The sequence below is a fragment of the Boleophthalmus pectinirostris genome, unplaced genomic scaffold, assembly GCF_026225935.1.
Source record: "Boleophthalmus pectinirostris isolate CB_2022bp ecotype Guang Dong unplaced genomic scaffold, ASM2622593v1 HiC_scaffold_20, whole genome shotgun sequence".
Classification (NCBI taxonomy): Eukaryota; Metazoa; Chordata; class Actinopteri; order Gobiiformes; family Gobiidae; genus Boleophthalmus; species Boleophthalmus pectinirostris.
The window spans coordinates 32,153,115-32,286,854 of NW_026571153.1; the positions used below are offsets into that span (position 1 = coordinate 32,153,115).

Here is a 133,740-nt window from a genome sequence, read left to right on the forward strand (position 1 = left end):
TTTTAGTCAAATATTTCACTGCTCTACCCTGTACTACTTTTTAAATTCTCTCAAATCGTCTCAAAATGTACAACGTACTTCCCTGAATCTTGAATAACTTTAGCAAAACATACGTCGTGGATCAAATCTGTATTGTTGGATAAGTTTGTTTTTGTACCGTTTTTCAACCCATGTCTTTGTCACATGTTTGCTAGTGAAGTGACTTGTTCACTGACCTTCTTCACAGTGGGAAATGGGAGGGCTGGCGCTGCGTCTGTGTTTGGGACATGTTTGAGAGACTTTAAAGCTCACAAATAGAGAGGGCTTTGTTAAGGTACAGAGATGCCAGATGTCCAGTTCATCCCAAACCAGCTCCATGAGGTTTAAGTCTGGAGACTGTGCTGGACTCTCCATGTTTTCAAGCTTTATCATCACCACAGTGAGGAGACTTTTTTGTCTCTTACATTTAATTGTGATGGTGTACCAGTCTCTTCAAGTCTTCATAAGTCTGCATTTGGCTGATATTATGTTGTGTTAATGAGACCTGACATAAGCATGTACTTCACATGTACAAGAAAGCCAGACATGACATGTTACTTCAAACCATTTGTGAGGGAATGTACAAGTCACAAGTTGGTTTTGAGTGGCAGCATCCTGCTGAGAAGTCATGGAGACATGTGAACGTTCACCCATTGTGTTGTGTGTGTGATGCAGTGGCAAGGCCATTAGTACAGAATTTCAGCCAACTGAATGGTGAACATGGCTGTGTGTGTCTGTCTTCACCCTGGTGTACAGACAAAGAAGGGACAAGGAAATGCAAGGACATATACATGTGTATACATTCCGTCACTTGGTTTGTCATTCAAAGCCCACTAGAAAGAGAACAAACAGCTGAAAGAGAAGGGAAGGCTATACTGGACATTAAAGGAGCAGATTTGCCAAAATTTGATCAAATCAATGGGATGGTCCCTGACTATATACACTGTGTGTTGCTAGGTGTATGTAGACAAATGGCAAATGTATGGATGGATTCATGGTATATTGGCACACAAATTGTACTCACTGGCAGACATCTTTTAACCACAAAACCTCCAAGTGTTGTCGCTCGAGTCCAAAGATCTCTTACTGAACACAAGTTGTGGAAAGCCCATGAGTGAGAACACTGGCTTTTATACTAGAGCCTGCCAGTACTGATAGGTATACTTCTATAGAAGTATCTCTCTTATTGGGCATTCCTAATAGAGGGCATAAGCATTCTGTTGGGCACTGAATTAACTACAGAGCAGTTAGATCGTGCTGATGCAGCATTAGTGCACTTTGTTGGTTGTGTCCAGTCACTGTATGGGGAGGAGCAGATGACATTCAGTGTTCATTAACTTCTGCATTTAAGCAGGAGTGTTGCGCACTGGGGTCCTTTGTGGGCCCACTTGGCCTTTATGTTTGAGAATTTTTATGGGTACCTCCTGAAACAAGTCATGAATAGCCAAACTGTTCCACAGCAAATCTGCTGTGAGACTGGAGAAGGAGACTGGAGCAGGGAGATCTGAGGCAGAAGGACAAAAGGTAAGTATCTGAGTAACAGGTAGGTATAACAAACATAGCAGGAACGTAGCACTGACTGTAGGAGTATTATGATCTGGCAGCGCTGAGTTGGCTTGAGTGGCTTTTCAACCCTGTTGATTGTAGAGTGAGCTCAGCTGAGGATGGCTCCAGCACCTGTCTCCACTCCTGAAACACCAAATGGGAGGGGAAGGAGGTGGCTGCTCAGGAAGTGGCAGATGAGGTCAGAGGTGGTAGAGGGACTGTGACAATTAATTGTGAACATGGACCATCCGTCCACCAGGACACAGGGCCCAGGGGACAGATGAGGCCCAAACACCAACCCTCCACCTGAAGCCCACAGGACAGACACCTAAAATAAATAAATAGAATTAAATAATAAAAATAAATAAAAGTATAACATTTCAATCAAACGCTAAAGTAAAAAGGTGGGTCTTGAGCCTACTCTTAAAAACATGAATATTCTCTGCATGTATATCCATCTATCTATGATCTATCCATCATTCCATCGACCTAACTATCCTTCTGCATCCATCTGTCTGTCTTGTTATTGTAAACTTGTACTCCAGGCCATGATACAATATGTGATTCATAGAAAAATACAAAAACATAGGCTAACTATTGTACCAGACACGCATCTATCCATGTATCTATCCATCCATCCATCCATGATCTATCATTCTATCTCTATATCTTCTTATTGTAAACTTTTAAAACTTTAAAATTGTAAACTTGATATGAAACAGACTAACCATTCCACACACATTAGACTCTCTTTCGCCTTTATGCCATATGCAAAAGAGTCAAACAAAGAGTGAATTCAGACCCGCATCACTCTGAGTTACATGGAAATACCTGTTACAAAGAGTTCTATTATGTTGCGGTGTGTAGTCAGTAAAAAACACAATTCATATTCAAAAACATTCAAATACAGATGAGGGAGTTGGTTGAGTTCTGAAGTTTGAACACAGACCGTTCAACACAGCAGAGGGAGGAGCACGTAAAAGGTGAGGTGATTGTTTTCAATGATCTTGCAATTCAAATAGAAAAGAGAAAAGTCAGTTGGACCCATTAGAATGTCCTAGAAATGTCCAATCATGAAACTAATAGTGACTGACAGAAAGAAATACTGTAGGTCCTATGTTCCACAAAACTGACTAGTGTGAAATTTAAGTTATAATGTTGTTCCCTCCTCAAAATCAGACCTGGACTTGAGTTTTATTTCATTCACACATGTTTGAGTAATACTTTATTATTAGTCTGGCTACATCTCAAGCTCAAAATGCTCTGTTCCATCTTGTGATGTCATGACGTGGTAGTTTTCGAGTTAACAGCGACATTTTACCTTTACTTCAGCAGAGATAGGCAATTCTAGACCAGAAATTACCAAATGAGTGTCTATAAATGCACATAAGTATCTCGGTTATTAGTCATATTCTGGTTATGTCAGTATTTGGGATACTGCGTTTACATGCGCGCTGAGAAACTGAGATACTCATATTCCTGTGTACATGATCAAATGGAGTGTCCCGGGTTCTGGACATAATTTTACAAATGAGCTTCTTGTGCCGCTGCGGTTCAGCTTCTGTCGAACTAAAGGAACACGACTCAGTGGATTATGTGTGTTCTTTTTGTGACAGAAAAAGTGCTAATGATGGTGAGTCTGTTCTGTGCGTATGTCGTAGGAGATAGTTCATGTTTTAGCTTTCAGCGATCGTACGCATGCACATCATATGAGTGCAGATTGTACGTGTGCAGGTTTAGCACAGCTCTTTATTCTACAGTCATTTCAGTTGTGTGGTCACTTTATTTATGTTGCTCACTTTATTTATGTCGGTCACTTTATTTATGTTGGTCACTTTATTTAAGTCGGTCACTTTATTTATGTCGGTCACTTTATTTATGTTGGCTCACTTTATTTATGTCGGTCACTTTATTTATGTTGGTCACTTTATTTAATGTCGGTCACTTTATTTATGTCGGTCACTTTATTTAAGTCGGTCACTTTATTTATGTCGGTCACTTTATTTATGTCGGTCACTTTATTTATGTCGGTCACTTTATTTATGTCGGTCACTTTATTTATGTCGGTCACTTTATTTATGTCGGTCACTTTATTTATGTCGGTCACTTTATTTATGTCGGTCACTTTATTTAAGTCGCTACGGTTGCGGTGAAAAGACTGGAAAGCATTTGTCTTTTGGATGCATGCACACTCAACTTTATGTAGCAGCAACTGGGATACTGTGTTTACATGTCACAGTGTCCCGGTTACTATCGGAAAATACCAGCTACAGTATCCTGGTTTCTAATAACCGGGATACTGTCATAACCGGGATACTGCGTATACATGCACCATGAAGAAACCGGGATACTCAAAAAACCCGATCATAACCAGGATACTGATGTGCATGTATAAATACTGAGCTGATTCTAGTAAAGGTTTATGGCAGGGATCTCCAAACTTTTTGTGTTAGGAGAGCTACTCATTTTACTACTACCTGTAAGAAATTGATTCAATATAAGAGGACAAGCCTTAGATGTACCGTTAGATGCCTATAAAACATTAAACCATTATCTATTTATTAGTTGACAGAGTTCAAAATAACAATAACAGTGGTAATCAATCAAATTTGAGTTATACGGTACAGTACGTATAATTCAGAAATAACTTTGGCGAGCTACTTGTAATGGGGTGGAGAGCTACTGGTAACTCCCGAGTTACCAGTGGAGTTTGGAGACCAGTGGTTTATGGAGTTTAAAATCACAAGGTGGATGGTGAGTGTTTTCAGTTTGTGAGAAAAACTCAGCCTAAATATGCGGGATTTGTGTGTTTAACTGTATGTGAATGAAACAAAAAAAAACAAAACAAAAAAAAACATAATTTAATCAAACACAAAACACCATTATAACATAGATCAGAAAATAACCTTTAAAGGAACGATGTGAAGGTATAAAAAGGTACAATCACAACTATGCACTATGTACATTTTTGGTTGGGGGCCCATCACCTGCTTGTTTCTATGGAGATGTCATTGCTCTACCTGGAATGTTCCACAGTATGACTTTAAACAACTCTACCTTACATTTATTCAACTACAATTGATTTTATAACTTAACAATACCAAGAAAAACAGGCACTGGGACTGTGAGCGGTGTCGCTTCTCCACAGATCTGACCTATAACTTGGTCTGGGTTGATCTCCATGGAGCTTGAAAATCTTAATGCCATACTGTGAAACATTCCTAATGTCAGATGGGCTGGGTCTGGTTAGTACTGATGCTAGGATCAGGTGATGAATACTGTGCATGTAAATACATTTTAAAAATAAGCCATCAGGAGGAAGAGGCAAATCTTTATTCAAATTTACACACAAATTTACATGGAAATTTGATTATATATATATATATATATATATATATATATATATATATATATATATATATATATAGGGGTGTCAAATTATCGTGTTAATTGTGATTAATTAATTACAGTCATATTTAGCGCGTTATGTTTTTTAATCGCGTTAATCTCATTTTTAATCTCTAACTTTAGTGTTTCTGTATGTGAGTTGCTTTATTATAAAACCTGTTTTTATGTGTTGTTGGGACAACAACACACACACACGCACAAACAAAAAACACATTTATACATTTTTTAATTTCGGCAATTCCACTCATTGTCGGAAACCCACACAAAACACGCGCAGTAAGAGCGACATTTACGGCGTCAGTCGCACAATGGACGAGGTTGAAGAGCCAGTAGAACAGAGGCAGCAGTGCACAGGTAAAAACGCATTCATGTCTTGGAAATTCTTCTCCCGACGTGAAATATAAAAGAAAATAACAAATATAATATCGCCTACAACTTAAATGTCACTGGTGAAAACAACCTGCACAGACTCATGATGTCTGCACTACTGTCCTATACACAAACAAACACACACAAACACACAAACACACAAACACACACACACAACACACACAACATACACACACAAACCCAAACAAACACAAACACACACCTTCATCATCGTCATTAACCTGAGAACGCGCGGACCACATTTCCTTCCGTAGACACTGCGCGGACACCGACGTGCTCCCGTGCGCCGCGTGTGGATCGTGTTTTCTCGCGTACGCTGCGTAAACCGCGCTTCCTCCTGTGCGCCTCTAAACCAGAACTAACACCAAGACTAAAACCAGGACTAATCCAGTCCAGGACTAAACCAGGACTAAACCAGGTCTAAACCAGGTCTAAACCAGGACTAAACCAGAACTAACACCAGGACTAAAACCAGGATTAATCCATTTCAGGACTAAACTAGGACTAAAGTAGGACTAAAGCAGGTCTAAACCAGGACTAAAACAAGGACTAAAACCAGTGATCTCATATATATTTCTCCATCAATAATATTTTTAATATGGTTAAGGAAAGACTGGACTTTTTATTGTCTTTAAGTAGACAAAAGTTATTATGTTCAGATTTCCTCGTCTTTGCTACTTTACAGCAAACAGTTTCTTATTCATGGAGACTTGGGCTCAACAGCCAATTTGAAGAGATTTGTTAAACAATAAATGACTTTATAAAGTCACTTTTTTTAATCTATATCTGCCACAATAATGTAATAATGAATTTAAATGAAAATACCTCAAACTGAAGGCTTTTCTCAGCAATTTTTAGGTGAGATTAAAATGAGATTAATTAGATTAATTAATTACAGATCATAATTAATTAATCTCTAAATTTTTTTATCGCATGACAGCACTATATATATATATATATATATATATATATATATATATATATATATATATATATATATATATATATATATATATATATATATATATATTATATATTTTTTTTTTTTTACTCTTTTATACAGTGTAATTAGTCCTGGTTCAGTCCTGGTTCAGACCTGGTTGAGTCCTGGTTTAGACCTGGTTCAGACCTGGTTCAGACCTGGTTTAGACCAGGTTTAGACCTGGTTCAGTCCTGGTTCAGACCTGGTTGAGTCCTGGTTTAGACCTGGTTCAGATCTGATTCAGACCTGGTTTAGACCAGGTTTAGACCTGGTTCAGTCCTGGTTCAGACCTGGTTGAGTCCTGGTTTAGACCTGGGAAATCTGACATCGCAGCATTAGGACACAGACATGGTAAGAAAACAGACTTTAGGACAGAGCTAAAAATGACCTCACGTGAATGAGCAGTTTTTGTACAGATCCAGATCAAACCAAACTATAGAACAGAGCTGAGCCGATACAGAGAGCGGACGAGAGGCTGTGCTCTGCTGCGGGAGGGCATCCAGATGGAGCACGAACATCCTGCACACACACAAACATTTTATGAATGTTAAGCATTTATCATCCTAATATATTTCCAAATAAAAAAGCCTCAAGCATGTTACATGTTGTTTTTCACTGGACTAGTTTAATATTTATTTTTACGATTCTGGCAATTCACTGAACACGCCACACCTGCCCTCAGTCTGCTCCACTCCACGCCCCACACTTGTACTTGGGCTAAGATTACAGCCTCCCATACATTTTCACTAGAATCATTTGCATGATTTCTGCCCTGGAATTGCTCATCTCGGAACTAAAGGAAAACAACCACTACAAGCTGAAACACAGCATTTTAATCTTTGGAGATGTAGACAGACTAATAATAAAGGATTACTCAAACGTGTGAATGAAACAACTCTAGGTGTGTTTTTGAGGAGGTAACAACATTATAACATGGCTTAAAGTACCTATGACAGATCAGACTACTCATTTTATGAAAACACATTTAAGAAAAATTGAATTGTTTGGCCATTTTTTAGAACTTCCTGGCTGGAAATCACAAATCACGAATTACACTAGGGAATTCCATAACTGTTACCCATTACCTAACCATGTGGTACACTGGGCCAAAAGTCCTCTAATGTGCACAAGAATTGTAAGAAGACTTTTGTTGTTTAAAGTGCCAAAATTGTGCTGAACTTTTGGGCGTAATTCTTCCTAATGTCATCTACTTCTGGTAATTTTCAGCTTATTTTAATTTTCAACTTTTCTTCACAAATTGCTTCTTGATATGTGTAAAACATGTGCACTTTAAAGCTCACAGGAGTCAGTTCTGTGTAATATAGGAGCTTTAAAACAAGCTCACAATATTGGGTGTCACAGAGCGTCATTTTGTCCACTCTTGAAACAGTATTCTACATTTTCTTTTACAGGTTAAGATGGACCCAAGGTTGTTACTTCTTGTTTTGAGTAAGTCACAACCTTATTTTCATTGCTTCATTTTCTTCTTGACTCTTTGAATGACTTATTTACTGTCAAGATGATTATCCACATTCTCCTCTCTTCTTCTTAGGCCTGTGTTCTGTTGCTTTGTGTCAGAAATACGGGTATCACTTTATCAATCTCAACAAAACCTGGCGGGAGGCGCAGTGCTTTTGCAGAGCTAACTACACGGACCTGGTGACTGTGGATGACTGGGCAGAGGCTCAGGGCAGAGTCTGTGGAAATGTGTCCGGAAAGTGCCCAGGGCCATTAGGGGCATGGATCGGCCTTCACCACCGCCAGAAAATGGACAAGGTCTGGCACTGGTCACTACCTGGCCTGGAGTACAATAAAAGTCAGACAAACTGGTTCACGGGTGAAGGTGGAAATAAACAATATTGTGGGTTTCTGAGGGATGGCGAGTTGCACGATGGAAGCTGTGAGAAGTCTCTCAATTTTATCTGCTACAACAGTGAGTACATTTACATAAGGCTGGGCAATTTTTCTCCAAAAATTCACCCACTGATTAAAAATGTTGCTGTTGTAAGAGGATTTGTATAATTGTTTGAATTCAGGTTGTATTACTGTAAATAGTAAACTCCTGTTTGTTAAAATGTTCATTATTTATGATTAGTATAAAAGCTAAATGCAGCTAAATTTCTGATGTATTGAGGAGGGATCATGTTTAAGATTTGGGGGAATTTTATGAATGAGATGAAACAAACTGATCCTAACAGTATTGGGGCTGCATTCAACATGAAGCTGATATGGGGCAAAAGAAGTGATTTGCATTTTCACTAAATTTAATTCAGCGTCACAGATTTCAGGGCCATCAGCTCTGGCCAGGTGCTAAACTCTTTTCTCTTCACATGAAGGAATCTCAGCACTTTAAAAGCTCTGCACCCTAAGGCTGCACAGAGCTGCCTCTCCAGCATTTCCAATGCAAGAAGGTGGAAATAAAAAAAAAAAATAAATAAAAAAAATTGAACTTAAAATTCAATTAATCCGTGTAACTTTTTTGCCCCATCATAAATTTATGTCTACATGGCCTCTAAAATTCAGATAATTTGATTAATAAGATATCCTTATCCTTAAGCAGATCTGCTCTTGGGTGTGTGTTCAGATGCACAAGACAAATCTGATCATTAAAAACATCAAAAGACATCAAGATTCAATGATTTTCTGTCATTCTGTCAAAAGTAAACACAAAATTTACACATGTATCAGTTAATGGATTTTTCAGTCTTTACAGAAGACATATTGGCTGTGTTCAGACTGCAGCCTAAAATGACCCAAATCCGATTTTTTGGCTCCTATGTTCCTGTATCTGATCTTTTAATGTCAGTCTGAACCACACAGATCCGATTTTTTCAAATGTGACCCAGGCCACTTCGAAATGTGCTCCTGAAACCGATACATATCTGATCTTTTGACATGTGACTTCAGTCTGAACGGCCAAAGTGCATTCATCCACCTACACCTTATCAACAAGCCACAATCGTCATTATTCTGCGCTGAAGTCGGCGAAAATTGTTAATGAACTCCGTGTCACTGAAGCAAAGCACATCACCACTCACCACTCTTGGCTCCGTCTCCACATCCACATGTTCCTTTCAACGGACGTCGCTGCCGCTGCCCCACAAAACACCACGGTCAAAAACCTCGTCCTTCTCCTTCTCAATCTCCTCCTTAAAACAAGTAAGTTGTTCATGTTCTGGCTCCGGTACGAGAGGAACTTTAAAATCTCCAGGTGCTCGATGCTGCGTCCATGTTTGGACAACTTCTGTGAACACAGAGACGCTCGCTGCGGTTGATGTCGTCGTGTCTTCAGTGCACATGCAGGACACTTTTGGGCCGTTTAATGTTCACACTGGAGTCACATACAAGTTACATTTAATTGGAAATGTGAACGACCTCAAAAAAATATCGGATTTCACAAAAAAATCGGAATTGAGCGTTAACCCTGCAGTCTGAACGTAGTCATTGTTTTTGTGTTGCTCTTTGTTATAATCCATGACACGTGTGGATTATTACCTCCGCCAAGGAGGTTATGTTTTTGCCGGCGTTTGTCTGTTTGTTTGTTTGTTTGTCTGTTTGTTTGTTTGTTTGTTTGTCTGTTAGCAACATAACTCAAAAAGTTATGGACCGATTTTGATGAAATTTTCAGGATTTGTTGGAAATGTGAAAAGGAAGAACTGATTTCATTTTGGGGCTGATCCGGAAGAAACCCTGGATTCTGGATCACTTTGAAATTTTAGTTAACATTGTGGTAAATGGGGCCAAAAATTGTGTTTCTCAATATCTTGGTTAATTATTGACCAAACCCCATGAAATCAGACTCAGGGATGGACAATGGGATCCTCTTTCATATTCCAAATTGAAAGATACGAGACAAATATTTATGGAAAACACAATTAATATGAGGGGGACTGTAGTCCTTGGCGGAGGTCTGCGCTCTCTGAGTGCTTTTCTAGTTATGTTATAATTTGGACATTTCAAATCACAATATTGATCTAAAATGACAAAAAGAAACAAGTTCACTAACTGAGTTGCTCAGTGGGAGTTGAAATCCTACATGTGCCACAGATTAAGAAAATCATATGAGTTAGTACAGAGCAGTGGGTGTACTGGTGGCAGTGAAAACAGAGGTAGATCAGAGCAGTGACACCTGGAATACAGAAGAATAAAGAGACTCAAACATGTATAAATCCTTCTAAATACAATTTTACAGGATAAAAGAGAAGGGGAAACAACTAGAACATGTTCAAAAGCTCTAAAACGTATACTCTGCTTTAACATTTCTCTTTCCTTTTTGCTTTTGCCACATTAGTTTGGGCTTTTTGCATTATTTTCATTGTCATAAGTTGCACAGTTGTCAAACATTTAGAAACAATTTAGTCGTATCAAACCATACTTTCATTAGTTTTGACGCAAGCGTTGAACCCTGTGAAATTCCACTAGCTACTTTTAAAATTTCAGGTTTTTCATTATTTGTCTCAACATAGTGCTGTCAGTTTTGGAGATAGCTTTATAACCATGCATGCACAGGTCCTCTGAAGCCACACTTTTCTAGTTTTTGTAATAGATTATTATGATGAAGGGTATCAAAAGCCTTCTTAAGGTCAATGAAGACACCTACACTGTATTTCTTTCAAAACGAATTATCTGTTCACCCACAGATTCTGTTAATACTTCTGAGAAGAAGAACTGGTTGGGAGCTCTGCAGTTCTGCCGGGACCACCACACTGACCTGACAGGACCACATTTAACAAGACCATGTGGTGAATACTGGATAGGGCTTTTCAAAGACTCCTGGGGCTGGTCAAATGGAAGCAACTCCTCTTTCCGAAACTGGGATGCTTCTGAAATGGTTTTAAATGACAACTGGAACCCACAAACCAACCAGTGTGCCATCATAGGAGCGCAGAAGAAGTGGAGGAGTGAAGACTGTACAGAGACACGTCCCTTTATCTGCTACGACGGTGAGTAAAAGTTAAAATGCAAAAAGGCAAACAGTCATCTAATCGAAGCCCGTATCATCAGCTTCAACAAGCACCGGCACAAGTAGAACTAAACTAAATACACTTTTTTCATGTATATGGTGTTTTAATAGCATCATCTACTGTTCCTAGTGTAGCAGAGAGGGGACTTCAAAGGGGGTACCCCCACTTTTATTTATTTATTTAATTATTTACAACACAGGTAAGTCTGGCTTAAACACAGGACAAAGGCATTAAAGTGGAAAAATATACGGTTCTTTATTTTTGTTAATATAAAAAGAGCTCATTTTACACATTTTCTTTTAAAATGATACACATTCACATTTTTAGATGCAAAGTGCTAGGTGCGTGGCTTCACTGTTAGGACTTTAGATGTTTTAAAGTGCACTATCTGCTATTGCACACCCCCCCTAGCCGATCCTATAGCAATTATACTCCCACTACAGATAAAAGAAACTACAGAATCACTGAGAAAATTTAAGGGACTTGGACTTTGAAAATTTGGAGAGTTTGAGAGCAGAATCTAGCAGCAGCAGCAGCATAATCTGCCACACAGAGATACATCAATTAATACATGCCAACAAAAGCCACCACCCCCAAACATGCATCACCCAGAGCCTCTACCTGGTTTCTAGTATAGGCGTATTCTACATTAGGAGCGGCCGCCGTCTCCGCCTGCTCCAGACACCACCTTTAGATTTAATCAGAAACAAGGCATTAAAACAAGTTCTAACACTGAAGGAACAACTCCAGTACACCGAAAGCCCTGACTGCCCCACTACGGCCTGTGCAGCCTTTTCTAATCGCTTAATCAGTGACGCCGGGAGCCACGCACAGCGACGCACAGGTGGATGCCTTCACGGACGCACCACAGCCAGAATAGTCTAACCACCCGGTTATACTAGTCATTTTTTTGGTCAATTTTAGTGCAAAGTAAGTAAATTTGAAGCTTTCTGTTCAAAAATCTGTGTGTTCTCCCTCCAGTGGCCAGTGCAACTAAAGTCAGGTGCCTTAAAGAAGAACACATACTGTAGTAATAATCTATGACACCAGTGGATCGCTAGGTTATCATTTTTAGAAAGTTTGCCGTGGTGACTGATAGGAACTTACATCGCCGTAAATGTCATCACAACAAAGAGTGATGAATAATGATGCGTAATGATTGGCACGAAGTCCGATTTTGGGTTTGCTTTGTCATCAAAGGAAAATGTAGACAATGATTTCTCTTAAAACTAATCAGATTAAACATGAGTGACTCTTACCTGCACAGGTGGGATTTAAAACAGATAGATTGTGTAGATTTTGCCTTAATTCTGTAATGGGTGTAAAATTCCTCAGTCGTCCAGGTAAAATTCGGGGCAAAAAGAGAAATTCATTTTGTCAAATGGACAAAAGTTTATGTGGTCGAAAACATTTCACAGCTCGTCCAAACGCTGGTGGACACTTCCATATATCGGCCTGAGGGGAGGAGCTAACTACAATGAAACTACTCTGAAACTAAAGTAGATGTTTTTGTTTTGTTTTGTAGTAGTAGTAGTAGTAGTAGTAGTAGTAGTAGTAGTAGTAGTAGTTGAAGTTGGAGTATTTTCATTTCGACTAGAACTAAAGAAGCAGAGTGGATGAGCTGCAAAACAGACCAAATAAACTTTTGCCCAGTTGACAAATTGAATTTCTCCTTTTGCCATTGTTTTATTTATTATTAATTCTTGCACTTTGATGGAGCAGCTCTGAATTTCATTATACTGTTGTATAATGACAATAAAGGCTTTCTGTTCTATTAATTCTGCAACATTTGGACATCTGGTTTACTTTTTTCCTTCTATCATCAAAAAAACGGCTTGGAGATGTTTGTGAAAAATAGACGTTATTATAAAGCCCTATAAATATATATGTAATGTTTACGTGATAGTGACAGTTTAAATGATGAGAAATGGATAAAACAGTGAAAGTAGAATGTGTTATGACTAAAGTGCCAATGTTGTAGCTACATAACAGCTGAATCACTCGTGTCAATGTAATAAACACAGAAATCATTGATTTAATTTTAGTTTGTGATTTTATTTTCTACAATTCATATTTCTAAACAGTCACTTAATGATATGAACAGTGTTAAGCAAGATCGGAATTGAGATTGTTTCTCTTCAGTCTGCTCTGTCTCTGCCTCATTAATACACCATTGAATAAGAGTGTAACGGCACACAAAAATCACAGTTCAGTACATACCTCGGTTTTGAGGTCACAGTTTGGTTCATTTTCGGTACAGTTTGGGAACAACATGCAAAACTGTTTGTGTGTTTATTAAACCAACAATTTGTTTTAACATTACACAAACATGAACACGAAATAAATGCAAAGTCCTGCTTGGTTCTCAAATAAGCAACAATTGTATGAAATATTAGTTAAAAAAATTCTAAGCAGTAAACAAAACTTTTCAAAAAGTAAAGCACAGCAATAACAGAAAGAGAGGGCTGCGGCGAGACCACCATAGTGTTGTGAGGATTCACATGTTTGGAGGGACGTAGTGAAGACGGGGGGCAATTGCTGTCAAGGCGACTGCTCTAACTATAAAGTGCTGCGGGAAACACTGCCCCAACCACAGACGAGGTCCTCATGAATATTAAAGAGCCGATCCTCCATGTAGCACATGTAGTGGCGGAATGTAAACACTCAAAAATTGCTCAAATTCACTCGTGCACAGCCCTGCACCGAACCGAACATCCCGTACTGAAATAGTTCAGCACAAATACATGTACAGTTACACCCCTAGTATTTAATGCTTGTCGACAATACACAAACTTACAGGTTTTGAATCGTTATGAAACTGTTATTTATCATTTAATTTAAGGCAAGTAAAGAAAATATACTGATGTAATTAATAGATTCATAGATTAATTAATGTACCGTTTGATTAACATTCGCTGAAGTTTTATAAATCCAGTAAAAGGCTCAGGGTTTCTTGTCACATTGTGTCATGTCACATCCCGGTGTACAACAATAATCCACAATCTCTGAAACTCCATGAAGTTTGTTCATTACGGTTCGATGCCATTCATTTCTATGGGAATTCTTTGCTTGTCCACTGCCAGTGTGGGGTGTGGAGGTGCATGCTTGGATTGCATGACGACAACAGCAGGAGCTCTATAGTTTTGCCTTGTTTTGTTACTGTGGCCAGAATCTTGATGGTAACACATATGGGTCCAGTCAAGTGGTAAAGGAGGGAAACAGGGGCAGATTTTTGACATTCAAATGTTTCTTATTCAGAAACTAGAGGGACTATTGAAATAAGTAAAGTATCAGAATGTAGGAAAGAGTTACACTCCAACAGGGTCAAGTTAAACCTGTGATATTCTTTCAAGTTGTGGACAAAAAATTTAAAAACTCATGTCAGTAACAGAGGGAATGAAATATGCAGCACTTTTTGGGCAATAAATCCAAACAGTGATAACTCTTGGTTCTCACTTCCATATCCTTAACAAACTGGTTTGAATATTTGCTTCATATAGTTTTCTACCATATGGTACAAGATTAGGTTGAAAAACCTGAAAGGTCATGTTAACGGAGGGAAAATTGTACAAACAAGTAGAAGGTGCAGGATTTTACATCATTTGTCAACTTTTTTTCTTCCGAATACTTTAACATTACTTCAAAATGAAAGAAAACTATTTCTATAAAATATGTCAGTCCTTCCAAGCAAATTTTTATCATTTTAAATACATAAAAAAAAATAAAAATCCTGTACCTTCATCAACAGTTCAAAGATGGAATAACACAAGATATGATGAAATACATCCATTTATTGACATGATTTGCAGGTCTTTGAAAATTAAATAATTAAATTAATTAAATAATAATTAAATAATTTTTGTTCCATGTTTCATACATGGTCTGTTTAAAACATATGGAACTTTAGAACCAAAAATGGTACAGAAAAAAGGTCAACAGTTTCATAAACTAGAGTACATATGTATCTGTTCAATACATTTTTATATCAGATGCATTAACTTGAATTTTTGGCCTTGATGTTTACTTCTGTTTGACCGGGCCCATAAATGACTGTACTTTTTTCTCCTAAACTACAATTTTGAAACCATTTGCTCAGTTATTGAATCCTGGCCTCACCGTGACCTTTGCCTTCTCTCACCAGACTTCATGATCCTGATCAAAGAGAATATGACCTGGGAGGAGGCCCTGTACTACTGCCGCCGGAACCACCGCGATCTGGCAGTGATGAGCAACGAGCAGCTGTGCAGGATGGCCCGGGAGAGAGCCCACATGGCGGACAGCGAGTTCGTGTGGGTGGGGCTGCACTACACCTGCTTCCTGGAGGCGTGGATCTGGGTGGACGGGAACTACGTGTACAATTCAAAATGGGACGGGAAGGAGCCCAGCCAGTGCGGTTTTAACGGAGCCATGGCGCGGGGAGGGAATAAGTGGTTCGGAAAGCCAACCGAAAACAAGTATAATTTTATCTGTTTGGTTTAGTGGTGAAAATTTCAGTTTGATCATTCACCAATCTTAGCATACATTTGTTGTGTTTAGAAGTAAAGGTAGAAATATGCACTACCAGTCCAAAGTTTTAGAACACCACACAGTTTTTTACGGTTTCCTGTTGACCAAACGTATTCTAAACTTTTGATTGATGAATGTGTCCACCTTTGACTCGTGGCTCGTTCTTTTTACAATAGAAATCAAATATTCTTCACAAAATTCTTCCCAAGTCTGTTGCAGAAGTTTCCATAAATGTGTGGCACTTGTAGGTTGCTTCACTCTTCTGTCCAGTTCATCCCAAACCAGCTCGATGGGGTTTAAGTCTGGACACTGTGCTGCTGCTGGACACTCCATGTTTTCAAGATCACTATCATATTCTTTTTTTCCTGAGGTCGTTTTTGCAGAACTTGGATTTGTGTTTTGTATCTTTTACTTTTTTTAACCTGTCTGTTCAGGTCTTACCTTTAACCCTTTCAAGTTCTTCATTGAACTTGCACGACTTGAATTCCAATAAATAACTGGAAAAATTAGGGTGCTCTAAAACTTTTGACCGGTAGTGTAGTTAAAGTCTATGGGCAGGCATTATGCAAAATCAGGATTTTTTTTTTATTTTATTTATTTTTTTTTAGCTTTCTACCATGTTATAACATTGTTTTCATTAAAAACATGCCTGAAGAAGTTTTAGATGCAGTTTATTCCATGTTTGAGAAATCTATCTAACAGGCCATATTCAAACTCTCGTAATGGAGTGTGTATACATGCACATCAGTATCCCGGTTATTAGCCATATCCCGGTTATTGCAGTATTCGGGATACTGTGTATACATGTGCACTGAGAAACCGGGACACTCATATCCCTGTGCACATGATCAAATGAAATGGAGTATTCCAATATCTTACAGATATTACAGATATTTTTGCACAAGCGCAAAAATTACATATTTAATAAACCATAAAAAATACAAGCAAACATGAGCTCCTTAAGCAGAGAAGCAGCAGGAGATTCCTAACCAGCGGTAAGGAGCTATGAGGTATCCCACAATCCACTGCACAGATCAAACCAAACGTTTCCAAATACACTGCAGCAGATTAATAATTCAAATATTCTGCATAAATAAACTCAACTTATCAACATATAAACCATAACCAATAGAGTCACATCAGACCGTTTGATCATATAATACAGCTTTGCACACATTTGTTTACATTTTACAGAAAAGAAACTTAAAACCACATGGCTCATTTGCATAAACTGTAAGTGCTGAAAAAAAAACATGCATTTTTTCATAACAGGGATACTGCCTTTTAAGGGATACTGTGTATACATGCAGCATGACAAAACCGGGATAATCAGAAAACCCGATCATAACCAGGATACTGATGTGCATGTATACGCACTCATGTTTAGTAGTGATTGTGCTCTAAAGGGTGAGTGACTTAGCGGAGAGAGCAACAGGAGAAGAGACTCAGCATCAAAAACAATCAAAAGATGAAAAAGTGAATAGAGCATTTTCAAAACAATACAAATGCTAGGGTGATGTGAATGTGTTGTGTGTTAACAGTTAATATCTCACACAAGTGTAATAACCTCTTTAAAACAAATGAATGGATAATAAAATAAAATGGAAGATAAAAGTACAGATTTTTGATCTGAGAATTTACCTTTTGGATATTTCAAGGGTTAATCGAACAGCTTAATCAGTAGTGGGGTGACCAGATGTCTGAAAAATTTGGGACAATCCTGAAATCTAAGCTGCAGAACTCCGAATTACACTAAAACAGAATTCTGAGTAGTTGTTTTCTGAAAAACATTAGAAAACTGTTCATTGAGAGCCCCAGAGAGCATCTAGACGCTCTGTTCTCAAGGCGTACATTTGCCTTGATCGCCTCCTCATTCCAGGGAAGAGCGCCTCACTGAAACTGTGTTCAGACCAGAGCGTCAAAAAACGCCCGAGACGCCTCTATTTGTACGCCTTTAGACGCCCCTGACGTGCGTGTTTGATGCCGTGGACGAACAGGAGAAAAATACTTGACGTGCGTCCGTTGCCCTGGAAACAAGCGCCGAAACAATGGCAGACCAGACTGAGAGAGACTTTAGTGTTTTTATTTCATTAAACCATCAGCGCAGGAGATCGGGTCCATGACTGCGGCGTATGTATACTCCACTAGTGACACTGGTCCAGTCCTGATCTAGTCCCAGGCTAGTCCCCGTGTAGTCCTGGTTTAACCCTGGTCTAGTCCTGGTCTAGTCCTGGTCTGGTCTCGGTCTAGTCCCCGTGTAGTCCTGGTTTAACCCTGGTCTAGTCCCGGTCTAGTCCTGGTCTGGTCTCGGTCTAGTCCCCGTGTAGTCCTGGTTTAACCCTGGTCTAGTCCTGGTCTAGTCCCCATGTAGTCCTGGTTTAGTCCTGGTCTAGTCCCGGTCTAGTCCCCGTGTAGTCCTGGTTTAGTCCTGGTCTAGTCCCGGTCTAGTCCCCGTGTAGTCCTGGTTTAGTCCTGGTCTAGTCCCGGTCTAGTCCCCGTGTAGTCCTGGTTTAGTCCTGGTCTAGTCCCGGTCTAGTCCCCGTGTAGTCCTGGTTTAGTCCTGGTCTAGTCCCGGTCTAGTCCCCATGTAGTCCTGGTTTAGTCCTGGTCTAGTCCCGGTCTAGTCCCCGTGTAGTCCTGGTTTAGTCCTGGTCTAGTCCCGGTCTAGTCCCCGTGTAGTCCTGGTTTAGTCCTGGTCTAGTCCCGGTCTAGTCCCCGTGTAGTCCTGGTTTAGTCCTGGTCTAGTCCCGGTCTAGTCCCGGTTTAGTCCTGGTTTAGTCCCGGTCTAGTCCCGGTCAAGTCCTGGTCTAGTCCCGGTCTAGTCCCGGTTTAGTCCCGGTCTAGTCCCGGTCTAGTCCCCATGTAGTCCCGGTTTAGTCCCGGTCTAGTCCCGGTCAAGTCCCGGTCTAGTCCTGGTCTAGTCCTGGTCTGGTTCTGGTCTGGTTCTGGTGTGGTTCTGGTGTGGTTCTGGTGTGGTTCTGGTCTGGTTCTGGTGTGGTTCTGGTGTGGTCTGGTCTGGTTCTGGTGGTTCTGGTGTGGTTCTGGTGTGGTTCTGGTCTGGTTCTGGTCTGGTTCTGGTGTGGTTCTGGTGTGGTCCTGGTCTGGTTCTGGTGTGGTTCTGGTCTGGTCCTGGTCTGGTTCCTGGTCTGGTTCTGGTGTGGTTCTGGTGTGGTTCCTGGTCTGGTTCTGGTGTGGTTCTGGTGTGGTTCTGGTCTGGTTCTGGTGTGGTTCTGGTCTGGTTCTGGTGTGGTCCTGGCGATCGGCTCGATGATTCTGGTGTATATATTTATGCTCCGCTAATGTTTGTGACTCCTGTTCTCGGGTTTTTCTCTTTCTTCCCGACAATAACGTCGCTACATCTCTGGATACTCGTCCCTGACTGGTTGACTCGGCACACCTGATGCGAAAAGTTCAGCATTTTCAACTTTCTGGCATCGCGCTGACGCTTGAAGACGCGCCTCAAAACGCCAAACGCCCTAGACATGCATTCACATGGACTTTACAAAGAAACTCGAGGCTTTGACGCTCTGGTGTGAACTGTGACAATTGTTAATGTTTCACTTTAATTTTAATTATATCAAAATGTTCTTTTTTATGTTTTCTTATGGTTGCTTCCTCAAATCAAGGTCCAAAGGGGGCGTACATGAACCCAGTAGCCTGATCAATATGTCTGTGAAGTATTCTGCAAAACAAGTTGATCAGTAAGTTGATATTTGAACAGGATGTCATGTATAAGGGCTGTCAACTCTGCTGTCATTTTGATACGCTTGTGACTGAATTCTGTAATCACTCGAATCTAGTCCTGTAAACTGCTTGCTCTAAAATAAAGAGACCTATACCTTTCCATCTCCTGGAGTTCTTTCTTAAGTCACTCGTAGGTCATGTCTAGAAAAGCCTACAGAACACGACTTAAAGGCACGAGCAGACAGTCCGCAGCAGCCGTCGAGTTTGAAGCCGAGGGGAAACAGCGAGGTACCAGTGACATGCAGTGTTAGATATTACGTGTTTGATTATTGCTGTGTTTAGCCCTATTCGCACAGGATAAGTGCAACCTGGGGACATGTGGTAATTTGTAAATTATGAGTTACTTGCAGCTCATTCGCACATGATAAACGAAGTTCGTAAATGACTCAGTTTTACTGGAATTAAGACCGGATAAGTCATAACATCAGCTATAAAAATAGGAAGAGCAGTAAGTATAAAGGTGACTGAACCAGGGCTAGACTAGGACTAGACCAGGACTGGACCAGGACTAGACCAGGACTGGTACGGGACTGGACCGGGACTAATCTAGGACTGGTATAGAACTGAATCGAGACTAAACCAGTGTGGATCTAGCGGGCGCTAGATCGCCCCCGCCCCCTGATATGGAGGATATAGTCTAGCTCAGGGGTGGGCAAACTTTTTGGCTCGGGGGCCACATAGGGTTCTAAAATTTGACTGAAGGGCCAGACAGGAGACAGGACGTGTTAAGAGCCTGGCTCCATTGCACTCGTATTTATGTATTTATGTATTCGTATTCATGTAGGATGTATTCTGCACTACGCGCTGCAACTTCAGAATGCATAAATGTCAGAATACATGAAAAGTGAATGAGGTCTATTCCATTGCACACCACAAGCAAGTGTGAGTCCTGAGCACTTAAATCTCGTTAAGAAACAGAGCCCATGCCACGAGGTTACACGCATAAACACTTACATGCAGCAAAACCAGACCCTTAAGACATTTCATGTGTCGTAATTAGTAACACAGCATCTTTAAGTTTTTTAACTTTGCTTTAAACCCACTCAAACGGAAACAGTGCAGCCTTATATTATAACTCCTGTCATTAGCTAGTCCGAAAGAATACTTTCCCATAAAGCATTGCGGCCAACATAATACGCCGCACCTCAATATACAGTGCGCCATCTACTGGGAAACGCTGGAAATGCAGGAAAAATAAAACATCAACAAGGTTTATTATTGTAATTTATTAAAGTTTGGTGGGCCGGATTATTAGACTAGTTATTAGATAGTTATATTATTTAAAATGTTCCTTACCGTTTACTGTTACACATGTCATCCAGGCCATCATCCTGCGAGAACTGGCTCTCTTCTTGGACCTCTTCCCATTTCTGCAGATCGGTTTACATATAGTGCGATACGGTGTCATATTAGAATTTGCCCCTAAAAGTTGTCAAAGCTGCAAATCTAAATTTCTACCTCAGCCTCCATATTCAAGCTGGAAAGAGATAGAAAAGGCGCGAGACAATTACCACAACAAACACTGAGATGCAGATTTGCACGAGACTAGTATTATCACCAGACGTCTGCGTTTGGTGAAATATAGTCATCATTTGCGGTGTCATTTTTACTTTACAAATTACACACATGGCGCATTTGCACAGGATTAAAATCTAAGGAATCCTCCGCAATTATTACAACTCACCCAAGGTTCACAGGTTATACTGATCCCATACGAATAGGGCTTAAGGGTGGTTTAGGACAACTGTATGACTGCTTATTGTTTAAGAGTGTTAATCAAATAATATGTGCATGCAGTCAGAAAGGAATAGAAACTCGACCATCTGGTAAACAGCTCAGAGTTGCAAAAATGGAGTCAGATAAAGGCCAATGTGATGCTGCTTCCTCTTTGCGCGGACAGGGTGAAAGGTGAAAAAGATGGTGTGAGGAGAAAGCAAGTCTGCAGGTCTTGGAAATCTACAATGAGGAACTGTGTGGACCAATAAGAAGAAGACAACCCCAGATTCAAACAAAAAAGGCTAGAAACCACAATGTTACACTAGGAAGAAAAAGACTATATAAAGGGGTTCAGGGTTAGAAAGCGGAGACGAGAGCGGCGCACCCTCTGGTCCCAGGTTTTGTATTGGGTCAGGGACAGGTAGTTGAACCCTATTGCTTTGTTATTCAATATTTTGAAGTCCATCCATCCATCCATTTTCTTCTGCTTATACGGGGCCGGGTGCTGGGGGCAGCAGTCTAAGCAGGGATTCCCAGACTTCCATCACCCCAGACATGTCCTCCAGCTCCTCCAAGGGGACCCCAAGGCATTCCCAGGCCAGCCCAGGGACAAAGTCCCTCCAGTGTGTCTTCCCCGGGGCCTCCTCCTGGTGGGACATGCCTGGAACACCTCCCGAGGGAGGCGCCCAGGAGGCATCTGGAACAGATGCCCAAGCCACCTCAACTGGCTCCTCTCGATGTGGAGGAGCAGCGGCTCTACTCCGAGCTCCTCCCGCGTAACTGAGCTCCTCACCCTATCTCGAAGGGAGCGTCCAGCCACCCTGCAGAGGAAACTCATTTCGACCACATGTATCCGCGATCTCGTCCTTTCGGTCATTACCCAGAGCTCATGACCATAGGTATTTTGAAGTGTAAATAAATAGAAGTGCATTCAACTCTGTGATCTGTCTGTGAATCCTTCTCCATCAGCGAGCACTTAGGGGAAAGAGGTCAAGGTAACAGAAAACATTTAAAGTACTGCTATTAGGAAAAGTGGAAAGGTATCATACTGTCTTTCAATAGAGGTGGAACTTAAGTACTGCTCTTAAAGAAGGTAGAAAATACTCAGTACTGTCCTAATGGAGGTGGAAAACAAATGTCAAATTAAAGGAGTCAGATAAGGAAAAAAAAAGTTATTTGGTTGTTTATATTTTTATTATGTTCACACCTTTTAAATAAAGGATCAAACTGCCAAAAAAAGAAAAAAAGCCTAACAGTTGAGGTTTTCTGTTTTAGAACTCAGCACTACTTTCTGTATTTTTGTACTTTTTCCCCTTCTTTAGTAAACAAAAAAACAAAACAAAAAAAACAAAAGGTGTCGAATCTTGAATCTCAATTTTCTGACCAGTGGGCTGTGTATAACTGATGGCTGAAGCTGAACAGAGTGGGTCCTGTAAAGCCCACTCTTTCTGGGAAACCACATGACCGGGAGAAAGTGAAAGTGCTGCACTATAAAAAGCTCAGCCCGACTCCAGTCCACACACACTGCTCTGTTTCCTCTGCAGCTGCAGCTCCGTCAGATGCTCTACAGTGAAGGTAACAGACAGGAGCATGCATCTGTTTTAGTTCATTGTCGGTCGGTTGCAGAGGCATTTCCTGTTTCCTGTCAGAGCACAATCAGGCATTAAGCTATAACAGCTCTTATTTTGTCCCAACCAAAAGTTATTTCTGTGTCACAAGACTTGCAGTGAACTTTATTACAGCCGACATTTCCACGTGTGCACAAAGAGCTCTTATTTTTCACTGAGCACCTGCCCCCAAAATGTCTGTGCACGTCACTGCCACCTTGTGATGTCCTGCGGTAATACAGGAAGTGCCCCACTGTGTTTTTAAACTCCATACACCAGAATAAATTGGATGATTTCAGGCCTGGAATTGTCAATCTCTACTGAACTAAAGATAAAAGGAGGTGTTCACTTTAAAACGACCTCTTAACGACATCACAAGGTGGAACGGAGCATTTTGAGCTTCGGGATGTAGACAGGCCAATAATAAAGGGTTATTCGCCAGCTTTAATATTTTATTTATTTATTTATTTATTTTTTAACATTTTTGGTATCAGTTTTCAATACCAGTACTTTTGTAAACACAGGGTAATTAGCAGTAATCACACTAGGAGAAATAAGTCCTCAAAATGGCATCTGTAACGCAAAAAAATTCACAAATACAATTTGGGGTCGTATTTGTGTCCAGTTCTAGAAATGTAGCCTGTACCTCCACCTCAACATGGGTGAATGAAACAAAACACAGCTCATGATTTTGAGGAGGTAACAACAATGGTTTCGGTCAAGTGGTAACGGAGGGAAACAGGGGCAGATTTTTGACATTCAAATGTCTCTTATTCAGAAACTAGAGGGACTATTGAAATAAGTAAAGTATCAGAATGTAGGAAAGAGTTACACTCCAACAGGGTCAAGTTAAACCTGTGATATTCTTTCAAGTTCAAGACAAAAAATGAAAAAAACTCATGTCGGTAACGGAGGGAATGAAATATGCAGCACTTTTTGGTCAATAAATCCAAACAGTGATAACTCTTGGTTCTCACTTCCATATCCTTAACAAACTGGTTTGAATATTTGCTTCATATAGTTTTCTACCATATGGTACAAGATTAGGTTGAAAAATCTCTTACTTTTTGAGTCATGAGATTTTTTATTAAGAAAGGTCATGGTAACAGAGGGAAAAGTAACGGAGGGAAAATTGTACAAACAAGTAGAAGGTGCAGGATTTTACATCATTTGTCGCTTTTTTCTTCTGAATACTTTAATATTACTTCAAAATGAAAGGAAACTATTTCTATAAAATATGTCAGTCCTTCCAAGCAAATTTTTATCATTTTAAATACTTTTTTTTTTTTTTAATCATGTCCCTTCATCAACAGTTCAAAGATGGAATAACACAAGATATGATGAAATACATCCATTTATTTACATGATTTTTGGGTCTTTGAAATTTGGGAAATAATTTTTGTTCCATGTTTCATACATGGTCTGTTTAAAACATATGGAACTTTAGAACCAAAAATGGTACAGAAAAAAGGTCAACAGTTTCATAAACTAGAGTACATATGTATCTGTTCAATACATTTTTATATCAGATGCATTAACTTGAATTTTTGGCCTTGTTGTTTACTTCTGCTTGACCGGGCCCCATTTTAACATGGCTTAAAGCTCAAAAGATTTGTTTGTGTAATACAGAACCTTAAATATTTGACTATACATCTTGCTTAGTGTTTTTGAGCCTTTGAATCTTGGTGAAGTTTATCATTTTTATTACTGGTTGGACACAGGCAGCAGATGTGACATACGCAGAGATCATTTTGTTGTCTAGTAACCATAATACTAACAAAGGCCCAATAGACACATCAAGAATCTCGGACTTCTGGTCATTGCACAGTGCATCCTGGGAAGGATTTTCTGAAAAAGTGAGCATCAAACCACCATGTTTGTTTTCCCAGTGGGATGTGTCTATTGACAAAGTCAGTCTTTTCTAGTCTTTTGAACCATATCACTTTTGTTTCTGGTTCTGATATTGTCATATTTTAGTTTTGCGATTCAGACATTGTAATTGTGTGGTTGTTGGATCCTAACAGCGGAAAACGGCTCAAGAAATTTGTTTGCGAACTCCATAACTGCAAAAGGGAATCAGATGTGTGTGACTGCAAACCTCTGTTCAAACTGTTTCTCTTCTCAACGGAATAGAAAAATAGTGAAAGGTGAAAACAATGGGCAGGATTGATCCACGGGAAAGACGTAAAAGGAAACCTTTGACTGCCTAAATCATCCCAACATTTCATATGTGGAGCGCCATCAAAGCAAAATCCCGATCCCTCGCTCAACCTTGGTTAGGAATTTAAAAAGCCAACGCCAAAGTGAAAGGCACCAACTGTTCACCAAGAAACACCTTCCACTGTAAACCGACCAAGACATGATGTTGCTGTAAAACCACAAGAACAAGAAAGTGCAGCTCAGTCTGTTTGTCTTCTGCACCTCTCACTTAACAGGATCCGGCTTTGATGGCTCCACATCCAAAATATTCACTGTAAACTCAGGATGATTTAGGCAGACAAAGGTTTCCTTTTTCATCTTTCCTGTGGATCAACCCTGCCCATAGCCTTCTCCTTTCACTATTTTTTGATTCCGTTGGGAAGAGAAACAGTTTGAACAGAGGTTTGCAGTCACACACATCTGATTCCCTTTTGCATTTATGGAGTTTGCAAACAAATTTCTCAAGCCGTTTCCGCTGTTAGGATCCAACAACCACACAATTACCATGTCCGAATCCCAAAACTAAAATATGACAATATCAGAACCAGAAACAAAAGTGATATGGTTCAAAAGACTAGAAAAGATCGACTTTGTCAATAGACACATCCCACTGGGAAAACAAACATGGAGGTTTGCTCACTTTTTCGGAAAATCCTTCCCAGTATGCATTGCACAATGAAATTCTTGATGCGTCTATTGCAGAATAGATTTGATCAGATGAATAAAAATAAGGAAAAACACCTTTTAAATAAAGGATTAAACTGATAAGAATTTAAAAAAATGCCTTCCTCATTTTAGATTGAATTTCCTGTGATGATAACAGTTGAGGTTTTCAGTTTTAGAACTCAGCACTACTTCCTGTATTTTTGTACTTTTATCCCATCTTTACAAAACAAAACAAAATAAAAACAAAAAAAAATAGCTGTCTTGTGCACTTTAAGAGCAGCATAGAATCTTGCATCTCACGTTTCTGACCAGTGAGCTGTGTATAACCAATAACCTAATCTGAACAGAGTGGGTCCTGTAAAACCTGCTCTTTCTGGGAAACCACATGACCTGTAGAAAGTGAAAGTAAAAGTGCTGCACTATAAAAAGCTCAGCCCGACTCCAGCCCACACACTCTGCTCTGTTTCCACTGCAGCTGCAGCTCCGTCAGACGCTCTACAATGAAGGTAACAGCCAGGAGCATGCATCTGTTTTAGTTTAAACATCTAGTATGTTGCATGTATTGTATGTAGTCAAACAGCATAGGCCTTAACCAGGGGGAAAGTACATATACAAAAATGTAGGTACCTGTAATTGGGTGTATTTCTGTATTCTTTTGAGTAAATTTTTAAACCTGTTCTTGTACTTGCAATTGACTATAATAGCCATTTAACTGTAATAAGTTAAATTAGAATAACACCAGTCCCAGTTGTCCTAGTCCTTGGTGTTTTTGCTCTGTACCGACAAAACACACAGAACAGACTGTTCAGAGCTCAAAGAACACATGGATTGCATTTATCACCCTTTTGATTGATCATGTTTCATCTAATATATAAAAGCATAACCTAAAATGCTTCTAAAATTGTGTAACTAGAAGTGTTTTTCATGCATGTTTTCCTTTTATTTAAGTACAGTTTATGCAGTAGTACTAGTGCTTGTAATTGGGGTAATTGAGCATATTACCTGTGTAAAAATTCAAGTTAATGCATCTGATATAAAAATGTATTGAACAGATACATATGTACTCTAGTTTATGAAACTGTTGACCTTTTTTCTGGACCATTTTTGGTTCTAAAGTTCCATATGTTTTAAACAGACCATGTATGAAACATGGAACAAAAATTATTTCCCAAATTTCAAAGACCTGCAAATCATGTCAATAAATGGATGTATTTCATCATATCTTGTGTTATTCCATCTTTGAACTGTTGATGAAGGGACAGGATTAAAAAAAATAAAAATTAGTATTTAAAATGATAAAAATTTGCTGGGAAGGACTGACATATTTTATAGAAATAGTTTCCTTTCATTTTGAAGTAATATTAAAGTATTCAGAAGAAAAAAGCCACAAATGATGTAAAATCCTGCACCTTCAACTTGTTTGCACAATTTTCCCTCCGTTACTTTTCCCTCCGTTACCATGACCTTTCTTAATAAAAAATCTCATGACTCAAAAAGTTAGAGGTTTTTAAACCTAATCTTGTACCATATGGTAGAAAACTATATGAAGCAAATATTCAAACCAGTTTGTTAAGGATATGGAAGTGAGAACCAAGAGTTATCACTGTTTGGATTTATTGCCCAAAAAGTGCTGCATATTTCATTCCCTCCGTTACTGACATGAGTTTTAAAAAATTTTGTCAACAACTTGAAAGAATATCACAGGTTTAACTTGACCCTGTTGGAGTGTAACTCTTTCCTACATTCTGATACTTTACTTATTTCAATAGTCCCTCTAGTTTCTGAATAAGAGACATTTGAATGTCAAAAATCTGTCCCTGTTTCCCTCTGTTACTGCTTGACCAGACCCCAGTGTAACTCTTCTTATATTTGAATACAAATTCTGTATTTTTTCCACCTCTGGACTTCACTTCTAGTTAACTACATAACTCATGGTTTTGTTCGCCTACATGTGAGTACAGTATTTTCCGGGCTATTAGGCGCTCTGGATTATAAGACGCACTGTCATAGAATGGTCTATTTTAGAACTTTTTTCACAAATAAACTGCACCGGACTTTAAATGAAAAACAACAGTGTGATGGGTGAGTGGTTTTGTTTGTTTGTGGCGTTCACGGTGACTCTGGGCTTTGTTCAGTTGTGGCGTGTAGGGAGGGTGCTGTCTGGGACCAACGGGTTGTCGGCGTGTTCGCAGTGACTCAGTTGTTCAGTCGTGTCTAGAAGCGGCACATTGCACTCACTTTTTCGTCTGTGGGTGTGTTTCGCTGTGTGGTCGCTGTCTGCTCCGTGTGTGTTTGTGTGTTCTGTGGGTGGTGCGGCTTTGTAGTTTACTGAAGTCGTGCTGGGACACCTGAGTGGATTTGTGTACAGGGCGCTCTGGATTGTGGGCGCAGTCATTTTTTGATGGCGTTGATGGCTTAAGAGCATGTCTAATAGCCCGGAAAATACGGTACAGAGTAATGTACTGAACATGTGAGATTATATTTTGCTGTAGTATAAATGAAAAAACATAAGAAAGATTTTTTTGGATCCTTTAATTTACCATTTTTAAGCCTAAATATATACTGCAGTATTCATCCAGAGTGGTTCTGTATTGACCTGGATATGATTTTTCAGTGTATCTGGGACCAAGCTATAAATAATTTAGTGAATAATACTGACCCGAAAGGCTCGCCATTAGCCCAACTTACTATTCTTCTTTTCTCTCTTTTCTTATTCTTTCTCTTCTCTCTTCTTCTATTCTTCTACTATTCTTCTTCTACTACATTCAAACATAGAATTGTAATGTTATTAAACTTTTTGAAGCTCCTTTCTGCTCACGATGAGCCTAACAGATGATGTCTGGTAGAGTCCTGGTTTAGTCTTGCTTTAGACCTGACTCAGATCTATTAAAGATCAGTCCTCTTTTTTAGTCTTTGTTTAGTTCTGGGAGACTAATGTGTGTAAATCTCATCATGTTTATAGTTTTAGCTGACCTGGCCTACTATATTCCCCTACTTCAAAGTGCAATATTTTTTTGTATCTTACTTTACTTTTTTAATTGTTGTTTTTTCAGTCATTTGAAGCACAGCAAAGATAAAGTCTCAACAGAATCACAATCATGACTGCAGGGTTTAAGGCTGAAGTCAAAATGATGTATAATACCTAATCCTATTTAAACATAATGAGGCAAAGGTGAGGATAGTGACCCGCATTAATGAGCAACAAAATAGTTCATTGTGATGAATGATGATAAAACACGTTGCAGAGAAAACACACACTAATTTAAAACAGTTCACAGCATCAAAATAGAAGAGGAACAGCCCACAACACCATTAAAGGCCCATATACTGAGTTTAGCAGGAAAAGAGTTTTCCTTTAACCCCCATCCTCCTTTACTCTGCACATGCTCTCGCACTATGCAGTCTTTTCTTCTAGTTTATTTACTTATCTGCTTTTCTGCCTCTGTAATCATTTTATTTACCAAAAAAAAATCAAGTTTTTAAATGTGCACAATTAGCACATTCCCCACAGTCTGCTGTTTAGTTTCACTTAAAATGTACAACTTTTATTGTGATTCAAATTGTATTATGTAGGTCATTGCATTTGACTAAAGCAGTGTCTCTGGCATTAGGAAGAAGACTTCAGACTGAATTAGCTGAACTGTCCTGGCCCAATCTTGTATTTGCAACCATGGAGGTACGTTACATATTTACAAATGCTCTGTGTCCCTGCACAGAACAAACTTCATTTGTTTTATTTTCATTCTTCAAGGACGACTGGGTTGATCTTTACGCTGCAGAAGGAGAAGAGACTGGGACTAAAGAGGAGACGGTCACCTCAAGTGCAAAGGGTCAGTATAAGCAAACTACTATAACACTGGAAGATATCTTTTTAAAATCAACTAAGATCTAGATTTAAACCTAACATGTGGATATTAACAATGTTCCACATGGTCTGTGAACAGTGAATGGTCCAGTTTCACTAGATGATAAACACACTTTGTCATCTAATTTAACTCTTTAAATAAATGATATTTTTTTCAAAATGTCCCTCAAAATTCCAATAACAAATGTGTTACTGTTAAATGTTCGGGCTGATTTTACATCTGGGCTTAAGTTATTCATTGCTCCGTTTACAGCCGGACTGACAATACTGAAATACTGACAACAAAGAACACGTCCAACTGTTAAAACATAGACCGTTACTATACATCCAGATGAAACATCAGTCTGTCAGTTACAGAAGTGACTCTGACGTGACGCTTTGTTCACACACAAATGTGTGATCCCATTTGATGCTGGTGTGTCGTTAGCTATAGTCACATATCACTTCAAGGCTAAATTTCCAAATTGCACTTGTTTTTGTTGACTGACAACACGAGCTGTACACATCCTGCAGCAGATGAGACATGAGTCGCTCAAATCAAAGGATTTATACAAAATATACAAGATGTGTCAGTCTAATGATTCAGCTTCATCTACAATGGAAAAGAGAGCGTGCGAATAACAGCATCTACGAACAAGATCACTACGTACTAATGCTAAAAAATACTCTGTTGATTATAACAGTAATATGAGCAATGCATATGAAACTTACATATTCATTAACAAGATCTGCAGATCTGCGTCGCTACTTCTCTTTCCTTGAGCTCTGTTATTCCTCAAACTCCTTCCTCACATTGACTCCGTGTGAGCTCGGGCTCTGTCCCATTCATGTTTTCTTTTCCTTGTGTCCTCAGTCAAAGGCTTCCTCTGTCTCTTAGCTGGTTGTGCCATGGCTGACACCTCACAAATAAACACCAGATATTTATCACTAGACATTTATTCTTGCAGCTATCTTATGTTGACTCTTGCATGAACAAGCACAGAGCCCTTAGAGCTGACGGTGGGTCGGTGGCAGCCAAGTTGCATGTCTGGTTTTTCTGCCCTGTGTACCCTAAAGTGTAATATGTAACAATCAAAGGGTCTTTGAAAGACATTAATGAGGTAAAAATACTACTTACTTCTGCTTTAATATTAATAATAACATTATAATAAATTGTATTTATTAGGTGCCTTTCTGGACACTCAGTGTCACCTTGGAACAATAAACACACAAAAGCTTAAAGTTATTACAATGATATAACATAGAGTTAAAAGCATACAGTGAAAGCAGGACAGTGCAGCTATGGTCTGGTTGAGAGGTGGAGTGAACAGGCCAGTTTAATCAGTGTGTTTTCTGTTTGGATTTGAAGTGTGGGAGTGAGTCAGTGTTACGGAGGTCAGGAAGGAGGAAGGAGTGTGTTCCAGGGTGGAGGACCAGAGCAACTGAAGGCTCTGCTCCCCATGGTGCTGAAACAGCCAGGGGGAACAGAGAGCTGAAGAGAAGAGGAGGAGGAGTGGAGGCAGAAAGAGGAGGAGCAAAGGGAACAGAGAGCTGGAGAGAGGAGGGGGGAATGGCAGGTGTGGCAATGTCGAGGAGCTCCATGAGACATGGAGGTGTGAGGTTGTGGAGAGCCCTGAATGTGAGAAGCAGGATTGTGTATCGAATGAGGTGTGTGATGGAGAGCCAGTGGAGCTGTTGTAGGACGGGTGTGATGTGGTTGGTGGAGAGGGTGCGTGATGATGCGGGCAGCTGAAGTTTGTGGAGAGTTTGTGGAAATTTGCAGTAATACAGATGGGAGGTGACAAGGCTGTGAGCGAGTACGGCAGTAGACTTTGGAGTGAAGGAAGGGCCGAGCGAGTGATGTGGTTGATACAAGAGGTGAAGGAGAGCGTGTTATCGAGGATAACACCCAGACTCTTTACCTGAGGGGAGGGAGAGATGGAGGAGCTGTCAGTGGGAAAGGAGACAGGATCGATCTTCTTCAGGGTGGATTTGGTGACTACTAGGAGAAGTTCAGTTTTATTGGTGTTAATTTTGAGGAAGTTTGAGGTGAACCAGGAATTAACTTCATCAAGACAGTTGATACAGGAGGAGGGTCTGAAAATGTGAGCGATGGGGAGGAGGTAGAGAATGAACAGCTGGGGACCAAAACAGAACCTTGGGGAAGACAATAATGATTACTGTTCTGCACATTCTTGGCATTCCACTAATAAACCCAGACAAGGCACATCTGTGAAGTGAAAACCACCTCAGGAGACTTCATTACAAAGTTCATTGAGAGAAGGCCGCTGTTGATAAAGCAAAGGATGACTCGTTTGAGGTGTGAAAAGGAGTGAAAGTAAAATATAAAAACATATTTGGAGTCATTTTTATTGTAACATAATTCCATACATCCATACTAGACCTGGTGATGTTTTGAAAGTCAAATATTTAATATTTGTATATAAATACTGTATGTTGCCAAATTTGTGTGGATTGTGGAGGTAAAGTGGAGAAATAATGATATAAGATAAACATTTATTTTTGACTTACAATCACATTTTTGATGTGTGTTCCCAGGTTCCAAACTGGAGAGATTTCTGGAAGATGTCAAACTAAAGCATCACTACAAAGAGAAACTGTCCATGAGCACAATTCTGCAGATTGATACCAAGGCTATGACTGACAAACCTGTCAATTCAAAGACAGATGTGGCCTGGTATTTTCTAAAGAGACTTATGATGGCAAATGTAACAGCGAGAAAAATGGCATATGCCTCAGTGAGTGACCCGGACAGTGCTAAATCAAGTACAGAGTTAAACTTTGATGATCTGCTCGCTAGTTCAAACTCGGACACGCTGAACCCTCTTGACATAATAACAGCCTTGTTTCTGTGCTCTGATGGTTTTGTGCAGCAGGAGCTGTCACTCAAAATGTCAATGTGTCAGTTTGCTGTTCCTCTGCTGCTTCCAAACTGTGACACAAACCAGTGCACACTGATGCTGTGGGCCTTAAGAGACATCGTGAAAAAGTACAGGCCTAAATCTCTCTCTGAGTCCAAGGGCTTCAGAGAAGAACGCATCGTTCACTCTGAAATTCCAATGATCTCCTTTGTGAGACTTGGTGAGTGCTCTTTGTCCAAATCTGAGATTCTCAATAAGCTCCTGAGCAATTCTCAGCAATATCATGACACCTTTGTGCACCACAACATGCAGTGTGGTGACTGCCCAAGAACTATCTCCAATGGACTGGCTGAAATTACTTGGTACCTTCCCTGTGGAAACAAGAACATTGACATTTTTGATGAGCCAGTGGCAGTAGTTAATCTTCATGGGGATATTGCCTGTTTTGAAACACAGTACGCTTTATTGTGTCAAGTGTCTTCAGCGGTTTTTGTATTTTTTGACAATTTTAATTTAGATTACAGCCTTCTCAGAAAAACACCCCAAAAAGACAAGATTCACTTAGTGGTTGACCAGAAAAACAGACATTTTAATTTAGAAATGCTGAAAATAGTAGCCACAAAGTTGAGTTTGAATAAGAGTCGAATAATTGTAAAGACAAAAACAAAAAATGATGCAGACTTTGTCGATGACTTACGTGAGTCTCTCACCAGCGTAATTGAGAAGACCACAACTAAAACGGCAATAGAACAAATTGCTGGCATTGCACTTAATTTGGGAATAAATGTTGATGAAGACAAAGATGAATGTCAGAGAGCCAAAGAAAATGCAAATGCATTATCTGGCAACATTAATGACATAGTTAAGTTCAAAGCAAAGCAGCTCCCCCTGCAGGGACAAACCTGGAAGGATCTAACATCACTTGAAAAGGAGGAGTTTAGGCTTAGGAAAGTTGGAACTCAAAGCATTGAGCATTACAAAAGTACCCTCCGTGTGCAAAAAGAAAAACTTAGGGCAAAACAGAATTCACATGACATGAGTAATGCAATGCTCTGCTTCATTAATGCAATATCCAGCCCTGGCATAGAGAGGTCCTTCTTCTTAAAATGGCTACGGATAAATCTTGATAACCTGTCTCATGACAAGCTGTCAGACCTCAGAGAGCAATATAAAAGAAAATGCAATGATCCAGAGAACAAAGAAGAGATTAAAGAAATTGACAAGCAACTCTCCAATAGTTCACTGGGAACTGAACATTTCTTCCGTGAAATGGGCCAAATCTATGAGGCATCAGTGTCTCTTCCAGAAAATGACCCTTCACGCCAACAGTTACAGCATCTCCCCAGACTCTGTGCACAGCTGCTGCTTGATGGCTTTCCTCTGGAGCTGGTGGATGGAGATGCCTCTAACATCCCTCTCAGATGGGTGAGTGATGTTCTGGCCCAGCTCCATGACCTGGTGTCTCCAAACAACAAGATTCTGGTGGTCACAGTTCTCGGAGTTCAGAGCACAGGGAAGTCCACTCTCCTCAACACCATGTTTGGAGTGCAGTTTGCTGTGAGCAGTGGCCGATGCACTAGAGGAGCCTTTATGTTACTCATCAGAATCAGTGAAGATCTGAAAGCAAGTCTCAAGTGTGACTTCATAGTGATCATTGACACTGAGGGCCTCAAGTCTCCAGAGCTCGCTCAACTGGACGATAGCCATGAGCATGACAACGAGTTAGCAACCCTTGTGGTTGGATTGAGTGACATCACTATTATCAACATCGCTATGGAGAATTCTACAGAAATGAAAGACATCCTGCAGATAGTTGTGCATGCTTTTCTGCGAATGAAAGAAGTGGGCAAAAAACCCAAATGTCAGTTTGTTCACCAGAACGTGTCAGATGTTTCAGCTCACGACAAGAACCTGAGAGACAGAAAACTGCTCCTGCAGCAGTTAAACGAGATGACTCAGGCTGCAGCCAAAATGGAGAGAAAAGAGAAGTACAAGAGTTTTACTGATGTGATGGACTACGATCCTGACACTGGAAACTGGTACATCCCTGGACTGTGGAACGGAAACCCCCCAATGGCCCCAGTCAATGCAGGATACAGTGAAGCTGTCTATGAACTCAAGAAAAATGTCATGCACATTTTAGAGAATCGTGCAACACCTGCGAATAATATTGTGGAGTTCCGTGAGTGGATCACAAGTCTGTGGAATGCAGTGAAACATGAAAACTTCATCTTCAGTTTCAGAAACAGCCTAGTGGCTGATGCCTACATGAGACTGTGCACCGAATACAACAAATGGGAATGGGAGTTTAAGAAAGCCATGCATGTGTGGAGTGCAAATGCTGAAACAAGAATAAAAAATGCCTCTCAGGAACATGAGGATATTGAAAAACTCCTCACTGATTTAAAAAATCTAGCATGTACAGAGCTAACAATGTGGGAAACCAAACTTCTAAATAACCTGTCAGAGTACTTCAAAGAAAAAGATGGCCATGTTTATCTAGTTGAACAGTACAAACAGGAGTTTGAAAACTGCATTAAAAGTCTTGGAAATGTATTACAAAATACAGTATTAACTGAGCTTGGGGCTGCTGCAAGCGTGATACATGGACAGGCAGAGTTGGACAGAGTAAAGGAGAAACACACAAAAGAAATAGAAGACAGGGTTTGTAAACTGATTAAAAACTGCAGAAAGAGACGTGCCAAGATGACAGAGAAAGAACTAGACAGAGAATTTGATCAGATGTGGGAGAAAACACTAAATGAACTTAAATTCTGTAAACTGAAGCCTGTAGATATATTTAGCAATGTGGAATATCATCTCAGACAGAACCTGAAGGACAAAGGCTGTACATATGAAGAATTAAGCAAAAAGAGTCTAGAAAAATGTGGACTGGAACCATATGAATACACTGTTGAAGGAAAGTTCAAACAAATTAAACACCAGTTTTGTAAATTTGTCAATTATGACGATTATGTGACAAGAGCACAAAAGTTGTCAAAAAGAATCATTGCTGACTGTCAACAGCTTGTCACTGATAAAGTTGATCGAAAAAATAATTATCATGACACCCACATCCAAGAGATATTACACTACATAGATGACAGTCTGCATGAAGAGAAAATGGAGAAGGACTTTGAGATTTCTCTGAAGCAGCACATCTGTGCAAACGCAGCCAGACAGTTTCAAAAAATGAATAATGATTTTCTTAGTGAAAATGATCCTTACCGTTGTTTAAACAAAAACAAAGACAAGTTCTGTGCTGATTTCAAGGACTTGTTTAATGAACGAGACCAGTGTCAAAAAAAAGCAGAAGAATTTACTGAGCAATGTCTGAGAGGTGCTGTTGAAGACTTCATCAAACGCTCTTTGGGTCTTGATATCATTGATGAAATGCTGAAATGTCATGAGTTCAGCACACGAGTAGTTTTTCAATACACTATCCTAGAGGATCTGCTTGAAAAGGAGAGCTTTGATGACTATCTAGAATACACTAGAGCCTATGAGAACTATGTGAAAGAATGGATTCTCAATAAGATATATTCACGTTCATCAGCTGTATTTGAGTTTGAGAAACAGCACATTCAGTCTTGTGTCCTCAGCATAAATGAAGCAGTGAACAAGGCAAAGGAAGGAACAAGTGAAAATATTCAGATATTTGTTAAAGACATCTGTAAAGAGCTTAAGGACAAATTTTCCATTTCAAAGGAGGCTCTTGATACTTTCATGGTTCTCAACAATGCCGACAAGGAATCATTTGCTCGTTGGCTGATAGAAAGTGTCAACGAGATGGGACAGTCCCTTCCAAACAAATTAAAAACAGACATCAAAACAAAACTGAGAAGTCTTCATGTGAAGCCTCAGAATGTACTTTTTGACAGAGTGATTGGCTGTGGTAAACAATGCCCCTTCTGTCACTCTCCATGTGATGCTGGTGGAAGTGCCCATACTGAGCACTGGGCCTCACTGCATCGCTCTCGTGCTCTTGGTGGTCGCACATGGGAAGATTCTAAGAAACTTATCACTGATATATGCTCATCAGCAGTGGACAGTGACATACGTTTTAAAAGTGCTGCCACAAATTATGAGTGGCACCCTTATAAAACATACAGAGAAATCTATCCTGACTGGAAAATAGCTTCTGACCCCAGCCTTGAGGCATCAGACTACTGGAAGTATGTCTTGGTAAAATTCAATGACAAGTTTGCAGAAGCATACAAAGCAGAGCCTGCAGATATCCCACAAACATGGAGGTCAATTGACAAGGAGATGGCCAGAGAAAGTATCAGAAAAGCATTTGCAATACCCAAGTATGCTATAAAGTTGAAGAAAGATTTTTCTATTCTTAAGAGGTTGGCCCAACAAAGAATTTGTGTAACCAAATAGTTCTTATTGTACAGGATTCGTTGTACTTTTGTCTTTCAAGGACTTTAATGATCCATCAGTTAACAGGCTCATCACCAGGAGTTTTTGTTGTAAACACACACAGATGTAATTACTGGTGTTATCAGATTATTCTAGTTATGTGTTTTAGTTTTTTTGTTTTTTTTCTATTCATATAATTGTAGTGTCTGTTATACTGTTTAAATATCATAATTATATTTTTGTTTAAGTTTAATGATTGTTTTGCATGAATCATTTATTAATGTTGCCAAATTCTGATTTAACTGTGTAATAATGTCTGCATCTCCTGAACCAAGTATGTTTGTGTCATCAGCAAATAAAATGTATTTGAGCAGTTTAGATGTGTGATGTATTAAAACATTTTAAGTGGAGTATCGACACTTGTGGAAAGTCACTGGTGGTGGTTGAAAAAAACTCAGTTAATAGTTATTCAGTTTTAATATTCAGATTTCATATGAAACACTGATTTACAATTAGTTACTGTTTAATAGTCATTGAATAGCTTTATTGTTAAAAGAAAGCAGAACAAAATCATTTTCTTTCAGTGGTAGCACAAGATATTAGACTTGCCAACACATGGGTGCACCACTTGTACTGTTATTAGACAGATAATTTATTGATCCTGAAGGAATTAAAATTTTTGGCAGTAGCAACAATGAAACATAATAATAATAATAATAATAATAATAATAAAGCTGCCACCCTGTTACATTCAGCATTTATAGGGATGAGCTGCACAGATGTATGTACACATGTATGTACAGTTGTATGTACAGATGTACGGCACGTGGGACAAACGACTTCCAGAGTCTGACCAAGGAGAAGGACAGGGACAGTAGCCCGTCCCCCGAGGTGCTCTCTTGTGCAGTGATGTTGCTGTGTAGGTGGTGCTGTGGGTTATCCAGGATGGACAGGAGCTTGTTTAGGGCCCTTCTTCTCAGCCACAGATGTGAATGAGTCAAACTCCTCACCCACTGCAGATCCTACTTTCCTCACCTTCTTATCCAACTGCAAGGTGTCCTTCTTCTTGAGGCCTACAGTACATCACAGCATTGAAAAAGGGACTGGAAATGACTGGTAGAACATGAGCAGGAGCTTGTGGCAGATGTTTAAGGTCTTTAGCCTTCTGAGAAAGTAGAGCCTGCTCTGTCCCTTTCTGTAGAGCAGGTCTGTATTCTCAGCCCAGTCTGTGGTCCAGCTGTAGACCGAAGTTGTGGCTTTAAGAAACACCTTCTGTTTGATGCAAGAACAAGGGGCAGAATGGGGTGTCTCTGAGTATGTGTAATCCTTCAGTCGTCCAGGTAAAAATTTAATAAAAAAATAAAAAATAAAATAAATAAATAAATAAAAATCTGAGTAAGTAAAAACATTGTGCTTTCCAGGTGGCTTTTGCAGTTCTGGTCAAGTGTTGGTGTCTAATTGTTTACACTTTCTGTTGTTAGCAGTCTATTGAACTGCACAAGTGTGAACTGTCCCTGAAGTGAAGATTTGTGGATGTGTTTTACACAGAGTAATCTAACTTTTGTTTTAACCCCAGTTTAACATAGAATAATACTTATTAAGTGTCAGGTAACAACTTCAATGATAATAAAATGCCACAACATAGTTCACCATCCTATGTTATGCGCATCCATCCTTGGCAATCACTTGTACCCGATACAGCAAGTAACTGGGTCAGTACGTGGGCAAGACTGTGTTTATGTTTTGCTGATCCATCTGTCAGCCATCTATTAGACAACCAGGTCATCCTTAAGGCTCACAACATTTCCAGTCACAGTGTATTCAATACACAGAGAAGTACATTGAGAATCATTGTTCTAAACTGTAACAATCACAAGGTTTGATTAACTGATAAATATAGCTAAAATAAACCTTTTAGAGAGAGACAATGAAAAATACTTTATAATTTGTCAGACACACTGAAAACTGGTGGAATGTTTAATCAGTAACCACTCAATGAACAAAAAGTCTTTTTGTTTGTTTAATCGTTGCATCATTTCCTCTTTTTGGATGAATTAGATGCACATTTATTTGATCATATTATTTTTGCAATCCTTTTAAACCATCTTTAGCACCAATTATCTGCATCAGTATTGGTCCTATCATTACAAAATAACTACTGAGCTCTCTGTCTGAATATGTGAGCTACATGTCTCTCTGTGTGGAGTCCTTTAGCTGCAGCTGCTCAAAGATACAACTTTCCAGAGCTTAAGACTCTTTAATGCCCATGTCAATTGTACAAATGAAGGATACAATCTTACAAGATCATTTTTTCCATGTCTGCACAATTTGATCTCCTCCCATCCCTAATGTCCTGAGTACAGAAAACTACAGTGTCCAATCAGTTTTGGTGATGTTTTAGGGGTTACACATTCAGAGCTCGGTCATTTGTTTGGCCTGCAGACAGCGGGCAGAGGGCCTATAAATACAAACAACACATTGGATATTGATCCTTGAGGCTCATGTCCATCACACAGTAGCTGCTCTTGTGTAGTACACATAACACACATTCAAGGAATACATGTTTTCAGAGAAGGACCAAGAGCTAAAGGAATTTTTGAAGACATGGACACAATTCAGGATCTGCAATTCATTTCTGTGGTGTAGACTCGGTTGGATTACACAGGCCAGCAGTGGGGCGAGCAGATCAGATAACTCAATGAGAACAAGTAAAGCGGGTGGGTCAGGTCCCATCATAGCCTCGACTAACACATGTTCTGTAGCTCTAATTAACGAATGAGGGCACAGCCCTTTTGCATTTGCATGTCTTACCGGCACAAAACTTCAGCCCTTGTGCAATTAACACTAATTGGAAATAGTGAGAGACGAGAAATAGGTGCATGGTGTCCTGTGCACATGGAGCTGACGTGTTATGAAAACAGTTTTACAGATATTGCATTGGAACTATACAAATGATGCTCAAGCATGACTGAGACAGGTCACGAACCATGCACGAATGCAGTGCAGAAATAAAGCTTCTCACCTGTATGGAGACATCCAGGGTACATGCACACTGTGTCAGGTAAGCTCCTCACTCCATAATCCAGATGCTTTAGTCTCAAAATCCACTAAAAGCTTTTATGTGCACAGGGTCTATATTGTGTGAATGCGCTGGCCATTTCAAACAGGTCCTAAACAGTGCACTTGAGTTCAAATAATAGAAAGAAGTGCAATTTTAGTGCATTAAGCAAACAAAACTGTGCATTCACACAATTTGCACCAAGGCAGCTGGCAGTGTTTGTGTAATGCAACACAATTGTTTTAATATGAGCGGGCCGCAGGCTACAAATCAAAACAAAAGTGTAACTGAACCAAGGAGTGGAGCAATAGCTAGCTGCTGTTTGATAACTGTGTTTATATATATATATATATATATATATATATATATATATATATATATATAAAGTGAGTGTGGGAACCACTGTCCAGGATGAAACATCCAAGCTCCTTGAGTACATCAAGGACAAGGCCCCGGCAGATGAGGTGCTCAGAGAATGTCTCAGACAGTGGGGTCCAGAGGAAGAGGTGCTGGAGGGACCATCATGGCAGGACAAACCCCTACATGGGGCGGACCACCGGAACAGAACTGAAGTGGCTGATATCAAGAAATCCTACCAATGGCTTGAGAGGGCTGGTCTGAAGGACACACAGAGGCACTGATCCTGGCTGCTCAGGAGCAGGACCTGGGCACTCGAGCAATAGAGGCCCAGATCTACCACACCAGACAAGACCCACGGTGTAGACTGTGCAAAGAGGCTCCTGAGACAGTCCAGCACAGAACTGCAGGTGTAAGATGCTGGCAGGGAAAGCATACATGGAGCGACATAACCAAGTGGTGGGCCTAGTGTACAGAAACATCTGTGCAGAGTACAGGCTGGAAACCCCAGGATCAAGGTGGGAAACACCTCCAAAGGTTGTGGAGAATGACCGAGCCAAGATCCTGTGGGACTTCCAGATACAGACTGACAGGATGGTGATGGACCAACCAGACATAGTGGTGGTGGATAAGAAAAAGAGCAGAGTTGTGGTGGAACATCAGAATACCAAGCGATGGTAATATTGGGAAAAAGGAACACGAGAAACTAGAGAAATACCAGGGGCTCAAGGAGGAGCTGGAGAGAGCCTGGAAAGTAAAGGCATCAGTGGTGCCTGTGGTGATCGGACACTCGGGGCTGTAACCTCCAAACTGGAAGAGGCTACAACAGATACAGGGAAAAACAACGAACATCTCAGTCCAGAAAAGTGCAGTACTGGAAACAGCAGGCCTCTGGTAGACGACCCGAGCTGAATGAGGGTGAGAGACCAACCACCGTGGAAGGTGAGAAACACATATATATATATATATATATATATATATATATATATATATATATATATATATATATATATATATATATATATATATATATATATTCTATGCTCTGTTGCTTGTGAGGAATTGTGTAAAAATAACTAGTAGAATGCTTTGCATTATAAAAAATCTTCCATGCTCACATTAGGTTATAACAAAGACAAACACTCAAATCCCTCAGTGGTATGATTGTTTTTCTATATAGGCTAATATAATAATAATAATAATCAGATGGGCTTCGCAGAACTGGGCTTGATGTGGCTCTTCATAAAAGCCTTTGGGCCTATTTACATGAGCGGAAGTGCCTGAACGACATAAATCTGATTTTTTCCAGTGTGACCCAGGCCACTTGGATATGTGCTCCTAAAACCAATCCATATTCGATATTGACATGCGACTTCAATCTGAACGACCAGGAGGTCACGTCGTTGTGGCTTCTGATACACATGCGGGACACTTTTGGGGCGTTTAAAGTTCACACTAGAGATTACATACAAGACACATTTAACTGGAGATGGGAAGGACCTCAGAAAAAAAAATAAAAAATCACAAAAAAAATCCGAATGGAGCATTGAGCCCTGCAGTCTAAAAGTAGCCTTACATTCTGTGACTCATATTATGATATTTCTGTCTCATTACAATTTATGTTTGTATCTGCACCAAGATGTGGGCTCAACTATTCTAAACTTGTTACTTTTTGAAGAACCATCACATGAATACAACAAACAATCGTTCTATCAAAGCTTAAGAGTCAATAAATAGGTTAAAAATGTCCACTTTAATTAAAAGTGTGCTGCACAAACACAAACACTTCATGAGTGCTTATTTAACAATGTAATAGCAAAATACATTTTAACATATCCTTAAACATATTTATTGTTAGAATTATCTGGTCAGTTTCAGTAAGTGCTTTTCCATTGAAACTGGCACTCACCTCACTGTCCAGTCCTCCCCTCATTATTTCTGTCATGATGACCTGTGTACAGACCTTTGGACCATCTGTAGAAAACTCAGTGTGGGACTGTCCCATGCTCTCTCTCTCTCTCACTCACTCTCTTCTATCTGATCTACTCTCTTCTTTACTTCTCTTACAAGAGAATAAATCACGCAAAGACAGTTGTTTGACTCAAGGCCTCTATTTCATTTTCTCTATTTCTCACAACAACAGGCCCACAGCATTTGGCACAAATTATTCTCCGTACATTTCTTTGCTGGTAAAGGCTTTCTGTACCAACGCCATGATGGCAACATCAGACAACAGCTGACTGGTAAAGGATCTTATAGTCTTACATTTTTACTGCTTTTTGCCAATGATCCTTCTTGCGCAGTATATCTCTATCCTCCTCTGTGACAATTTTCCATAAATAAAGAACAGCTTCAACAACAACAACAACTTCAATCAATTCCTCAGTGTTCGTCCACATTAATCTAATGGAAAATGGCTCCAGAGACGAAATGATCTGGTGCAGCCAGCTCCCAAGAATTCATCTGAGTACAGATCTGATCTGTGTGGTTGCCTGTGTGCTCTGTGTGGACACCTGAAAACGTTGATACGCTGATGTAGGAGCTCTAGTTGTCATCCTTATTGGACCACGTCACTGTGACTTGAGGCGTGTAGCAGCTGATAATGTAATAACGTAATAACTGCCTAAAACGTAATAATTTTAATGTAATAAATCCAATGACGTAATAACTGCTTATAACATAATAATTTTAATGTAATAAAGCCAATACTGTAATAACTTGCCAAGAATGTAATAAAAAGTCTGAACCAATAACGTAATAACCTGACGCCAATAATGTAATAACTTATTACATCGAAACATAGAATTTTGTCCAAAATTATAATTGTCTAAATCTAATTTTGGCTATGCTTGCCACTACTACCACTTTTGTGTCTCATAGTATGATACAAACAATTTAAGGCTATCAGATGAAAGAAGTTTCTTTTATTTTTGTTTATTTATTCTGGTGGAGAAGACATTGTGCCAGATTTTGTTTTGTGTGGATAGGCCTAGTACTTAGACTGCATGGTTAATATCTCTGTAACATTTAAACAACAAATTCTACCATAGAATTCTGACCCTTTCTCCAGCTCAATATTAAACTATAGGAATTCTAGAATGTTGTGATGTCATGTGAACACAGCCTACTTAAATCTACAGTAAGACGGAATTGTGTGATGTCATCAGAATTTTAGCTCCTGGAATGTCACATGATTGTACCTTTATGATGTCATCAAGTTAGGTTTTCTCAAAGCTTTGAAGTCACGAAGATTGTCTTTGAAGTTCCTCAACCAAGTTTATGAGGGTAACCCATGACAGAGTGGAACGAGGATCGAGCAAAAGTATTTACATATCTTTGGCACGTTAATTTAATATCACAGTTTAAAATACTTTAAAGTATTTACTCTCTCTATAGATCTATTTCTATATCTATATCTATATCTTAAATATATATCATGGCAAGTCAAAGTAGTAGTACTGGTGTTTTCACATGTTCATGTTCGGACTCGACTGGCAGTTCATGTAACCTCGACTGCCCGTGTGTGAACGCTACTACAAAAAAGCTTTCAGATGACAATGAACGCTTGACATTGGAGAATGCCTCTTTGAAAAATGAACTGTTGACGGTAGTGTTAGGTCATATGAGTGATGTTGAAAGGTTTAAAAAATATTAGCTTTTCTCTCAGTCAAAGTTACATTTCTCAGATTAATGTGCTGAAATTTCAAAATGCATCACTAGCACAGCGTTGCAGGCAAAACCGCACTGACATTCAGAGAAAACCAGCCGAGAGCAGTCAAGTCACTAAGGCCGAGGTGATGCAGGAAGAGGAACACGACTGTAGAGAGAACCAGAGCCAACGACATCAGAATCTGCTGACAATTTACAGCAACAATCAATACAAGCTGATGACCAAATGAATCAATTTATTGAGCAATTAGAGGAAAACAGACGACTGAGAGTGCTTGAGAGTGCTGCCCTAGCCTCTACGAACGAACAGAATGTGTTCCTGCGCCAAAGCCTGGATCATTTTAACCAGGCCCTAGCAATCAAACAGGCAGAGATTGACCGGAAAGAGATAGAGTTGTCTGATTTAAACAAAAACCTCAAAAGAGAAGTCGGAAAAATGGAAACTGAGATTACTGAGTTAACAACAAAGCTAAAACTAATGGAGGCAAACTTAGAAAGTCGAGAAGAACAAAACAAAGAGCTGCAGTCGAGAATCCATGATCTGAAACAAAAAGTGCTTAGTCTTGAAGATGTGAACACTGAACTTCAGGACAAAGAAAAGTTTCTGTTGGTTTCTATTTCTGAAAAAGAGGCACTCATTGACCAACAGCAAGCTAAACTAGCACACCTGGAGCAGAATATTGAGAAGCTTTCTGGACAACAGGAGGACAGCTCAAAGACAATCGAGGAACTTCAGCGTCAACTACACCTGAGCTTAGTGGAGTCTTTTGAACAGAAAGAGACCATTTTTGAATTGGAGGCACAAATTGAAAAGCGTAATTGGACCAACAACCAACTGGTAACTGAGCTTCTGTCAAAACAAACTGAAGTTCAGCAAATGCATGAAATTAATGAGCAATTAGAAGAGGACAAACGAGTTTCCTTTGAGCGTGCTGCCCAACAAGAGGCTTTTATATCTGAGCTAAAATCAGTGAATGCTCAAGTGGAAGAACAGAATGTGGTTTTTGCCTCTGAAAACGAGACATTTAAGAATGAGAATTTCTATCTGAAGAGTTTACTCAGAGATTCCGAGACTGAACGCAGAGAATTAACCATGAAAGTTGAAAATTTGAGGAATAGTCTCTTTGATTCTGATTCAAGGCAAACCTCTCTGAGTGAACAGAATGCACTACTGTACCAAAACGTTGATTATTTTAAACAGCTCCTAGCAAAGAAACATGTAGAGATGGACCAAAAAGAGATACAGCTGTCAACGACCATAGAGAAACTGCAGTCAGAACTAGCTAACTTGAAAGCAGAAGTTGTATCATCTCGAGTAAAGCTACAACGAATGGAGGCAACTTTAGAAACACAAGAAGCACAAAACAACGAGCTGCAGGCAAGAAACCATGTCCTGAATGAAGAAGTGCTTAGTCTTAAGGCTAGGAACACTGAACTTCAGGAGAAAGAAAAGTCTCTGTTAGAGCAGAGCAGAAAGGATCATGATGACCTAACTTCTAAACTGAAGGCAGTCCAGCAGGAAGCAGCAAAGAATGAGCAACGAATGGAGGCAAACTTAGAAAATCGAGAAGAACAAAACAAAGAGCTGCAGTCGAGAATCCATGATCTGAAACAAAAAGTGCTTAGTCTTGAAGATGTGAACACTGAACTTCAGGACAAAGAAAAGTTTCTGTTGGTTTCTATTTCTGAAAAAGAGGCACTCATTGACCAACAACAAGCTAAAGTAGCACACCTGGAGCAGAATATTGAGAAGCTTTCTGGACAACAGGAGGACAGCTCAAAGACAATCGAGGAACTTCAGCGTCAACTACACCTGAGCTCAGTGGAGTCTTTCAAGCAGAATGAGACCATTCTTGAATTGGAGGCACAAATTGAAGAGCATAATTGGACCAACAACCAAGTGGTAACTGAGCTTCAGTCAAAACAAACTGAAGTTCAGCAAATGCATGAAATTAATGAGCAATTAGAAGAGAACAAACGAGTTTCCCTTGAGCGTGCTGCCCAACAAGAGGCTTTTATATCTGAGCTAAAATCAGTGAATGCCCAAGTGGAAACTGAGATTACCACGTTGAGAGCAAAGCTAGAACTAATGGAGGGAACACTGGAAAGTCGAGAAGCAGAAAACAACGAGCTGCAGGCAATGAACCAGGTCCTGAATGAAGAAGTGCTTAGTCTTAAGGCTAGGAACACTGAACTTCAGGAGAAAGAAAAGTCTCTGTTAGAGCAGAGCAGAAAGGATCATGATGACCTAACTTCTAAACTGAAGGCAGTCCAGCAGGAAGCAGCAAAGAATGAGCAACGAATGGAGGCAAACTTAGAAACTCGAGAAGAACAAAACATAGAGCTGCAGTCGAGAATCCATGATCTGAAACAAAAAGTGCTTAGTCTTGAAGATGTGAACACTGAACTTCAGGACAAAGAAAAGTTTCTGTTGGTTTCTATTTCTGAAAAAGAGGCACTCATTGACCAACAGCAAGCTAAAGTAGCACACCTGGAGCAGAATATTGAGAAGCTTTCTGGACAACAGGAGGACAGCTCAAAGACAATCGAGGAACTTCAGCATCAACTAGACCTGAGCTCAGTGGAGTCTTTCGAACAGAAAAAGACCATTCTTGAATTGGAGGCACAAATTGAAAAGCGTAATTGGACCACCAATCAAGTGGTAACTGAGCTTCAGTCAAAACAAACTGAAGTTCAGCAAATGCATGAAATTAATGACCAATTAGAAGAGGACAAACGAGTTTCCCTTGAGCGTGCTGCCCAACAAGAGGCTTTTATATCTGAGCTAAAATCAGTGAATGCCCAAGTGGAAACTGAGATTACCACGTTGAGAGCAAAGCTAGAACTAATGGGAGGAACACTGGAAAGTCGAGAAGCAGAAAACAACGAGCTGCAGGCAATGAACCAGGTCCTGAATGAAGAAGTGCTTAGTCTTAAGGCTAGGAACACTGAACTTCAGGAGAAAGAAAAGTCTCTGTTAGAGCAGAGCAGAAAGGATCATGATGACCTAACTTCTAAATTGAAGGCAGTCCAGCAGGAAGCAGCAAAGATGCAAAGTATTGTCAGGGAAAAAGAGGCACTCATTAATCTACAGCAAGCTAAATTAGCAGAGCTAGAGCAGAATATTGAGATGCTTTCATCGGCAGCTGCTTTTTCTAACACGGAAAATAACAGCAAACTGGTGCAGACTGACAATTGGGAGCCTCCAAGCCAACAAGAACATCCTGTCTCTTCATCATCAGGCACATTCTGTAGCGTCAAGAAATTAATGTATGTTTGTGCTATGACTTTGTCTTCCACCGCCGGATTCTTTGCAGGCACTCTAGCAGCAGGAACATGTAACTCTAATGGTTACAATGCTCTTAGTGACTTGATAGGTCTCAGAAATGACCTTTCGATTTACTAATTCTGTAAAACACCAGGACTAAAGCAGGCCTTTATGGTTACCTTTCCACCTTCAAGCTGCTCTTTAACCTAAATTACTTCATCTTAACTGGGCCATGGACTTGGGAGACGTGAATGTATGGCCTGACATGGAGAAGCTAACAAAAGGGAAGGATTAGCCATTACCTTTACTAACTAATGCAAGCTTTCACTACCCTAATTTAATCACCTCTACATCATGAATGATTTAAAGGCCATCCCCATTCAGTACAGTGTTGATAGATTGTATCAGTGCAGTACTGTAGGACAATGGATTTCAAACTTGAGTTTGAGTTGTCCAGGTCTTTTTCTTTTGTCTTTTGTTATGTCATGTTTGTATGATATGTTAATGCTACTGATGCTCGGTCCATCACATATTAAAATTTTCAAAATAAAATAAAAACCTGAAAAACAAATGTAATGTGTAATGTGTAATGGTACACATCCATCCATCCATTTTCTTCCGCTTATGATCTGGTGCCGCCAGCTCCCAAGAATTCATCTGAGTACAGATCTGATCTGTGTGGTTGCCTGTGTGCTCTGTGTGGACACCTGAAAACGTTGATACGCTGATGTAGGAGCTCTAGTTGTCATCCTTATTGGACCACGTCACTGTGACTTGAGGCGTGTAGCAGCTGATAATGTAATAACGTAATAACTGCCTAAAACGTAATAATTTTAATGTAATAAATCCAATGACGTAATAACTGCTTATAACATAATAATTTTAATGTAATAAAGCCAATACTGTAATAACTTGCCAAGAATGTAATAAAAAGTCTGAACCAATAACGTAATAACCTGACGCCAATAATGTAATAACTTATTACATCGAAACATAGAATTTTGTCCAAAATTATAATTGTCTAAATCTAATTTTGGCTATGCTTGCCACTACTACCACTTTTGTGTCTCATAGTATGATACAAACAATTTAAGGCTATCAGATGAAAGAAGTTTCTTTTATTTTTGTTTATTTATTCTGGTGGAGAAGACATTGTGCCAGATTTTGTTTTGTGTGGATAGGCCTAGTACTTAGACTGCATGGTTAATATCTCTGTAACATTTAAACAACAAATTCTACCATAGAATTCTGACCCTTTCTCCAGCTCAATATTAAACTATAGGAATTCTAGAATGTTGTGATGTCATGTGAACACAGCCTACTTAAATCTACAGTAAGACGGAATTGTGTGATGTCATCAGAATTTTAGCTCCTGGAATGTCACATGATTGTACCTTTATGATGTCATCAAGTTAGGTTTTCTCAAAGCTTTGAAGTCACGAAGATTGTCTTTGAAGTTCCTCAACCAAGTTTATGAGGGTAACCCATGACAGAGTGGAACGAGGATCGAGCAAAAGTATTTACATATCTTTGGCACGTTAATTTAATATCACAGTTTAAAATAGTTTAAAGTATTTACTCTCTCTATAGATCTATTTCTATATCTATATCTTAAATATATATCATGGCAAGTCAAAGTAGTAGTACTGGTGTTTTCACATGTTCATGTTCGGACTCGACTGGCAGTTCATGTAACCTCGACTGCCCGTGTGTGAACGCTACTACAAAAAAACTTTCAGATGACAATGAAGGCAGGGACTCCCTGACTTCCTTCACCCCATACACGGGGTGGGTCCTCCCCGGGGGCCTCCTCCCGGTGGGACATGCCTGGAACACCTCCCGAGGGAGGCGCCCAGGAGGCATACAGAACAGATGCTCGAGCCACCTCAACTGGCTCCTCTCGACATGGAGGAGCAGCGGCTCTTCTCCGAGCTCCTCCCGTGTGAGTGAGCTCCTCACCCTATCCGCGATCTTGTCCTTTCGGTCATTACCCACAGCTTATGACCATAGGTGAGAGTAGGAACGAAGATTGACCGGTAAATCGAGAGCTTTGCCTTTCGACTCAGCTCCCTCTTCACCGCAACGGTCTGATACAGCGACCGCATTACTGACGACGCTGCACCGATCCGCCTGTCAATCTCACGCTCCATCCTCCCCTCACTCGTGAACAAGACCCCGAGATACTTGAACTTCTCCACTGGAGGCAGGGACTCTCCACCCACCCGAAGAGGGCAAGCCACTTTTTTCCGATCGAGAACTATGGCCTTGGACTTGGAAGAGCTGATTCTCATCCCAGCCACTTCACACTCAGCTGCAAACCACCCCAGAGATGAGATCCTGTGGTCCCCAAGCCAGACCCCCTCCGGCCCCTGACTGCACCTAGAAATTCTGTCCATAAACACAATGAACAGAACTGGTGACAAAGAGTAGCCCTGGCGGAGTCCAACATGCACTGGGAACAGGTCTGACTTACTGCCGGTAATGCGAACACAGCTCCTGCTCCGGTCATATGGGGAACCATACCGGGAAGGCTGAGGAGTGTGATTCCCCTATAGTTGGAACACACCCTCCAGTCCCCCTTCTAATACAGAGGGACCACCACCCCGCTTTGCCAGTCCAGAGGTACTGTCCCCGACCGCCACGCAATGTTGAAGAGGCCAAGACAGCCCCACAACATCCAGAGACTTAAGGTACTCGGGACGGATCTCATCCACCCCCGGAGCCTTGCCAACCACCTCAGTGACTTCAGCCAGGGTGATGGATGAGTCTGCCTCCGAGTCCCCAGTCTCGACTTCCTCCTTGGAAGACGTGACGGTGGGATTGAGGAGATCCTCAAAGTATTCCTTCCACCGCCGGACAACGTCCCCAGTCGAGGTCAACAGCTCTCCCCCCGCACTGTAACAGTGTTGCAGTGTTGGTGAAGAACTTCTTCCCCCTCCTGAGGCCCCGGACAGTTTGCCAGAATTTCCTTGGGGCCGTCCGATAGTCCTCCTCCATGGCCTCCCTGAACTCCTACCAGCTCTGAGTTTTTATCCCTGTGACCGCACGGGCTGCAGCGCACTTGGTCCGCCGGTATCTATCAGCTGCCTCAGGAGTCCCACGAGCCAACAAGGCCTGATAGGACTCCATCAGCTTGACGGCATCCCTTTCTTCCGGTGTCCACCACTGGGTTTGGGGATTGCTGCCGCGACAGGCACCACAGACCTTACGCCCACAGCTGCGAGCAGCCGCATTGACAATAGAGGCCGAGAATGAAGCTCACTCGGACTCCATATCTCCAGCCTCCCCCGGAATCTGGGAGAAGTCGTCCCGGAGGTGCGCGTTGAAAGTCGGGTCCGCCAGCGGACCCAACTCACAACCAGGTGGTGATCAGTGGACAGTTCAGCCCCTCTCTTTACCCGAGTGTCCAAGACACGCGGCCGGAGGTCAGATGACACGACTACAAATTCGATCATCGACCTCCGGCCTAGGGTGTCCTGGTGCCACGTGCTGGACAAACTATGACTAGCACAGAAGTCCAGTAACAGAACACCGCTTGGGTTCAGATCAGGGAAGCCGTTCCACCCAATCACCCCTCTCCAAGTGTCATTGTCGTTGACCACATGGGCGTTGAAGTCCCCCAGTAGAACAACGGAGTCCTCGGCCGGTGCACTGTCTAGTGCCCCTCCCAGGGACTTCAAGAAGGCCAGGTACTCTGCACTGCTGTTCGGCCCGTAGGCCGACACCACAGTGAGAGACCTGTCCCCGACCCGAAAGCGCAGGGACGCGACCCTCTCGTTCACCGGGGTGAACTCCAACACACAGCGGCTGAGCTGTGGGGCAATGAGCAGGCTCACACCAGCCCGCCGCTGCTCCCTGCGGCCAACGGCAGAGAAATGGATAGTCCAGCCCCTCTCAAGGAGTTTTGTTCCAGAGCCCAAACTGTGCGTGGAGGTGAGGCCGACTATATCTAGTCGGTAACGCTCAACCTCCCACACAAGCTGGGTCTTTCCTGCCCAGCGAGGTGACATTCCATGTCCCCAGAGCTAGTCTCCATGTCCGGAGATCCGGTCGCGAAGGCCCCCGTCGTCGACTGCTGCCCAGATCTTTTTGCACCGGCCCCATATAGATCCTCTCACAGGTGGTGGGCCCACGTGAGGATGGCCCCATGTCGCTCCTTCGGGCTGAGAGCAGCCGGGCCCCGTGTGGGAAGGCCCGGCCACCAGGCTCTCACTGGTGAGCACCCACCCCAGGCCTGGCTCCAGGGTGGGGCCCCGGTAGCGCCAATCCGGGCGACGTTGTTGACCTCTGAATGTGACTCGTCATTGGTGGAGCAGATTAGGTCTCCAAACCACAAGAATTGTTCAGTTAGCGGTACAAGCACCAAATTTCTCATATATTTAGCTAACATCATACTCTTTCAGAAAAACCCGTTAGCCACCTGAAATATTCAACATGGCAGCCATTTTTCAAGATGGCCGACCAAACAACTGATTTCACATCAGTATGAGCTAAAAGACAATAAGTCATCGTGTTCTTAATCAAAATGAATGGAATAAATCACAAATTTGCAAATATATACATATACAGTAAGGTATTCAACAAATTTTACACCAAAATATATTTAATTTTGCACAAAATTCAAAACATTTTCTCGCAATTTGAAACCAAAAGTATCCCAATAACCATTTGGGAAGTAGAAATAAAAACACAAGCAAAATTAAAATAAAATGCAACATATTGACATAGGTTAATTTCAGAAATAGAGCCATTAAAATAGAACCATTCATAGTGCTGTATGTGCTCAAGAACTATCGAAAAAAGTTTGCCATTAAGATTTTTGGCACATTCATTCAGCCGATCATTTAACTGTATTGTTGATGTTTGTCTTAGTTCAGAAGCTGGTTCTATTTTATCACATTCAAAAAAACAAAACAAAACAAAACATTGCTGGAGCTTCTGCACAGTTCTTCTAAATTTTGAATGTCCTTCATCTGAGTTCACTGTATCACAAGCTGCTCTTTTGTTTGCCCGATCAAGTTTACTGCTACTGAGCAATAATCTGCAGCTTTGGTGATTTAATTTTTTATTAGTTTCTTCAATGCCACTACCATCATTCAGTCTGGTATATCCTATCAATTCAGGTACGGCTATCGAACTTTAATACTACAACTTATATTAGTACAATTAATACTAAAACTACTAGCTGCAGGGCTAATTAAATAGCATTTGGGACACTACATCATGCTACATTAACTACATTAAATAGTAGAATGTTAGTAACACTACAGAGTCAACGCTCAACCCCATGCTGAGTTTCACGGTATGTCCTGGTTGTGCTATGACCCCACCCATTTCTAGAATAAACACACATATATATTCTAACAACAACATATTTTAGCACATTGGTAAGTAAGTAACTAAGTCTTTATTTCTATAGAGCTTTTCACAGACATTTTTGTCACAAAGACACTTTACAGAACATTATTCAGCATTATTCCTTCACTCTAAACCTGGTGATGGTAAGCTACTGTTGTAGCCAAAGCTGCCCTGGGGCAGACTGACAGAAGTGCGGCTGCCATGCCAATTGGCGCCATCGGCCCCTCCGACCACCACCATCACTCACACACACCATTTTCATAATAATGAAAGTGGTGTGTGAGTGATGGCTACAACAGTAGCTTACCATCACCAGGTATAGAGTGAATGAATAATGCTGAATAATGCGAGGTGGGTGAAGTGTTTTGCCTAAGGTTTATTGATTGATTGTTTTTAACTGACCTTGACTATCAACTGTTCCTGGAGACCTGTAGCATGTTTTGGGTTGATGGGGGAAACCGGAGCGCCCGGAGGAAACCCATCCAGACACGGGGAGAAACATGCAAACTCCATACAGAAAGTCCCGGGCGACCCGGGGACTGAACTCAGGTTTGATGTAGGTTTCAATAAGATTTGTCCATGAGATTTCTTTCTACTGTGAGTTATTATTTCATGACATTTATTTGTAGATATTATAAATATAATGAAAGGTGATAAATTACCATCAAAAATTATTTGATGAATAATTTCATTCTAAATAGAAATAATAAATTAAATAACAAACATATGCTTCGATATTTATACATATATAGTTATATATAGTTATTATACATATATACTATGGTGGCCATCTTGAAAAATGGCCGCCATCTTGGATATTTTTGGTGGCTAACGGGCTTTTCATAAAGACCATGTTGTTATCTATCTCCACTCCAAATTTTATGCTTGTACCACTACAACATACTACAACGATTATTTCAACTAGTGCTGTCATGCGATTAAAAAAATTGAGAGATAAATTAATTATGATCTGTAATTAATTAATCTAATCTCTTTTCAATCTCACCTAAAAATTGCTGAGAAAAGCCTTCAGTTTGAGGTATTTTCATTTAAATTCATTATTGCATTATTGTGGCAGATCAAAAGACTGATATTTAACAAAAAAAAGTGATTTTATAAAATCATTTATTGTTTAACAAACTTTAACAGATGCAGTCACTTACATTCCACAGTATCATCATTATTATTACTATTACTAATCTGCAGTGTTGGGAAGGTTACTTTTAAAATGTATTCCCCTACAGATTACAGATTACACACCCCAAAATGTAGTTTATAACGTAATCCATTAAATTACTTAAAGTGAGTAACGTAATTTGAATACTATGGATTACTTGATATTGTCATGTTTTTTAAAACTACATGAATGTAACAACCACATCCTGCAAATTCTTGTTTGTTCCCTTCAAATTGGCTGTTGAGCCCAAGTCTCCATGAATAAGAAACTGTTTGCTGTAAAGTATCAAAGACGAGGAAATCTGAACATAATAACTTTTGTCGACTTAAAGACAATAAAAAGCTCAGTCTTTACTTAAACATATTAAAAATATTATTGATAGAGAAATGCTTTATATATGAGATCACTGGTTTTAGTCCTGGTCTAGACCTGCTTTAGTCCTACTTTAGTCCTTGTTTAGTCCTGGTTTTAGTCCTGGTGTTAGTTCTGGTGTTAGTTCTGGTTTAGTTCTGGTTTAGTTCTGGTTTAGTCCTGGTTTAGTTCTGGTTTAGTTCTGGTTTAGTCCTGGTTTAGTTCTGGTTTAGTTCTGGTGTTAGTTCTGATTTAGTTCTGGTTTTAGTTCTGGTTTAGTCCTGGTTTAGTCCTGGTTTAGTGTCTGCGGTGTCCGCGCAGTAGCTACGGAAGGAGACGTGGTCCGCGTGTCCTCAGGTTGATGACGATGATGAAGGTGTTTGTGTTTGTGTGTGTTTGTGTGTGTGTGTGTGTGTCTGTGTGCGCGTCCCCTCATGTGGCAGGTCACTATAGGACAGTAGTGCAGATTTCATGAGCCTATGCAGGTTGTTTTCACCAGTGCCAGTAGCCAGTAGGAGATAACATGACATTTACATCGCTCTTACTGCGCGCGTTCTGTTTGGGTTTCTGGCAATGAGTGGAATTACCGAAATAAAAAAATAAATAAATGTGTTGGGTTTTTTTTGTGTTGTTGTTCCAACAACTCATAAAAACAGATTTTATAATAAAGCAACTCGCATAGAGAAACAGTAAAGTTAGAGATTAAAAATGAGATTAACGCGATTAAAAAACATAATGCACTAAATATGACTGTAATTAAATCGCAATTAATGCAATAATTTGACACCCCTAATTTCAACTACCAGCTCCACTAATATGAGGTTACACAAATATTTGTAACTTTTTATGTAACAGTTTTAACACTTTAGCCACTGGGTTGATAATCTTAGTTTAGAAAGAGCAATTGTGTAGTCCTCTGTTAGACATATTTGGTGGTACTATTTGGTGGAGTGATAAGTTAGAAACACCACTGTGGTCAAGAGGTCAAGGCAGCGGCTGTGCCACTGCAGAAGAACTTCTACACTATTGTATGTAGAGTATGTATGTACTGTACAGTATGTATTGTTTTCTTGTTACATTTTTACCACTTGAATGAATATACTGAATATTGTGCATTGCTTATCAATTTTATTATTGTTGATGATGTAAATAAATATAAATAATCCCTTGTTTATGTTTTCAGTTCAGTTTGAGTTCAGTTCAGTTTTCAGAGAACAGTCTCTTGTACCTTTCCTTCCTCTTCTCAGCCTCTCGCTCTTCTCTTTCCCTCTGTCTCCTTAAATCTTCCCTGTACAATCTTATCAGTTCATTTTCCGTCTTTCTTTTCTTCCCTGGCCCTCTTCCCCTTCACTGCTGCTGCTGTTGCTGCTCTTCCTCCTCCTCACTTCCTCCTGCTCCTCCTCCCTGGCAGAACTTGTCTTCAGGGATTGGGGCGATGAGGACAGGGGGGTTGGTAGACAGCCTCGGCAAGGGTTTATTTTTACAAATAAAGATTGCTTAATACAGATAATGTACATACTTCATACTTTTTCTTAAGATTGTCCCTTTTTTTTTTTGCCTGGAAAGGTGTGACCTCATCCTGCAGGCCTAACTTTTCCAATATTGTTCTGAGTCATACAGAACAGAAACATTCACGTTTACACAGTAATAAAAACAGTACCTTTATAACTGTGTTATATATAATATGAAATCTATTACAGATCTCCTACTGTCACTGCAAACATTTGTATTTAATAAGTCCAGCTGATTTGTCAACATATTGACAAATAGATAGGTTTAGTTCTCCATTGTGATTGTAATATACTTTTGCAGATCAGCAGCTTCCCGGCCATCATTTAGTAATCACAGAAGTACAGGCTGTGGATATGACAGGAAATAAACGGGGAAACCCAGGTTCATTCACAACTACTCACATATGTACAAAATAAAAAGGCTTTCAGATCATAGTAATGCCAACTTTGATACACTTATGGTTAAGTTATGTAACAGGAGTATATGAGAACTTATATACTTACATAGAACTTAGCCCCGCTGAAGAGGTGGCCGTTCTCCCGCCTCAGCTCTATCTCCCTAAAGACAAAAAATATTCTTACATACTGTAGAATATCCAACATCACAGCAGCTAAACTAACATACAAGTGTAAGGGATAACGCTACCGCTAACACAACAATACCCCTAAACTGTAACAACTCGCTTCATACATATGGTTAACAGTTTATGAACAGTTTCATGTGGCATAGTTGTAGGTGAGGTAAGTGGCAGAGCTTGTGGTCACAGACTCCATTTTCTCCCATTAGAGGCCGCTACTCGGATGTGTCCTCCATTTACAGCCTGATCTCCATGGAAATGAGGCTGGTTTTAAGGTTGCATTTGAAAGCTGCATGAAATAAAATGAAATGGGACAGACCTTGTTTAACCTTAAAGCGGCCTTCAGAGGCTACAGCCTTCGAATTGGGACACGGCTTTTTTTGCTGGTCTTTCAGCTGACCAGCCGGTGTGGCGTTATATACGTTTAAGGCCATACTGGTGAATATTCCAGGTAATAGAATAACATTTCCTCAGAGACAAGCAGGTGACGACCCCTCCATCAGAAAAAATGACATAGTGTGCCTTTAACTGTTGACGATAGTCAAAACACACAGTTACAAACCTTTAGGGGGCAAGCGTGCTACTTGCACATGCAGTGATTGTGCAAAATTATCTTTTTAATGTTCTTCAGTATAGAAACCATTCTCAGCTCTCAAAAAGTACAAAGTAAATAAAAGCCTTTATCATAAAGTTAAAATCACACCAAACTATTTCAGACTATTACAAAGTTCATTTTTATCTTGGAATAATGTGTTGATTTATTCTTGATGTTCAGCCCTAAAATCAAACATCTTCTCTGATATCCCAGGGCATAGGCAAGTTTCTTTTCTGTGTAACATGAGATTCTGTTCTCTGAAAACAAAAGTGAAAGTGATTGAATAAAACCAACTGAGCCACATTACAGTGCCCATTTGCCTTTCAAGAGATGCTTAGGGCAGCAACCGCAGTGCAGCTAAAAGACTTATCCACACTTAGCACATGAGTGACTTCAGAAATGCAGTGATTCATCTGTAAAAGGTAAGGTTACATGTTTATCATATGTTAAGGGAGTTGTGCAAAATATGTGCTCCTGTTGTACTGTTGTAGTTTTAAAATTAAATAACCAGTTAATTTACTGTATAAAATATTATGAAGGAATTGTGGTTCAAATTAAAGAAATATCCAAAGTTAAAATGACTTCAAAAATACATTTAAAAATAAAAAATAAAAATCTTGTTTTGGGATTTCATTGCCTCAGGAACTGTTATGGATTGTACTATTTAGTCCTTTTATTCAGAACTGTATTTACTTTTTCCAGTATAATAAGTAACTGTTTTGCACATCTCACGGCTTGTTACATCTGAATATTCAGATGAAAGAAAATCTATTATTCTTAAATTAAGATTTTTGTTTTGTTTAACTTTTTGCATTAATAGCACTGTCACATGTTTTTACTTGAAATATTAATAAAACTAACAGTACCTTAAAATCATGCATGTTATTTAAGCCAACCGTATAAACACATGAAAATGATGGATTTCAAGTTGTAAAATAAACAGAGTAAGAAATTGCTTTGTAACAGTGGAGGCTGTGGGTTTCATCACTAAATCTACTGTACCAGCGTCTGTACACAAAATGTCTGAGAGTGGGCACGCTCAGACTAACAAGGCAGAAGAGGACGTGGAGGAGGAGGTACACACATCAAACACAACAAATTCATTTAGCGAAGAAAGAAGAAATTGTATAACTGTTGTAATCATTTGTTTAACAGGAGTTTTATGAAGCTGTTGAGACATGCCAAGAGCAGGACTGTGTGAACACAGACACTGATGGTATGTGCTTTTTTCTGGAAACAACAAAGATTTAATTCATTTTATATATTTTTTATACTCCCATTACATACCTAAATACAATACTAGAGAAATACCTTGTTTTGAATACACACCCAATCTATTAGCATATATTTGCTAAAAGGGTGTAACCTCACCATTGCAGGAGGTGGAGCAGGAATGAGGCAGCAATATTCTCCTTGGAGCCCAGCCTAGTCCAGGTTTGTAGTGGTGAAAATATTAACCTGAAGGAAAATGAAACTAACCATCTGCAAAGGTGTTGTGGGCTGAACAAGTGCTGTATGAACTGGACAAACAGAGGATGAGTTTGAAATGAGTAGGCTGAGTGATGATGTGTTGAGCTGGAGGGAGTACAGTAGTTCTCTAGGCTGATCCTTTGCTACAGTTTTAGTAACATATAGTGAAAAGTAAAAGTAAAAGAGACAGTCTTCTTGTGAAGCACTCGTGTGTTCTCAGCTGACCTGGTCATTTCTCTTTAGAGTGCCTACTTCCTTCTGGTAGCATGAGAGCAAACAAAGGAACTCAAATACTCAAAAAACTCAAAAAAGACATGGAAAGCAAACTGGTCAGACTGGTGATGTCATGATATAAACATTTCATGCCTAGAAAATGCTTGATTTTCCCCCTTTCCTGTAGTGCTTGGAAAACGGAAATCATCAGTATTTGAAATATTCTTGTGTCTTTAATTGGCAGGTGTCCCTACACCGAAAGTATCAGTGCTCTGTGTTGGTCCTGATATGGTTACTTTGGCCGTGGAGCCTCATCCATCTCCTCAAACATTTGAGCTGGTCATCGATTACTGCGCCGCTGGGCAGAGGGGCTCTGTGGTGCACACAGACTCCCCCTCAGTGGACGTCACAGGGCTGTGTCCTGGGACAGAGTACATGTTCACTATCACCAGGAGGATCCAGAGCCCACAAACGTGTGTGCGCGTGGTCACAGGTCAGCATGAAGAATGATTTATTGTTCTAAATACTCTAAACTAATATGAATTGGTTTTTGATACTTTTCCCCAGAACCCGTACCTCCTCCACTGCTATCAGTGAGTGACATCAGAACAGACTGTGTGACTCTGTCCTGGGAGCCCCCTGCAGGTGAAGTCCAGAACTACACTGTGACCTGTTGCAGTGGAGAAGAGGTGGTACAAGAACTCCAAACTGAAGAAACCAGTGTGACCATCAGTGCCCTGAGACCAGGACAGCACTACCTCTTCTCTGTGTGTGTAGAGCTCCAGAATGGACACAAGAGTGAGCCTGCAGTGACCTCTGCTGGAACAAGTACGTTATACAGCCTTTCCTCCACTGGAGAGTTTTATGTGCACGTAGTAAGAGTTGTTTTTGTCTGGAAGCTAAAGCTAACATTATTTAAAATGCATTTTTATTTTATTTATTTATTTATTTTTATTAAGGACATCACAATCGCATTAAACAAGCCAGATGTATTGCTTTGAGTGTTTTAGCACAACACCTGTCCATGTACAAATATAAACTACATGCATGACAGTACAAAACAGATAAGGTACAAACAGATAAAATATATACAGTACATTTTCAGTGGATGCATTTTTGATAGGAAACATACAATCATTTTAATTTACTTTAAAATTTGTTGTTATTGGTTTCCAGTGTTAAATTAGCTGGTAAACCGTTCCACAGTCTGGCCCCTTTAGAAGAGAAAGAGGACTGACCAAGAGTCGTCCTGTACATAGGAACGACACAGTTACCACTAGTAGCACCTCTTGCAGTAGCTCTGTGTCAACATTTTATGGTCCTGGCAAATTCTGACTGCAGTCATGTATCACAGTTAAGACACTTAAAAAAGAATTTAAGATGATTAAAATTGGTTAAATTTTCAAAGTTAAAAAGTTGATGTTTCTTTATCATTTCACAGTGGTGCCAGTGTCTGGGCTTTTGGTCAAGGATCTTAAGGGTCAGTTTGTATAATGAACAAAGCGGTTTCAATGTGGTTGAGGAGGCTTGGGACCATGAGGTGATACAGTAAGATAGATGAGGGAAGATCATTGCATTAATGAAGAGTTTAGAAGTGTGGAGCGTTAGATCTTTACATATGAAATGAATGCAAATGAGACTAGTTTTAATCTTCTTTTGCCCAAGACATTCCAGGTCCACGTTCAATTCAAGTTTAGAGCATGTGTAGTGCTCTTGTATGTAAACTAGTACACCACCCCCTGGGCCTCTAATTCTGTCTTTTCTACAGCATGTGAATCCTGGTATGTTGATTAAGTTGGGGGGTAAGTTTTCGTTTAACCAGCCCTCAGAAATGCAAAGGTAATCTAAATCTAAGTCCATGAGAAGGGACCTAATCTGATCATTTTTTGGCATTAAACTTCTGATATTAATGTGACCTCCCATTGTCCCTTTGGGTTTGGTAGTTGGGTTCCAAATAACTCTTGCATGATTTACAGTTTGAAATAGATTATGCTCTTTCTGTTTCATTATGGCTCTATTGAGAGAACTCTTCTCTGTGGTTGTGATTGATGGTAGATAGGGGTCAAGTGGTAACGGAGGGAAACAGTGGCAGATTTTGTACATTCAAATGTCTCTTATTCAGAAACTAGAGGGACTATTGAAATAAGTAAAGTATCAGAATGTAGGAAAGAGTTACACTCCAACAGGGTCAAGTTAAACCTGTGATATTCTTTCAAGTTGTTGACAAAAAATGTTAAAAACTCATGTCGGTAACGGAGGGAATGAAATATGCAGCACTTTTTGGGCAATAAATCCAAACAGTGATAACTCTTGGTTCTCACTTCCATATCCTTAACAAACTGGTTTGAATATTTGCTTCATATAGTTTTCTACCATATGGTACAAGATTAGGTTGAAAAACCTCTTACTTTTTGAGTCATGAGATTTTTTATTAAGAAAGGTCATGGTAACGGAGGGAAAAGTAACAGAGGGAAAATTGTGCAAACAAGTAGAAGGTGCAGGATTTTACATCATTTGTCACTTTTTTCTTCTGAATACTTTAATATTACTTCAAAATGAAAGGAAACTATTTCTATAAAATATGTCAGTCCTTCCAAGCAAATTTTTATCATTTTAAAAACATAAAAAAAAATTAAAATAAATCATGTACCTTCATCCACAGTTCAAAGATATTCCATCTTTGAACTGTGGATGAAGATACATGAATCAATTTATTTACATGATTTGCAGGTCTTTGAAATTTGGGAAATAATTTTTGTTCCATGTTTCATGCATGGTCTGTTTAAAACATATGGAACTTTAGAACCAAAAATGGTCCAGAAAAAAGGTCAACAGTTTCATAAACTAGAGTACATATGTATCTGTTCAATACATTTTTATATCAGATGCATTAACTTGAATTTTTGGCCTTGCTGTTTACTTCTGCTTGACTGGGGCCATAGGTATGTTCATTGAGCTTTGTACAAAGAGGAGTTGCATTAGAATCATTTATATTGGAGCCCTGAGTCTATTTGGGTGTTTCTGACGTCATACTGCGCATTACTATTGAGTGACTGTAGAGTTAAGTTGGTGTTTGTGGATAGGATACGTGATCCCACACTATTTGGGTGTATAATTTTGGACGATGTCAAAACAAAAGGTATACACCTGTCTCTACAAAATCTCTTTAACCAGGTGTGGAGTTGCCAGAGACGGCTAAACTTCACATTACCGAAACACGGTGGGGGTAAAGGGCCAGAGATTACACACTGCTTTTCACTGTTAGATATGTTGTCAATTAATTTCTCAAAGTCCTGTTTGAGGATTTCAGATTGTTCTTAAGATAAGTCATTAATTCCTGCATGAATGACCTTCTTAATTATTCACTACGATGAAGTCGAAGTCCAATTTTGCCACCACAGTAAAGATAACACAACTAGCATGGTAACCGCACTGAGACAAGACAAACTTTAGTGAAATACATAAAAAAAAATATGGCACAGGTACAGCTTAAAACTCTTACTTTTCATTCTTCACAGAGCCTGACCCTCCAGCGAAGTGCACAGTGAGTGACATCAGAACAGACTGTGTGACTCTGTCCTGGGAGCCCCCTGCAGGTGAAGTCCAGAACTACACTGTGACCTGTTGCAGTGGAGAAGAGGTGGTACAAGAACTCCAAACTGAAGAAACCAGTGTGACCATCAGTGCCCTGAGACCAGGACAGCACTACCTCTTCTCTGTGTGTGTAGAGCTCCAGAATGGACACAAGAGTGAGCCTGCAGTGACCTCTGCTGGAACAAGTACGTTAAACACCCTTTCCTCCACAAATACTCTGTGTATGTTAAAGGAGTTGTTTCTGTCTTAAAGGGATAGTTCGGGATTTTTGACATAAATCTGTATGTCATCCCCGTGAGCAGTGTCGTGCATCAACACTGACTTACCCCCAACAGCGTCCGGTGAGTCGAGATACTGGCTGTTTTCTGTGCTGATGAAAGTAGTCCGACAAGTTGGTGGGGACTGTATAATAAAGTGTTTTTCTTCTCAAAACAATCTGTGTTCAAAAGAGTGATACATTTGCATCACAAAACCATCGTCGCCTAAAAAGTCAGACCTCATAATCACTTGGTACTATTTTCTCTCCGTCCGTATCACTGCGCGCTGCTCCCAGGTGACAGCCACACCTGGTTCACTTTGTTTACTGCTCGGAATGTTAGCGACAACATGTCTGATTACAACACCGACAATAAAGACTTTGCCTTTACCACAAAGCCAAGGGGAGATCTTTATGAACCTGAATATACTGATGCCGAAATTCACCAGATGGAGTTAGAACGAGCAGAGAGAGAAGAGAGACAGAGAAGTGGTACAAGTTGAAGCTGAAGCCGTGAGAGACCGAGTGACACTCACCATCACGTCATTTATAAACTCATACACAGCGAACATAGAGCCTCCACTGTGACTGAAGCATGGACGACTAATAGAAACATGGAATCATCCACACGTCCACGTAGCTGCTGCCAACAGTGTACGAGACATTTACAATAGTAATAACAGTCGACTTATAAAGTTATGTTTTGTAGAAGCTTCACTGGTGATATGACACTGAGTGATTTACTGCACACAGAGTTACAGCTGATTCTTGAGTCTGTTCTCTTGTAAACACAGCGGCACTTCTTCGTTCTTACCTGGTTTGGTTTCCACATTGAAGCCAAAGGCAAGAAGCCAAAGTTTCCTCAGCACAAAGTCCATGACAGGAAAACAGTGAAATGTGTGTGGAGATTCAGACAGATTTTTGTTGTTACAGCCTGGAGAATCAAGAGTTCAGACCATTTTTTAGATATATTCTTATGTATCTTTTACAAGCTTATATACTTATGGCTCAAGCTCTCACGTTTGCTCTCTCACGTCGCGGCGGTCTGCGCATGTAAAAACTGCCAAACAACTGAGGAAAGTGATGTATTCGTGCACGACTGTCACCTGGCGGCAGCGCGCAGTGATACGAACGCAGAGAAAATAGTGCCAAGTGATAATGAGGTCTGACTTTTTAGGCGACGATGGTTTTGTGATGCAAATGTATCACTCTTTTGAACACAGATTGTTTTGAGAAGAAAAACGCTTTATTATACAGTCCCACCAACTTGCCGGACTACTTTCATCAGCACCGAAAATGGCCAGTATCTCGACTCACCGGACGCTGTCGGGGGTAAGTCAGTGTTGATGCACGACACTGCTCACGGGGATGACATACAGATTTATGTCAAAAATCCCAAACTATCCCTTTAAAGTTAATGCTGACATTAATTCAAATGCATATCCATGATCTTGTGCTCATGCTTTGGCCCTGCGCTGCAAACTCTGCTCTGGCCCACTGTCTGTATAAAGAAGTGGACTAAGAGAATGTGGCGTCACTCATAGCATTTCTCTCCAGCCTAATGTAGCTCGTCGAGGCTAGCAGTTATGGTGGTGAATTTGGAGTTGAGTTTGATATTTGGAATTCTGACTGCGAGTATCATAGCAACCAAAGAGCCAGTCTGGAGCGAGGCTGTGATGCTCCTTTCTGTTCAGAACTGTTGGTTTGGCATGGGGCGGGTGCTTAGCAATGCTGTCAATCAAACCCATTGCTAACGCAACCGGGAATGACCTCAGGGAAAAAGGCACCTGATTTTCTGCTATTAATGTTCATATCTTGATGTACAGATAAAAAAAGCAAAAGAAAAGCACCACTATCATGTGTCATTTAGGGTTAATAAGAACATTTTAAAAACAAAATGACCAGCCTGACAGCAGCAGTGATGCAGAGAGGGCGACACGTTTTCTATAGAAAATGAACTGGAGCCAGAGTAGATGAAGCGTGCCCATGCTCACTTTCTATTTGGAATGAGGTGGCTAGCAGGTCAGCTATGTCCATTTCTATATACAGTACAGTCTATGGCCCCAGGAAATGATCAGATTGGCAGATTGTTGCTCCATGAGAAAGTGCAAAGATCATTTACATTTACACAGTGATACATCTTTTTTTTTTTTTTTTTCTGATTTTGGTTTTCAAAACAAAAATAAAATGCCATACTTTCATTATGACCAGGTGTGAACGCTTCTTTGTTTCAGAAAAGAGTTAAAAATATGGAAACTAGAATTAGTTTATTTTAAACAGTTGGCAATGGTTCAAAGGTTTTTCTCACATACCTTGCATTTTGAGCATCTGGATTATTTGCCATGATGATGTCAGAATGCAACTTTGCCACAGCGATAAAGTTAACAACCACTTGCATGCTAACCACACACTTCTTAATGATCAAAGACACTTCAAAATTAGATGCAGACAGGACACAGCAAACTTATTTTGACCTCAAGGGCAGCTTTTACATATATCTGGACAGGTACAACTTAAAACTCAAATTTTGAGTGTCTTTCTTTTCATTCTTCACAGAGCCTGACCCTCCAGCGAAGTGCACAGTGAGTGACATCAGAACAGACTGTGTGACTCTGTCCTGGGAGCCCCCTGCAGGTGAAGTCCAGAACTACACTGTGACCTGTTGCAGTGGAGAAGAGGTGGTACAAGAACTCCAAACTGAAGAAACCAGTGTGACCATCAGTGCCCTGAGACCAGGACAGCACTACCTCTTCTCTGTGTGTGTAGAGCTCCAGAATGGACACAAGAGTGAGCCTGCAGTGACCTCTGCTGGAACAAGTACGCTTACAACCTATTGTTCTCTAGGAATTATGTGGAACACCTGCTTAGACAATGGCAGTCCAGTTGGATTTAAGAATTGGATCTACATTTTCTAAAAGTAACATATAGATCAGCAGCCTTCAATTATATTTTCCAGGAGGCCAGATTTTTGGGAGGGCTTTGGTCTGGGGGCTGGATGCCAATTTTATGTTTTATCTCTGAAAAAAGCTACAACAAAAAATCAACAACTTAAAAAAAAATCATAACAATATTGCTCTGTCAAGCCAAGACAAACCACAGTGTGGACCTGAAACCAGACTTAACTGTAATTCTGTTAATAGCAGATCTAGAACCATCAGGTCTAAACCAAAAAAAAAAAAAAAACAACCCTTGTCTAGAGTGGGTCTACTAATTATGATTATATCAGGTCTTAACCACGTCTAAAAAAGCCTTAATAAGTTGTGAAAAAGCACTGAGGCAGAACTAAACCAGGTCTACTAAGATCATAACATGCCTGTGATAAGTTATATATCATTATATTTAAGATTTTTGCAAAAACATTCAGACTCAATCCGTGTATCATTCGTTCATTCGTTTTTCAATATAAAACCAAAAATAAGAAAACGAAAAAACAACAGTTTTCTTCGTTATTTGTCTCCAAAACCAAAATGAAAAAACGGATAAGGATTCGTTTTTTCAGTTTTCGATTTTGTGTTTAAATGAAGAATGGAAAAAACGGATAACGGCCGTTTCCCGTTTACGTGACTTCAGTGACTGCGATGCCAGACTTTTGCACCGCATACGGACTGAACCGGGACTGATCCAGGTCCGAGACCAGACCGAGACCAGAGCGGGACTGAGACCGGCACCAGACCGGGACCAGAGCGGGACTGAGGGTGTTTTCACACCGACAGTATTTGGTGCGCACCAAACGGTCCATTCGAACCAAAAGTGGTTAGTTCGATTCATTTGCGTTGATGTGAAAGCGTCAAGCGGACTCGGACCCGAACCAAATCAAGCGGACCGAGACCACAAAAAAGAGGTGGTCTCGGTTCGCTTGAATCCGCACCAAATGACCAACATTGGTGCGGTTCCTCTGGTGTGAACGCGAACCTGGGTCCAAACCATAGACAGTATGGACAAACGGACTATTCCAAATGCATCATGGGAGGGAACGCGTCTCCTCTGCCTGAAATGACGCGCTGTACGACTCCAGCGCAGTAACAGATTGTTGTCCAGACGCAGACGCGATTCATTTTCAAATCATTTTACCAACAATGGCCAATACAGAGAATGTAACACACGAAGATCAGAGCAAGTATCAGTGTGCGAACGTGTGGCTCCAGAGTGAGTCAAAATTGGGGGTGCGTACCCCTGTTCGGGACCTACACGCACAGAGACGACCCGGTGTTCCCCGTGATCACGCAGCAACCAACATTTGTTATTTTAGGCTTTAATTAACCAAATAATTTCATGGCAATAGGCAATCGCCCATTCAATTGATACAACTTAAAAAAGTCCCTGTTTTTAGCCTAGAGTGAGAAATACAGTGGGACTAGATCCAAAAGCTTTCCCCGGGAAGAACCAAATGCGCGGAGGACGGACGCTCAGAACAACATATAACAAACCAAACTGGACTCACGCTTCTGTCCGGATGCTGTACCACCTTGGAACCAGCCGCGGTTCTTGAGCGCGGAGAACCGGAGCAGCGCGCCCGGACCTGTAGTCCACAGCGCATTCTCGCTTTTCCCGCACGGAAACAGCGCGCAGACGACTGAACGTACCCGCTCGGACTCAGTCCATCAAGCACTGGTCTTGCTCGCCAGTTTGGAACCAGCACATGGAGGATAGAGCCTCCGGACCATCTGACCAACGCGCTTGTAACAGAAGACCAAGGACCAGACCCCAGCCCCGTCCTGAGGAGCTGCGCGCTACTGTGAGCGCTGTTGGCTGCTGCTGTTACCTGAACTCTGGGCTGATGCGGTGAGTTTGTACAAAGTTCTACATGTTGCTGTTTTATGAGTTCATGGTGATAATTTGAGATGAGGACGGCCCGTGGTGTGAAAACGACCTGAGTCTCAGGTCGTTTTCACACCGCTAGTTCGATTATTTGGTCCGCACCAGGCAATAAAATTGTTATTATGTAGCAAATACACTCCAGTGTGGTCCGCCTTCACACCGGCAAACGAACCAAAACTGGTTCGATTGACGTGTCTCTGTTTCCCCGGTAAAACAGCGATACTCCAGTTATCAACACCGATGTTCCTGTTAATACTGCGGGCCATCCTCATCTCAAATTATCACCATGAACTCATAAAACAGCAACATGTAGAACTTTGTACAAACTCACCGCATCAGCCCAGAGTTCGGGTAACAGCAGCAGCCAACAGCGCTCACAGAAGCGCGCAGCTCCTCAGGACGGGGCTGGGGTCTGGTCCTTGGTCTTCTGTTACAAGCTCGTTGGTCAGATGGTCCGGAGGCTTCATCCTCCATGTGCTGGTTCCAAACGGTGGCGAGCAAGACCAGTGCGCAATGACTGGGTCTGAGCGGGTACGTTCCGTCGTCTGCGCACTGGTTCTGTGCGGGAAAGTGAGAATGCGCTGTGGACTACAGGTCCGGCGCGCTGCTCCTGTTCTCCGCGTTCAAGAATCGCGGCTGGTTCCGAGGTGGTGCAGCATCCGGACAGAAGCGTGAGTCCAGTTTGGTTTGTTATATGTTGTTCTGAGCGTCCGTCCTCCGCGCATTTGGTTCTTCCCGGGGAAAGCTTTTGGATCTAGTCCCACTGTATTTCTCACTCTAGGCTAAAAACAGGGACTTTTTTAAGTTGTATCAATTGAATGGGCGATTGCCTATTGCCATGAAATTATTTGGTTAATTAAAGCCTAAAATAACAAATGTTGGTTGCTGTGTGATCATGGGGAACACCGGGTCGTCTCTGTGCGTGTAGGTCCCGAACAGGGGTACGCACCCCCAATTTTGACTCACTCTGGAGCCACACGTTCGCACACTGATACTTGCTCTGATCTTCGTGTGTTACATTCTCTGTATTGGCCATTGTTGGTAAAATGATTTGAAAATGAATCGCGTCTGCGTCTGGACAACAATCTGTTACTGCGCTGGAGTCGTACAGCGCGTCATTTCAGGCAGAGGAGACGCGTTCCCTCCCATGATGCATTTGGAATAGTCCGTTTGTCCATACTGTCTATGGTTTGGACCCGTTTTCGCGTTCACACCAGAGGAACCGCACCAAAGTTGGTCATTTGGTGGATTCAAGCGAACCGAGACCACCTCTTTTTAGCGGTCTCGGTCCGCTTGACGCTTTCACACCAACGCAAACGAACCGAACTAACCACTTTTGGTTCGAATGGACCGTTTGGTGCGCACCAAATACTGTCGGTGTGAAAACACCCTCAGTAGCGCTCTGGTCCCGGTCTGGTCCTGGACCTGGTCCATCTGAACCAAAAGCTCTTAGTTCGGTTCATTTTCGTTGGGGTGAAAGCTCGGAGTCCGGTCTGGTCCGGTCTGGTCCCGGTCTGGTCCCGGTCTGGTCCCGGTCTCAGTCCCGCTCTGGTCCCGGTCTCAGTCCCGCTCTGGTCTCGGTCTGGTCTCGGACCTGGATCAGTCCCGGTTCAGTCCGTATGCGGTGCAAAAGTCTGGCATCGCAGTCACTGAAGTCACGTAAACGGGAAACGGCCGTTATCCGTTTTTTCCATTCTTCATTTAAACACAAAATCGAAAACTGAAAAAACGAATCGTTATCCGTTTTTTCAGTTTGGTTTTGGAGACAAATAACAAAGAAAACTGTTGTTTTTTCGTTTTCTTATTTTTGGTTTTATATTGAAAAACAAATGAACGAATGATACACGGATTAGACTCGTTTCCCAATTCTGCAATTTTTAGGTTTATAATTTGACTTCCTGATTGGAAAGTGTGACATCACATTGGAGAATTCCATAAGTGTTAATCAGCAAAACTCCTCTAATATACACAGAAATGATTATCTGACAAGAACATACCGTACGTAAGAAAACACCTTTATTTTGTTGAAATCCTGTTTGAGAAATATGAGAAAAATGTGCTTCTTTGTGTAAATTATGTTGAACATTTAGATAGAAATCTAGAGTTTAGAACTCTCTACTTCCTGTCATTTTCAACACATTTTTCAATTTTTCTTCACAAATTGCTTCTTGATCAGGGTAAAACTATAATTTATTTTTACAACAGGTATTAGCCCACCAGATTCAAGGCCGCCACACACTACAGGAGAATTTACCCGATTTAGGCTGCGATGTGCTTCTCCCTGAGTTCAGTGAGCAATGACCTGACTTCGTCTATCTGTGTGTGATTTTGAAACCGCTGTGTTCCTCATGTGTGCTGTCTGTGTGACTCTGAGCTGCTCTGTCAGATCATAACCACCAAACATCAGCAACGCTACAGTAAGAGCCAATAAAACAGAGCATCAGGAGCAGATGGAGTGACGGACACAGAGACACAAGATAAAAACTCGGGAAATAGCGAAAATAATGAGGTGACTTTATTTCTTACCTCTCAAAAAGTGATACATTTAAACTCAAGCATCTCATCCATATTCATAGAATTTATCCTCTGCAAATAATGACCCCAGTCCACAAAAGAGCGCTGAAGCTGCAGATTAGTGATAGTGACTCTACTTTCTGTGAAATTTATTGCCAACTTTCTGTGCATTAAAACTCATGTATCTGAAGTATTGCACCACATTACACAAATAATAATAACACAGTTTTGTCTTGCATCTAAATGAAAAATGCAGAGCTCTGGGGCCTCATTTATAAAGCTCACTTACGCAAAAATCCTTGCGTACACGCTCTCTACGCCAACCGTGGTATTTATGAACCTAGACGTGCAAAGCGTGGCGCTTTGCTTAACTCTACGCCAACTCGGGACCTCCTGTAAGCTCTACGCAAAGTCTGGAGACACGGGGAAAAAGTGACACTCGTGGAGAGAAGCAGAAGTGAACAGAGTTTGAGGAAGTGTTTGATCAGAAAATTAACATATACAGAAGAATTACCTTCAAATGTGCACATTTAAGTGTTTGGTTCACCAAAACAGGGAGAAGGGCTGTTTATTCCACTCATTATTCTCCACTATATTATACATTTGAAACTCGCGCACGAGCGCGGCCATGTTCCCGGACCCGGTGCAGCGCAGAGTCCCACAGTCCACACCGCGACCATAGACTTCTACAAAACACAGTCTGTGACCAACACAGAGGATGAAATAATGACCCGACCTGAGAGAAAACTCTTCCCTTGGACGCAGCAGGAGCCAGGCTTTGATTTAATGAACGCAACTTTAACACTTTTACTTTAGTCTTTACGCACCGAGCGTCAGAGTGACCCGAGTCTGCGGACAACACGAAGCCCACTGCCCGAACCTGACCCCAACCAAAATCTTCCCTACATTTTTGTATAATGGGGAACTCTTGCACATGAGAGCTGCTCTCTGACTGTATGAAGAATGGAATAATGCCCCCGACCCAGACCCACACTCACAGACCCAGACCCACACTCACAGACCCAGACCCACACTCACAGACCCAGACCCACACTCACAGACAGACCACACTCACAGACCCACACTCACAGACCCACACTCACAGACCCACACTCACAGCACTCACAGACCCAGACCCACACTCACAGGTTCAGCAGTTTGGATGTTTCGTGTGGACTTTAATTGGCAGAATAACATCTGTATCTGATGTGTTTCATGCTAAATCTGTGTCCTCGTATCCTCGTGTCCCTCCCTCGCTCCTTTCCCTCTCCAGGGGAGGGCATCTGAATCTCTCCCACAAGCTCATAATTTGACCACTCAGATCAGCGCGTGCACGTATCTATGTGTATATGCATAAATACAGGGTCAGTCCACACACACATCATAGACAGACTTAAAATATAGCGATAAAACTCTTGAAACAGCGAAAAAACACATGGGCTTTACTGCAAAGATGTGCTGCCTAAATATTATGAAATATTATTAAATGAACAGATGAGTCATTGTTGTCACTTTTAGTTTTGTATTTATTTATTAAACAAGGTTTAATAAAGTCTTTAATAAAGTCTTTGTGGTGATCACGTGGTGCTGCGTGGAGCCTCTTCCTCCCTCTGTCCCGCGTGTCTCGGTCAAACCCACTGATTATTGGCTCATGTTCAGGGAAATCTCATTCACCAGTCACTTTACATGCTCCTTTTATGGTGAGGTGGAGGTGTGGAGACGGCGTGACGTGACATAGGTTTACGTGCGCAAATTCTAGTTGCAGGTGGGATTTATAAAGCAAAGATTGCGTGGTTTGGTGCGTGCAGTGGGTTTTCTAAATATGGAGTTTGCGTGGCGCACGCCTCTCGTAGCTACTAGGTGTACGCACTAACTTACGACAACTCCTGCACAGTTTTTATAAATGAGGCCCCTGATCTTTTGGACACTTAAGAGTCTCAAAGCGAGTGGTTTTACTGTAGACAGGAAACAGCAGGTCCGAGTGCGCTCGCAACTGTCTCAGTCTTTGCGATCGCAGATTTAAAATCTCATTCTTCATGTCTGTTGTGTGCTTTTTGTCGCATGTTTAAATATTGTTTAAGACCGATAAATCCTGTAATGTGTGGCGGCCTTAAGTCAAAATTACAGTCATAAAAGTCTGTCAAATGCACTTTAAAGGTAAATAACATTACAAAATCAGGTTCAGTAGATGCTAAAAGCACAGCACAGCAGGCATCCACAACTGAGCTAACTTGCTGTTTAGTGAATATAAAACACATGGAGCTTTGTTAATACATGTAAAAAGTGTCTGTCCCGACCTCATAGTCCCAGGTTAAGCTCATTCAAGAGTGAAGCCTGAGAAACGCGCTGTCCAAACTTTACTCCTCCACTGCATGTAATTCTCCTCCTTAACAAGTGGACTTCCCTTGTGCAGGATACAGTCACACCAAATCTAAGAACCAAAGCTTTGCGAATGTGGTGCAGATGTGATCCCAAAGTTTACAAGAGGATCATTCCGCGCCAAATCTCAGAATACCCCTGCTCGACTATCTCTAATTTGACTGAAAAAATTCTAGGAGGTTTACACACTTTCCAATAGGAAAAGCCCCAAATTTTTACTCCCAACTCCTTATAGTTTTGTCATTAAAACATATATTGTCAACTCTGCCCTGACCTGTTTTGAGCAGAGTTTTCCAACAAGCCACTTTCAGATTGCTGTATCTAAACTAAACTATTTAAGGTCAGTCCTTAACCCTTTTCAAGGGTTAAAACTTGGCAAATGTACTTGTAAAATCTGGACTTTTACACATGTGCTTTTGATTTATCACAGATTTCTGGGGGCTTCAATTCACTTGATAATTCTACTCGCAAAATTGCAAATATGAGGGCATCTTTGAAGGACTGTGGAAAGTGCAATTTCAAAGACAGAGGTTTGATATTGAACATAAACCTTCCCACACATGCGTATGTGTGTGTACTTTGTATTTAAAACTGAGCCTCTGTGATGAATGACTGTTAAAAATGGAAAAAATACATTTGGTGCCATCTTTACCATGTTATACCAGAAAAATGACAGCACCCACCAACATAAAATGGACAGTTTTAGAAAGACTAGATGTCTGTTTTTAACATATCCAAAATTTGTGATGGTGTTCGGCCTTATTTTTGCAAAATGAATTTTTGAAAATGTGATGTCCGCACACATGTAGAGCATTCATGGACTATGAAGGTGCTTTTGGAAGCTAAGAAAACACTCCGATTTCATGACACACACCTTAAACTCAACAAAATGTTTTGATTTCATTCTTCATAAACTATACTTGAAGTATAACTTATATGCAGTCTTTACATATAGAAATAGAAACGCGTCTGTGACGATCCTGCGCAAAGATGCAACAAAAAGAGGGAGGTGAGGGGTTATATATTTTTATGAACTAAAGAACTAAAAAAAAAAAACATATACAACATAGTACATTTGCCAAGTTTTAACCCTTGAAAATTTGAAGAACCTACATTAAATATTTTTTTAGATACAGCAATCTGAAAGCTTGTCGGAAGACTCGGCTCAAAACAGGTCAGGGGCAGAGTTGACAAAATATTTTTTTAATGACAAAACTATAAGGAGTTGGGGGGTAAAATGTGGGACTTTTCCTATTGGAAAGTGTATGAACCTCCTAGAATTTTTTCAGTCAAATCTGAGATGGTCGAGTGGGGGCATTCAGAGATGGCATGGATAAATTATAAAGATTCTATGATAAGATTTTCAAACCAAAATAGTTTTTATCATGGAATTTCTGAGCTTGTTCACATAAGTACAATCGTTCACAAAGGTGGTCTGACGTGCGGCTAACGAGCCCTTCAGTGTTGTAAATCCAGTGAAAGAAAAAGCATTGATCATTATATTTTATTTTCACAGAAACACATGTGGAGTCTGCACTCGAGAACCTGGGCTTGGAGAAGCATTACAATGACAAGCTTTGCTTAAACAAGATGCTGCAAATTGATGAAAAGACCATGACTGAAAATAATGTGATGTCAAACAAAGATGTTGCTTGGTATTTTCTCAAGAAACTGATGATGGTAAATGTTACAGCTAGGAGTGTGAAATGCACATCAGTGAGTGATACAAACGGTGATGAAAGTTCAGACAGTTCTATCTTAGATCTGCAAAATTTAGTGACAAGTTTAACCTCAGTGTGCACCGTGAACCCTCTTGACATAATAACAGCCTTGTTTCTGTGCTCTGATGGTTTTGTGCAGCAGGAGCTGTCACTCAAAATGTCAATGTGTCAGTTTGCTGTTCCTCTGCTGCTTCCAAACTCTGACACAAACCAGTGCACACTGATGCTGTGGGCCTTAAGAGACATTCGTGAAAAAGTACAGGCCTAAATCTCTCTCTGAGTCCAAGGGCTTCAGAGAAGAATGCATCGTTCACTCTGAAATGCCAATGATCTCCTTTGTGAGACTTGGTGAGTGCTCTTTGTCCAAATCTGAGATTCTCAATAAGCTCCTGAGCAATTCTCAGCAATATCATGACACCTTTGTGCACCACAACATGCAGTGTGGTGACTGCCCAAGAACTATCTCCAATGGATGGCTGAAATTACTTGGTACCTTCCCTGTGGAAACAAGAACATTGACATTTTTGATGAGCCAGTGGCAGTAGTTAACCTCCGTGGTGATATTGCGTCTGTTGAAACACAGTTCTCCTTTTTGTGTCAAACATCTTCAGCAGTTTTTGTGTTTTTTGACACATTAGATTCTGAATGCAAGCAACTGGTGGCATTAAAAGGCAAGGCAGAGATATTTCTTGTAGGTAATCATCAAGGTCACAAAATGTGTTTGAATGCTTTACACAAAGTTGCGACAGAATTAGACTTGACCAACAGCAATATCATCATCAAAACTAAACAAATAAATGATGCTGACTTTGTTGCTAAACTACAGAAAACAATGAGAGCTGCAATTGAAAGCTCAACAAAAAGGATACCGATAAAGCAGATGGAGAGTGTAGCATATGAACTGGGAGTACGTGTTGATGAAGACAGCCCAGAGTGTCAGAAAGCAAAACAAAATGCAGATGCAATCACTACAAAAATCCATGACACTCTTAAGTTCAAAGAAAGCCAGCTGCCCATGCAAGGTCAAATCTGGAAAGAAGTCACTTCCTTGGAGAAGGAAGGATGCAGGCTTCGAAAAGCGGGTTCTGAAAACCTAGAAGAGTACAGATTTAATCTAGATAAACAAATAAAAGATCTCCGCAAGAAACAGAACTTGTATGGCATGTCAGAAAGTATGTCCTGCTTCCTAAGTGGCATATCCAGTCCTGAAGGGGAGAGGTGTTTTTTCCTGAAGTGGCTCAGAATAAATCTTGATAATATTTCTCGTGAAAAGTTGTCATGGCTCAGAGAGCTGTATAAGGAAAAGTCAAAGGCATCTAACAGCACTGAAATAAAGGACATTCGACAAGCAACTCTCCAATAGTTCACTGGGAACTGAACATTTCTTTCCGTGAAATGGGCCAAATCTATGAAGCGTCAGTGTCTCTTCCAGAAAATGACCCTTCACGCCAACAGTTACAGCATCTCCCCAGACTCTGTGCACAGCTGCTGCTTGATGGCTTTCCTCTGGAGCTGGTGGATGGAGATGCCTCTAACATCCCTCTCAGATGGGTGAGTGATGTTCTGGCCCAGCTCCATGACCTGGTGTCTCCAAACAACAAGATTCTGGTGGTCACAGTTCTCGGAGTTCAGAGCACAGGGAAGTCCACTCTCCTCAACACCATGTTTGGAGTGCAGTTTGCTGTGAGCAGTGGCCGATGCACTAGAGGAGCCTTTATGTTACTCATCAGAATCAGTGAAGATCTGAAAGCAAGTCTCAAGTGTGACTTCATAGTGATCATTGACACTGAGGGCCTCAAGTCTCCAGAGCTCGCTCAACTGGACGATAGCCATGAGCATGACAACGAGTTAGCAACCCTTGTGGTTGGATTGAGTGACATCACTATTATCAACATCGCTATGGAGAATTCTACAGAAATGAAAGACATCCTGCAGATAGTTGTGCATGCTTTTCTGCGAATGAAAGAAGTGGGCAAAAAACCCAAATGTCAGTTTGTTCACCAGAACGTGTCAGATGTTTCAGCTCACGACAAGAACCTGAGAGACAGAAAACTGCTCCTGCAGCAGTTAAACGAGATGACTCAGGCTGCAGCCAAAATGGAGAGAAAAGAGGAGAACAGGAGTTTTACTGATGTGATGGACTACGATCCTGACACTGGAAACTGGTACATCCCTGGACTGTGGAACGGAAACCCCCCAATGGCCCCAGTCAATGCAGGATACAGTGAAGCTGTCTATGAACTCAAGAAAAATGTCATGCACATTTTGGAAAAATGTGAATCATCTGTTAATGACGTCCTGCAGTTCCGTGAGTGGATTACAAGTCTTTGGAAGGCAGTGAAACATGAAAACTTTATCTTCAGTTTCAGAAACAGCCTAGTGGCTGATGCCTACATGAAACTGTGCACCGAATACAACAAATGGGAATGGGAGTTTAAGAAAGCCATGTACTCTTGGGTTACAAATGCTGAAACACAAATTAGTAACATTGGTTTAGTGGCTGAGAAATCTGACGTTGGCGAAGTCCTTGCTTGTCTCAAAAGGGAGGCTCAGACTGAATTGTGTAAATGGGAAACTTCTCTTCTTCATAACCTCACAGATTATTTCAAACAAACAGAAGGACATGTTTATCTTGTGGAGAGATACAGGGAGCAATTTTTTAACAGTGCAAAAATGCTTCGCAGAGAAATAGAGACCTCTGTTATAAATCAGCTCACAGCAACAGCAGAAGTCAAACAAGCAATGGAGAAGGTGGACAAAATAAAAGAAAACCACACAAAAGACTTAGAGGAGGAAGTGTGTGCATTGATTGACAAGTGTAGAGAGGAGAAACGCACAATGACAGATCAGGAACTAGATGAAGAATTCAACAGGATGTGGGAAACAACCGTGACAAATCTTAAGAAATCAGTTTCTCATGCAAAAGGTAAAGATGTATTTGCACAAGTGGCTCACGACCTGAGAACAAATGTGTTACACAAAGGAAGTCATGCTAGTGAATTAGTCAACCAAAAGAAACTACAGGACTGTGGTAAGGACAATTTTGATGTTAAACCAGAAGGGTTCTATAAAAAAGCAAAACATGCAGCTGCCAAATGGTTCAGTTTTGAAGATAACATAATGGCTGTACAAAAGATGGCTGACAGCACAATTGCTGCTTGCCAGCAGTTTATTTCAGAGAAAGTGGAAAGAGGAACAGATTACCATGACACCTACATCCAAGAGATCCTCAGAATTATTGACGAGAGGTTGCAGTGTAATCAACAACTGAAAACTGACATAGTGTTTGAGGTCTCTCTGAAGCAACACATCTGTGGAGATGCAGCCAGGAGATTCCAGGAAATGCACGAAGATTTCCTGCATAAAAATGATCCTTACACATGTCTCAGCAAAAACAAACTAAAGTTCTGTGCAGATTTTAAGGATGTATTTAATGAAAAAGACCAATGCCAAAAAAAGGCAAATGAGTTCACAGACCTTTGCCTGAGACCTGCAGTGGAAACCTTTGTGACTCGCTCTCTGGGCCCAGATATTGTTGGTGAAATGCTCACATGCCATCAGTTCAGCACACGGACAGCCTTTCAGTACTATGTGTTACTGGATTTAATCACAAATGAGAAGTTTGATAGATATTGGAACTACATTTGCAGCTATGAGGAGTTCATTAAGGAGTGGATCTTTCAGCAAATCACAGTGCACTTTTCAAACAAGTGTAAAATATCAGAACTTGAGAATAAACACCTTCAGTTATGCATGGAAAACATAACCAGTGCTATAAACAAGGCTGAAAAAGTTGGTGGTAACTTAAAGGAATTTGTTGATGATTTTTGCAAAGATCTAAGGGATAAACTGGTAATTTCCCAAGATGCACTTGGAGCTTTTATGATCTTGAACAATGCTGACCAGAAACAGTTTGCATACTGGCTCAGAAAGTGTGTGAATGAAATGATACAATCTATTCAGAACAAGTTTAAGAAAACAAAGTTTGAAACCAAACTTCACAGTCTCAGTCTAAAGCCTCATCACGAGCTGTCTGACAGGATGATTGGATGTGGTCAACAGTGCCCCTTCTGTAAAGCTCCATGTGAAGCTGGGGGCAAAGGTCACACAGAGCACTGGACCTCACTCCACCAGTCACAGGGTCTTGGGGAGTTTAGATATGAATATTCAAAGAAACTGGTTTGTGACATTTGCTCAACTCTGGTTCAAAGTGAGACATCGTTTCGCTGCTTTGCCACTCTTTTTAAATACCATCCTTACAAGAAATACAGAGAGATTTTCCCTGACTGGAAAATCTCTCCAGATGTCAGTCTTGAGGCTTCAGATTACTGGAAATATGTTATGGCAAAATTTAATAAAGATTTTGCCAAAGCATACAATGCAAAATCTGCAGAGATTCCAAAATCATGGGAATCCATTGGACAAAATCAAGCAATAGAGAGTCTTAAAACATCATTTTACATTCACTGAGCTGCATTTACACCTTTCTGTGTGCACAAGACATGTGAAAGTCTATTGTTTCAATGGTAATTATATAGTCTATGTATTGTCAAAGCTTTGGCGTTGCAGTTATACAATCATGACTGCCTCTATACACTAGCCTGCAACTACATTTTTCAATCATGAAATGTCATTAGATTTTTCTTAAAGCAATTTCCATTTGCCAAAAACTTAATCACCCAATCTTTATTAAATGTATACAAATAATGTTTCTTAGTATTTTGTTAGTTTAGTTGTTCATTGAAATCTGATTTAATTGAACCCTTATTTAATAATCAGTGATTCTCAGTCGGTGTTGCTTTGGGAGCCACCTTCAGGCTGTCACAATAAGCATTTAACTATGCACTATGTAACTTTTTACTTGGGGGTCTGTCACGTTTCTATGGATATGTCCTCTGCTTCTAATGTTCCACAATATGACATTAAACAGATCTACCTTACATTACATACATTTATTCAATTACGGGTGGATTTATAGCTCAAAAATAACCTAGAAAAACTGGCATTCTGCCTAAACGCGGTTGTTTCTCCACAGATCTGACCTTTAACTTGGCCTAGTTTGGTTTCTATGGTCTCTAAAATTGTAAAAACAACTCAGACCATCAATTTTGACACCCTGCAGCCACTCACAATTATCCAGCGACTCTTATTTGACCTCAATCCACCAGTTGAGAATCACTGTTTTAAAGCTCTAGTTTTCAATATTGTATTTAAGGGCGTAATTGGTGACTAATGTTTACATTTTGTTGCATTCTTCAGCTGTGGTTTATTTGTCTACTAGTCCTTTGTAAGTTTCTGAACAATCTTGTAAGAAAACACAATAAATTATTAATTATGTATTGAAAATTATATAGAATTTGAGTATTATGAATTGAGATTGTGCCTACCGTATTTTCTGCACTATAGGGCGCTCTGGATTATAAGGCGCACTGTCATTGAATGGTCTATTTTCCAAGTTTTTTCACATATAAACGGCACCGGACTATAAGGTGCATTAAACGAAACACAACAGTTAGATAAGTCAGTCAAATTTTATGTAACATGTTCACAATCACTCTCAACTTTGTTCAATTCTAAAGCATAAAAAAAATACTGTCTGTGACGCTAAATTGTTAGAGTATTCAAAATAACTCATAAATGTTCAAACAGTTGGCCGATTACAGCATCCATCACGTCCACATCCCTCTCATTATCTGAGTCAGTGTGGTTACTGTTCCCTGGCAGTTCAGTGATGATTCTGGTCTTGGTGAAAGCTCGGACCACAGTTGATACTGATCCTTAGTCCAGGCGTCCACGATCCATTGGCAGATCGTGGTGTAAGTGGCTCGGCGCTGTCTCCCTGTCTTGGTGAATGTGTGTTGTTCTTCTCTCATCCACTGCTCCCACACAGCTCACACTTTCACTTTATAACAGCCTTGAGTTTAAAGTGGGCGTTGTAAGTGTGTCTCTTGACAGGTGCATTTTGATATTAAAAGGAATCACAGTATGTATACTCTACGATGCTTCTGACTACGGGAGCCATAATGCTGCAAGTGGTGCGACTTTGTAGTTTACTAAAGTCGTACTGAGACACTCCAATAAATTCATATATAAGGTGCTCTGGATTATAAGGCGTGCAGTCGTGCTTTGATGAAATTAAAGACTTTTAAGTGCGCCCTATAGTGCAGAAAATACGTTATATGTCAGTTGTGGAGTTAAAGACGCACTGTGTAACTTTTTGGTTGGGGGTCCATCACCTGCTGGTTTCTATGGATATGTCACTGCTCTGATTGTAATGTTCTACAGTATGACATTAAACAGCTCTGCCTTACATTTATTCAATTACAGGTGGTTTTACTGCTCAAAAGTACCTAGAAAAACAAGCATTCTGACTGACCTGTAACTTGGTCTGGTTTGGTCTCCATGAAGATAGAAAGGTTTAATGCCATACTGTGAAACATTCCAGACAAAGCAATAACATCTCCATGGAGACAAGTATCTGACAGACACTCCACGAGAAAAGCAAAACACAATGCAGCGTGTTACTCTACAGTCCAACTACATCTTTTACACACTGCACTACATAACAACATGTACTAATGTGTAATATTTCTAATGTACTTAGTTTTAGATCTACTGCAGTGATTTATTTACTTGACCAGTCTCAGTCCTGGTCTGGTCCCAGTCTCAGTCCCGGTCTGGTCCTGATCTGGTCCCCGTCTCAGTCCTGATCAGCCGACAGTCTACGCGGGCGCACCTCCAAGCCCGTCCTGACATTCCTGCTTCAGTCCTGCTTCAGTCCTAGTTTAGTCCTGGTTTAGGACTGAGACCAGGCCCAAACCAGGACTGAGACCGGGACCAGACTGGGACTGATACCAGGACCAGCCCGGGACAAGTTTAGGACTTAAATCAGGACAAGACCAGGACCAGACCGGGACTGAGACCAGGACTGAGACAGGAACCAGACTGGGATCAGACCGGAACTGAGACCAGGACTGAGACCGGGACCAGACCGGACCAGATTGGGACCAGACCAGGACTGAGACCAGTTTAGTCCTGGTTTAGTCCTGTTTTAGACCTGGTTTAATCCTGGTTTAGTCTTGGTTTAGTCCTGGTTTAGTCCTGGTTTAGACCTGGTTTAGTCCTGGTTTAGACGTGGTTTAGTCCTGGTTTATTCCTGGTTTAGACCTGGTTTAGTCCTGGTTTAGACGTGGTTTAGTCCTGATTTAGTCCTGGTTTAGACCTGGTTTAGTCCTGGTTTATTCCTGGTTCAATCTGTATGTGGTGCAAAAGTCCGGCATCACAGTTTAAGTCACGGAAACGGGAAACGTTATCTGTTTTTTCCATTATTCATTTAAACACAAACTCGAAAACTGAAAAAAAAAAATAATAAATAAATAAAAATCATTATCCATTCTTTTCATTTTGGTTTTGGAGACAAATAATGAAGAACATTTTTTTTTTTTTTTGTTTTCTTATTTTTGGTTTAATTTTGAAAAATGAATGAATGAATGATACACGGCCGTATAAAACAATAAAAAAATAAAATAAAAACACCAGGATCGTGTAGAGCGGGTTAAACTAATATTTTACGGTAAAAATGAGTCTGACAGCAGGAGCTACAGAGAGAGAGGCCACAGGTTTTCAACAGAAAGTGCGCTGGAGTGGAGTTGATGGAACCAGCGCCCGTACTCACTTCCTATTTGGAACGTGGCAGCTAGCCAGCCAGATGTGTCCATTTATATACAGTCTGTATGGGAGATGGAAGTAAAGGAGAGGTGTTTGAAGGTACAGTATATTATGACCAATTTTATTTTATTTTTACATTTGTTTATTTATGAGGAGACAATGCACATAAAAAAAACATGGAGCTACACAAAGAAGTCACATGTTTGTGTAAGTTATAGCAAAATTGCTCATTTCCACCTTCAGTCCCTGGACAGGTTGAGGTTATAAATAGCGTACATACCATATTTTTCAGACTATAAGTCACACTATTTTCATGGTTTGGGTGGTCCTGCGACTTATGTATTAAAATGTTCATACTTACGAGAGAGGGCGCTCTAGTCTTGTGTGTCAGAATCTGCTGCTCCTGTTTCTCCTGTACCACTGTCACTTCACTCTACTGCACATGGGCCCGGTCAAGCAGAAGTAAACAGCAAGGCCAAAAATTCAAGTTAATGCATCTGATATAAAAATGTATTGAACAGATACATATGTACTCTAGTTTATGAAACTGTTGACCTTTTTTCTGTACAATTTTTGGTTCTAAAGTTCCATATGTTTTAAACAGACCATGTATGAAACATGGAACAAAAATTATTTCACAAATTTCAAAGACCTGCAAATCATGTAAATAAATGGATGTATTTCATCATATCTTGTGTTATTCCATCTTTGAACTGTTGATGAAGGTACATGATTAAAAATAATAATAATTTAGCTTGGAAGGACTGACATATTTTATAGAAATAGTTTCCTTTCATTTTGAAGTAATATTAAAGTATTCAGAAGAAAAAAGTTGACAAATTATGCAAAATCCTGCACCTTCTACTTGTTTGCACAATTTCCCCTCCGTTACTTTTCCTTCCGTTACCATGACCTTTCTTAATAAAAAAATCTCATGACTCAAAAAGTAAGAGGTTTTTCAACCTAATCTTGTACCATATGGTAGAAAACTATATGAAGCAAATATTCAAACCAGTTTGTTAAGGATATGGAAGTGAGAACCAAGAGTTATCACTGTTTGGATTTATTGCCCAAAAAGTGCTGCATATTTCATTCCCTCCATTACCGATATGAGTTTTTTTTTTTTTTTTTTTTTGTCAACAACTTGAAAGAATATCACAGGTTTAACTTGACCCTGTTGGAGTGTAACTCTTTCCTACATTCTGATACTTTACTTATTTCAATAGTCCCTCTAGTTTCTGAATAAGAGACATTTGAATGTCAAAAATCTGCCCCTGTTTCCCTCCGTTACCACTTGACTGGACCCACATGTCTCCTGCAGAAAGAGCCTCTGTCCTGTCTGTATCATGTCAGTCGATCGCACCATTACTTCTGTGCCACTGAAAATTTTAATAACTAAACTTATAAAGACGACTGAGAAGACTGAACACAGATGCCCCCAAAAAGAAAATCATATTTTTCAGATTACAAACTGCAAATAGCAAAATCTGCAGCTGATAATTTTAATCAAGCAGCAGAAAGAAAGTCTGAAGTGAGCTAGAGACTGGAGAACACAGCTTCACGACAACCAGAAGGATGCACCATGCAACTTTTCTGGAAGTGACTGGATGGATGGACAAAGCCTGGACTTCAGTGACACTGAAACCATCCTGTCGGGATTCAGAAAGACCAGAATAATTCTAACTGGAACTGATGCTGAGTCTGACGACAGATACACAGAAGAGGAAGCGGTGCTCTGTTTACCTCCAGAGGTCACAGAGTTGTTCAGAAGTGACACCGAGGATGAAGAATTAAATGGATTTAGTGATTTGGAGTGAGATGGAGAGTTTGGTAAACTTGTTCTGTTCTGTTGTTTATGTTATAGTTTATCTGAAGAACTGTTGATATGTGACGTCAACAGTCTGTTGTTGTTGTTGTTACTGTATCTTGTCTTTCAACATGAAATATCGGTTCCTGGTCTCTGATTTTACCAAATAAATTTCCCCCCAAAAGTGCAACTTATTGTCCGGTGTGACATATATATGTTTTTTCTTCTTCGTTAAACCTTTCTTGGCTGGTGGAACAACTTATAATCCAAAAAATATAGTATATGAAGCCTCAGTTGTTAAAGAATTTCTAATATGTGTAAAATTCATCACGTTGAACTTCAGTGCATTTCCAAGTTTATTAATGTGACTTTTAAAGTTTAAAGTTAAGTTTTGAGTAGAGTAATAGACCTAAATATTCTACATTCCATAGAGTGGCTTGGCAAAATCATTTATAAAGGCAACATGTTTGTCCCATAACGTTGTGGGGTTTTTTTTGTTTTGTTTTTTTGTAATTTCTTCAATGTTACTTTGCCTGTGGCTGTTGAATGGGCAATGAGGCCAGGCTGTAGATATTGTTTTCCTTGGAAGGAGCAGGAGTGATTTCCACAGAACCAGGGATCTCTTCATACAATTGGTTTATCTGGAAAAAACAAAACAAAACAAAAAAACATGACATTTTAGACTAAATATAGGCGAATTTAAAGTGCATATGATAAGTTTTCACGTTTTACTAATTATGACTTGTTTTGGTGAGATAGTACCTGTGTAAATATTTAAAATAGTTTGTAGTGTGTAGTACATAGCCTATGAAGTAGCAGAATACCTCTACTTACACATATATGTAATTTAAAAATCCTATGTGAATGAACATGCAAGGAACACATTTTTCTAACACTTTAAACATTCATTAAACAAAATAAAGGTGTTACTTCTATGGGATGGCCTTTCATTTTAAAACTGCTAACACAATCTTTTAAAGGTTTCACTTCTGAGTCTTTGCTCTCCGTGGACTATCACAACATAATCAGCGCACATCCTGATAATGAAACTACTGCATGAATCACTCCACATACAATTTCAGGTGAGTAAATGGTGAGGGAAACAACTATATTGTTAAAAGCTCTTAAATGTTATTGGCAGCAAGTAAAAAGGCAATAACAAGGAAATGGCTTAAACCTGAGCAACCAACAATTGAGAACTGGATTGACATTGTGCAAGAGATCTACATGATGGAAAAGGTTTCATTTTTACTGAAAGTGCAGCTGGACTCATTTTACAAGATGTGGACTAGGTGGACAGAATATGTAAAGCCAGTGAGATCAGACTTCATATAAAACTACCTCATAGTTGCAATATTCTGTTAAATTGTGAAACAGGTTCCCTGGCTCCCCAACCTGTTCTGAGTTTGTATATGTTTTCAAAAAAATTGTAAGAGCAGGAACATGTGATTTAATTTTACACACTGCAAAATGTAATCTGCTTTTTCAATAAAAAGTAAATTTGAAAAAAAAAAAAAAAAGCTCTGAAATGTTAAAATTGCGGAATAGTTCTGGTTTAAACATTCAGTGCATGCTAATTGCAAGCAAACAACATTTTTTAGATCACTGGTTCAGAATATTTCTAGTTCAGTTTGTGTGTGTGTGTGTGTTTGTGTGTGTTTATATGCCTGTGTGTGTGTGTGTTTGTGTGTGTTTTATATGCCTGTGTGTGTGTGTGTTTGTGTTTATATGCCTGTGTGTGTTTGTGTATGTGTGTTTGTATGTATGTGTGTTTGTGCAAGTGTTTGTATGTGAGTGTGTGCGTGTTTGTATGTGTGTGTTTGTATGTGTGTGTGTGTTTGTGTGCGTGTATGTGTGTGTTTGAATGTGTGTGTTTGTGTTTGTATGTGTGTGTGTGTTTGTGTGTGTGTGTGTGTATGTGTGTGTGTTTGTATGTATGTGTGTGTTTGTGTGTGTGTTTGTATGTGTGTGTGTGTGTGTGTGTGTGTGTGTGTGTGTGTGTGTGTATGTTTGTGTGTGTGTGTTGTGTGTGTGTGTGTGTTTGTTGTGTGTGTGTGTTTGTGTGTGTGTGTTGTATGTGTGTGTGTGTGTGTTTATGTGTGTGTTGTGTGTGTGTGTGTGTGTGTTGTGTGTGTGTGTGTGTGTTATGTGTGTATGTTGTTTGTTGTGTGTGTGTGTGTTTGTGTATGTGTGTGTGTGTGTGTGTGTGTTTGTGTGTGTTGTATGTGTGTGTGTGTGTTTATGTGTGTGTTGTTTATATGTGTGTGTGTGTTTATTTGTGTGTGTGTTTATATGTGTGTTTGTGTGTGTGTGTTTATATGTGTGTTTGTGTGTGTGTGTTTATATGTGTGGGTGTGTGTGTGTTTATATGTGTGTGTGTGTTTATATGTTGTGTGTGTGTGTGTGTGTGTGTGTGTGTGTGTGTGTGTGTGTTGTGTGTGTGTGTGTGTTTATATGTGTGTTTGTGTGTGTGTGTTTATATGTGTGTGTGTGTGTGTGTGTGTTTATATGTGTGTGTGTGTGTGTGTGTGTGTTTATATGTGTGTGTGTGTGTTTATGTGTGTGTGTGTGTGTGTTTGTGTGTGTTGTGTGTGTTATGTGTGTGTGTTGTGTGTGTGTGTGTGTTTATATGTGTGTGTGTGTGTGTGTGTTTATATGTGTATGTGTGTTTATATGTGTGTGTGTTTATATGTGTGTGTGTGTGTGTTTGTGTGTGTGTGTTTATATGTGTGTGTGTGTTTATATGTGTGTGTTTATATGTGTGTGTGTGTGTGTGTGTGTGTGTTTATATGTGTGTGTGTGTGTGTGTTTATATGTGTGGTGTGTGTGTGTTTATATGTGTGTGTGTGTGTGTGTGTTTATATGTGTGTTTGTGTGTGTTTATATGTGTGTGTGTGTGTGTGTTTATATGTGTATGTGTGTTTATATGTGTGGGTGTGTGTGTGTGTGTGTGTGTGTGTTGTGTGTGTGTGTTTATATGTGTGTTTGTGTGTGTTTATATGTGTATGTGTGTTTATATGTGTGGGTGTGTGTGTGTGTGTGTGTGTGTGTGTGTGTTTGGGCAGCATGGGTGTAAACACAGTAATGTAAATATTGCATTACAACCTTAAAACACATAAGACACACACTGTTCCACTGATGTCACAGTGAACATACATCAGGCTGTGAAAAGATTTTTACTCTGCAAAATCCTGTAGCTCCTTTCCTTGTTGCCTCTTCCAGGTTGCTATTTGCTCATGAAAGACCAAGGTACTTGTAATTGTCCTCAACATCTGCTATAGTTCCCTCCATAGGTTCTAGCTGGTTTGCTCAACTTGTAAGTCACTGCTCTTTCAGATGGGAGACCTGGGTTCAAATCTTCCTTCTGACTTTGTGTAGTTTTTTTAAACTACATCATATAATTAAAGAATACAAACATTACATGGAACATACAAAGACAATGTAGTTGATCGTGCACATTACCTGTAAATGTCATGCAAAATGTTCACTTTATCTTTACTAGTTTTTCATCATATAGTTGTATGAGAAAAATGCAAAAGGGGAAACACTTTCAGGAGTAAACCACACATGACACATATTAACCTTATATAAAGATTTACTACAAAGACAGTGGTAAATTCTTTTTTTTTTTTTTTTCAGTTTTTTTCATATGGGTATACTGTATTTTTTGGAATATAAATCACACTTTTTTTTCATGGTTCCTGCTGTTATACTCTGGTACGGCTTATATATTAATATGTTCACACTGACAGCCTCGAGAGGGCGCTGTCGACCGCACCATTACTTCTGTACCACTGAAAATGTAAAACTTTAAACAAACTTATAAAGACAACCAAAACCATCCTGTCGGGATTCAGAAAGGCCGGACTAATTCTAACTGGAACTGATGCTGAGTCTGACAACAGCTACACAGAAGAGGAAGCGGTGCTCTGTTTACCTCCAGAGGTCACAGAGTTGTTCAGAAGTGACACAGAGGATGAAGAATTGAATGGATTTAGTGATTTGGAGTGAGATGGAGAGTTTGGTAAACTTGTTCTGTTCTGTTGTTTATGTTATAGTTTATGTGAAGAACTGTTCATATGTGACGTTAACAGTCTGTTGTTCTCTGTTCTGTTGTTATTACTACAACTTGGCTTTCAAGATGAAATATCGGTTCCTGGTCTTTGATTTCATTAAATAAATTTCCCCAAAAAAGTGCAACTTATATGTTGTTGTTTTTTTTCTTCTTCTTCATTACGCATTTTTTAGCTGGTGTGACTTACATTCCAGAGCAATTTATATTCTGAAAAAATACAGTAAGTAGTCTGATCTGTGAAATACACTTTAGTGTTGTGGGTAACACTTCAGTTTCTTACCCGTTCTTGTGCACTGGAGGCCAAGATATAGACCGTCTGTGTGGTTTTCTGGTGGGAGGAAGAAAAAGAAGTACAGTTTTCCACAGGACCTGGTGTGATCTGAGCTGGGATCTCCTCATACAGTCTGCTCATCTATAAAACATTCATTTTTTGTTTAACACATTGTGAACAAGCTACAATCTTGTCTAGTAAAATGTTAGTTATTAAAACTGAAAGAAGTTTTTGTCCTTGTTCCATAGTTTTAATCTCTGACACCTCTGGGACATTATGTTATAATTTGAACATTTTAAATCACAATATTAATCAAACATGTTGAAATGAAAGAGACAAGTCTGCTGACTTCCACGGTTGAAAACTCCAGTCCCATGACCTTTTTCACAGCAGTCAGAAGTATCACATTAGCACATAGCCAAACTTCAAACTTCAAACTCAATGGTTTTCTAAGGCACAATATCTGTGGAAATGTCTTGTGTATTCTCTGCCAGCTTAATAAATCTGTCTGCCAATTTTTTTTTTTTTTTTTAGCAATTCTGGGTCCAATTTAGGGTTCAAAACTCTGGGGCCTGGGACAACAGACTCCTTTGACCCCTGTCTAACATTATGGAAATGAATAACTTAAGAGAAACTTGTGAATTCAGTGTTTTGCACAAGAGAGACGCTGTTACATGAGCTCTCTGTAATAAACACCACCGACTGTACGATCTGTGACATCCTGATATAATAAAGCCATAAACACAACAGAATAGACTAAATAATCAAATGTTATTAAGAATTGCCCCTTGAGATGCATCATCTCTTTTTTGAGGGGCTCCTGTAACAACAATGAATGACTATGGACAAAAGTCATATACAAAACTTATTCCATCCAATCACATACAAGACAAATTCCATCCAATCACAAGACATGCTGCTCTTCATCCTTCTGTCCCACACCCCCAAGATCCCCACCATGAAACATAACATGTGCACAGGTCTTTCCTCATGCAGTCTACAAATCAAGCGTGTAGAACTATGATGGCCCTAATGCTTTTATTTTCCAATTCAGTCCAATTCAACTTTATTTGTATAGCACATTTAATAAACAAGAAGGCTTCCAAAGTGCAATGTAAAACATTCAACTTTAAGAAGTCAGCAGAATTATGTTCCAGGCAAAAGGAACTAATAGAAACAACACATAAAAGAATAGGTAAAAGAAGTACTAATAAAAATAAGTAGATAAAAACAGTAAATATATAAACAAAAAAATAAAATAACAGAAAAGAATAATAATGATGCATCAATTTTATATAGTGCTTTTGTGGACACTCTAAGACGCTTTACAGAGCATTATTCATTCATTCCACACTCGGTGGTGGTAAACTACTATTGTCACAGCTGCCCTGGGCAGACTGGTGGAAGCAAGATTGCCAACCTGCAACATTGACCCTACAACCACCACCATCCTCACACACACACACACACACACACACACACACACGCACGCACACACACCACTTTCATACTAGGCAATGTGGGTGAATTGACTGGCACCCCCCTGAGGCACCTAAAAAAAAAAAAAAAGAAAAAAACCACAACAGAGGATAACAGAGCTCACACGGTGTTAGGAGCCACCACTTTTATATAAACTCATTTTTATATAAACTTGGGTTTATCCAGATATGTTGTATTTAATTGTAAAATGTCTGAAAAAATGAGACTTTTAAAGCATTACAAGCTCTTTATGCCAAAATCGGCTGTGTTCAGAAACTTTCACTGAAATGACATATGTGGGATCTCATAGCTCCTTATGCTCCTGAAGCTGTGGAGTTTCCTTTGCTAAAGGAGCTGTGAAAGGAAGCATGCAGGCTCCTTTTCCTAACGCCTTCCTCACTCAGCGCACTATTCTGAGCTATTTGATGAATTCAGAACAGGACTTTCTCTGATCTGAATCCTACGTAAACCCAGGACCTACAGCCAATCATGAATCAGTGCTAGTGCAGCCTCTGCTGCTACAGGAAGTAACTGAAACATGTAAAGACGGTAAACAAACTCCTGTCTGACTAAAAGAATCACTAATTCTTGTATGTGTCCTGTCTGCAGGTTAAGACAACGGCACCAGGTTCAGTTGGGATTGTTAAGTACTTTTTAAAAACTGTGTTAGCGCAGAATACATACAGTTCCTTCAAGGAGTATTTCATTTCTATTTTATTTGTATTGGCTCACCTCTGGAATTTCACAGTCATCAGCAGCAGTTGGATCTTCTGTAAAAAAGTGTTAAATGAACCAGACGGATAAAAAAAAAAAAGTGCATTGTTTCCATTGGAGTGTGGCTCACCTGTTGGTCTATTGGTTTTCTTTTTCCAGCACCAAATCAAAATACTCCCTGATACAATAATCAGAATGGTGGTTACACTCACAGCAACATACTGCAGCACAACTGAAAGAGACACGTTCAGAAGTGTCAGTGAAACTCAAATCATGCAGATGTAATTCTGAACATCATTTTTCAGAAGCTACCAGACAGTGTGGATGAGTTGTGCTCCTCCTGAGGTTGCTGTGAGCTCGTCACTTCAGATGCTTCTTGTGTCCTTTGTGTCGTCTGTGCTGGTGTCACATTATGGAGGGATGTGGTGGGAGCAGCTCCGAGGGTCAAACCTGGTGTTGGGGTTTCCACTGCAAAGAAAGATTAAAGGAGACATGTTAAGAAAGCTGCACAATATAATGCAGTAAATGAACTTATTGTGCCAAAACGTACATTCAAATAACACAATAATATTGTTATCACAATGGAAAACAGTTATCAAATATAGCTTTTTGTTCCTCATATCATGCAGCCCTAATATTAAAGCTTCAGTTCAATTTTCAGACACACTAAGAAAGCTGCACTATATATCACAAAAAAAAAAAAAAAAAAATCAATACTATATGACTGGCTGGTGCAATAATCAACCTCTACAATAACATTTGACAGAAGTGTACTAAAGTAACACGGACAAAAATGCAGATTTGATTCATGATTTTTCTTCTTATTAGACTTGGGTTGTTCTTGGTTTTGTCTCTTGAATTTTTATTTTGACTTGTAATTGAAGGCATGTGCATTTTAACTTTAATGTAGCTAAAGTTGTTGTGCCAAAAAGTGTATTCAAATATCACTTACATATTGTTATTGTAATAGAAAACAGAGTTATAGAATACAACATATTAGTCTCATGTCATGCAGCCTTAATATTAAGATCAGTCTGAGCTTCAGACTTTTAAACCATGTTTCCTCTTCTCATTTACACACTCACTGTTGTATTTAGAGTGACTCTTAAATGTTTTGAGTTCTTACATTCTCTGGCTTCAAGACGTCATAGTTTCATTTCCCCTTACAGCTCATACTCACCCTCTGCTCTGGACTCCTGTTTTGTTGCTCACAAAATATGACACATGTAAGACTCTGCAGTGCCACACATCTGTTTAAACTAATCATAAAGGGCAATATTAACTAAGTTCTGAAAGTGAAAGTGCTTTTTAAAAAAATAAAAAATAAAATGAAATAAAATAATACAATAAAAAGCATATAGCCCTGTACAATGGTATGGCATTAAAATTAATCTATTTTTCATACATTAAATTGTGGACATTTTAATTGCCAGAAAATACTTGGGTTTGTGGTGTCACCTTTTGGTCTCTGGTTCACCTGTGAAGTAAAAAACATTTCAAGTAACTTTATTTCTCTTTTACTGGGAAAAGGTCGAGAGTTTGCAGCTCTGTCAACAAAGCAAAGGGTGGTTACTTTGAGGAATTTGAATGTAAAATAAACAAATAGGATGAAAAATTCAGTAGATTTAGTGATTTGGAGTGAGATGGAGAGTTTGGTAAACTTGTTCTGTTCTGTTGTTTATGCTATAATTATCTGAAGAACTGTTCATATGTGACGTTAACAGTCTGTTGCTATGACTAGAACTGCCTTTTAACAGGAAGTGTCGATTCCTGGTCTCTGATTTTATCAAATAAATTTCCACCAAAAAGTCCGGTATGACTCATATGTGTTTTTTAAGTTATTCATTATGCATTTTTTGGCTGGTGCAATTTATACTCCAGAGCTACTTATAGTCTGAAAAATGCGGTAATTGTTGTGTATGGATGTACTTGTGTTTAGCTGGTAGCTGATGTAGACGTGTGGGTATGTCTTGTGGGTGATGTACGTGTGTGATGTAAACTTGTGGGTGTAGGTAGACGTGTGGGTGATGTAGACTGTGTGGTATGGATGTGAGTCTGTGGGTGATGTAGACTTGTTGGTGATGTAGACGTGTGGGTGTGTGTGTGGTATGAGACGTGTGGGTGATGTAGACGTGTGGGTGATGTAGACTTGTGGGTGATGTAGTGTGGGTGATGTAGACTGTAGACGTGTGGGTGATGTAGACGTGTGGGTGATGTAGACGTGTGTGATGTGTGGGTGATGTAGACGTGTGGGTGATGTAGACTTGTGGGTGATGTAGACGTTTGATGTAGACGTGTGGTGATGTAGACGTGTGGGTGATGTAGACGTGTGGGTGATGTAGACGTGTGGGTGATGTAGACGTGTGGGTGATGTAGACTTGTGGGTGATGTAGACGTGTGGGTGATGTAGACTTGTGGGTGATGTAGACTTGTGGGTGATGTAGACTTGTGGGTGATGTAGACGTGTGGGTGATGTGACGTGTGGGTGATGTAGACGTGTGGGTGATGTAGACGTGTGGGTGATGTAGACGTGTGGGTGATGTAGACTTGTGGGTGATGTAGACTTGTGTGGGTGATGTAGACTTGTGGGTGATGTAGACGTGTGGGTGATGTAGACGTGTGGGTGATGTAGACGTGTGGGTGATGTAGACGTGTGGGTGATGTAGACGTGTGGGTGATGTAGACTTGTGGGTGATGTAGACTTGTGGGTGATGTAGACTTGTGGGTGATGTAGACTTGTGGGTGATGTAGACGTGTGGGTGATGTAGACGTGTGGGTGATGTAGACGTGTGGGCTGAGCCTTGCACAGAATCTTACATCTAACCTAAAAAAAAATAATCCTTTCACAAGTAAAATTCAGTTACATCAATCCACTGCTCCAAATGTGTTATTTTAGCTAAACTAGCAGCCAATAAATGTAAATATGAGAGTTAAATCCCAGTTAAGATTGCAAAATAAATTATAATGTTGTTAATAAAGTTAAACTAAAAAAAACAAAACATACAAAACACAAGTAAGAGAAAACTGTTATAAAGCATTCATTTCAGTCGTGTCATTCATAAATGACACAGTTTAAGTGTAGTAAACATTAGTGGCCAGTCGAGGGCACACTACAGCAGCTCTGTTTACGAGTATTTAATATAGGGAAACTTGTTGCTATTAAAATCTTATTTCTTTAAAGGGCCCATCTCATGCAAAATCAAGTTTTCAGAGCTTTCTACCTTCTAAGAGTGATGTGTGGGCCTTGTATATGTACCTGAAGTGGTTTTTAGATTGATTCTGCGTTTTTTTTTAAACAAATTGCAGCATTTTTCTACCACCCTCCCAAGTGACAACGAACTAAAGCTGCTACAACAATGATGTGGCCAGCTACACCTATGATGGGTTTGACGTCGCCGGCTCCACCGCCTCCACCCCACATCGACTGACAATTCCCACATAAACACCTAAAGAAAAGCGACAGCATAAACTCATTGTTCTACACTGCAGTGAACACGATATAATAAGTTTATCTACTAGTGCGATTAATACTTTACCAATCAGTAATGTTCAGCTGATGTGGACGTGGTGCTTGAGCTTCGTGCTCCTCAAAGTCCTCTTCCAATTCCGGGTCCAACACATGCGGCTGAACGCGCTGTATCTCCGTGATGAATAAAAGTTTATTTCTACCGCTATCAGGGTGCACGCCTGTCTCCCCCTCCCTCCCTGAGATGGGCGGAGGAAGGGCGGCTCACTCGCCTATGTCACATTTGGAGGGCGGAGCCTGTGCTTTCTCAGGACGGGCGAGGGGATGAGCAATAGTTGGCCTTTCATAGTTCCTGGTCTGTGACTGTCTCCAAGAAATCAGTAAGATTTCAGAACATAATGGTGTAATGGATGTTCCAAAACCCAAATTGTGCTTGTTTATGGGCAGAAGATACAATGTGAAAAGAGTTATTTTACATGAGATGGAACCTTTAACTTTAAAAACAACACTAATGTACAAAAGATATACAGTGTTTGTTTATATAAATGCTAAACTATGTGGAAAAGATAATGAGACATGACTTTTGCTGGACCTCTAATTGCACTGGTTTTTATGTTAGAAACCTTAAGTGTCCAGTACCAACATGGGGGACATTCTGTTGGAACGTGCTGCATGGGCTCAGAACAGTGGTGCAGGTTCTGTATGTAGCAGTGCGCGCCTGCTGCCTTCTGCCACCAGGTGGCGCCTGGGCTTATAAAAGGGCACTCCCCGTAGCGTCTCGTTCTCTGACCTCGGCGCACTTCCGGGATAAGGCTCCGCCTTGTCACGCACAGGTAAACAACTGCTGTTCTCTAATTACAATTACAATTTTATAATTTAATGTGTGGTTTTATTGTAGTGCCACCGCTCCTAGAGTTCCGATGGCCCGATCGAAGTTATGGCTTGTGAGTAAAGCTCCTGTGTGTATTTGCTGTTGATCGCTACTAGCGCCACTGTGAGCCGCTGTCCACGGTTGGGTCGGTGTTGCTGTCAGATGCCCCGGCTGCTCGGCGTCAAGCCTCGTGGATGTAGAAGCATGTGTTTTGTGGTACGTTGGCTGGTCACTGGTTTAGGTTCATGTATGGGGCTACTACCAAGTGAAGGATAAAATATAATGTTCTTTGCTTTGTTTTATTGTGTTTTATATTGTAAGGACAAAGTCATCGTACAGCTGCTTTTGTGAAGCCCTTAATCGGCAGTTATGTGAACAGTGAACAGTCTACTCTTAAAGTTAAGATAACAAAAGGGAAACAAATGAATAATGGTAACAATAAATAATTTCATGTTTTGTAAGTCACTTGTCTCTGTCTATCAATTAACGAACCTGTGAGCCTTATTTTAGATTAGCAAATTTAGTTTAAATTTCTGGGCTATGCCCATTGGCGTTGTTGGTTTTGTTAAATTATATTACGTTGGGTTTCCCTCCTAAACCCTTTGTGTCGCCACATGTATATTTCTCTGACCATAAGAAAAGTTTGACTAGGTCTCGCTTCAGGCATGTTTTTGATAAGGGAGCAATGTTATAAAATGGTAAGAAAGATGTTGCATTAAACCCCATCTTTTAACATTATGGTTGCTAGGTAAGAGTGATGAAATGAGTAAGTAGTCTAACCTGTGAAATACTCTTTAGTGTTGTGGGTAACACTTCAGTTTCTTACCCGTTCTTGTGCACTGGAGGCCAAGATGTAGACCGTCTGTGTGGTTTTCTGGTGGGAGGAAGAAAAAGAAGTACAGTTTTCCACAGGACCAGGTCTGATCTGAGCTGGGATCTCCTCATACAGTCTGTTTGTCTGTAAAACATTTGATTTGGGTTTAACACGTTGTGAAAAAGCTACAATCTTGTCTAATAAAAGGTTAATCCTCCTGTGCTTGTTTCTGGTATATAGTTTTAAACTATGACACTTGTGAACCACTATGTTATAATTTATACACTTTTTAATATTCATATTCATCAAAACCATTTGCCGTAATGAAAGAAACAAATCCACTGATTTCCGCGTTTGAAAACTGTAGAGCCCAATGAGAGCTGACGTCACCGTAAACATCACAACAAAGTACCACACAGCTGTCAACAACTCAGATGGACAGCAACAAATCACACTAGTAAGTAGCAGATTTTTATATTTTTTTTTTTTTCATTTGTACCAAAATGACTAGGCAACACTCACAAATCCTACCTATCACAGTTTAAGAAAAAAAAAAAAAGAGAGAATGAAGTAAGTACAGAGCAGAGGACAGAGGCTGTGTACTGGTGGCAGGAGATGAACGGCAATATATGTATGGCATGTAGAAAATAAGTGATTTAAGTTTGCTCAAAAATGCACAAATCACTCCAACTCCACTTCAGGAGAGGGGAAATAACTATAACATTGCTAAATGCTCTGAAAAGTTACTTTTACATAAAAGATCTGCTTTACAACATTCAGTGCCTGCTACTAATAAGCAAACATTTTTGGATCACTGGTTCAGAATATTTCTAGCTCTCTTAAAGTTTTTTTTTTTTTTTTTTATTAATGGGCACTATATCACACATTTTAAAAGGAGCTGGATAAGATTTTTTAAATAAATTTCCTAAACATTATGTCCCCAGAAATGAGAAACAATGTTCAAATCAAATAGAGTTTTACTGACAGCAGTTATAATTATAATATAATGCACATTTTTTGGCCAAGTTGTAATATACTGTATGTTTGGTTCTCAAGATGATTATTCAATCAGAAAGCTGAATGAGCCTCACATGGGTCTCTAGTTTAAACCTAAAAGGACTTTCTCTGATCTGAATCCTACCTAAACCCAGGACCTACAGTCAGTCATGAATCAGTGCTAGTGCAGCCTCTGCTGCTACACTAGATTCTGTCCATGCACTGAGAACGAAGGAAACTTGTACTGTACATGCTCTTTGGTAAAAGTTCACTCTGTCATCAGTTTTAAACGGGTTTTAAACATGTACTGTTGTAGTGATGAGTCTTGTAAGCTGCTTCAGTGTATAGGACATGTCACTGCACTGACGCATGACACTTCTGAGAAAGACTACAGGAAGTAACTGAAACATGTAAAGACAGTAAACAAACTCCTGTCTGACTAAAAGAATCACAAATTCTTGTATGTGTCCTGTCTGCAGGTTAAGACAACAGCACCAGGTTCAAATGGGATTGTTAGACCCTTTTTAAAAACTGTAATTGCGCAGGCTACATAGAGTTCTTTTAAAGACTATTTCATTTTTATTACAAATAAATAAATAAATAAACTACTGCACATGGTTGGGGGTCAGTGTATTGGCTCACCTCTGGAATTTCACAGTCATCAGCAGCAGTTGGATCTTCTGTAAAAAAGTATTAAATGAAGAAGAAGACAAAAAAAAGTGCATTGTTTCCATTGGAGTGTGGCTCACCTGTTGGTCTATTGGTTTTCTTTTTCCAGCACCAAATCAAAATACTCCCTGATACAATAATCAGAATGGTGGTTACACTCACAGCAGCATACTGCAGCACAACTGAAAGAGACGTGTTCAGAAGTGTCAGTGAAACTCAAATCATGCAGATGTAATTCTGAACATCATTTTTCAGAAGCTACCAGACAGTGTGGATGAGTTGTGCTCCTCCTGAGGTTGCTGTGAGCTCGTCACTTCAGATGCTTCTTGTGTCCTTTGTGTCGTCTGTGCTGGTGTCACATTATGGAGGGATGTGGTGGGAGCAGCTCCGAGGGTCAAACCTGGTGTTGGGGTTTCCACTGCAAAGAAAGATTAAAGGAGACATGTTAAGCATAATCAACTTTTAAAGCAGAAGTAACTTTTCAGTGATAGAGCTCCCCCTGCAGCTTCCCTATGAAAATACATGGTCAGGTGAAATCAATGTAGTCAACTTTATATTTAACAATTATTATATCTGTTTTAAGGCTGTAAAATCCCTCACCACACACTTAATACACTTTTCTCACATAGGACCTTTTTTGCAGCCTTCTTAAAACGTATTGCTGCTGTCGTCCTTTTGTTATTTTTGTCCTTTATGAAATGAATGAACAAAGATGAATTTATTCCATAATGGAGTTTACAGCACCGAGTCCTGCACGGGTCCATTTTTGGAGACCCGCACCCGAGCAGTATAACACCACACCCACCCGTCAGCCCGAGATTATATCAAACTTTTGTGCTGCCTACACCATGGACTGAACCAAGACTAAACCAGGACTAACCCAAGACTAAACGTAGGACTGATTCCAGGACTGAAACAGGAGGACTAAAGCAGAACTGAACTAGGACTAAAACAGAACTTAACCAGGACTGAAACAGGACTCACTGTCGGAGCAGGCTTGGAGGTGACTGCAGGAGAAAGGACCGGCTCAGCTCTGCACCTCACGGAAGTAAATGTGGCCGTCGCCTGATCGCGCTTTGTGGACAACCTGCTCCGGGGGCTCTCTTAAGTCCAACATTAGTCCTGGTTTAGACCTGGTTTAATTCTGGTGTATTCCTGGTTTAGTCCTGACCCGCTCGCATACCTGCCCGTAAAATTCCAGAACATTAAAACCCGCCCATTTCAGCAACTATTTCCTGCACCAGACCCGGTGCAGGACTCTGCCCTTCCTTCAGTGTGTCCAGAAGTTTTTTGTGCGATGGTTAGCACCTTCCTCTGCCTTTTGGGTGTGACCGCAGGAGCCTTTGTCAGTGCAGAACGTTTTGTCGACATTGTGGGTTTTGTCAGGCAGAAAACTTGCAAACATTCAGCACTTCAGAATCACACTGATAGAGAGCGAACATTTATGTACATTTGGCAAGTGAACGCATTCTGTACTGTACAGGAGACACGGCACAGAGGAGATTGATTGACAATGGTCTACAGCCCCTTAGCCAATCAGGACGCAGGGGGAGGAACACAATGCGCCTTCATACACTGAAAAAAAACATGCAAAATTGTACCAAAAAAATCTGCAATAAAACCGCAATATAGCGAGGGACAACCTGATAAAAAGATAAAAAAATGTATCAATCCCCTCATCCCCTCTCTAAATAACACTTCACAGTTCTTCTCACTTTGGATTTTGATGTCACCAAACTCATGTTTACTAAATCCATGAATAATTCATGACTCAAACAGAATAGGTGAATCTTTGGCTCTTTCACCTACTTGTCTCATGAAAATGTTATTGCTTTACTGGAATGTTCCACAGTATCACACTAAAAAGAAACTACACTATGACATTTAACTCTCATTTATTTAATTACAGATATTTTTATTCCATCCATTCATTTTCGTCCGCTTATCCGGGGCTGGGCAGCAGCCTAAGCAGGGACTCCCAGACTTCCTTCACCCCAGACACGTCCTCCAGCTCCTCCGGGGGAACCCCGAGGCGTTCCCAGGCCAGCTGAGAGACATAGTCCCTCCAGCGTGTCCTGGGTCTTCCCCGGGGCCTCCTCCCTGTGGGACATGCCCGGAACACCTCCCGAGGGAGGCGCCCAGGAGGCATCCGAAACAGATGCCCGAGCCACCTCAACTGGCTCCTCTCGACGTGGAGGAGCAGCGGCTCTACTCCGAGCTCCTCCCGTGTGACTGAGCTCCTCACCCTATCTCTAAGGGAGCACCCAGCCACCCTGCGGAGGAAACCCATTTCAAGCGCTTGTATCCGCGATCTCGTCCTTTCAGTCACTACCCAGAGCTCATGACCATAGGTGAGAGTAGGAACGAAGACTGTCCGGTAAATCGAGAGCTTCGCCTTTCGACTCAGCTCCTCTTCACCACAACGGTCCGATACAGCGACCGCATCACTGCCGAAGCTGCACCGATTCACCTGTCAATCTCACGTTCCGTCCTTCCCTCACTCGTGAACAAGACCCCGAGATACTTGAACTCCTCCACTTGAGGCAAAGACTCCCCACCCACCTGGAGAGGGCAAGCCACCTTTTTCCGGTCGAGAACCATGGCCTCAGACTTAGAAGAGCTGATCTTCATCCCAGCCGCTTCACACTCGGCTGCAAACCGCCCCAGTGCACATTGCAGGTCCTGGTTCGATGAAGCCAACAGGACAACATCATCCGAAAACAGCAGAGATGAGATCCTGTGTTCCCCAAACCGGACCCCCTCCGGCCCCTGACTGCACCTAGAAATTCTGTCCATAAACACAATGAACAGAACCGGTGACAAAGGGCAGCCCTGGAGGAGTCCAACATGCACCGGGAACAGGTCTGACTTACTGCCGGCAATGTGAACACAGCTCCTGCTCCGGTCATACAGGGACCGGACAGCCCTTAGCAAAGGGCCCCGGACCCCATACTCCCAGAGCACCCCCCACAGGACACCACGAGGGACACGGTAGGTTGGGCAAACTCCCATGAACCCTCGAGCATGGAGAGTGTAGAGCTGGTCCAGTGTTCCATGGCCAGGACGAAAACCACACTGCTCTTCCTGGATCCGAGGTTCGACTATCGGCTGGATTCTCCTCTTCAGTACCCTGGCATAGACCTTACCGGGAAAGGCTGAGGAGTGTGATCCCCCTATAGTTGGAACACACCCTCCGGTCCCCCTTCTTATACAGAGGGACCACCACCCCGGTTTGCCAGTCCAGAGGTACTGTCCCCGACCGCCACGCGATGTTGAAGAGGCGTGTCAGCCAAGACAGCCCCACAACATCCAGAGACTTAAGGTACTCAGGACGGATCTCATCCAACCCTGGAGCCTTGCCACCAAGGAGCTGTCCAACCACCTCAGTGACTTCAGCCAGGGTGATGGATGAGTCCACCTCCGAGTCCCCAGACTCGGCCTTCCTCCTCGGAAGGACGTGACGGTGGGATTGAGGAGATCCTGAAAGTATTCCTTCCACCACCGGACAACGTCCTCAGTCGAGGTCAGCAGCTCTCCCCCGCACTGTAAACAGTGTTGGTGAAGAACTGCTTCCCCCTCCTGAGGCGCCGGACGGTTTGCCAGAATCTCTTTGAGGCCGTCCGATAGTCCTTCTCCATGGCCTCCCCGAACTCCTCCCAGCTCCGAGTTTTTGCCTCCGCGACCACACGGGCTGCAGCACGCTTGGCCCGCCGGTACCCGTCAGCTGCTTCAGGAGTCCCCCGAGCCAGCAAGGCCCGATAGGACTCCTTCTTCAGCTTGACGGCATCCCTTACTTCCGGTGTCCACCACCGGGTTCGGGGATTGCCGCTGCGACAGGCACCACAGACCTTACGCCCACAGCTCCGAGCAGCTGCATTGACAATAGAGGCCGAGAATGAAGCCCCCTCGGACTCCATGTCTCCAGCCTCCCCCGGAATCCGGGAGAAGTCCTCCCGGAGGTGTGAGTTGAAAGTCCCTCTGACAGAGGGCTCTGCCAGACGTTCCCAACAGACCCTCACTATACACTTGGGCCTGCCAGGTCTTTCCGGCTTCCTCCTCCGCCAGCGAACCCAACTCACAACCAGGTGGTGATCAGTTGACAGCTCAGCCCCTCTCTTCACCCGAGTGTCCAAGACACGCGGCCGGAGATCAGATGACACGACTACAAAGTCGATCATCGACCTCCGGCCTAGGGTGTCCTGGTGCCACGTGCACTTATGGACACCCTTGTGCTCGAACATGGTGTTCGTTATGGACAAACCGTGTCTAGCACAGAAGTCCAATAACAAAACACCGCTCGGGTTCAGATCAGGGAGGCCGTTCCTCCCAATCACCCCTCTCCAAGTGTCACTGTCGTTGCCCACGTGGGCGTTGAAGTCCCCCAGGAGAACAACGGAGTCCCCGGTCAGTGCACTGTCTAGTACCCCTCCCAAGGACTCCAAGAAGGCCGGGTACTCAGCACTGCTGTTCGGCCCGTAGGCCGACACCACAGTGAGAGACCTGTCCCCGACCCGAAGGCGCAGGGACGCGACCCTCTCGTTCACCGGGGTGAACTCCAACACACAGTGGCCTGAGCTGTGGGGCAATGAGCAGGCCCACACCAGCCCGCCGCCGCTCCCCGCGGCCAACGCCAGAGAAATGGAGAGTCCAGCCCCTCTCAAGGAGTTGGGTTCCAGAGCCCAAACTGTGCGTGGAGGTGAGGCCGACTATATCTAGTCGGTAACGCTCAACCTCCCACACAAGCTCAGGCTCCTTCCCCCCCAGCGAGGTGACATTCCATGTCCCCAGAGCTAGTCTCCATGCCCGGAGATCCGGTCGTTGAGGCCCCCGCCTTCGACTGCTGCCCAGATCTCTCTGCACCGGCCCCATATGGATCCTCCTGCGGGTGGTGGGCCCACGTAAGGACGGCCCCACGTCGCTCCTTCGGGCTGAGCCCGGCCGGGCCCCGTGGGGGAAGGCCCGGCCACCAGGCGCTCGCTGACGAGCACCCACCCCAGGCCTGGCTCCAGGGTGAGGCCCCGGTGACGCCAATCCGGGCAATGTAACTGGCCTCTGTAGTTTGTAACGTAATCCATTAAATTACTTAAAGTGAGTAACATAATCTGAATACTTTGGATTACTTGATTTGTTGTAGAGAAGCAAAGACCAGGAAATCTTCACATAAGATGTTTTATCTGCTAAAAGAAAATAAAAAGTCCAGACTTTACTTAACCAAATAAAAATATTATTGATAGAAGAGGAGGAGACACGTCCATGCAGCATGGTTTAGTCCTGTTCAATCCTGTTTTAGACCTGGTTTTAGACCTGATTTAGATCTAGTTTAGACCAGGTTTTAGTCCTAGTTTAGCCCTGGTTTAGGCCTGGTTTAGTCCTGGTTTAGTCCTCGTTTAGACCTGGTTTTAGACCTGGTTTAGATCTAGTTTAGACCTAGTTTTAGATCTAGTTTAGACCTGGTTTTAGACCTGGTTTAGTCCTGGTTTAGACTTGGTTTTAGTCCTGGTTGAGACCTGGTTTTAGACCTGATTTAGTGTCCGGCAATGAGTGGAATTACTGAGAAGAAAAAAAAAAAAAAGGGATATAGCCCAAAATGTGAAAACAGGAACATACCGCTGTGTAATCCATTTATTTCAACAAAGTAACTGTAATCCAATTACCACTCACTGAAACAGTAACTGTAACTGAATTCAGTTACTCATAATTTGTACTCTGATTACGTAATGCCGGTACATGTAATCTGTTACTCCCCAACACTGCCAATAACATAAAAAAAGTTTATGTTCAATTCTGACCTCTATAAATAAATACATTCAAATACTGTAACAGAGGCAACTGGAAACAACAGGGAATTTCATTGGACAAGTTCAATGATTTTTCATTCATTTGTTCTTTTTTTTGAAAATGATGTGAGTGATATATATATATATATTTTTTTTTTTTTACATTGATATGAAGAATGATGATGGGAAAGGAGCAGATAAGAAATGTAAATTCTTGTTTTTTTGTCAACTCCTTTTTAACATTTAACAGCAATACTGCCACTTTAGCTCACAATACCATAAAAAGTGAAAAGTCACAATGGTTTGGACAAATGATAACTACTCAAGTACATGTAAGTAACACTATAGTCAGGTTAGAAAATATAACAAATGTATTTTAGTTGATGTGTCTATCTAACAGGAGAATATGACACACTTACACTGAAGACAAAATGAGGATTTCTTTTAGGTTCATATCTAGATTGTCTTCCAGTTGCCGCTATTCAAGAATGTGGAACTTTCTCATGACATTGTGTTTTCAAAGGTCTGCAAATGTAAAAACAAGTAGTACACAAGATGCAACTTCCAAATACTCACCGACAAATATAATCAAAGAGGAACAGACTTTCATGCTGATGTGATGTTCTTGACACAGGAACTACTGTTGCTGATAGTGATAGTCTCTGCAAAGACTCTTGAGCAGGAAATTGTGACTTCGATGTCATCTCCTTCCTTTCTGTAGGTGCTATATTACTCTTCTGTGCACCTCAAGAGCTTCTGGTTTTCAGTAGAGGGAGAAGGAAGGGTGCAGTTTTGAAATGTATTTGTAGGGCCTTTTGCAGGGATGTACGGTCAAATAAGAGGCGATGGTAAAGACTAAGGTTTGCGACAGAGGTGCTGAAAAAGAAAGCTGAACTGATGTAGAGTTTCAGTCTTCTGCTGCTGGGTTCGAGAAGGAAGGGAGGGAAAATCATGTAATAAGACTATTTCCTGGTCATAGTTGCCCACAAAGTTTCATAGTACATAATACTTACCATATTTTTTTGGACTGTAACGCACACTTAAAATCCTTAAATTTTTTCAAAAAACCACAGTGCGCCTTTTGTATTAATTCTTGTTGTGCTGACTGACCTTGAACCGATTTTATGTGGTACACAGCTCTTAAAAATCGGTCAAAATGTTTTAGTACAACTTTGGTAAGCTAAGAAGCTGCACCACTTGATGTATTGTTGGAGCCTTATAGTAGTCAGGAGCCTCGTGGTGTAATGGCAAAATACCGTATTTTTCGAACTATAAGTCGTACTTTTTTCATGGTTTGGGTGGTCCTGCGACTTATACTCCGGTGCGACTTATGTATTAAAATTTTTTCCTGTACCACTGCGACTTTGCACTCTACTGTGCATGCCTCCTGTAGAAAAAGCCGCTGTGTCGCTGCAAATAGTGAAATATTCAGCCGAAAACGGTAATCGAGCAGCAGAAAGAAAGTTTGGAGTGAGCGAGAAACTTGTGATTAACTGACAGAAAGCGAAGATGGACACACAGTTTCACGGCAACCGGGCGGGTGGAATAATTCTAACTGGAACTGATGCTGAATCTGACAACAGCTACACAGAAGAGGAAGTGGCTCTGTGTTTACATTATGGATCTATGGTTTATCTCCAGAGTTCACGCAGAAGTGACACCGAGGATGAAGAATTCAATGGATTTAGTGATTTGGAGTGAGATCATGAGTTTTGGTAAACTTATGTTATGATGTTTATGCTTTAATCATCTGAATAACTGTTAATATTATACGTTAACATATTAACGCCTGTTCAGCCTGTTGTTCTCTATTCTGTTATTATTACTATAAGTTATAGTATAACTTGCCTTTCAAGATGAAATGTTGGTTCCTCGTCTCTGATTTTACAAAATACATTTTCTTAAAAAGTGCCACTTATTGTCCGGTGTGACTTATATGTTTTTTTCTTCTTCATTGCACATTTTTGGACTGGTGCGACTTATACTCCGGAGCGATTTATAGTCTGGAAAATACGGTATATGTCTGCATTGGCATTTATGACATCAATGAAGTGCTACTGAGAATATATGTCCATTCATATATACGGCCTATGTGTATGACCTGGCACATAATAATAATTCTAATCTCTGAAAAGTTTCACATGAACCATCTCCAATGTGATAGAAGCACAGAACAGACTCACCATCAGCAGAACATCCTCTGTCACAGAAAGAACAATCATATTCTACTGACAGAAGCTGAACCACATCAGTGCAAGAAGAGAGCTGTTTTTTTCAAAGTTTATAGTTTATGCAAATGAGCCATGTGGTTTTAAGTTTCTGTAAATCGTAAACAAATGTGCCAAAAGCTGCATTAAATTAAACACATTATTACTCAATGTATGATTGACTCCTCCTCGTGGTAAATAAAAAAAACAACCTTAAATAAACAACCCACATTCATATTCATAATACACAATGGATCGTGGATGCCTGGGCTAAAGGATCAGTCTCAAGTGTCATCCGTTGTGCCTTAAACACCAATCTGGAAAATGTATAAACAATCATAACTGGGTTCCCCCACCTCTTCCTCTTCTCACTTGTACTGTTATTATTTCCACAGTTGTCGTTATTCTCAACATTGAGCTTATCCCTCCAATACACCATTAAGAATCTCTACTTAAATACACACATTTAGTCATAGTTTACTGATGCTGAAACCTCACACTCTTACTCATACATACACAATCTTCCACACACATGCACACACATACTTTACACCTTGTCTGCTGTGGCGGTGTATGCACTGTACTGTATTTGTCCTGTCTAATGTCTGTGTGCATGTTGTATGTTGCAAATGAAATGAAATAACGTAAACGTAAACACATATGCGCAAAGCTGCATTAAACACATTATCTCAATGTATATTGAAAGAAAGTGGAGTACAGGAAATGTATGTAGTGTGGGAGCAGCGACGACCAATCAAAGCCTTTATTGTCTGTGTCGCTTCACCTGCTGTCTGTGTCGTTTCGACTCGTAGTTAGAAAATTTCGGAGGTGCACGTCAGTCAACGCAGAGGCTCTAGTGCTAGGGGGTACGCGTCGACACAGACTCTCTGCAGACAATTTGACGCTGGACCGTAAATTGGCCTTTATGTGTTGGACCCGGAATCGGACGAGGACTTTGAGGTGCATGAAGCACAAGCACCGCGTCAGCATCAGCTGAACATTACTGATTGGTAAAGTACTAATAAATGTTAGTAGATAAACTTGATTGAATGACTGAGGTGTGAGGTGTAATCTCCATTTTGCTATGATGCAGAAGCATTGAAGACAACTCACTAGAATAAAATGATGCCCTAAGTCTGTTGTTAGTATCAATATAATATCGTAGGACTACGTAATGTTTGTCAAACTAAAACAGGTAGAACAAGGGAGATGACATGCAGGTTGAAATTATATGTCAGATAATCTTAAAAAATAAACGCTGCATTTTGCTTGTAGTTATCTTCAGCGGTTTACTAGCGGTAAACTTACACATCTATGTGAAGTGCTTTCTGCTATGTCAAATGCATCATAGGTGTAGCTGCTGCGTCATTGTTGTAGCAGCTTTACTTCGTTGTCACATGGGAGGGTGACAGAAATACACTGCAATTTGTTAAAAAAAAAAAGACACCGAATCAATCTAAAAAACACTTCGGCGACATATACAAGGCCCACACATCACTCTTAGAAGGTAGAAAGCTGTGAGTATCTGCTGGTCCTGTTCCTCCTGTACTACTGTCACTTCACTCTACTGCACATGTCTCCTGCAGAAAGAGCCTCTGTTCTGTCTGTATCATATCAGTCAATCGCACTATTACTTCTGCACCACTGAACAATTTAACATTTAAACAAACTTATAAAGACGACTGAGAAGACTGAACACAAATGCCCCCAAAAAGAAAATCATATTTTGCAGATTACAAGCTGCAAGTAGCAAAATCTGCAGCCGAAAACGGCAATGGAGCAGCAGAAAGAAGGTTTGGAGTCAGTAAGAAACTTGTGACACCGGGAGGATGTAACATGAAACTTTCCTGAAGTCACTGGATGGATGGACAAAGTCTGGACTTCAGTGACACTGAAACCATCCTGTCGGAGATTCAGAAAGACCCGAATAATTCTAACTGGAACTGATGCTGAGTCTGACGACAGCGACACAGAAGAGGAAGCGGTGCTCTGTTTACCTCCAGAGGTCACAGAGTTGTTCAGAAGTGACACCGAGGATGAAGAATTGAATGGATTTAGTGATTTGGAGTGAGATGGAGAGTTTGGTATATGGACAGAAAGTGAGAGAGACAGACAGACAGACAGAGGGTGAGAGAGACAGACAGAGAGTGAGAGAGACAGACAGACAGACAGACAGAGACAGACAGACAGAGACAGACAGACAGAGAGTGAGAGAGACAGACAGACAGACAGAAAGTGAGAGAGACAGACAGACAGACAGACAGAGAGTGAGAGAGACAGGCAGTGAGACAGACAGAGAGTGAGACTGTTTACATTCAGCTGATTATTTTCATATCTGTCCATTTTTAGAAAATAACACCTTGGTGTCCTTGGAGGAGCTCTTCATGTTTGCCACAGGGGTGCCACGCGTGCCTCCAGCTGGAATGGATCCAAAGCCACGCCTTGAGTTTCTCGCAAGTTCAACATTCCCAATGGCAAACACATGTGCCAATACTTTAAAGCTTCCTCTACTGGACTGCTACAGTACCTTTAAAACAAACATGGATTTTGGGATAAAGAATTCCCCTGGATTTGGATGTCATTAATTCAATGTTAATGAGCTGTTCTATGGGTGTTAATGAGTTAATGTTGTATCTTAATAGGATGTGTTGTGTTCAACAGTCAGTAAAACAAATGTGAAAAGACAGACAAGTTAACTGAGTGATTGCAGTGTCCACATGTTCAGGCTAGTGTTTAAATATTGTCACAGGAAATTCTACATTTTATCCAGCAAATAGCACTGTTTATTGTTACAGTCATCAGCGCTTCAGAAGCTGAATGTGCTAATTTTACTCAATTTTTTTTTTATGAATATAAAAAAAATAAATAAAAAAAAAACAGGCCAAAATAATTTGTGTGTTTGTTTATTGTATGGACTTGAACATTTGCACAAAACATACAGCTGTAACATGTAATTTTATTGAAATGTACAACTTGTTACAACTTCAGGGTTTAGGGTTTAGGGTTTTTGGGTTAGGGTTGGGGTGGGGGTTATTAGGGATGTCATAAAGCAAAGCGCTGCTTTGAAGTACCAGTAGTAAAAGTGTTCTGTCACTTTAGTGTTTATTTCACTGTGTCACTCAAAGTTTACTTTAAAGCAGCGTCGTGCTTCTCTGATGATGTCATAAAGCAGAGTTCTATCACCATGGAGATCCAGGGCGGCATTAGAACATCACGTTGCTACGGCGACAGCGCACTTCGGTGACATATACAAGGCCCACACACATCACTCTTAGAAGGTAGAAAGCTCTGAAAAGTTGATTTTGCATAACATGGGCCCTTTAAAGAGTATACAAGAAAGAAGAGAGATTCAACCCACGGTGCCCAAAAAGTACCTCTCTGGTGGTTCGGTTGGTGATGAAATTCCACATAGAGCTGAATATCATTGGAATGTTCAGTGGGTACATTCACAGGAAGGTAAAATGTACCAAGTGTAAAGTAAAATGAATCGATACTGACAAACACTAGTATGAAATAAAAAGACAAGGACAGAAGCACATATAGAGTAGTTTTTATCAGTTTATCGGCCAAACATGTCAGCATGTTTTGCCCATGATGCCATTCTTGTTTTTGTCAGTCTTTTTATAATTTCTTGAATGTTACTTTGCCTGTGGCTGTTGAGCGGGCAATGAGACCAGGTTGTAGATGTCGTTTTCCTTATAGCAGGAAGGAGCAGGAGTGACTTCCACAGAACCAGGGATCTCCTCATACAGTTGGTTGATCTGGGGTAAAAAAAAAAAATAATAATAATTGACAGAGCATGACATTTTAGACTAAATGTAGGCTATTTTAAAATGTATATGACGGGTTTTCATTGAAATTTAGACATGTTTTGGTTCCTGTTAATGAGGGGGGTCTATTTTACTTCTGTGGGGAAGCCTATAGGCGCATCAAGAATCTCAGCCTTCCTGTCATTGCACAACTTCATACTGGGAAGGATTCTCCGAAATAGTAAGCATGAAACCGCCATGTTTGTTTTCCCAGTGGGATGTGTCTATTGACAAAGTCAGTCTTTTCTAGTCTTTTGAACCATATCACTTTTGTTTCTGGTTCTGATATTGTCATATTTTAATTTTGGGATTGGGACATCGTAATTGTGTGGTTGTTGGATCCTAACAACGGAAAATGGCTTGAGAAATTTGTTTGCGAACTTCATAAATGCAAAAGGGAATCAGATGTGTGTGACTGCAAACCTCTGTTCAAACAATTTTCCTTCCCAATGGAACTGAAAAATAGTGAAAGGTGAAGGTGATGGGCAGGACTGATCCACAGGAAAGACGAAAAAGGAAACTTTGACTTCCTAAATCATCCTGAGTTTGTATGTGGAGCACCATCAAAGTGGGATCCCGATCCCTCACTCAACTTGGTTACGTATTTAAAAAGTCAACGCCAAAGCGAAAGGCACCAACTGTTCACCAAGAAACACCTTCCACTGCAAAGAGACCAAGACGTGATGTTGCTGTAAAACCACAAGAACAAGAAAGTACTCGCTTGTCCTGTTTGTCTTGTGTAACAAACAGGATCCTGCTTTGATGGCGCTCCACATACAAAATGTTCTCTGTAAACTCGGGATGATTCAGGCAGTCAAAGGTTTATTTTTTCGTCTTTCCTGTGGATCAATCCTGCCCATGGCCTTCACCTTTCACTATTTTTCAATTCTGTTGGGAAGGGAAACAGTTTGAACAGAGGTTTGCAGTCACACACATCTGATTTCCCTTTTGCATTTTTGGAGTTCGCAAACGCATTTTTCGAGCCGTTTTCCACTGTTAGGATCCAACAACCACACAATTACAATGTCCGAATCCCAAAACTAAAATATGACGATATCAGAACCAGAAACAAAAGTGATATGGTTCAAAAGACTAGAAAAGACTGACTTTGTCAATAGACACATCCCACTGGGAAAACAAACATGGAGGTTTGATGCTCACTTTTTTGGATCCTTCCCAGTATGCATTGCGCAATGACCGGAAGTCTGAGATTCTTGATGTGTCTATTAACTACACATCACGTGTAAAGAGAGAGAGATACTTTACTAATTCTGACGGAAACAAAAATTTTGCTGTAGCAACATTTCCACTGCGCATCTCTGTGGCCTTTGTGTCTGTGTGCCTTTGTCTCAGGTCAGTTTAACAGGACGACTGGTCAGGGAGGGGCAGCAAAAATCTGTGTCAGGGCAGTTTGAAGAGAGGAAGAGCCAAAAGTGTCCCTCGTCATCCCCCAGACAAATCTCACCGTGATCATGTTTTTGTATGTTTATGGAGATGTAGACTTACAGTGAACTGTAAGAAAGGTTCGAATAGGGCCTGGGAGAGATCTCTACATTACTGAAACATGCATAGATGACATAAAAATGCTTCAGGCATGTTTTTGATGAAGGAACATTTTAACAAGGTAAAAAAAAAAAAAAAAAGATTTTGCATAATACCTGTTTTTTAACATTATGGTTGCGAGGTAACAGCTATGAAATAAATACCATATTTTTCGGACTGTACAGTAAGCTCACTCTTTTCATGGTTTGGGTGGTCCTGCAATTTATACTCCGGTGCGACTTATAAATGAATATTTTCATACTGACAGTTGCAAGAGGTTCTAGTCTTGTGTGTGAGTATCTGCTGCTCCTGTTCCTCCTGTACCACTGTCACTTCACTCTACTGCACATGTCTCCTGCAGAAAGAGCCTCTGTTCTGTCTGTATCATGTCAGTCGATCACACCATTACTTCTGCACCACTGAACAATTTAACATTTAAACAAAAAGACGACTGAGAAAACTGAACACAAATGCCCCCAAAAAGAAAATCATATTTTGCAGATTACAAACTGCAAGTAGCAAAATCTGCAGCCAAAAATGGCAATTGAGCAGCAGAAAGAAAGTTTGGAGTCAGTAAGAAACTTGTGACACCGGGAGGATGTAACATGAAACTTTCCTCAAGTCACTGGATGGATGGACAATGTCTGAACTTCAGTGACACTGAAACCATCCTGTCGGGATTCAGAAAGACCCGAATAATTCTAACTGGAACTGATGCTGAGTCTGACGACAGCGACACAGAAGAGGAAGCGACGCTCTGTTTACCTCCAGAGGTCACAGAGTTGTTCAGAAGTGACACCGAGGATGAAGAATTAAATGGATTTAGTGATTTGGAGTGAGATGGAGAGTTTGGTAAACTTGTTCTGTTCTGTTGTTTATGTTATAGTTTATGTGAAGAACTGTTCATATGTGACGTTAACAGTCTGTTGTTCTCTGTTCTGTTGTTATTACTACAACTTGGCTTTCAAGATGAAATATCGGTTCCTGGTCTCTGATTTCATTAAATAAATTTCCCCAAAAAAGTGCAACTTATATGTTTTTTTTTTTTCTTCTTCTTCATTACGCATTTTTTAGCTGGTGTGACTTACATTCCAGAGCAATTTATAGTCTGAAAAAATACAGTAAGTAGTCTGATCTGTGAAATACACTTTAGTGTTGTGGGTAACACTTCAGTTTCTTACCCTGTTCTTGTGCACTGGAGGCCAAGATATAGACCGTCTGTGTGGTTTTCTGGTGGGAGGAAGAAAAAGAAGTACAGTTTTCCACAGGACCTGGTGTGATCTGAGCTGGGATCTCCTCATACAGTCTGCTCATCTGTAAAACATTCATTTTTGGTTTAACACATTGTGAACAAGCTACAATCTTGTCTAGTAAAATGTTAGTTATTAAAACTGAAAGAAGTTTTTGTCCTTGTTCCATAGTTTTAATCTCTGACACCTCTGGGACATTATGTTATAATTTGAACATTTTAAATCACAATATTAATCAAACATGTTGAAATGAAAGAGACAAGTCTGCTGACTTCCACGGTTGAAAACTCCAGTGTCCCATAGACCTTTTTCACAGCAGTCGGAAGTATCACATTAGCACATAGCCAAACTTCAAACTTCAAACTCAATGGTTTTCTAAGGCACAATATCTGTGGAAATGTCTTGTGTATTCTCTGCCAGCTTAATAAATCTGTCTGCCAATTTTATTTTATTTTTTAGCAATTCTGGGTCCAATTTAGGGTTCAAAACTCTGGGGCCTGGGACAACAGACTCCTTTGACCCCCTGTCTAACATTATGGAAATGAATAACTTAAGAAACTTGTGAATTCAGTGTTTGCACAAGAGAGACGCTGTTACATGAGCTCTGTAATAAACACCACCGACTGTACGATCTGTGACATCCTGATATAATAAAGCCATAAACACAACAGAATAGACTAAATAATCAAATGTTATTAAGAATTGCCCCTTGAGATGCATCATCTCTTTTTTGAGGGGCTCCTGTAACAACAATGAATGACTATGGACAAAAGTCATATACAAAACTTATTCCATCCAATCACATACAAGACAAATTCCATCCAATCACAAGACATGCTGCTCTTCATCCTTCTGTCCCACACCCCCAAGATCCCCACCATGAAACATAACATGTGCACAGGTCTTCCCTCATGCAGTCTACAAATCAAGCGTGTAGAACTATGATGGCCCTAATGCTTTTATTTTCCAATTCAGTCCAATTCAACTTTATTTGTATAGCACATTTAATAAACAAGAAGGCTTCCAAAGTGCAATGTAAAACATTCAACTTTAAGAAGTCAGCAGAATTATGTTCCAGGCAAAAGGAACTAATAGAAACAACACATAAAAGAATAGGTAAAAGAAGTACTAATAAAAATAAGTAGATAAAAACAGTAAATATATAAACAAAAAAAATAAAATAACAGAAAAGAATAATAATGATGCATCAATTTTATATAGTGCTTTTGTGGACACTCTAAGACGCTTTACAGAGCATTATTCATTCATTCCACACTCGGTGGTGGTAAACTACTATTGTCACAGCTGCCCTGGGGCTGCACCATTGACCCTACAACCACCACCATCCTCACACACACACACGCACGACACCACACACACACACACACGCACACACACACACGCACACACACACACACACACACACACACACACACGCACACACACACACACACGCACACACACACACACACACACGCACACACACACACGCACACACACACACGCACACACACGCGCACACACACGCGCACACACGCACACACACACACACACGCACGCACACACACACACACACCACTTTCATACTAGGCAATGTGGGTGAATTGACTGGCACCCCCCTGAGGCACCTAAAAAAAAAAAAAAAAAGAAAAAACCACAACAGAGGATAACAGAGCTCACACGGTGTTAGGAGCCACCACTTTTATATAAACTCATTTTTATATAAACTTGGGTTTATCCAGATATGTTGTATTTAATTGTAAAATGTCTGAAAAAATGAGACTTTTAAAGCATTACAAGCTCTTTATGCCAAAATCGGCTGTGTTCAGAAACTTTCACTGAAATGACATATGTGGGATCTCATAGCTCCTTATGCTCCTGAAGCTGTGGAGTTTCCTTTGCTAAAGGAGCTGTGAAAGGAAGCATGCAGGCTCCTTTTCCTAACGCCTTCCTCACTCAGCGCACTATTCCAAGCTATTTGATGAATTCAGAACAGGACTTTCTCTGATCTGAATCCTACGTAAACCCAGGACCTACTAGAGGTAAGATCTTAAGACCGAGCCCAAGCCCGACCCGACCCGAATTTCGGGTCGGGTCGGGTCTAAAATGTCAATCATTACTTCGGGTCGGGTCGGGCTCGGGCTTCAAATAAATATATGTTTATAAAATGTATGCTAAAACGATGTGTGGATACTAAACTAAGGAATACTTGTTATAAAATAAATAATATGGATAAAACAGAGAAGTAATGTAATGTAATTGCTATTTAACTACTAAACAGGATCCGCAGAGCCAGAGCTCTGCGCACGTGAACGCCCCCTCTTCATTTAATCATCTTCCCCTCCGCAAGTCTGCATCTATTTTGACCTGGTATCCCCAATATGGAGGAGCAAGAAGTTAAACTAAAGGCAGGAGAACTGAAAAGACAAACACGCACCGGTAAGAGTGAGGTGTGGAAAAGCTTCAAATTGATTGTTGAAAATGCTACAGAAACTTGCGTTGGCTTCGCTGAATGTCGTCAATGTGGCGCTTTGCTTTCATACGAGAGCAAAAAGACTGGCACCTCGACGCTGAGCACTGCTCCTCCTCCCGAGTCCTCACAAATAAAATATGACATTTCGGGTTTGCTTCGGGCTCGGGCCTGCAAATCAAGTTAATTGGTCGGGCTCGGGCCGGGTCGGGTCTTAATACCCGCGGGCCGGGTCGGGTCGGGCTGGATTTTTTAGGCCCGATCTCACCTCTAGGACCTACAGCCAATCATGAATCAGTGCTAGTGCAGCCTCTGCTGCTACAGGAAGTAACTGAAACATGTAAAGACGGTAAACAAACTCCTGTCTGACTAAAAGAATCACTAATTCTTGTATGTGTCCTGTCTGCAGGTTAAGACAACGGCACCAGGTTCAGTTGGGATTGTTAAGTACTTTTTAAAAACTGTGTTAGCGCAGAATACATACAGTTCCTTCAAGGAGTATTTCATTTCTATTTTATTTGTATTCCCTCACCTCTGGAATTTCACAGTCATCAGCAGCAGTTGGATCTTCTGTAAAAAAGTATTAAATGAACCAGACGGATAAAAAAAAAAAAAGTGCATTGTTTCCACTGGAGTGTGGCTCACCTGTTGGTCTATTGGTTTTCTTTTTCCAGCACCAAATCAAAAATACTCCCTGATACAATAATCAGAATGGTGGTTACACTCACAGCAACATACTGCAGCACAACTGAAAGAGACGTGTTCAGAAGTGTCAGTGAAACTCAAATCATGCAGATGTAATTCTGAACATCATTTTTCAGAAGCTACCAGACAGTGTGGATGAGTTGTGCTCCTCCTGAGGTTGCTGTGAGCTCGTCACTTCAGATGCTTCTTGTGTCCTTTGTGTCGTCTGTGCTGGTGTCACATTATGGAGGGATGTGGTGGGAGCAGCTCCGAGGGTCAAACCTGGTGTTGGGGTTTCCACTGCAAAGAAAGATTAAAGGATTAAAGATTCAAGAATATCTATATCACATTACTGGCTGATGCAATAATCGATCTATACAATAACAGGGACAAAAAGACAGATTTGATTCATGATTTTCCTTGTGAGTGAGTGTGAACAGGTCAGCAGTATTTGGCTGCTGGAGTAGGATGGTACAGGTACATATATGGTGATGGCATCTGAACCAATCTGTGACGGCTGTGACATTTAAAAGCTCGGCCAGAGTGAGTGTGTCTGCAATCTTTGACTCATTACCATGTAGCCAAGAGGGCTGTGGGCTAAAAGGGAAAAACTCTCCACAAATATCTGCATTCTCCTGCATTCAAAACACCATAGCTCCATTTCCATTTTCCTTTATACCCCATACTCACCCTCTGCTCTGGACTTCTGTGTTTTCCTCACACAAAATGTGACACATGTAAGATTCTGCATCTATTTAAACAAATTATGAAGGGCAATATTGACTTTGAAAAGTTCTGAAAGTGAAAGTGCTTTAAAAAAAAAAAAAAAAAAAGGTTTACTATTTAACTTTTCTGGTGCAGGGTCACATACTTGATTGTTTTGCCAGGAATGTTTCATGGTATGGCATTAAACTTAATCTACTTTTCATTAATGCCAAAAACTACTTGGTTTGGTGGAGTTATCTGCTGGTCTCCATGGAGATAAGTTTTATACAGTTTTGTGAAACATAGCAGAAAAACGTTAAGACAAAGGTCTTAATGTGGTCTTGTTGTGAAGATAAATTAATAAATAAAAAAGGATTTTGGACCGTCCACTTAAAAACGGACACTACCAGGCAAAAGTCTGGACACTTCTCATTCATGTTTCTGCTTTATTTCCATCACTGAAGGCATCAAAACTATGAATGAACATTTATAGATTGTAGGAACAAAAATAAACTCTAACTAAATCGAAACTTGTTTTGAAAACAGACACCCTTTGCTTTTATCACAGCTTTTGACAATTGGTGTTCCTTGACCCTGACCCTGGTTCACCTGTGAAGTAAAAAACATTTCAAGTAACTTTATTTCTCTGTTACTGGGAAAAGGCCAAGAGTTTGCAGCTCTGTCAACAAAGCAAAGGGTGGTTACTTTGAGGAATTTGAATATAAAATATACAAATATTTAGTTGAGTTATTTCACTTTTGTTTCTTTGTTTGATAATTCCATACATTTTGCATCATACATTTGAAGTCTTCTGTATGAATCTATAATGTAGAAAGTGATAAACATGAAGAAAAAGACAATGAAGGAGACGGTGTGTCCAGTTTCTACTGGTCGTGTCCAAAGTGCAGAGTTTAAAATGAACAATCGTCTGGTGATGTCAAATGTGGAAATAACTTACCACTGATGACTTTTAATATAAATGTTGAAATCTCTCCATGTTCCAGACCACATGTGTATGACCCAGCATCAGATCTTCTCACGTTTGTGATGATCACATTTAATTGTAGTAATTGCGTGTGAGATCCTTTGATAACTTCAATGCCGTATCTTCCATTCTGCAGTCGGTTGTTTGCAGTCTCAACCAAAGTGTCTTCTTTCCCTTTACAGTCATTTTGACAGAAGATTTTTTTGTTTCCATTGAAATAAAGTAAACATTGGGCTGTAAAATTGTGTCCTTCTGTTGCTTCAATCACTTTAGTCTCTGTTTTGCTGAATAATAGTCTTCCATGGCACAACACTGTTGAACACAAGAATGAAAAGTCATTTTGTACAGAAATACATAAAAATACTGGAATAGAGACAATGAGATGGACAATGGAACATGATGCAAACTCAACAGACACATTAGAATTACACTGGCAGTTAAAAGTTTGGACACACCATCTTTCTACATTTTATATAGACATCAAATATACAATGCAAGATGTGTGAATTATGAATCAAAGAAGAAAAAGGTAAATCACTCAATATATATATATTTTAATATATATATTTTACATTTATTTTTTGTTTACTTCATTCCATATGTTTTCATTCATAGTTTTGGAGAGAAAATCTACAATGCAAATATTCATAGCAATAAAAACGAAACATAAACTTCATAAATGCATAAATATGTCCAAGTGTGTTTCTGTATTTTTCATTCTTGAATTTGTTCCTTTTCTGAATATTATGTAAGTGACATTGTTTAGATCATTCTGAACATTCTACATGAATATGCACGATTGCAATGGAACATATAAGAAGGACACATTTATATTTGAACATTCTGATAACATTCTGATGTATTCTGGTGCATTATAAAGAGTCCAAAAGCCAAGTACTCACCAACAAACAGCATCAATAGTGAACACATGTTCATGTTCAACTGATGTCCTTGACACTTTTGGGTTCTGACTGACTGCGAACACTTTTCAGCTGCACAAAGTCACACATATATCATTTCCTTCCTTTCTCAGGTGCCACTTGTCACGCCTCTCTCATATCTCAGGCTGAAAAAAACAAACAAACATTTATTTATTTTTCAAACAGGCACAGTAATAGGAGGAAAATGTTCTCTCATACACATATGTGATTTATTAATATTAAAATGATTTATTCTTACACTAAAAGTCCAACCTCTCCTCCTCTCCTGACCGTGTGCGTGTGTGTGTGTGTGTGTGTGTGTGTGTGTGTGTGTGTGTGTGTGTGTGTGTGTGTGTGTGTGTGTGTGTGTGTGTGTGTGTGTGTGTGTGTGTGTGTGTGTGTGTGTGTGTGTGTGTGTGTGTGTGTGTGTGTGTGTGTGTGTGTGTGTGTGTGTGTGTGTGTGTGTGTGTGTGTGTGTGTGTGTGTGTGTGTGTGTGTGTGTGTGTGTGTGTGTGTGTGTGTGTGTGTGTGTGTGTGTGTGTGTGCTGTGTGTGTGTGTGTGTGTGTGTGTGTGTGTGTGTGTGTGTGTGTGTGTGTGTGTGTGTGTGTGTGTGTGTGTGTGTGTGTGTATATGTGTGTGTGAGTGTGTGTGTGAGGAGCCGCTCCAGAGAGAGAGAGGAGCCGCTCCAGAGAGAGAGAGGAGCCGCTCCAGAGAGAGAGAGAGAGAGAGAGAGAGGAGCCGCTCCAGAGAGAGAGAGGAGCCGCTCCAGAGAGAGAGAGGAGCCGCTCCAGAGAGAGAGAGGAGCCGCTCTTAGACTTCCTGTTTGAAGCACTGTTGGAGCAGGCTACACACTTTAGATTTTCTGTGTTGTTGCTCACTNCAATTCCCACATAAACACCTAAAGAAAAGCGACAGCATAAAACTCATTGTTCTACACTGCAGTGAACACGATATAATAAGTTTATCTACTAGTGCGATTAATACTTTACCAATCAGTAATGTTCAGCTGATGTGGACGTGGTGCTTGAGCTTCGTGCTCCTCAAAGTCCTCTTCCAATTCCGGGTCCAACACATGCGGCTGAACGCGCTGTATCTCCGTGATGAATAAAAGTTTATTTCTACCGCTATCAGGGTGCACGCCTGTCTCCCCCTCCCTCCCTGAGATGGGCGGAGGAAGGGCGGCTCACTCGCCTATGTCACATTTGGAGGGCGGAGCCTGTGCTTTCTCAGGACGGGCGAGGGGAGGAGCAATAGTCGGCCTTTCATAGTTCCTGGTCTGTGACTGTCTCCAAGAAATCAGTAAGATTTCATAACATAATGGTGTAATGGATGTTCCAAAACCCAAATTGTGCTTGTTTATGGGCAGAAGATACAATGTGAAAAGAGTTATTTTACATGAGAGGGAACTTTAACTTTAAAAACAACACTAATGTACAAAAGATATACAGTGTTTGTTTATATAAATGCTAAACTATGTGGAAAAGATAATGAGACATGACTTTTGCTGGACCTCTAATTGCACTGGTTTTTATGTTAGAAACCTTAAGTGTCCAGTACCAACATGGGGGACATTCTGTTGGAACGTGCTGCATGGGCTCAGAACAGTGGTGCAGGTTCTGTATGTAGCAGTGCGCGCCTGCTGCCTTCTGCCACCAGGTGGCGCCTGGGCTTATAAAAGGGCACTCCCCGTAGCGTCTCGTTCTCTGACCTCGGCGCACTTCCGGGATAAGGCTCCGCCTTGTCACGCACAGGTAAACAACTGCTGTTCTCTAATTACAATTACAATTTTATAATTTAATGTGTGGTTTTATTGTAGTGCCACCGCTCCTAGAGTTCCGATGGCCCGATCGAAGTTATGGCTTGTGAGTAAAGCTCCTGTGTGTATTTTGCTGTTGATCGCTACTAGCGCCACTGTGAGCCGCTGTCCACGGTTGGGTCGGTGTTGCTGTTCAGATGGCCCGGCTGCTCGGTGTCAAGCCTCGTGGATGTAGAAGCATGTGTTTTGTGGTACGTTGGCTGGTCACTGGTTTAGGTTCATGTATGGGGCTACTACCAAGTGAAGGATAAAATATAATGTTCTTTGCTTTGTTATTATTGTGTTTTATATTGTAAGGACAAAGTCATCGTACAGCTGCTTTTGTGAAGCCCTTAATCGGCAGTTATGTGCACAGTGAACAGTCTACTCTTAAAGTTAAGATAACAAAAGGGAAACAAATGAATAATGGTAACAATAAATAATTTCATGTTTTGTAAGTCACTTGTCTCTGTCTATCAATTAACGAACCTGTGAGCCTTATTTTAGATTAGCAAATTTAGTTTAAATTTCTGGGCTATGCCCATTGGCGTTGTTGGTTTTGTTAAATTATATTACGTTGGGTTTCCCTCCTAAACCCTTTGTGTCGCCACATGTATATTTCTCTGACCATAAGAAAAGTTTGACTAGGTCTCGCTTCAGGCATGTTTTTGATAAGGGAGCAATGTTATAAAATGGTAAGAAAGATGTTGCATTAAACCCCATCTTTTAACATTATGGTTGCTAGGTAAGAGTGATGAAATGAGTAAGTAGTCTAACCTGTGAAATACTCTTTAGTGTTGTGGGTAACACTTCAGTTTCTTACCCGTTCTTGTGCACTGGAGGCCAAGATGTAGACCGTCTGTGTGGTTTTCTGGTGGGAGGAAGAAAAAGAAGTACAGTTTTCCACAGGACCAGGTCTGATCTGAGCTGGGATCTCCTCATACAGTCTGTTTGTCTGTAAAACATTTGATTTTGGTTTAACACGTTGTGAAAAAGCTGCACTCTTGTCTAATAAAAGGTTAATCCTCCTGTGCTTGTTTCTGGTATATAGTTTTAATCTCTGACACTTGTGAACCACTATGTTATAATTTATAAACTTTTTAATATTCATATTCATCAAAACCATTTGACGTAATGAAAGAAACAAATCCACTGATTTCCGCGTTTGAAAACTGTAGAGCCCAATGAGAGCTGACGTCACCGTAAACATCACAACAAAGTACCACACAGCTGTCAACAACTCAGATGGACAGCAACAAATCACACTAGTAAGTAGCAGATTTTTATATTTATTTTTTTTTTTTCATTTGTACCAAAATGACTAGGCAACACTCACAAATCCTACCTATCACAGTTTAAGAAAAAAAAAAATTGAGAATGAAGTAAGTACAGAGCAGAGGACAGAGGCTGTGTACTGGTGGCAGGAGATGAACGGCAATATATGTATGGCATGTAGAAAATAAGTGATTTAAGTTTGCTCAAAAATGCACAAATCACTCCAACTCCACTTCAGGAGAGGGGAAATAACTATAACATTGCTAAATGCTCTGAAAAGTTACTTTTACATAAAAGATCTGCTTTACAACATTCAGTGCCTGCTACTAATAAGCAAACATTTTTGGATCACTGGTTCAGAATATTTCTAGCTCTCTCTTTTTTTTTTTTTTTTTTTTTTTTATTAATGGGCACTATATCACACATTTTAAAAGGAGCTGGATAAGATTTTTAAAATAAATTTCCTAAACATTATGTCCCCAGAAATGAGAAACAATGTTCAAATCAAATAGAGTTTTACTGACAGCAGTTATAATTATAATATAATGCACATTTTTTGGCCAAGTTGTAATATACTGTATGTTTGGTTCTCAAGATGATTATTCAATCAGAAAGCTGAATGAGCCTCACATGGGTCTCTAGTTTAAACCTAAAAGGACTTTCTCTCTGATCTGAATCCTACCTAAACCCAGGACCTACAGTCAGTCATGAATCAGTGCTAGTGCAGCCTCTGCTGCTACACTAGATTCTGTCCATGCACTGAGAACGAAGGAAATTTGTACTGTACATGCTCTTTGGTAAAAGTTCACTCTGTCATCAGTTTTAAACGGGTTTTAAACATGTACTGTTGTAGTGATGAGTCTTGTAAGCTGCTTCAGTGTATAGGACATGTCACTGCACTGACGCATGACACTTCTGAGAAAGACTACAGGAAGTAACTGAAACATGTAAAGACAGTAAACAAACTCCTGTCTGACTAAAAGAATCACAAATTCTTGTATGTGTCCTGTCTGCAGGTTAAGACAACAGCACCAGGTTCAAATGGGATTGTTAGACCCTTTTTAAAAACTGTAATTGCGCAGGCTACATAGAGTTCTTTTAAAGACTATTTCATTTTTATTACAAATAAATAAATAAATAAACTACTGCACATGGTTGGGGGTCAGTGTATTGGCTCACCTCTGGAATTTCACAGTCATCAGCAGCAGTTGGATCTTCTGTAAAAAAGTATTAAATGAAGAAGAAGACAAAAAAGTGCATTGTTTCCATTGGAGTGTGGCTCACCTGTTGGTCTATTGGTTTTCTTTTTCCAGCACCAAATCAAAATACTCCCTGATACAATAATCAGAATGGTGGTTACACTCACAGCAACATACTGCAGCACAACTGAAAGAGACGTGTTCAGAAGTGTCAGTGAAACTCAAATCATGCAGATGTAATTCTGAACATCATTTTTCAGAAGCTACCAGACAGTGTGGATGAGTTGTGCTCCTCCTGAGGTTGCTGTGAGCTCGTCACTTCAGATGCTTCTTGTGTCCTTTGTGTCGTCTGTGCTGGTGTCACATTATGGAGGGATGTGGTGGGAGCAGCTCCGAGGGTCAAACCTGGTGTTGGGGTTTCCACTGCAAAGAAAGATTAAAGGAGACATGTTAAGCATAATCAACTTTTAAAGCAGAAGTAACTTTTCAGTGATAGAGCTCCCCCTGCAGCTTCCCTATGAAAATACATGGTCAGGTGAAATCAATGTAGTCAACTTTATATTTAACAATTATTATATCTGTTTTAAGGCTGTAAAATCCCTCACCACACACTTAAAACACTTTCTCACATAGGACCTTTTTTGCAGCCTTTTTAAAACTTATTGCTGCTGTCGTCCTTTTGTTATTTTTGTCCTTTATGAAATGAATGAACAAAGATTAATTTATTCCGTAATGGAGTTTACAGCACCGAGTCCTGCACGGGTCCATTTTTGGAGACCCGCACCCGAGCAGTATAACACCACACCCACCCGTCAGCCCGAGATTATATCAAACTTTTGTGCTGCCTACACCATGGACTGAACCAAGACTAAACCAGGACTAACCCAAGACTAAACGTAGGACTGATTCCAGGACTGAAACAGGAGGACTAAAGCAGAACTGAACTAGGACTAAAACAGAACTTAACCAGGACTGAAACAGGACTCACTGTCGGAGCAGGCTTGGAGGTGACTGCAGGAGAAAGGACCGGCTCAGCTCTGCACCTCACGGAAGTAAATGTGGCCGTCGCCTGATCGTGCTTTGTGGACAACCTGCTCCGGGGGCTCTCTTAAGTCCAACATTAGTCCTGGTTTAGACCTGGTTTAATTCTGGTGTATTCCTGGTTTAGTCCTGACCCGCTCGCATACCTGCCCGTAAAATTCCAGAACATTAAAACCCGCCCATTTCAGCAACTCTTTCCTGCACCCAACCCGGTGCAGGACTCTGCCACAGCCGCGTAACTTCTACCTTCCTTCAGTGTGTCCAGAAGTTTTTTGTGCGATGGTTAGCACCTTCCTCTGCCTTTTGGGTGTGACCGCAGGAGCCTTTGTCAGTGCAGAACGTTTTGTCGACATTGTGGGTTTTGTCAGGCAGAAAACTTGCAAACATTCAGCACTTCAGAATCACACTGATAGAGAGCGAACATTTATGTACATTTGGTAAGTGAACGCATTCTGTACTGTACAGGAGACACGGCACAGAGGAGATTGATTGACAATGGTCTACAGCCCCTTAGCCAATCAGGACGCAGGGGGAGGAACACAATGTGCCTTCATACACTGTAAAAAAAACAAAAAAACATGCAAAATTGTACCAAAAAAATCTGCAAAACAGCGAGACCATAAAAAGTGAACCGCAATATAGCGAGGGACAACCTGATAAAAAGATCAAAACATTTATCAATCCCCTCATCCCCTCTATAAATAACACTTTACAGTTCTTCTCACTTTGGATTTTGATGTCACCAAACTCATGTTTACTAAATCCATGAATAATTCATGACTCAAACAGAATAGGTGAATCTTTGGCTCTTTCACCTACTTGTCTCATGAAAATGTTATTGCTTTACTGGAATGTTCCACAGTATCACACTAAAATGAAACTACACTATGACATTTAACTCTCATTTATTTAATTACAGATATTTTTATTCCATCCATTCATTTTTGTCCGCTTATCCAGGGCTGGGCAGCAGCCTAAGCAGGAAATTCTGTCCATAAACACAATGAACAGAACCGGTGACAAAGGGCAGCCCTGGAGGAGTCCAACATGCACCGGGAACAGGTCTGACTTACTGCCGGCAATGTGAACACAGCTCCTGCTCCGGTCATACAGGGACCGGACAGCCCTTAGCAAAGGGCCCCGGACCCCATACTCCCAGAGCACCCCCCACAGGACACCACGAGGGACACGGTAGGTTGGGCAAACTCCCATGAACCCTCGAGCATGGAGAGTGTAGAGCTGGTCCAGTGTTCCATGGCCAGGACGAAAACCACACTGCTCTTCCTGGATCCGAGGTTCGACTATCGGCCGGATTCTCCTCTCCAGTACCCTGGCATAGACCTTACCGGGAAGGCTGAGGAGTGTGATCCCCCTATAGTTGGAACACACCCTCCGGTCCCCCTTCTTATACAGAGGGACCACCACCCCGGTTTGCCAGTCCAGAGGTACTGTCCCCGACCGCCACGCGATGTTGAAGAGGCGTGTCAGCCAAGACAGCCCCACAACATCCAGAGACTTAAGGTACTCAGGACGGATCTCATCCAACCCTGGAGCCTTGCCACCAAGGAGCTGTCCAACCACCTCAGTGACTTCAGCCAGGGTGATGGATGAGTCCACCTCCGAGTCCCCAGACTCGGCCTCCTCCTCAGAAGACGTGACGGTGGGATTGAGGAGATCCTGAAAGTATTCCTTCCACCACCGGACAACGTCCTCAGTCGAGGTCAGCAGCTCTCCCCCCGCACTGTAAACAGTGTTGGTGAAGAACTGCTTCCCCCTCCTGAGGCGCCGGACGGTTTGCCAGAATCTCTTTGAGGCCGTCCGATAGTCCTTCCTCTATGGCCTCCCCGAACTCCTCCCAGCTCCGAGTTTTTGCCTCCGCGACCACACGGGCTGCAGCACGCTTGGCCCGCCGGTACCCGTCAGCTGCTTCAGGAGTCCCCCGAGCCAGCAAGGCCCGATAGGACTCCTTCTTCAGCTTGACGGCATCCCTTACTTCCGGTGTCCACCACCGGGTTCGGGGATTGCCGCTGCGACAGGCACCACAGACCTTACGCCCACAGCTCCGAGCAGCTGCATTGACAATAGAGGCCGAGAATGAAGCCCACTCGGACTCCATGTCTCCAGCCTCCCCCGGAATCCGGGAGAAGTCCTCCCGGAGGTGTGAGTTGAAAGTCCCTCTGACAGAGGGCTCTGCCAGACGTTCCCAACAGACCCTCACTACACGCTTGGTCTGCCAGGTCTTTCCGGCTTCCTCCTCCGCCAGCGAACCCAACTCACAACCAGGTGGTGATCAGTTGACAGCTCAGCCCCTCTCTTCACCCGAGTGTCCAAGACACGCGGCCGGAGATCAGATGACACGACTACAAAGTCGATCATCGACCTCCGGCCTAGGGTGTCCTGGTGCCACGTGCACTTATGGACACCCTTGTGCTCGAACATGGTGTTCGTTATGGACAAACCGTGTCTAGCACAGAAGTCCAATAACAAAACACCGCTCGGGTTCAGATCGGGGAGGCCGTTCCTCCCAATCACCCCTCTCCAAGTGTCACTGTCGTTGCCCACGTGGGCGTTGAAGTCCCCCAGGAGAACAACGGAGTCCCCGGTCAGTGCACTGTCTAGTACCCCTCCCAAGGACTCCAAGAAGGCCGGGTACTCAGCACTGCTGTTCGGCCCGTAGGCCGACACCACAGTGAGAGACCTGTCCCCGACCCGAAGGCGCAGGGACGTGACCCTCTCGTTCACCGGGGTGAACTCCAACACACAGTGGCTGAGCTGTGGGGCAATGAGCAGGCCCACACCAGCCCGCCGCCGCTCCCCGCGGCCAACGCCAGAGAAATGGAGAGTCCAGCCCCTCTCAAGGAGTTGGGTTCCAGAGCCCAAACTGTGCGTGGAGGTGAGGCCGACTATATCTAGTCGGTAACGCTCAACCTCCCGCACAAGCTCAGGCTCCTTCCCCCCCAGCGAGGTGACATTCCATGTCCCCAGAGCTAGTCTCCATGCCCGGAGATCCGGTCGTTGAGGCCCCCGCCTTCGACTGCTGCCCAGATCTCTCTGCACCAGCCCCATATGGATCCTCCTGAGGACGGCCCCACGTCGCTCCTTCGGGCTGAGCCCGGCCGGGCCCCGTGGGGGAAGGCCCGGCCACCAGGCGCTCGCTGACGAGCACCCACCCCAGGCCTGGCTCCAGGGTGAGGCCCCGGTGACGCCAATCCGGGCAATGTAACTGGCCTCTGTGTGTTGCTCATCATGTGGGGCTTCTGAACCGTTCTTCGTCTGACCCGTCCCCCCGGACCTGTTTGCCTTGGGTGACCCTACCAGGGGCATGAAGCCCCCGACAACATAGCTCCCGGGATCATTTGGGCACTCAAACCCCTCCACCACGATAAGGTGACGGTTCAAGGAGGGGAGATAGATATAGATATTTTTATTGTTACTTCCAAATGTGGAGGGGTTGTTATGGAACTTACCACTGATGACTTTTAATATAAATTCTGCATTGATCTCATTTCTCTTTTCGTATTCCAGACTAAACTTGTTGCATCAGATCTTCTCACATTTGTTATGTGCACAAATAACAATTGTGCACTTGAAGACAATGGAGATTCTTTGATAACTTCAATGCCGTATCTTCCATTCTGCAGTTGGTTGTTTGCAGTCTCAACCAAAATGTCTTCTTTCTCTTTACAATCATTTTGACAGAAGATTTTTTTTGTTTCCATAAAAATACTTAAAACATTGGGCTGTAAAATTTCCCCCTTCTGTTGCTTCAATCACTTTAGTCTCTGCTTTGCTGAACAGTAGTCTTCCATGGCACAACACTGTTGAACACAAGAATGAAAAGTAAAATAGAATGACATAAAAAATGTAGAATCAGTTATAGAGATTGGGATTGTGTCAGTACATCTCAAAGAATTTTCAGTACAATGGTAAACCAATGAAGATTTTACAATATTATACTAAACTTAGCGTTCATTCAAAAGGATTCTGACACTAAGTATGATAAATGTATAAATCGGTAGTGTACAGAAGCTGAGAGGGGTCACAACAAACGCAAACGCTGCAACAAATACAAATGTGACAACACAACAAAAAGCCACAACAAACCAAAAAAAGCCACAAGGGAAATTCACATTCCTTTACTTTTCACGTTGTAGTTCTTCTTCTTCACTTGCCGCTTGATCGGTCCGTCGAAAAATAGAGTCCCGCGGTCATTTCCATTGTGGCTTTTTAATGTGTTGTGGCTTTTTAGTGTGTTGTGGCTTTTTAATGTGTTGTGGCATTTGCGTTTGTGTTGTGGCGTTTGTATTTGTTGCGGCGTTTGCTTTAAAATAGAGTCCCGTGGTCATTTCCGTTGTGTTTTTTTTTTGTTGTGTTGTATCTTTTTTTTTGGTTTGTTGTGGCTTTTTGTTGTGTTGTCGCATTTGTATTTGTTGTGGCATTTGTGTTTGTTGTGACTCCTCTCGGCTTCCGTAGTAGTGGCCCTGCAATTCGAGTTATATAGGCCAAGTGTTTTGGCTAAGTAATGCACCTCTATGGTAACCTGGTTTACTCTAGATGGATGTGTGTGTCACTTTGAACTGTTCTACACATTATCAACCTGGGCTCTCACTGAAAGAGATCGGAAAATGCACATCATGATTATCTGAATCTGACTGGTCAAAATCTCACAACGGCAAAACAAGGCAAAGATTCAAACTTTAGAACCATCCAGTTGAGAGAAAAGCACAGATCATCCCTGTCCACAAATGCACAACGCCCTTAAACTTTGTGTATGTTTTCCACAAACTAAATAGTCTGCATTGACACTAAACAAGGTTGAAGTACGTCTGTCTGCATCGCCATGTTTGTTTTTGTTAGTTTGAACGTTTCACCTTTAGCTTCTGCACAAACCTCTGTGTTGCAACCACCTGTATCAGAAAATCACAAGAATCCATTTTGCTGTGCAAGGTTATCTCTATGGTGGACTTTGCCAATAACCAGTGTTGGGAAGGTTACTTTTAAAATGTAATCCCTTACAGATTACAGATTACACACCCCAAAATGTAGTTTGTAACGTAATCCATTAAATTACTTAAAGTGAGTAACGTAATCTGAATACTTTGGATTACTTGATTTGTTGTAGAGAAGCAAAGACCAGGAAATCTTCACATAAGATGTTTTATCTGCTAAAAGAAAATAAAAAGTCCAGACTTTACTTAACCAAATAAAAAATATTATTGATAGAAGAGGAGGAGACACGTCCATGCAGCATGGTTTAGTCCTGTTCAATCCTGTTTTAGACCTGGTTTTAGACCTGATTTAGATCTAGTTTAGACCAGGTTTTAGTCCTAGTTTAGCCCTGGTTTAGGCCTGGTTTAGTCCTGGTTTAGTCCTCGTTTAGACCTGGTTTTAGACCTGGTTTAGATCTAGTTTAGACCTAGTTTTAGATCTAGTTTAGACCTGGTTTTAGACCTGGTTTAGTCCTGGTTTAGACTTGGTTTTAGTCCTGGTTGAGACCTGGTTTTAGACCTGATTTAGTGTCCGGCAATGAGTGGAATTACTGAGAAGAAAAAAAAAAAAAGGGATATAGCCCAAAATGTGAAAACAGGAACATACCGCTGTGTAATCCATTTATTTCAACAAAGTAACTGTAATCCAATTACCACTCACTGAAACAGTAACTGTAACTGAATTCAGTTACTCATAATTTGTACTCTGATTACGTAATGCCGGTACATGTAATCTGTTACTCCCCAACACTGCCAATAACATAAAAAAAGTTTATGTTCAATTCTGACCTCTATAAATAAATACATTCAAATACTGTAACAGAGGCAACTGGAAACAACAGGGAATTTCATTGGACAAGTTCAATGATTTTTCATTCATTTGTTCTTTTTTTGAAAATGATGTGAGTGATATATATATATATATATTTTTTTTTTTACATTGATATGAAGAATGATGATGGGAAAGGAGCAGATAAGAAATGTAAATTCTTGTTTTTTGTCAACTCCTTTTTAACATTTAACAGCAATACTGCCACTTTAGCTCACAATACCATAAAAAGTGAAAAGTCACAATGGTTTGGACAAATGATAACTACTCAAGTACATGTAAGTAACACTATAGTCAGGTTAGAAAATATAACAAATGTATTTTAGTTGATGTGTCTATCTAACAGGAGAATATGACACACTTACACTGAAGACAAAATGAGGATTTCTTTTAGGTTCATATCTAGATTGTCTTCCAGTTGCCGCTATTCAAGAATGTGGAACTTTCTCATGACATTGTGTTTTCAAAGGTCTGCAAATGTAAAAACAAGTAGTACACAAGATGCAACTTCCAAATACTCACCGACAAATATAATCAAAGAGGAACAGACTTTCATGCTGATGTGATGTTCTTGACACAGGAACTACTGTTGCTGATAGTGATAGTCTCTGCAAAGACTCTTGAGCAGGAAATTGTGACTTCGATGTCATCTCCTTCCTTTCTGTAGGTGCTATATTACTCTTCTGTGCACCTCAAGAGCTTCTGGTTTTCAGTAGAGGGAGAAGGAAGGGTGCAGTTTTGAAATGTATTTGTAGGGCCTTTTGCAGGGATGTACGGTCAAATAAGAGGCGATGGTAAAGACTAAGGTTTGCGACAGAGGTGCTGAAAAAGAAAGCTGAACTGATGTAGAGTTTCAGTCTTCTGCTGCTGGGTCGAGAAGGAAGGGAGGGAAAATCATGTAATAAGACTATTTCCTGGTCATAGTTGCCCACAAAGTTTCATAGTACATAATACTTACCGTATTTTTTTGGACTGTAACGCACACTTAAAATCCTTAATTTTTTTCAAAAAACCACAGTGCGCCTTTTGTATTAATTCTGGTTGTGCTGACTGACCTTGAACCGATTTTATGTGGTACACAGCTCTTAAAAATCGGTCAAAATGTTTTAGTACAACTTTGGTAAGCTAAGAAGCTGCACCACTTGATGTATTGTTGGAGCCTTATAGTAGTCAGGAGCCTCCTGGTGTAATGGCAAAATACCGTATTTTTCGAACTATAAGTCGTACTTTTTTCATGGTTTGGGTGGTCCTGCGACTTATACTCCGGTGCGACTTATGTATTAAATTTTTTTCCTGTACCACTGCGACTTTGCACTCTACTGTGCATGCCTCCTGTAGAAAAAGCCGCTGTCTCGCTGCAAATAGTGAAATATTCAGCCGAAAACGGTAATCGAGCAGCAGAAAGAAAGTTTGGAGTGAGCGAGAAACTTGTGATTGACTGACAGAAAGCGAAGATGGAAACACAGTTTCACGGCAACCGGGCGGGTGGAATAATTCTAACTGGAACTGATGCTGAATCTGACAACAGCTACACAGAAGAGGAAGTGGCTCTGTGTTTACATTATGGATCTATGGTTTATCTCCAGAGTTCACGCAGAAGTGACACCGAGGATGAAGAATTCAATGGATTTAGTGATTTGGAGTGAGATCATGAGTTTTGGTAAACTTATGTTATGATGTTTATGCTTTAATCATCTGAATAAACTGTTAATATTATACGTTAACATATTAACGCCTGTTCAGCCTGTTGTTCTCTATTCTGTTATTATTACTATAAGTTATAGTATAACTTGCCTTTCAAGATGAAATGTTGGTTCCTCGTCTCTGATTTTACAAAATACATTTTCTTAAAAAGTGCCACTTATTGTCCGGTGTGACTTATATGTTTTTTTCTTCTTCATTGCACATTTTTGGACTGGTGCGACTTATACTCCGGAGCGATTTATAGTCTGGAAAATACGGTATATGTCTGCATTGGCATTTATGACATCAATGAAGTGCTACTGAGAATATATGTCCATTCATATATACGGCCTATGTGTATGACCTGGACATAATAATAATTCTAATCTCTGAAAAGTTTCACATGAACCATCTCCAATGTGATAGAAGCACAGAACAGACTCACCATCAGCAGAACATCCTCTGTCACAGAAAGAACAATCATATTCTACTGACAGAAGCTGAACCACATCAGTGCAAGAAGAGAGCTGTTTTTTCAAAGTTTATAGTTTATGCAAATGAGCCATGTGGTTTTAAGTTTCTGTAAATCGTAAAACAAATGTGCCAAAAGCTGCATTAAATTAAACACATTATTACTCAATGTATGATTGACTCCTCCTCGTGGTAAATAAAAAAAACAACCTTAAATAAACAACCCACATTCATATTCATAATACACAATGGATCGTGGATGCCTGGGCTAAAGGATCAGTCTCAAGTGTCATCCGTTGTGCCTTAAACACCAATCAGGAAAATGTATAAACAATCATAACTGGGTTCCCCCACCTCTTCCTCTTCTCACTTGTACTGTTATTATTTCCACAGTTGTCGTTATTCTCAACATTGAGCTTATCCCTCCAATACACCATTAAGAATCTCTACTTAAATACACACATTTAGTCATAGTTTACTGATGCTGAAACCTCACACTCTTACTCATACATACACAATCTTCCACACACATGCACACACATACTTTACACCTTGTCTGCTGTGGCGGTGTATGCACTGTACTGTATTTGTCCTGTCTAATGTCTGTGTGCATGTTGTATGTTGCAAATGAAATGAAATAACGTAAACGTAAACATATGCGCAAAGCTGCATTAAACACATTATCTCAATGTATATTGAAAGAAAGTGGAGTACAGGAAATGTATGTAGTGTGGGAGCAGCGACGACCAATCAAAGCCTTTATTGTCTGTGTCGCTTCACCTGCTGTCTGTGTCGTTTCGACTCGTAGTTAGAAAATTTCGGAGGTGCACGTCAGTCAACGCAGAGGCTCTAGTGCTAGGGGGTACGCATCGACACAGACTCTCTGCAGACAATTTGACGCTGGACCGTAAATTGGCCTTTATGTGTTGGACCCGGAATCGGACGAGGACTTTGAGGTGCATGAAGCACAAGCACCGCGTCAGCATCAGCTGAACATTACTGATTGGTAAAGTACTAATAAATGTTAGTAGATAAACTTGATTGAATGACTGAGGTGTGAGGTGTAATCTCCATTTTGCTATGATGCAGAAGCATTGAAGACAACTCACTAGAATAAAATGATGCCCTAAGTCTGTTGTTAGTATCAATATAATATCGTAGGACTACGTAATGTTTGTCAAACTAAAACAGGTAGAACAAGGGAGATGACATGCAGGTTGAAATTATATGTCAGATAATCTTAAAAAATAAACGCTGCATTTTGCTTGTAGTTATCTTCAGCGGTTTACTAGCGGTAAACTTACACATCTATGTGAAGTGCTTTCTGCTATGTCAAATGCATCATAGGTGTAGCTGCTGCGTCATTGTTGTAGCAGCTTTACTTCGTTGTCACATGGGAGGGTGACAGAAATACACTGCAATTTGTTAAAAAAAAAAAAGACACCGAATCAATCTAAAAAACACTTCGGCGACATATACAAGGCCCACACATCACTCTTAGAAGGTAGAAAGCTGTGAGTATCTGCTGGTCCTGTTCCTCCTGTACTACTGTCACTTCACTCTACTGCACATGTCTCCTGCAGAAAGAGCCTCTGTTCTGTCTGTATCATATCAGTCAATCGCACTATTACTTCTGCACCACTGAACAATTTAACATTTAAACAAACTTATAAAGACGACTGAGAAGACTGAACACAAATGCCCCCAAAAAGAAAAATCATATTTTGCAGATTACAAGCTGCAAGTAGCAAAATCTGCAGCCGAAAACGGCAATGGAGCAGCAGAAAGAAGGTTTGGAGTCAGTAAGAAACTTGTGACACCGGGAGGATGTAACATGAAACTTTCCTGAAGTCACTGGATGGATGGACAAAGTCTGGACTTCAGTGACACTGAAACCATCCTGTCGGGATTCAGAAAGACCCGAATAATTCTAACTGGAACTGATGCTGAGTCTGACGACAGCGACACAGAAGAGGAAGCGGTGCTCTGTTTACCTCCAGAGGTCACAGAGTTGTTCAGAAGTGACACCGAGGATGAAGAATTGAATGGATTTAGTGATTTGGAGTGAGATGGAGAGTTTGGTATATGGACAGAAAGTGAGAGAGACAGACAGACAGACAGACAGAGAGGAGAGAGACAGACAGAGAGTGAGACAGAGACAGACAGACAGAGTGAGAGAGACAGACAGAGACAGTGAGAGAGACAGACAGAGTGAGAGAGACAGACAGACAGTGAGACAGACAGACAGACAGACAGTGAGACAGACAGAGAGACAGAGAGTGAGAGAGACAGACAGACAGAGAGTGAGAGAGACAGGCAGTGAGACAGACAGAGAGTGAGACTGTTTACATTCAGCTGATTATTTTCATATCTGTCCATTTTTAGAAAATAACACCTTGGTGTCCTTGGAGGAGCTCTTCATGTTTGCCACAGGGGTGCCACGCGTGCCTCCAGCTGGAATGGATCCAAAGCCACGCCTTGAGTTTCTCGCAAGTTCAACATTCCCAATGGCAAACACACATGTGCCAATACTTTAAAGCTTCCTCTACTGGACTGCTACAGTACCTTTAAAACAAACATGGATTTTGGGATAAAGAATTCCCCTGGATTTGGATGTCATTAATTCAATGTTAATGAGCTGTTCTATGGGTGTTAATGAGTTAATGTTGTATCTTAATAGGATGTGTTGTGTTCAACAGTCAGTAAAACAAATGTGAAAAGACAGACAAGTTAACTGAGTGATTGCAGTGGCCACATGTTCAGGCTAGTGTTTAAATATTGTCACAGGAAATTCTACATTTTATCCAGCAAATAGCACTGTTTATTGTTACAGTCATCAGCGCTTCAGAAGCTGAATGTGCTAATTTTACTCAATTTTTTTATGAATATAAAAAAACAACAACAAAAAAAACAGGCCAAAATAATTTGTGTGTTTGTTTATTGTATGGACTTGAACATTTGCACAAAACATACAGCTGTAACATGTAATTTTATTGAAATGTACAACTTGTTACAACTTCAGGGTTGGGGGTAGGGTTTGGGTTAGAGTTGGGGGTAGAGTTGGGGTTGGGGTTGGGGGTTATTAGGGATGTCATAAAGCAAAGCGCTGCTTTGAAGTACCAGTAGTAAAAGTGTTCTGTCACTTTAGTGTTTATTTCACTGTGTCACTCAAAGTTTACTTTAAAGCAGCGTCGTGCTTCTCTGATAATGTCATAAAGCAGAGTTCTATCACCATGGAGATCCAGGGCGGCATTAGAACATCACGTTGCTACGGCGACAGCGCACTTCGGCGACATATACAAGGCCCACACATCACTCTTAGAAGGTAGAAAGCTCTGAAAAGTTGATTTTGCATAACATGGGCCCTTTAAAGAGTACACAAGAAAGAAGAGAGATTCAACCCACGGTGCCCAAAAAGTACCTCTCTGGTGGTTCGGTTGGTGATGAAATTCCACATAGAGCTGAATATCATTGGAATGTTCAGTGGGTACATTCACAGGAAGGTAAAATGTACCAAGTGTAAAGTAAAATGAATCGCTACTGACAAACACTAGTA

At 40.9% G+C, this 133,740-nt stretch overlaps 4 protein-coding genes, 2 long non-coding RNA genes and 1 pseudogene across 8 annotated transcripts; 4 read left to right on the forward strand and 3 right to left on the reverse strand.

Moving 5' to 3' along the window:
- The first annotated feature begins 2,519 nt into the window (after window positions 1-2,519).
- Window positions 2,520-18,395, forward strand: LOC129409809 (C-type mannose receptor 2-like). The gene is made up of 5 exons (XM_055156570.1): window positions 2,520-2,546; window positions 7,756-7,792; window positions 7,896-8,276; window positions 10,984-11,286; window positions 15,449-18,395. Exons 2-5 carry the CDS (start codon window positions 7,762-7,764, stop codon window positions 15,784-15,786), a joined length of 1,053 nt encoding a protein of 350 aa, XP_055012545.1. The 5' UTR covers window positions 2,520-2,546; window positions 7,756-7,761; the 3' UTR covers window positions 15,787-18,395.
- A 7,815-nt stretch (window positions 18,396-26,210) lies between these two features.
- LOC110160233 (up-regulator of cell proliferation-like) lies at window positions 26,211-37,214 on the forward strand. Its single transcript, XM_020924872.2, has 4 exons — window positions 26,211-26,251; window positions 29,357-29,421; window positions 29,497-29,575; window positions 32,149-37,214. Exons 2-4 carry the CDS (start codon window positions 29,416-29,418, stop codon window positions 36,855-36,857), a joined length of 4,794 nt encoding a protein of 1,597 aa, XP_020780531.2. The 5' UTR covers window positions 26,211-26,251; window positions 29,357-29,415; the 3' UTR covers window positions 36,858-37,214.
- Window positions 37,215-39,831: 2,617 nt separating this feature from the next.
- LOC129409726 (putative leucine-rich repeat-containing protein DDB_G0290503) lies at window positions 39,832-47,427 on the forward strand. The gene is made up of 3 exons (XM_055156250.1): window positions 39,832-39,897; window positions 40,964-41,014; window positions 44,120-47,427. Exons 1-3 carry the CDS (start codon window positions 39,832-39,834, stop codon window positions 47,324-47,326), a joined length of 3,324 nt encoding a protein of 1,107 aa, XP_055012225.1. The 3' UTR covers window positions 47,327-47,427.
- Window positions 47,428-57,045: 9,618 nt separating this feature from the next.
- On the forward strand, window positions 57,046-80,044 carry LOC110165844 (interferon-induced very large GTPase 1-like; annotated as a pseudogene).
- Window positions 80,045-83,541: 3,497 nt separating this feature from the next.
- On the reverse strand, window positions 83,542-97,317 carry LOC129409727 (uncharacterized). The gene is made up of 8 exons (XM_055156251.1): window positions 97,293-97,317; window positions 96,816-96,971; window positions 94,901-95,011; window positions 90,050-90,205; window positions 89,868-89,969; window positions 89,756-89,793; window positions 87,554-87,685; window positions 83,542-83,839 (listed from the first exon to the last, which is right to left on the reverse strand). The coding sequence occupies exons 1-8, from the start codon at window positions 97,315-97,317 to the stop codon at window positions 83,723-83,725; spliced, it is 837 nt and encodes a 278-aa protein (XP_055012226.1). The 3' UTR covers window positions 83,542-83,722.
- A 12,715-nt stretch (window positions 97,318-110,032) lies between these two features.
- Window positions 110,033-117,211, reverse strand: LOC129409843 (uncharacterized). Of its 3 annotated transcripts, XR_008632611.1 has the most exons (8): window positions 116,885-117,211; window positions 115,956-116,294; window positions 115,703-115,818; window positions 115,548-115,633; window positions 114,437-114,592; window positions 114,254-114,356; window positions 114,141-114,178; window positions 110,033-111,202 (listed from the first exon to the last, which is right to left on the reverse strand). It is a non-coding gene; the product is annotated as an uncharacterized LOC129409843 (long non-coding RNA). The 3 variants fall into 3 exon arrangements; XR_008632610.1 differs by having other exon boundaries at window positions 115,548-115,818; XR_008632609.1 differs by lacking the exons at window positions 115,548-115,633; window positions 115,703-115,818 and having other exon boundaries at window positions 110,037-111,202; window positions 116,885-117,207.
- Window positions 117,212-119,579: 2,368 nt separating this feature from the next.
- Window positions 119,580-121,456, reverse strand: LOC129409844 (uncharacterized). The gene is made up of 4 exons (XR_008632612.1): window positions 121,440-121,456; window positions 121,258-121,359; window positions 121,153-121,187; window positions 119,580-119,653 (listed from the first exon to the last, which is right to left on the reverse strand). It is a non-coding gene; the product is annotated as an uncharacterized LOC129409844 (long non-coding RNA).
- Window positions 121,457-133,740: the final 12,284 nt, after the last annotated feature.

Coding starts and splice junctions, on each gene's coding strand:
- LOC129409809 (XM_055156570.1), top strand. CDS start 7,762: ATGGACCCAAGGTTGTTACTTCTTGTTTTGA. Junction 7,793..7,895: donor GTTGTTACTTCTTGTTTTGA/GTAAGTCACAAC, acceptor TCTTCTTCTTAG/GCCTGTGTTCTGTTGCTTTG. Junction 11,287..15,448: donor TCCCTTTATCTGCTACGACG/GTGAGTAAAAGT, acceptor TTCTCTCACCAG/ACTTCATGATCCTGATCAAA.
- LOC110160233 (XM_020924872.2), top strand. Junction 29,576..32,148: donor GGTCACCTCAAGTGCAAAGG/GTCAGTATAAGC, acceptor GTGTGTTCCCAG/GTTCCAAACTGGAGAGATTT.
- LOC129409726 (XM_055156250.1), top strand. CDS start 39,832: ATGCAGTGCAGAAATAAAGCTTCTCACCTGTATGGAGACATCCAGGGT. Junction 39,898..40,963: donor GTACATGCACACTGTGTCAG/GTAAGCTCCTCA, acceptor GAGAAACTAGAG/AAATACCAGGGGCTCAAGGA. Junction 41,015..44,119: donor GAGCCTGGAAAGTAAAGGCA/TCAGTGGTGCCT, acceptor GACAATTTACAG/CAACAATCAATACAAGCTGA.
- LOC129409727 (XM_055156251.1), bottom strand. CDS start 97,317: ATGGACCCGTGCAGGACTCGGTGCT. Junction 90,206..94,900: donor CCTCCAGTGCACAAGAACGG/GTAAGAAACTGA, acceptor CTTTCTTTGCAG/TGGAAACCCCAACACCAGGT. Junction 89,794..89,867: donor GAAAACCAATAGACCAACAG/GTGAGCCACACT, acceptor ACTTTTTTACAG/AAGATCCAACTGCTGCTGAT.